Source organism: Squalius cephalus (genome assembly GCF_949319135.1).
Source record: "Squalius cephalus genome assembly, chromosome: 9".
Taxonomy (NCBI): domain Eukaryota; kingdom Metazoa; phylum Chordata; class Actinopteri; order Cypriniformes; family Leuciscidae; genus Squalius; species Squalius cephalus.
Window position 1 is genome coordinate 19,869,671 of NC_137130.1, and position 144,179 is coordinate 20,013,849.

The window sequence follows — 144,179 nt, forward strand, 5'->3', positions numbered from 1 at the left end:
TCATTGTCTCTCTCTCTCAGACACGCTTGTACGCACACACACACACACACGCACACACACACACACGCACGCGCACGGACGCACACACACACACACACGGCGAAGGGCCAAAGGGCTAAAGGCAGAAGACTGGAAATCTGTGATGTTTGTTTTGGCGCAGTGATGGACAACAGCAGCCAACACATGAGTGCCAGCACACACTCCACACTGGCTGCTGGAATGAAAATGAAGCTGAGCTGTATGTGACTTTGTGGGTGTGGTTTATAAAACTGGATTGACAACTGTACCGTATTAAACTCCAATTAGGTGTCACATAGCTTACATAAACAACAAACAAAAAGTGCGGACTATGTGTTTTTGGTAATGATAAGTGGTTTAGGCAGTGGTTGTTGAGCTATTATGCTTGAGTCTCAGGCCGTTCTTCCTTCCGAGAGAGTTTGGGAACATTGCGATGTGTGTTGTTTATGTGCCCCCAAGTGGAAACGCAAGGAGAGCTGTGGCCCAAGTGGTGGATTGTGTACATAGACAGTTACAACGTACACCAGATGCTCCCATGCTTATTTTGGGGGATTTCAATCATTGCAAACTCGAAATGTCTTTACCTGGGTTTGAACAGTACATTAAATGTGAAACTACAAACAGTAAAACTCTTGATAAATGCTATGGAAACATCAAGAATGCATATACAGCCAGAGCTAAACCACCGCTGTCCAATTCTGATCATAAGACTGTTCAGCTAATCCATTAAGAGAAGCAAACCTCTTGTAAAAACTGAAACTTTGAAGGGATGTTACTTGAGTACAGACTGGGATATCTTCCATGAGTCAGATTTGAACACATCCACAGAAGGCATCACAGCTTATATTATCTTCTGTGTGGACGCTGTGATACCCCAAAAGACAATAAAGCTGTATCCCAACAACAAGTCCTACATTACTAAGGACGTCAAGGACTGTATTAAGTGCAAGAGGCTTGCCTTTAGGAATAAGTACCAAGTGCAACTAAGATCAGCACAGAGGGAGCTAAAACAGAAGCTCAACAAAGCTAAAAAACAATACAGGGAATCCATAGAAAAGGACTTCTGTGCAAATAATAAAAAAAAAAAAAAAAAAAAAAAAAAAACTGTGGGCCACCATGAAATCCATTACAAATATGACTTCCACCAGGAAACCACTGCACACAATAGACGAAAATACTATGACAAATGATTTGAATAACTTTTATATTAGCTTTGATTCAGATGATTTCTCTTTAGAATGGGACAGTGTTATTAACATCATTACAATTGACGATGGTGTTCCACGGATAGAAGTTAGTCCCAGGGAAGTGACAAGACTTTTTAAAGGAACAAACACTAATAAGGCAACAGGCCCTGATGGAGTCTCGGCTTTCCTTTTTAAGACATGATTGTGCAGAGGACCTTACACCAGCCTAGGTCCCTGTTTTTCAAAGGTCTGTTGATTCACATACAGTTCCATCTCTCTGGAAAACGGCAATCATTACTCCTCTTCCAAAAATATCTGTACCTCTAGAAAATAATGATTATAGACAAGTAGCCCTGACTTCTATTATAATGAAGTGTCTGGAAAAGCTAATGGTGGGGAAGCTGAAGTCAAACATAAAGGGATGGCTAGATCCGTATCAGTTTGCTTATAAAGATAATCGTGGCACTGATGATGCTATATTAACTATAGTGGACTTTATTTTGCAACATCTTGAAAACCATAAAGGCATACGCCAGACTACTATTTGTAGATTTCAGCTCTGCTTTTAATAATCTGCAGCCACACATCCTTCTCAGTAAACTCAGACAGATGTCTGTTAACCCATACATCATCAGGTGATATCACTCATTTTTGTCCAACAGGACTCAGCAGGTCCAAGTGAAGCAGACATTATCTGAGTCGAAAGTCATCAATACAGGTGTTCCTCAAGGATGTGTAAGTTCGCCCATTTTGTTTACATTATCATCCCAGCACTTTTATTGTTAAGTTTTCGGATGACACTGCCATCTTGGATGGAATCCATCCATTTGAATGGAGACACTGACATTTCTGGCTATTGTTTGGAGGTTAAAAAGTTTGTACAATGATGTGAGGACCATCATCTCATTGTAAATACTAAGAAAACAGAAGAAATTATTTTTGATCCAGGACATCTGGGAGATCATTCAACATTTGTATTACCCAGGTTTATTCTTACAAATTCTTGGGTGTTGACTGTAATCTGTCTTGAAATGTCTATGTGAGTTCTGTATGCACTATGATACAACAGCGACTTTACTTTTTGCGAAGACTCAGGGTGTTTGGGGTTAGACAGAGTGTAATGATGTTATTTTATCATGCTGTGATAGAGAGTGTATTACATTACGGAATTGTAGCCTGGTTTGGTAACATATCAGTTAAGTTAAAATCACAAATAAATAGACTGGTTCATACAGCAATGAAAGTGATGGGGGTGAGGGAGCATCCCTCCCTCCAAATTCTTTTTGAGAAGACCATAGTTAAACAGGCTAGGAAAATTATAGCAGACCCCTCCCATGTCCTGCATTCAGAGTACAAACTGCTCCCATCAGGTAATATAGGGTTCCAATTAAAAGCAGGAATAGATATAGGTATACAAATTATTTTATCCCTTTATCACTGAATCTCCTAAACTCAGGACATAAGGTGGGTGTGAAATGAGGGGCTGTGTTGTAGGTGCTGAATGCACTTATGTCTGTACTTGTTCTGTGTTTATTAATGCACTATAACTGTATGTATTTTTATGTGGCAGCCTGTATGTCCAAGACAAATTTCCCTAGGGACAAATAAATTCATCTTGAATCGACATTTTAGAGACAGTATTGCCACTTTACTTTGTCTGTTTTTGATCCATCAACGAAAATAGATCCAGACGAAGCAAGTAGTACAATCAACCATCTCGCGTCTCTGAACAACATACAGTACAATAGTGGTTGATTGAATCGGTTGAGTGAATTATTCGTAAATCATAACCCACTCTCTTTGGCTAACTGAAAAACGCTGCCTTTGGATGACGCATTCCAGTGCAGGAAGGAATCAAGGCATGTCCGAATCCAAAGCTAGCTTCACTTCCTGCCTCCTGAGATACCTTCATCTGATTGATTTTTGAAGGCAGCATATGTTTTTATTCACCTTTGATGTCCCAGAGTCCTGTGATTTAATTCTTTGACAGCTGAGCTAAAAAATAAAGATGGTGTCTGAAAGTTGTGGTTGGTAGTCAATTTGTGTGTAAATGTAAATTTTTGACCAATGTTTTCACCTTCTGATATCATTTGTAGCGAGAAATTGTAGTAATTAAATATTTGCTCAGTTAACACCAAAGCTCTCTCTATTTTGCTGTAGATCATTAAATCGGGAGGCAATTTTTGAACGAATCTCTTGAACTAACGAATAAAACAGTTAGGCTATTTGTCACCACCTACTGATTTAGCGAGTATTTAAGGAGTAATGACTGTCATTTTAGTCAGACAATGTTTACTTTGTAAAAACATTTCATTGGCCATGTATTCTGCATCAGTTCATTTATCAAGACCTATTAATTAACTTCAATACTATCTGACTAATAATAATTATGTCCCCTTAGTTGCCACAGAGTATTGTGTCTCTGTGAATGTTCCCTCACAACATGTCTTCCTGTCCATCATGTCCAATTCCTTGTGTTCATTTACTATCAAACACAATTAGTCAGTGAGTGACAAACACACTAGGTTATAATTCTTCAGACCTGTGAGCTTCAGTTTAGCCGCACGGGAGGCAGTCAAATCAATTACAGCATGTGTTTGTTCTCTCTGACACGGCATGGCTGAATAGCTGTGACCTTGCAGAGATACTCACTGTTCTTTGCCTCTATCTTTAGGGATCAGTAATCATTTAAATGGAAATTTCCTCCTAACAGTGTGTAAAAAACTGGGGCAAACCGTTTTTTTGCTTGACACCAAAGACCACCCAGTGGCTGGCACTGAGTCTTATAAATGTAAACTGCCTGGGTTATCAGTGCAGAAAAGAAAAGCATTGTATTTCTTATTTTCAAGTCATTTTGTTCCCATACGACTAAGATTCTAAAATTGTTTTTCACACTAGTCTGCCCCCAATATGGGTAAAAAAATCCTTTCTGTGCTCACTCAGAGGGATAAATAATATTGAGGATGTTCTGCAGAATGAAGGGAGGGTGAAACCTTTCATTAGTGCTGCACGGGGTCTCTGGAGCTGTTTAACTCATCTGTGACATCCTGACCTCAGCTTCCTTTCACTGACAAAGTCATTTCCCTCTTGAGGAGCAGTGCGAAATCACTGAATCCACATTCAGCATGATATATTGACTATTTAGCTGAACTTTGGTTTTGGACTTAATTGGATGGCGTGTAAAAGTATAGGTGTGAAACAACCTTTTACATTATACTGATTACCAATTAGGTCACATTCATATGATGTGGTCTTCAGCACTTTGCTGAAATCCATTTACCAATTATTAAAACTCACCTAAGAGACATCTTCCCAGCTGCAACAATGAGCCATAATATATGTTTAGCGTCTAAAATATGAAAGTTGCCTCAGGTATCAGGCAATATATGTGTGATTCTATAATTGCAGGTGCATTTGGTGTCCAAAGTGATTCTTTTTCTGCTTTTTTTTCAAATGGGTTTGATTATTTTAATAATTTGTTACTCGTTGTCATGGATCACAAAATGTTACAGGCTATAACAATATACTATTTTCTGTAAAAAGTGTCTTATATAGCTGAAAATCATGATTTTTTTATTTTCCAAATTAGTCAGTGTATTTTTTCCATCATGTATCATTGTGTAATCAAAATATTTCACTTTACCTTTCTTTGGGTAATATTTCATTTATTTTATTTATAAAAGCCCTAAATAGTCAGTTTCCTAATTCTACAACATTAAATTGTTTAAAAATAACTTATTTATTTAAAAATATAACTTATTTTTATATTATAATAAATGTGTGTCCATAAATCTTGCGTGAATTCTGTTACCGTACCATACTTTGCCTTTAAATTGGTGGATTATCTCCCACAACTATGTACGATACAGGAAAGTATGTCACTTTTCCTCACTGATAAGATCTGAAGCACTGAAATGTGTGCTCTCTCTGAGAAAATATTTTAATCTAAAAAGTTATTTCACCAAGAGTTATTTTGTAAAACGTCAAAATTGTTACCACAATGTCAAAATGGAAACACTGATCACAATTTATCACTGATCACACAGCGGGTTGTTTAAAAGTCTTTTAATCATGATTTCATCAGTGCCATGTGTTCTTAGCAGTTATTCTAGCAAGTGGAGTTTTTGGCTAAAACGTTTAAAATGATCAATTCTGTTACTATAAAACTATGGTAGGGTAACAATGTTGACAGTATATGTAACAGAATTGACACTAACAGAGTTGACAAACAATACTATAAAGAAATCAGTTTTTTTCGTTAAAAGTAAAAAAAGGAAATAACTTGTGTTTGGCTAGCACTGAATTATTAAAATGTAATATGTTTTCAGTAAGATCATGGAAATAATTTCTGTTAGTGAACAGTTTGAAATGCAAAATCACTCATATACTGTATATATCTTATTGCCATTTTAAGCATTTTGCATGGACAATGTCAGTCTTTGCCTTCAGCAAGAACATTAGCCAAGATAAATTGAAAACTGTCCAGGAATGTATCTGATTGATTACACCCTAAAAAAAGTGACCTTTCAGTGACTCCATTGAACTGATCTGGGGAGCTGATCCATTCTGATATCTTTTGATTTCTCACAGCAGATGTCAGCTGACATTGTATGACTGATTCTGTCACACCCTCAATTAAACATGTTAGTGTCTCTGTGTCAGCTTTGTTCAAAGGAAGGAGGAAGTCAATGCTTTTAGAAAAGGGAGGTAAATCAGATTCGTATTAAAAAGGTTTCAGAGTGTCTGTGTTAGAACGGAGCAATAGAACTAACACAAGTGAGCCCCCACCAACAGCTAATGTGCAGATATATCAGAATATTGTGTGGCTTTTTGTGAAGCTTACTAATGCATTTTCCAGACTGGTGCTTAAAATTCCCACTATAGAGCAAGTAGAAATTCATCCCTTTTGCTAATGTGCATGAAATTGGCTGATATGTATTCCTGATTCCTGTCAGAAAGTCTCTGTTTGACTATTTCTGATGCTCTGTGAAATGCACTCAGCACTACAACAGCAGTCCAATTTTATTTTTTTATATTTTTTTTGTGTGTGTGTGGCTAAAACATGCGTAATTACAAAATTGGACCGTGTTAGCACACCATATGTTAATATGATCGAAAGTTATTGCCATGCTAATTTGCCAGAAAATTTCTTCAGTGTCACAACTGTCTGTCCATCTTAACTAATAACGTGTTAGATCTATCTATCTATCTATCTATCTATCTATCTATCTATCTATCTATCTATCTATCTATCTATCTATCTATCTATCTATCTATCTATCTATCTATCTATCTATCTATCTATCTATCTATCTATCTATCTATCTATCTATCTATCTATCTATCTATTGTTGTGGCGAATTCTAAGTTCTTTTTGGTTCAGGTCTCAAAGAAGCTTTCTCGGAGTCGAGGTTCCAGGTCAGAAGAATTTACTTTATTGTACAAAACAACAAAGGAGAAGCCAGCTGGACATCTGACGTTATAATATTCAGCATTCATTTTTATACCTTTTTCATATCATCAAGTCTCCAATGGGTACCCTAAGACCTATCTCTTCTCTTCAGTTACGCCTGGTGACCTTGGCACAGCCAGACATGACTTCTCTATTGGTCAAACCTCACACAATGGTGCTCTGTTGGTTCAATATTTTGACACTTTGCATTGCTGATGCAAGCTGGTTATTTTCCATTCTCTCATCCTTTCTCAGACCTATTTTGTCATGCTTGTCATTTTTCATTACATCATACTTAGACATGAATCAAGGAAATTCTCCAACACTATCTATCTATCTATCTATCTATCTATCTATCTATCTATCTATCTATCTATCTATCTATCTATCTATCTATCTATCTATCTATCTATCTATCTATCTATCTATCTATCTATCTATCTATCTATCTATCTATCTATCTATCTATCTATCTATCTATCTATATATAGTTAAACTGTGGGAATATAAACTGTAAGTGGAGAACTTGATTATATTGCAATATAACTGCCTTTAATTTTTCAAAAAACTGGAAGGCAGTGGGAATATGTTTGATTATGGCTACACAAGTCATTTTTAATACCAGTGAAACAATACTTTGTAAAAATGTGCAGTGTCATACATTTATGGTCATCACTTCTGCTCCCTGTGGAGTCTAATGTGGTTTTTATAATGACAAACACTGTATATAGAGAACAATAACTATTTTACACTGATGCATTCCACACAAATGGTTGAAGAAGTGAAATAGCTTTACAATGAAACAATTTAATCTGAATCATTTTAGCAATAAAAGCAAAACTTTCTGTTTTGCTTATATAAAAGTTGGAGCTTTAAAACCCCGTTGTGCTTGTTTAGTCTCCAATATAGGCAGCTATCCTTTTGAGTAAGCTTCCTATAGTCTATCCTTACAGTTTCTCTCTCTCTGTGGGCCATTTCCCCCAATGAATGCTCATCAGGGCATTCCCAACCCCTTTAATGGAGCCTGAATGGTCACTGGCCTGTTATTGACCACATGTGGACTCTAATAATCACAATGTAATATTTCTCCAAGGGAGATGAAGATGAGCTGTAATTTGAGAACTGTCAGGGATCTCTTCAGTAAAACCTTGAAGGTTGTAGTGGGACCGTATTTTTGTGTATTTTTGTGTGGGACCATAATTTTGCAGCCGAAAAATGTCCATTGTCCATTATCAATAGTGTAGCAATGATGAATGATGCACCGATTACTCAGAGGTGATTTCTAACTCCAAACTATTTGCTTTAAATTGAAAAGTGCTGCGAATTCACGTTAACCAAATTGAATGCAATGAGAAATCCGGATGGGAAAATGTTTTGCCTAACGCAAAATTCCAGATTGAGTGGATTCCTTCTGAGATGAATGCATTTTGCCCACGGAATCTGGTTCTACAAAGATAAATGTGACCAAACCCTTAGACAGTAGTGTGTGGAAAGTAGGGACAGTATATTTATTGCATTAATACTGCAATACGATAGATTGCAGATAAAAAGATGGATAAAAAACCCCAAACTTTTTCTGCTATTGGCAGCAGATTTACCCAACCATAAATACACAACTCACTTGTTTGCAGTGGAACAACAGATGGAAACTCCACTAAACAGCTGTCATTTTATCCCAACAATATCAAAACCTGCTGATGCGATGTTTACACATGTAACATTGTCCTATGCTCTGTGATGAAGTGGTGATACCCACTAAATGTCTTTATTTGAGTGTGTTTGAGGGCCCATATGTAACTGGTCCTACTCGACCCACTCAGAGCGGGTTTCAAACCTGCATGGGAGGCGGGCATGCTAACAAGGCTTTAGTGTGTTTGCCTGAAATGTTCGGTTCATTTCAAGTCTGGTAGGGTGATAAATATTTACACGCACAGCTCTTACTGGCCTGCGTTGGAGCGGGTCGATCAAGACCGTTTAGATTTGGTGCCGTGACCCAGATGGGAGTGGGTTTAGGGGGGTGAGTGTAACGGACTCAGGCCAAGCCACATACATAAAAATGTTGTTCCAAGCCCCACAAATTCAAGCAACAAATCTGTCCTCATCTAAATCCTTTGAAAAAGACTTAATGTAAGCAAGAAATTCCCTTGCTCTTCTCTGAAATCTGTTACTGCAGCACATCATAGGGATGAATTCTCTCAGTCTCTCTGGCTGCACTGATGTGAGACTCAGGCGAACATCAATGAGGCTTATAAAATCCCTGTGCAAATGTCCTCCTGTTATTATCGCTCATAACTTACACCATGACAGAACTATGTGTTTTAGAACATCTCTCACTTTAGTAACTTTTGGAACTCAACTTCTCAACCATATTTACCTTTCACTGGTACTGCAGGGACGTCTGCAGATCACTGCCTCAATCAGACAGTGTTTACACTTAAGCTCTTGAGTCTAAAAAGGGACTGGGTAGGTTTTTACTTCAGAACTACCTCCAAATACTCTCTAAATTGTCTCTCAGTTTGATGCCTTGAGATTTGAGACACTTGTAATTTCAGTCGAGCTGCTGTTTCATTGCATAATTGTGCCTGTCGACCCAGACGAACATACTGCTGATTCTGAAATGTTTGGTTTATTTCAAATTTGCTTAGATTTTTTTTTATGTCATTCTAAACAGTTAATATCTGACTACATTGAAATGTCTCAAAAATACCTGAAACTTTGACAATTCCTCATAAAACATAATGTGAGGCTGATGGCCATAACAAAAGGTACAGTATCCTTCATTTTATTCTCAATAATGGCCATTAAGGTGCTCCTCATCATAACACTTAAAGGATTAGTTCACCTTCAAATAAAATTTTCCTGATAATTTACTCACCCCCATGTCATCCAAGATGTCCATGTCTTTCTTTCTTCAGTCGAAAAGAAATTAAGTTTTTTGAGGAAAACATTCCAGGATTTTTCTCCATATTATGGACTTCAATGGCAACCAACGGTTTGAAGGTCCAAATGTCCGTCTCAATGCAGATTCAAAGGTTTGTCACTATCCCAGTCAAGAAATAAGGTTCTTATCTAGCGAAACGATTAATTTTCTAAAAATATATAACAATTATATACTTTTTTTAAAACCACAAATGCCCGTCTTGTACCATCTCTGAGATGCGCCACGCATTACGTCATCACGTTGGAAAGGTCAAGCGTGACATCGTTAAACATCCAGGATATGCACACATAAGGACCATTTTAAACAATAAACTGACACAAATACATATAAATATGTATCATTCAACATACAATAACTTTGAACGGTCCTCCTCCAAACTTGTAAACACTGGGTCGGTACTGCTGACTGTGTGACCTTTCCAACGTGATGACGAAATGCGTGGGGCATCTCAGGGATAGTACAAGACGGGCATTTGTGGTTAATATAATATATTTATTTATTTTTAGAAAATGGCCGATCGATTCGCTAGATAAGACCCTTATTTCTCGACTGGGATTGTGTCGAGCCTTTGAAGCTGCATTGAGACTGGCATTTGAACCTTCAAACCATTGGTTGCCATTGAAGTCCATTATATGGAGAAAAATCCTGGTATGTTTTCCTCAAAAACCTTAATTTCTTTTCGACTGAAGAAAGAAAGACATTGACATCTTGGATGACATGGGGGTGAGTAAATTATCAGGAAATTTTTATTTGAAAGTGAACTAATCACACAAAGGCTGAGCCTGGTTTCTCCCAAGGTTTTCTCCATTCTGTCACCTGATGGAGTTTGGTTCCTTGCCACTGTCGCCTTTGGCTTTTGGCTTGCTTAGTTAGGATAATTTTATATTCAACAATATTATTGATCTGCCTGCATTGACACCATTATATGAGAACTGAACTTAGCTGGACAATGACATCATGGTTTTCTCCAGAGCGGCTATATATATATATATATATAAATTAACTAAATAAATAACTTTTTACAACAAAAATGAACCATCACTGAACTTACTTAAGCTGGACTATGACGCTATTTTTTTATAGAAACAAACTTTGTTGCTTTTTCCTGTTATCTCTGTAAAGCTGCTTTGAAACAATATGTATTGTAAAAAGCACAATAAATATATATAAAATAACATAATATATAAAATATATATAATATATATATATATACTGTATATATATTTCCAAAAAATGTGAATATCATGGAAAAGTTTATTTATTTCCATAATTCCATTCAAAACATTAAACTTCCATAGATTATAGATTCAGGGCCCACAACTTAAACGAATTCAAGTATTTAGTTGTTTATTTGTACATAATTTGGGCTTCCAGCTCATAAAACCCATGAAAACAGGATTTAAAAAAAATTGAATATTACATGAAATCACACAGTAATTACACAGTGATACCATGGTCATTGAACCAGGTTTTGGTTCTTTTGGCAGTGTGGGCAGGTGCAAATCCTGCTGGAAAACGAAGTCAGCATCTCCATAAAGCTTGTCTGCTGAAGGAAGCATGAAGTGCTCTGGAAATGTCCTGGTAGACGGCTGCGACAGTGGACCAACACCAGCCGATGACATGGCTCCCCAAACCAACACAGACTGTGGAAACTTCACACTGGACTTCAAGCATCTTGGATTGTGTGCCTCTCCATTCGTCCTCCAGACTCTGGGACCTTGGTTTCCAAATGAGATGCAAAGTTTGCTCTCATCAGAAAAGAGGACTTTGGTCCACTGTGCTTTATTAAATCCAGAGTCAACGCAGCCGTCTACCAGGACATTTTCAGAGCACTTCATGCTTCCTTCATTTTCCAGCAGGATTTGCACCTGCCCACCCTGCCAAAAGAACCAAAACCTGGTTCAATGACCATATATATATAAATAATAATATATATAATTATTAATAAATATAAATATAAATAAAGGGTGACTTGACTTGACAAAGGGGCTTTTCTTGTATTCTATGGGCTCCCAGGTGGAAGCTGACCTTTATCTGTTCACCTTTATTTTCATTTGTTTTTGCTGACAGAAAGCTCTTTAAATCTATAAGTGCTGACCAATGGCATGTACTTTGCTTGGAGTGTGTTGTCTGATTAAACGGGTCAGCAAATTTCCATACAAACATCCCACTTGATAATAAGAAACCTACCAATTAGAGATTCCCAGGTGGCCTGTCTGAAATGGTTTGCAGTGGAAAGTGTATACACATCTACATAACCATACATGGAGGAAAAGGCATGGTGAAGGATGATTGTTGGAAAAATTAGAAAATTGAGACAAATCTGTTTTATTATGTTATTTTAAAGGTACACTTGGTAACTTTTGGCCCTCTAGCGGTTAAAACACAAAACTGCTTTGGAACATTGTTTTGGTTGTGCTTTGGCTCTGAGTGACTGTGTGGATTAATGGTTATCCTATAACATTCACTGTTCAATAAAATACCTTACTCACCTGTTGAGTAATACAAACGGCATCTCCGTGTCACTTTTACAACATTTCAAATCCTTCAGTTCTCGCCATCTCCGAAAAGCCAAGCCAATGTTGATTCTCGTTTTATTAAGCTCTGTCACATTCTCTTTTGCCAGCAGACTATCCTCTGTTTGGTGTTTGTTTAAAACGGGTGATTCCCCGGAGGTTTAAAGTTTAGTATGCTCCATGTCAATCTTTCACATCCAGCATGCTCTGTGTGTTAAAACTGTGCCACATCATTTGTATTCTACGTGTGGAGCTGCTGCCACTCTCTGCTTTAGTGACAAATGAGGACATCTCTCTACATGAGACTTGAGTGGCATTAGGGCTACGGTGCGAGAGTCACGCTTGATAAACCTTGGTAAGAGGTGGTCATTTTAAATCCCTGACACTCGGTCGGCCATCACTGATTAAAGAGTGATTGACTGTCACTCACAGGCTCATCACATGCTTGCACAGAGACCTCATGTGAAATCCTGAGAGAGGCATTAAAATTCCAAAATCCCTCTGACTTGACAGAGCGGTTTTATTTAATGCAATAATGTCAACGCTTAATGCACAGTGACAATGAAAACTCTTTTGATGGAGTGATTATGTGCGTCATTTTGAGAAAAGATGATGCAACAGAAAGATGCAGATACATCAACTTGAGAAAATAATGTTTCTTTGTGAAGCTTACCTCCATTTGACTGACACACAGTCTGCAGATAATAATGCACTGATGATGAGGATTATTTCTAATAGCTAAAATATAATGTGATGTTATTATTACCAAAACACTTTCACAATTTTAAGCAGAACAAACATTTTCAATTGTGATAATAACAAGAAAGGTTTCTTGAGCACCAAATCAACATGTTTTCTAAAGGGGATCATGTGAGACTGAAGACTGCAGTAATGGTTATTTTAAATTGTAATAATTATGCTAATATTACTGTTTTACTGCATTTTTTATCATATAAATACAGTCTTGGTGAGCATAAGAGACCACACAGCTGCAGACTTTTATGAGGCAATGGCATTATATAGAAAAATCAAAGAAAGATTTGTTGCATGCAGATAGGCTAAGTTTTCAAGGGATTTCTGCAAAGTCTTCTTTCATGTTAAACTCTTGTAATTTGTCTACTGCAGAATCACTTTGGAGTAAGCCAGCTGGAAATTGCACCACATGAGGCAAATCAAAGTTTAATGACACAAGTTCCTTTTTATAATTATTCTTACAATTCTGCCATCAATTTTCAGATCTAGTCTTTAGAGTCTTGTACTTTAAATTCCATATGGAGAATGTATAAAATAACTGGCTATCTGCTTCATATTAAACTGTCATTTTGCTTCTGCCATAGATGAAAAATGCCTGCAACTTCTTCATTCACCAGCTTTGGCAATAACAATTTTCTAATGTGGGGGGAAATCAATTTATCCACACCATTTTTCTCTCCAGGTAGCGGAACAAAATGATAGCATATGCATCATACCACTGAGCCATTTTCTGCCAGTCTCTCTGTTGAATAATCCATTTATTAAGCCCTGTGGATGTTCTGATCATTGCACACCTAAATGTATGGGTGGTTTCAATCTGAACAATCCCTAATGTGTGGTGCTTGTTTTGAGTGTATATTTATTTTCAGTGATTTTTAACAAGCTGAAGTCTCACATCTATTGAGCTTTCACCATTCAACATATTAATGGAAATCTGAGTGAAATGAGAAACATGAAACTAGTATTGCTATTTAGGAGATTGTTTACCTGGGACACAAATATGCAGTTTAGTGGTTATCATATAAAAATGTTTCACAATTGACCAGTTTCCTGTGGAATCATTTGTTTTCTTTCCATCACATTAGTTGGCAATGGCATTTTGTCTCTGTGACTTCTGACTCAGACACTTCTGTGCTTTCTGACCTTTTAAATCCGGCACAAAATAATTCAAATGCACCCTATCTATTTTCTAAGTGCATATTATAGATCTTATTGTGAACATTTTATCCGTGCAAATGTTTAATTTTTTCTATAAATATATATTCTGACCTCATAATGTTTAATGAAATTGTCAACTGGACCTTCTGATGAAAAAGACGTATGGAAGACTTTTCCAATCATTGTCAATTAAACTCCACCCCTGTAAGCTCATGTTCATCTGCCACTACATTTGAATGCAACTCTCTCATCTTCAATCTCAAAATCCAATCAACAACTGATGCTTTGAACCAAGTCCCCGTCCTACACTCAGATGTACGTCACAATATGGACGAAAAGATCTATTTCTACTTTCGTTTCATTGTGACTTTATCCACCTTATTTTGCAACACGGAAGTAAATACGATGACGTACTTCCTTTTAATGTGTAAGACTTCCGTTTCGCTAGCCGGTAGGTAAGAAGCCATGTTATGGGGGCACGCACAAAACACTGTTAAACACCATGATGGTTAATATTTATCACACCTGCGGTGGGGGGATGAAATGAAGAAGTGGCCTGACATCTTATGAGAATATTTTCAATTATTTTGTGTTGTGACTCGGAGTAAACGGGTCTTGGATGCGCGTCTCAGCAGCTCGTTTGTGCCATCTCTGCATATGCTGTGAGTTTGGGTTGCTTATGACGTTCATATGGGAACGCAATGTGCGCCATTTCACCAGATTTGTAACGTAAATAATCTATAAACCGACGGCAACACAGGAGAATACATCAATATGTTTCTGAATATGCAAACTGTTAATTCATTGCGACTTCAAAATAAACGTTTTAACCCTCACGAGTGTGCATGTTTTGATGTCCACATGTTATTGTTCAAGAAATTACAGTGGCTGTAACATTTCTATCGTAAAAAAGTGGCCAAATATTAAAGGGATGATCTTCCATGGGTCTGCCATTAACGAAGTGGAAAGAGCAAACGTACCGACATTTTGGCGGTTTCTCACAAATGTGTCGCTCAAATACACACAAGAGAAATACATAAACTACTGCTGCATTTAGAACCTTACCGTCATTTAACATGCACCGTTTCACATGTACTGCATCGTGTCACACATTAAGTGTGTACATGCAAAGAACTCAAAATGGTGATTGAGTGGTTAATGCAACAGATACACTGTTAACTATTTGACTAAAACATAAAAATAACAAGCAACTCGCATTGCCAGTGTGTTCACACATTACAATAATGCTTTTAACCAAAGCCAACAAGCTTTTTGCAGCGTGCAGATCATAGGTGCTCCACATCCACATTCAGTTCTGGTGCGTGGATTATGGTCAAAACAAATATCTTGCATGTATTTTTTACACTTGAACCAGTATGACACACCCTAACTGCGCAAACGACACCAGTCTGTCTGTAGTCCATATTAAAAAGTAGCTAGCCAGTCAAAACTACACAGTTGACGCAAAACTACGGGTTCACAATCAGTGTTGCCAGATTGGGACGGTGATGTCCAGCCCAAAAGCTCACCAAAACCCACCCACTACAAGAAAAAAATGCCCAAAATTTTACTGCCAAAATAATGTGATATCATTTCATTACCATGTCATTCAAGGTTGATAAGCACAATTTGTATCTCCTTAAAACAAAATAACGATGATAAAATAAAATAAAAAATAAATACATTTTCCAGGAAAACAGATCAAAACAGGGCAATAATTAAGTAGGATTAGCCAATATGACTAAAATGTCCAGGTGGACACTGTCAAAACGGCAATCAAGAAATGAACCGATGACTTTAACCCTCGGAAGTACACATTACAGAACATAACGCAGAATTTAGCAGTCAAAACGGATTCATCGTTGATTCAAACCTTTTTCAGCAGCTGTCAGGGTCGAGTAGAGTGCATGCAGTCTGGATGGTGTAAAAGTTGCAGATGTCTGGTTAGGCTAGTGTGCACATGACCATGGACAGGAGTCGTCCCATATTTGATTTCAAGTCATTCAACTGTGCTCTCCTCTCAGAGTTATAGTCACCATCGATATCTCCCACCACGTGTACATTTTTAGAGTTGCTCACTATCTCACTCTTTACTGTAGATACAACTTACTGTACTATATCACTTTGGCATTAGCGATCACTTTGAATATACAGCTACAACTTATCACGCTCAGTCGCATCTGCCTGCGGATTGCTGATTGGCTAAAAGTGCGTGCTCGTCGGTGATGTCAACACCAATGCCAGCTGACTCTGCATGGGCGTGTGTGTACAGTAATGTCATGATGACTGATTTTATGGACTACATGCACACTTTAGTTTAGTTTTTGTAACCAATTAGACTTTAAAATGTAGATGTTTGAAAACCGCTGAACTGACCCCAAACCAGCCCAAATTTTGTCCACCCGCCCAAACCCTTCAAAACAATTCAAAACCGCCCAATTGGGCGGAAACCCGGCCAATCTGGCAACACTGTTCACAATACAACTACGATTAGCGGAAGTGACTTACCGGAAATCTAACACATTATATAAAAAACGGCGGCGCCCGCTCTTGCATGAAAAATAAAGTGAATACCCTCATGCTTTCCACTTTCACCTAACGAATCCAAACACTGCTGTTCTAACATTGGTTGAGCCTAATTCATTTAAAGCAGATTACTAAAAACAACTTTCCGCATCTCCCCTTGATCTACATTCAGAGTTACAGTAATTACCTGCTGTGTTTGTGCACTCCTTAGTGGCCACTGACTCATGTGAAATTAGATAAAGATATTCTTCAGGAGAGAGAACAGTAATCATTGTCACTGACAGTTTTATTGTCGAGTGCTTGGCTGCACTGCATTATTGGTCTCAAAGGACAGATCACGATAAAGCCAAATGTGCTCTTCAGCTGTTTCATATCAGGTGTGGAAATATTTTTTCTTCATAAACCATTTTTTTTTTTTTTTTTTTTTTTTTTTTAACCAATCATGAAAAGCAGCTAGAGCCTATCATACTTATTTAATTCTTCAAGCATTCTAAAGCAGACTGAATGAGAGACTGCAGTATTTCCTGTTTCCCAAGTTATATTTGGAGTTTAAATGGTTTACTGATTGTTAGGACCCAGAGGGAATAATTATAGAGTTTTATTGGATCGTCACTGGGAAGAGATAAGGCAGATAATTAGATAAAATGCCGAAATTGTCCTTCAAGCTACAGTATTTAACCAGGGGTTTATAAGATGAAGACGTCTTCATCAGCCATCCCTGCATAATTGGCTTCAAGAGAAATGTTGGTCACCAAGTTTAAATGTTTTTTTTAGACAAGGTACATTTTCGGAATTCACAAAAATGGTACCAGTTAGATATACAGACATATAAAACAAAAATAAAAACAATGAGATTTATCAATATTTGCAATAAATGCCTTTGTTAATTTAATTGTTAAATTAAATGATTAAAGGATTTGAGAATCTGAAGCCGACAGCCAGAAAACAATATGCCCAGCCAAGTGCAATGAATTTTATAGTTCACTATAAATTCAATAATGGCTGCACACTATTATAACAAACTCATGAGGAAATTGGTGAAACTTTTGATCTTAGATTATCCTTAATAACGAGTCATGTGTACAGTAGTGGTTTACAAAACATACAATATTCCATTGTAAAATAACAATGTGAATCTTCATGAGTGATGAGTTGTCTGGAATAGCTCAAATCAAACTTCCACATTTCGTCATGCTATAGTACACTGAACATCTTTAGACACATACATTATTATGGGGCTTTAATGGTTAATTTAACCCTAAACCCTCTCCCTCGACTTAAATAAAGCTATACAGGCTATATCACAGGTTGTTGAGCAAAACATGTGCTACACACACCCCCATCACAGTTAATGAGGCATAAAGCAGGTGTAGTGAATGCAAATTCTTCTCTCTTTGAAGGGGCAGTCATGGATTACACTATACATTTCAATCAAATTGAATGGTTAGATTGAATTCAGAGGTTACCATGTGCAGGATCTGATACACAGTAAATGTTCCATAAAGGACATTTTGCAGATGCAAATAAAGGGGTGTCAGCGCTTTCCTGGCAATCCTGACCAATCAGAGAGAAGCACAGGAGAACAGCAGTATTTTCCAAGATAGGTAAACATATGCTGCAATTGTGCGACATGCCACATACATTATCTGTATTTGTTGCTTGCTTTCAGTGGTTGTTCAATGAAAATGTTATTTAATTTAATTCAAATTTTAAAACATCCACATTTTCTACTGTTAAAAAAACCCCAAAACACTAATGCTAATGGTTACCACTGTAGGTTACAACAACAGCTCTTAATCTTGACATTAACGGATAAACTGTAGATTTTTAAACTAATTTGAAGCAGACAGATATGGGAATATTATATAAAATCTTGAGATATATAGCACAAAATACACAGCTACAGACATTTAAATGAAATCTGTTACAACGGTATTTTCACACATTTCTTATTTTTACCTTACTAGCATATGAATATAGGGTAGAGTCTGCATGCTTGAAGCATATATTTGTTTACATCAGATATAATATAATGATATCAAAATAAAATGATAATAAACAGCAGTAATCCTAACACAAGGCATTCATCTTTATTCCCTTGACTTTGTTAATCACACTTACAATTCCATGGCGAAACACAGACTGGGAGAATCCAAAACAAAGTATATTTCCCAAGCTGGATGCTGAGCAAAATGACATTGTGATAAATCTATGAGGATCCACTATTTCGAAGAGGTCTGTTAAGTATAAGACAGAAACTGCGACAGTCCACAGGCTGCTGGGAAGGAACAGGGCGGCCTGTACCATGCCTGTTACTGTGACCCGCATCTGGCTCTTCTGCTGGGGCTGGGAATAAGATTCACTGCTCTGTCCCATCTTCTTCATATGTTCACGCAGATAAACAAAGGTTTTGCCCCAAGAGATTAATAACGTGATCATCGGACAGGTGCAATATAGCAAATACAAAAAGTTTGCCAAATGAAATAAATACAGGTCTGCCTCGAAGCTTGCTGCTTGTGATGTTGTGTTCAGTTCATGTGAGGTAAAATTATCTGGGAAGGGCTCAAGCAAAAAATATGCTACTGTTCCCAAAGACAAAGAAAATAGAAGCACTATCTGATTCAGAACGAAGCCGACATATAATATGGCTCTAATATTCCTCTTAATCCAGATAAAGATGGCACGATGTTGAGGAACAATTGACATGTGGTAGAAAATGCTGATCCAGGCATTGCATGAGAAGTTGCCGCAGAAAAATTGATACATCAAAGCTCTGCATAGCGTTTGAAGCCAGAAAGGTGATTCAAAAAAAAGCATAATAATGGCAATTGCAGTGACCAGTTGCTGAAATGTTGAATTGATTAACACAACAAGTAACAGAAAGCGCAGTGGATTGCGAAGCGTCACTCCAGAGACTGGTCGCATTAGGCAAAAAAAGAAGATGATGTTGAAAACGGTGGCTGTGAGGCAAAGGGGACTGGAGATCAAAACAAATAGCCATGGCTCCATCTTCAGTGTTGCCTCCAATCAGTTGTGTGCAGCAAATGTCCTGCTCTTCCTGATACACCAAGGCTTTTATTACGACATTGCCAACAAATAAGGTGAGAGTAAAATATGTTGGTAAATTTAATGTGGCTCAACGGCCAGCCATAAGCAAATCACACTCATTCTTACATGGATTAAAACAGAACTGCCCACAAGCTCTTCTTGAAGTGTTACGTAATCAGTGCAATTGCAAAAAATATTGTTTGAACTCACTCTCAATACTTTATATATAAAACTGGCTTTCACTTTATTTTGATGGTCCCTTTAACACATTCTGTTGACTATAATGTGATGTTGTTCCTACATGTCTACTAACTCTAGAGTGTTATTAGAGTATTAGTAGACTAGTAGACTGGTAGGGTTAGGGTTAGAATAAGTTGATGTTGCAAAGTTACTTATAGTCAGTGGAATGTCTGTTGGAGGAGCATCACAATAAAGAGTTAGCAGATATTAAGCAGATAAGTTAGTTGACATGTAGTTGCAAAGTTACACTATCATTTTTTTTCTTTTGTCAAATCAACTGAGATAATTTATGTGGTTCAGATAACAATATTTTGAGTTTCTGTTGATCTCCATTGTATTATAAATTTTTAAAAATTTTCAATGAACTCAACATTTTAAGGCAACCAGGTTCCTTAAAATTAAACTAACTATATATATATATATATATATATATATATATATATATATATATATATATATATATATATATATATATATATATATTTTTTTTTTTTTTTTTTTTTACAGTATACTTAGTCAACAGAATGTTCAAAAGGGACCATGAAAATAAAATGTTACCTAAAACAGTTTATAAATATTGTATACTGCAGATTGAATCTTGTCCCAAAGTTACAGAAGAATGACCAATTTTATCTCCAAAATGTCATAATGTGTATTAAGAAAATCACATTCTGTGATATTCTGATAACCAGATGTTGAGATAATACTAATAACTGTAGTTACAACAGGTATAGGGATTTGAACAAGTCTCTAAAATAAAATACTAGGTCACAAAACAAAACAGATTTTACATTGAAAAAGGGATCTAAACCATACTGTACCTTAGATGGATTACAGCATCTTGTGGGTTGGCTCTCTGGCCAATTAGTAACCACATAGCAAGCAGCTTATAGTAGTGGTAAGTTTTGCTCAGGTAAGCACAACAATGTCCACCACTGTAAAACCTTAAGTAAATGTTCATTATTGTAACTCATTGTTCACTTTTGCATATGATGCAGCCGGGCTCCTGCATTAAAGTGTTTAATTAACCATGACAAGATTATGCAAACCTTTATGTGATATTTACATTAGTTAGGATGTTGCATGCTATGTGAAAGACAATAATGACTTTAATAAAAGGTCTACATTGGCACAAAGGCCCATTGTTGTTACACATGGAAAAAATGCTAAACCATTGTCTAATCTGGCAATTCTTTTGATAAACTGTTTAGTTTATTCTGTGATATTAAAAAGGGGGGGAAAACATTATCTCTCCTCGTGTGAATGAAGGAAATGAATAGTGAATAAATAAAGCAATCGAAATAATTATAATTAAAATAATACAGTGACAGCCACTGTAATATGAAATGAGACTAAACTACATTACCGACTAGAGGTTTTCAAACCATTATTTTCACATCAAGTGTTTCACTTAATGCTCTTGGACTTATCCTCTTCTTAAATTCCACAAGCAATACTGTAATTGTAAAGTACTTATATCTGTTGAATAAAAAAAAAAAAATCTAAACATCTGACTTAATAAATACAATTTTAGTAATGAGTGCTTGAACAAAAATGTGGCTCAATTATGAAAAAAGTCTTTTTTTTATTAAACATGTATTTACAATATAGCTGTACATTTACATTCATACAAAACAGCCCCTAAAATAATTAATATCAATAGAAGTACAAAAGAGTTTAAGATAAATATTTCAAAGGACACTTCAGTTTCCAAAGAGAAAGATAAAGATCTGTCAGACCAGTCCAACATAATACAACCACTTTTTGTGTTAGCTGGGAAGAAAGAATAATTATCTAAAAAAAAAGAAAAAAAATGCCACTTACTTTACAATGATTATCTTGTGTATTGGAGTAAAGAACATATAATATCTGTTGTGTTCATTTAATAGACTTTTAAGGAAGTGGTTAACCACAGGTAAAAATGTATAAGCTTGACAAAATCTTTTCTTCAGAGTCAATACTGATTTTGTATCACAGGCAAATATTAAAGGACTAACTGCTACAGTTACGACCTACTCAGAATTGTCTGTGAAGATTCTCAGTTATCCAGATCATTGAAGGATGTCTAGAGTTATTCTTGTCATTTAGACACTGTGAACTGATCATGAAATTCAGTGATACGACATAGACACCTGATATTATTCTCTGTCTCAGGTGATCTGATGTCACAACATAATGATTCAATTTCAAAGGAATGTTCTCTGATTTTTAGAGTAGAGCTCAAAGTTATTTTAGTCAAACTTCAGATGTACTTCTGTGTCACTGCATGCTAATGTTGGACCTTCAGAAACAGATGTAAATGGGGTCAGATTGTCTCAGGGAGGGGTGGATGGCCTGTGAAACCGGTTTTGCCCCAATTCACTTCTTTGATCGTGAATAACATCGTTAGTGTAACACAGAAATTCACACGTCCTGTAACGTTACTGTGTGCGATGAGGTTAAATGCTGGGGAATTTCCATCATCAGTTCACATATTCATAATGTCAAGAGAGAAACATGTCAAGGTAACCTCGAACAACTCAGCCAATCCAGAATCACACTAATGTTCAAAAGCTTGGGGTTGGTACGATTTTTTTTTTTTTTATGTTTTTGAAAGAAGTCTCATATGCTCACAAGGCTGCATTTATTTGATCAAAAAAAAGACAGTAATATTGTGGGATATTATTAGAAACTAAAATAACTGTTTTCTATTTTAATATATTTATTTCTGTGATGGTAAAGCTGGATTTTCAGCAGCAAGGATTCTTTGATGAATAGAAAATTCAAAAGAAGAGCATTTATTTGAAATAATTTTTTTTTTTACTGTCTTTACTGTAGCTTTTGGATAATTTAATGCATTCTTGCTGAATAAAAACATTAATTAAAAAAATCTTACTGACCCATTAGGATTTATCCATTATCAATATGGCAGATATTTCACATCATAACACAGATGGGTAATGTTACATTAGACAGCATCATGTTTAAACCTACAATATTTCTGTGCATCTTTTCAATTTATAAATTAAGTCACTTTACTGAATGAGTCTGGTCTCTGTTAGCAGGTTCTTTGTGAAACAAAAATGATTTCCTAAGGACCATTTTTAATTGCCCAGCATGTTTACACAAACTCCTTTCCTCATTAATTAACAATGCTAAGGCAAAATAATGTAAAATTGTTAGCCAGGTTTGGATAAGCTACTGTCCTCGACCTGAAGCACTGTACTATTCAAACAGTGAACCAGGACTTCCTCTCACAATGTTGCCACTTCAAAGATATTTTTTTGGCAACCTAAAAAAATTCACAGACTTATATGTGTTTAGTTTGTCATTTCGTTTAGAGTATAATTAACACTTCAGAATCTGCATTCATGCACTAAAGATGACAGTGTCATTCTCCATTCCAGTTTCTATCCAGAGGGCATATTATTAAATTAATACAAACACCTCCTAACACACCACTCACATCCCATAAATGACCTAATGTTGACTGATCCAACACTTGGGGCAAGCACTGTGAAAACTACAAGCTACTACTTACACAGATCAGAAGATTCCGCTTTTCCCAATGCAAGGAAATCTCCAACTAACGATCCTTACTGGATAGAAAGCGCCTCACGACACGTTTGCTGAAGGAGACACTGGAGGAACTGATAGCTGAACTGAAAACTACAGGGTCGGATTGTCCATCAGATGTAGTACTCTTGCATGCTGTCTCTCATGGAGTTGTGAAGGTGAAACTCTGCCCTGTAAGCAGCTTCAAGGCTACGTTGGTGCTCCTTTTCTTGGAGACTTGCAGTTCTTTGAGCTTGTCGATGTTGGTAAAGGAAACGGGTCATCACTGCCAGCACACAGAGTGTACTAAAAACTGCAGCTGTCACCACACCTGCGAATCAGATCGGACACTCAGCTTATTTGTGTTTTGAATTGGAAAAGGGGCTGTTCACATTTAGGACTCGTTCTTGAATTTCATAAAAAGATAAATGGAGACCAATGGAACAGAAGAAAAGGGAGGTTTTTCATGGCACAATTTTCAATTAAAAAAAAAAAATATTAAAAGGGTTGCATCCCTTGTGAAAGGCCCCGAAATACTTGAGCGAACTGATGTGACGTCATTTCGAACAAAATCGGGCCAAAATGAAGTTCGTTTGGAGTTCGTTTTGGGAGTTCGAAACAGCTTTCCAAAGTGAACTTTCCGGAAAAGTGAACACCTTTGTACTACCATTGGTCTGTGGTGATTACATAATAGGTAAGTGTGCGCGGAGGCTCCGCCTTCTTTCACATGGAAATCTTTTCAAGTTCATTTCTCCTCACGAGTCCTTCAACATCAGACGCCCGGGAGTAACAACTTGAACCCACTGGAGAGCCACTTTACAAGAGAAAATGAAGTTGTACTTCAGATGAAACGAGACACTGATACCGTTTTTCATGTTTAATACAGTAAAGCTGCTTGATTTGAAGATATCTATTGCATAAAGTGCTATATAAATAAACGGACGTGACTTTATTAGAGTGCTGAATTGCAGAGCTCGTGCAAACATCTATGTTGCTATGATTAGATGCTTTTCTTATACTTCTTAATACTTGCTGTTTTCTCAATTTTGTTGTGTGTTTATTTTGTTATTGAGAGGAAAGCGTCCAGCACATATTTACATGTAAGGGTTAATGCCCTTCGAGGTGTCCATTGGTATTAATGGACGACGGCGAGGCGTGAACCGCCCGACGCGCAGCGGAGGTCCATTAATACCTGACAATGGACACCTTAACCCGCTTATACCATGGTCACTTGCCAAATAACACATTTTTAAAACATTAGTTTATATTTTAATTAGTTTTACAATTGAAATCTAAAGTTTTTACAAACAATAACTTGGTTTCCCTGGTTACGCCTGACGGTTTATTTACTAGGTGTCCTCTGTCACTTTTTAATGGACACCCTGCAGCCAATCAGAATTGAGTATTCACCCAGACCATGGTATAAATTCATCTAACCGTCGCTCTCAGCAGTGTGGGTGACGTCAGATGTTCACAAACAGTATATCGCTGCTCACATATTTTGAAATTCGTTTTACCCCTAAACAAAGAATGAAAAAGAACTTCGCCGTGAGTATATCGGGGCCTTTACCCGTCAAAAGTTAATCTTAATAGGCAGCATAATGTCCATTACAGCAGAAATTATGTAGGATTTCTAAAATAATATAATATAAAATAAAATACAATAATAAAATAAAATAAATTACAGTGACAATAAATGTGCAAGTGAATGAATACTCACACATCCTACAAATTCTCTTTCTCCTTTAATGGAACATTTATGTTGCCGATAAATATCTAACAGTCAACAATCCCTTGTGACAATTTTAATGGAGATTTTATCACCATAAGTTACTGCGCACAACAAATTACCAATACAAAGTCATTACCCGTTTCTGAAATAAAGACAGCAAAAAGAAAAGATGAACATAAACAATACGTGTGATAGTGAAAGCTCATTTCATACTTCACTGACTGTTACAAATGAAACAATGAAGCAGACTGAGGTGGTAAAACAAACCTCCGATTACAGCTGAATCAGGCTGGCTGTTGTCTTCACGAAGCTCGTTATCTTTTCCCACCTCCTCTCCATGATCTACAGGAAGCATCACACAGAAATACAGCACAGACTGAACTCTAAAGAGATCTGTTTTCTCTGATAGTGCAACATGTGTGCAAGATGCAGTTGCTTTACATTTTAAGGGTTCAACCCTTTTGTTTTTCATAGTGCCCAATTAGACCTCCTTTTCATTATATTATTTCTTCTTTTAAAAATATCTAACATTCAATGGTGAAAAGTTATTTTTGTGTCTAAATTCATCTCAGTTATACGACAGATTAGTGATTTTGTTGCTTGGCAACTCCATATAAAAATGTTTAAAAAATTCTGTTCAGTTCTCATCTAACATCACATTAGTTTTTATATGAAATGGGACATTGCTTCTTGCAACGGTTTTTAAGTGTTCGCTTTTTAAATCGCATCTATTTTCTCCTAACTAACCCAGCAACGAGAAGTCTTTATCATGCTAATTGTAACTATAAAGCCAGGTGACCCACTGTCATCACAATTATCATGGTGCATTAGGAGATGTTTCCCACCAAACACATCCTTTTTATTTGTTATTTAAGTGATGGATATGATGTCAGACGACATTCAATACCAAAAAAATTCCTTCAATTGCGTTGCAACGAAATGCTACACATATGATGCAATCAAATGCAAAAATTATCCATTCTCAAACAGCTTGATCATTTCGTATTGATGTCTACGAACTTACCTAAACGAGATACAGAAGTTGAAAGGTCAGCTAATGCTCCGCAATTTGATTCCAGTAAATGTCCTCGTATGCTGACCAGAGAGCTACCTCTGTTCAATAACGCTGCCTTCAGTGGAGCAACGTGGTTATACTGGACAGATGAGAAGCAGCCGATGAATCCTTTGGACCCAGCATGAGCTACCTCATCATCCATTACATCACTTCCTGTTTGGAAAAAGAAAATAATAAATGTATAAACGTCAGAGATTGTTTCTGTCTCACACGTTTACAGTAATTATTCATTAAAAACGCTGCTTACAGCTTTTGTGAGCATTTATTTTAAAAGTTACAATTACAGACACCCACGAACAAATGAAGTTTCACTGTTTTCAAATCCCTGAATATTCCAGACACAATCACACTTCTGCTCATGTGTTTCACGATTGTTAGAAACCTTGAGAGACTGAAGGCTGACTTCAGTTTGAAACCTTTTATCTTTTTTCATTGTTGAATCACCCTTGTTTAAATGTCAGGAAAGGGGAAAATTCAAACCCATCAAGCATCATGACAGGTTCTGAATAGTCATGGCACTATGTAGCGGGAGGACTTCGGTTTGTATCAAAATACATTTTTATCCATATTACAGATAAAGTAAAGGATTTAATAAGTGTCTTTTTAAATAGGATCAATTAGACTCATTACCTGTGACTTTTCCCAAAGTCAGTGACTTCATAGTGTTAAACGCTGCATCATATGAAAGTGTGTACTTCTTATTTTCATGGTCAACCTATAAAGAAAAACAAGGGCAGTTGAGTGAATACATGAAAATCATTTTCTAAGAGCTACAGTATAGATGAATCAAAAAGCAATGTCCTACAGAACTATGTATATTGACTGCATTTCACCAGTACAGCTTTGTGCATTGACTGTTATGCAAAGACTTTTGTGTTCCTACATTTGCTAACCATAGGTATGCAGTGAAATATAACACCTGAACAAACACGTCCTTTCCCTCCCGCTGGATGTGAACTCTATGCAGTCGTCCGTCTGCCAGGCTGCTCAGGATGGGGCTGAACACATCCGGTCTCTTCTCCTTATGCAGTTGGTACCAGATTTGTAAACTCCCTAAGAGGAACAGATGCATTAGCATATTTGGCAAAAGTTACTTAGCGCTCTAGTCAGAGATGAATGATTTTGTTGTGAGCAGGTTGTAAATCATTGTAAAAATCCATTTTATTATCCAGTTGGTACTTGGATTAGTCAAGCAAAAATTTAAACCATGTAACTCCAGTCATGGTGAATTATGTATGTTCCAATATAATAGTGAGTCATCCTGTAGCGTTCTTACAGAGATCAGCATATGGACTTTACAGCTCCAGCTCCCAAGAAGAGTCTTGCATACAGTAAGTCTATAAGACAATGTATTTATATATAGACTACGCAGGCAGCTACCTTAGCAGCTGCTCTTTAAGCTTTATAAATATTAATTCCCTGGCAGCCTCTAGCCCTTTTTACTCTGTATTGAATTTGTCAATACACATTTATTTGTCCCTCCTACACACATATAGTGCACATAAAGGGTCAGGGTGCAGGTCGGTGCTGAGATTCCCTCACAAAGTTGGTACAGTTATATCTCTGTAGACATCTCTTGACTTTCTTTATGTGCCAAAGATTACTGCACTTAACACTTTTATGTCAATAATTCTAAAAAGCATTGTGATTGGATTTAGCACAAAAAGAATGTGGGTGGTACTATTATGTAGGAATGAGTGTTGCACAATAAAAATCCATATTTTGGTAAGCTGGGTGAAGGCATGACTGATCTTAAAATAATAGCTCTTTCGGCATTTTACTGCCTCTTCCATGGAACACACAACTTAGTTTAGTGGGATTCTGCTCTTTTCCACACAATGAAAATGAATGGTGACCAAAAGGACAAAAAAGTCTCATAAAAGCATTGTAAATCATAAATCGTCTCATATCATAACATTTTTGGAAATTTAAATATTTAGTTTCATGTTAGTTACGTTTCATGTTTTTATATATTCAAATGTGGAGCATCAAGGTGTCATTGATGACAAATGTTCTCATAATTTATCTATAAAACTATTATATGACTTAGGAAGACTTGGAATATAAAATAAGTAATTTGGACTATTGTTATGATATATTTGAGTTTTATATTATAGAGTTTATTAATGTTTTGAACAAGCTTTTAAATTTACATTTTCAGTTTTCATTTATTCAAATTATGGTTTCAAAAGTTTTAGTTTAGTTTGTCATTTTATTTTATGATTAGCTTTAATTTACTTTTATTTCAGTTTTAGTAATTTCAGTACTTCAGCTTTATTTTCATCTAATATTTTGTATAGTTTTATATTTAGTTAACAATAAAAACATATAGTTATGGTGCTTTTGTCATTGCTGGAGCTTGACGAAAGAATGTCATATGGGTTTGAAACGACATGAGAACGAATAAATGACGGCAGACTTTTCATTGTGATAGATGAGTGAACTATCTTGTTAGGAGTTTTAATGTGACCTTGAAGAACAGCATGAAATTAGAAGCTTTGGTTATGTGAAAAAGCCTGATCTAGTTAGGCTAGATTTACTGTTAATATGATTCGTACACCTTCCAGTGATCTACAAGGCTGTAAAACTGACAGTTAAAGAACCAATTCAGCAGGATTAATCAACAGCCGTGTGGCCTAAATCTAATTAGAGAAGAACACAATCAGAGAACTATAAATTTTTATGTTTCTTTAAATTCAATCTCGTAGTACAGTACCCAGATAATAGGGGACACGAGTAATTAATTTAATACTGCAATATCTCTATTATAGACATATAAACCTTTCATAAACTAATATGATGTACTGTATGATAAAGGTTTGCACAGCCGTCTCACCGTTGCGTGCTAAGATGATGGCTACATACTGCTGACTGAGAGTGTTGACTGTGAGCAGCAGGGCAGGACTCTGAGTGGTCTGGAAACTCAGTGCCATGTTGTCTCTGGTCTTGCTGTACTGAGAGAGGACAGGCAACACTGTGGCCGACCTGTTCTGAATGACAGAGAATGGCTCCTGAAATATGTAGGTGACCGACGCTCCTCTTTCAAAGGACATGGACACCTCTGTGGACACAAAAACACCAGATGGATATTGTCACTGGCTATAAATCAGACTGCACCTGATTTCCTTCAAGTTTTGTTTAAACACATTAAACAGGGGGTATGTCAAGACAAACTCTGAATGTTGGCTTGATAATTCCTTGTCTGAAAAGTAAAAAAAAAAAAAGTCTGTACAGCTTCAAACTCAATATGAAAGGCCATTAACAACTCACTTTTTCCCCATAATATGATGACAGACAGAGACAGAAAGAAAAAGAGAAAGAAAGAAAAAAAGAAAGACAGACAGAAAGAAAAGAAAGTAAGAAAAAAGAAAAAGCAGAAAGAAAGAAAGAAAGAAAGAAAGAAAGAAAGAAAGAAAGAAAGAAAGAAAGAAAGAAAGAAAGAAAGAAGGAACATAAAGAAAGAAAGTAGGACTCAAAGTATATTTAACACAAAAAAAATTAAACATTCCAGATATTAAATATTCCACTTATCATAAAATGACTATGGCAGCAAGAATCAGAAGAAATACTTTGGCATTAATAACCATGTTTTCTGTTTTTGAACAATGTGCATCATCACAGTGACGAGCACTATTAGACACAGACTATCAGACAAGAGAACAGAACAGTCAGACTTTCTCATCTCGTCCTCGGCGCCTTTGATCAGATCCAACTAAAGAACGCACATCCGACTTTCTGATGTCTTCATGAATACAAATGTGTGGATTTTCCCCTCTTATTTACTGACAGAGATTATACAACCAAGATTACATTATAAAACCTTTTATAACTACATTTCTGAAAAGGTATGTTTTCAAGTACGTCTGCCAGTATATCATAACTTTCATTAACAAGAAGCTAGAACATTCCACCCACACTAGAACAATGGCCAATTCAAACCTAGCAAGGTTAAGATAAGCCAATATTGCTTTGTTGTTCTGTACTAATGGAAGGGCAGCTTTTCTGTGAACTGTTGGATACTTATGTAAAAAATAGCTTTGTTTCAAATTCTGTACATCAAGATGTTCAAAAATCCCACTCAACACGTACGCCTCCAAGACTTCTGTGCTTCACTGCTCATACAGGCAACATCAAAGCTCTTCAATCCAGCATCACACAGCCTTCGATAGAGCCCAGTTATTCAGCGACTGGCAGCGCTTTTGCCCACTGACATATGGAGCAATTATTTTTACAGTATTTTATGCAAATACATAGACGTCACCAAGTCATCCATGAATTCATGTATCATATTACATGGCAGTTTCATCATGTCTGAGATAAAGATTATGCTGTTGGAAGTATTCATTATTGCATAATGACTGTCTGCAAAAACAATTCCAGGGTTTTAATTGTTAGCTTGCATCTGATTATTAAAAAGGAAATGCATTTCATATTTCATTCATTTATTTATTTGATTATGTTTATTTGGTACTCACCAAGTCATAGCAAAAAGTAGATTCTATCAAATTAAGCATGTTATTAGTTATTTTGAAAAGTGCTTTCCTTTTTTCTTCTAGCTAATTGTCATTTTCTGTGTTTTGATTTAACGGTTATGAAAGGTTTCATTTATTGACATCACTAGTTCAATTTGGAATATTACCTTCTGTGCAAGAGGGTCCGCCGTAAGCGGAGTGAGTGCAGTCGCACATGTAACCGCTGCTCTTCTCAATGCATTTCCCCCGATTGTGGCAGAGCCGAGCTGAGCTGCTGCAGTGTCCCGCACACCCTGAACTCACTCCTGGTGTCACTTTGGCCCGTTCCTCCATGTCAAAATTCACCCCATTCATGTTTAATGCCCGAATACATCCGAGAAAGCCCCTTTGTCTTGTGGCTGTGCCCCCTGAGAGATGAGAGAGGAAATTATGAAAAAAAAAAAAAAAAGAGTAATCAGACATTCTTTTCAGAGGCAGATGCATGAAATGACAACTACTACTGGACTGAATGAAGAGTAACAAACGAATACAGCTCCTTTCTTTCTGTAATGCACTTTCAAAAGGTCAGTTTTACCAACAAACAGCTGGTTTCCAAGCTGAAGGCGAAGGTGTCCGTCAGGTGGTGTTTCTGTGATCCGCAGGGGCAGCTGGTCGACCTGCAGGCAGGACTCTTTCACATTGCGTTCGGCTCGAACCCAATGCCACTGCCTGTCGTTCAGCGGGACAGGAGATTTTACGGTCAGGACTACTGGCCCGTCGCCCGTATTAAAGGAGAAAGTCACAGCTGAGGGAGCTGGGTGCACAGGAACATGAGGATTTGAAAGCAGTCTGAACAAGTAGAATAAATAACACTTCTAAAATCGCTAACAATAAAGCAAAATCTGCCGGGATTCTCAACCCTGGCCCTCGAGATCCGCTTTCCTGCAGAGTTTAGCACCAACCTTGATCACACTGACCTTCCTGTATCTTTAGTAATCCTAAAAACCTTGGTTAGCTTGATTTTAATTAACACTTATTAAGCAAAAATGCATTAAATTTATCAAAGGATTTTTAATATTACACAGACTGTCTATTTTAAATTCTGTTCTTTTGAAATAATAAGTATAAATATTTATTGAAAAACTGTACCAACCTCAAACCTTTGAATAACAGTACATTAATACATTTTTAACAATTTAATTTGAATAAATTAACATTATTTTATGCATTATGGATAAAATCAGCCAATAATAGTTCAAGGCCCCGCTTCCTCTCACATTTCTGTCCCTCCATTGACAGCTATGCAACTACCACTTTGACATCAAGTTCATAAAGAGATCGGAAAACTAATCCATTTGTATTGAGCGGTTTAGTCCAAATTTTCTGAAAAGACACTTTATACGCTGAACAGATTTAATTTAGGCTTTTATTTACAGATAAACATTCATCAACACACACATCATTAATGATGAAAGGAAGCTCAAGCATATTTACTTGATGTGCGAGAACCAATGAGGTTCATTCTCGTGTGTTATGCAGCACGTTTGAGCTTCTGCAAGAACCAATGAGGTTGTATGTCAAGCAGGTTCAGATGAGCTTCTGTTTATGTTCGCTGATCAATGCTTATATGTAAATAAAAGCCTACATTTAATCTGTTCATCATATAAAGTGATCGTGTCTCTTCAGAAAATTTGGACTAAACCACTCAATTCATATGGATTACTTTTACGATCTCTTTATGCACTTTTTGAAGCGTAAAAGTGTCAGTTGTATAGCTGTCAATGGAGAGTACAGAGCGGCTCAGATCTTTTTCAAAATATTTTAATTTGTGTTCCAAAGATGAACGCAAGTCTAACGGGTGTGGAATAACATAATGGTGAGTAAATGATGACAGAATTGTATTTTTGTGGTGAACTAACCCTTTAATCTAAATTTCTTCTATTTTAGATTTATGTGTTATATTAAAGGGGATGAATTTCTCATGAATTGAGAAATCCAATTTTCTTTTGACATATCGAGGTCATCATACTGTAAAAAAAATCCTGTAAGTTTCAGAACTGCAAACTTCCTTGTTAGTTCAAAAACAGCTTTTATTGAAACCAAGCCAAGAGAACGACTACTAGTTTTGAAATGTGCGCTTTTTATGACGTCATAGGTGAAAGACCGCCTTTGCAGAAGATCAACACCTACTTCATCATCTCAACTTTCGTGTTAGTGAGATGACGAGGAGGGAAGAGCGATCAGGGGATCACTGGACTAAAAATCCAATTAGGACCTAAAGGATCCTAATGCTAGGAATGTGGTTATTTACTTTCAACAATGTGAATGTCTCAGTTGAGCATTATTTATTTTTATTCGGTACATTTCACTGTGTATTCTTTGGTAGTCGCAATTGTGGCACAGGCTTTTCACATTTACATTTAGTCATTTAGCAGACGCTTTTATCCAAAGCGACTTACAAATTAGGACTAGATTAAGCGAGTCGTCATGAAGAGGAAAAAACAAAAACAACGCAGGAAGTGCTCAAGATACGAAGTTCAGGCATTATTCAGAGTAGTATAAGCCCGATAAGTGAGGTTTTAGAGGAAAGGGGAGGTTTTTTTTTTTTTTTTTTTTTTTTTTTTTTCATGCGGTTAAGTGCTCACGGAAGAGATGGGTTTTCAGCTGTCTTTTGAAGGTTGTCAGGGATTCTGCATTCCGGATGAGGGCGGGGAGAGCGTTCCACCAGCATGGAACTGTGAATGAGAATGTTCTGGAAAGAGATTTTGTGGCTCTCTGTGATGGAACCACGAGACGTCGCTCGTTGACCGATCGTAGGCTTCTGGTAGGGATGTAGGCTTGTAGTAGTGAGTGAAAGTAGGAGGGAGCTGAGCCTGTGGTAGATCTGTAAGCGAGCGTCAATGCCTTGAACTTGATGCGAGCAGCGAGAGGTAGCCAGTGCAGAGAGATTAACAGAGGAGTGACGTGGGCCCTCTTGGGCTCGTTGAAGACAAGACGAGCTGCAGCATTCTGGATCATCTGTAGAGGTTTGGTTGCACATGCTGGAAGTCCGGCCAGAAGAGCATTGCAGTAGTCAAGCCTAGAAATGACCAGGGCCTGGACGAGAAGTTGTGTTGCATGCTCAGTTAGGAAAGGCCTGATCTTCCTGATGTTGTGCAGTGCAAACCTGCATGATCGAGCTGTCTTTGAAATGTGATCTGTGAAGGTCAGCTGGTCATCAAGCGTTACTCCAAGATTTCTGACCGACCTTGATGGGGTGATTGATGATGATTCTAGCTGGATAGTGAAGTTGTGCTGTAGAGATGGATTGGCGGGGAGGACGAGAAGCTCAGTCTTTGCCAGGTTGAGCTGCAGGTGATGCTCCTTCATCCATGTGGAGATGTCCGCCAGACAACAGACTTTTACGATATGGACTCGACAGTAATGTTTTCAAACAGACTTTTACGATATGGACTCGACAGTAATGCCAATATGTAAGTAACTGAGTTAATTCTAAGACCTGATCAGTGACCAGTGATTTCTGATACATGTACAGTCAGATGTTCTTTGTCTCAAAATCGTTTGTAAAACCAGTGACTAAACGGTCAACTTCACATTGTTTCTATTAGTAGGATGAAAATAATCTGTTATTTAAACTGTGATTAAATAATATATAGAAAATGATCAAAGAAACGCTCCTGTTACAATCGCTGGAGCTGTCAATCAAACAAAGCGAGTTTATCAGTGACTGAATTCTGGACTCTCGCCAAAACTCCTGTTACATTCAATAAATCTTTTATTTACATCGTGTTTGCACTTAGTTATGATGAAAGCATTAGTTAGTGTGCAGAAATTGACTTGCAAAGACGAGATCACTGCATTCATGCGCTCAACATGTCTGTGATCGGCTACATGCTCATCACTGCAACCTTTCATGCCATGAACTAAATATAATGCTATAGATCTAAATATAATGCTGTAATCAACACTTATCTTGATTAGTTAACTTTGAGAGCTGTAATAGTAAAAATGTGCCTAAAGTTTTCGAGAGTTCCACATGTACTAACACAGATGTTAGCCAATCACAGCAGTGGGCGTTTACACTGAAGTCTCAGTGACAGACACGTCCCTTCAAACAGAGTGTTTAAATCAAAGGCTAAAATCAGGGTAGGAAAAATGCCTTTTATTTCTAAATTATGACAGTTTTTGATTTTTCTAAATTAAAAATCATACTAACATTATAAGTGCACCCAAGGAAACATTATAAAATAATTAAATAATGCAGTTCATGACCCCTTTAAATTATTTGTGCAATTAGATTTCTAAAACAGAAACCTTAGTATGATATTTCTACAGTCTTAAAGATGTATGATAATGGGACTCACAGCTCAGCTCAACCCTGATAAAGTCTTGAATGCCCATGTTTTCCAGGAAGATCCCAGACGGGGAAGCAGTCTTGAAGTAGAAGGAGACATCGAGGGAAAGCTCTGCCTGAAGAGCTGGGAACTGCAGACTTGAAGCCGCTTGATAAAAAGATACAGCATTCCACAGGGACTCTAACAGGGAGGAAGACAGATATGTGTCATATATTTGATAGTCTGGTCCTTTACCTATTCCTTTTATACATAGCATTATCTGCTATCTGTTGACTTTTTTCTTTTTCTTTTCTTTCTTTTTCTTTTCCTCTTATTCTCTTTCAAACATCAAACCCTGTCATGTTCGACAACAGCAGAACAGATCAGTTCAGTTCACGTACTGTCACCAGAGCACTGCAGGGGTCCTACGACATACATGGCTTCAGAGCCTAGTCTGTAAGTATCTCCAATCACAATCTCCTGCACTGGCAAGTGCTCCTTATATGAGAGGACACCAGTGTCATTCTCCCTGTAAACAAAAGCACAAATTCAAAACAGTCCTATCAATAGATGCATAAGGCAACAAGTCCAAAGAGACAGCATTTAAAAAAAAAGAAAAAAAAAAGACTGCACACAAATAGTCAATGGTTCGCATTCACTTATCCTTCATACGGTAGCCTATGCATATACTTGTGGGTAAAATGTTTAATGCAGAAAGCATGCAAAAATCATCAATCTACTCTATATTTATGATGCATTTTAGAATAAACTAATATGAATCATGGATATATTAGATATACACTACTGTTCAAAATTTTGGGGTAGGTAAGATTATATTTTTTGAGAGAAATTAATACTTTTATTTAGCAAGGATGCATTAAATTGATCAAACGTGTCAGTAAAGAATGTATACAGATTTTAAATAAATGCCGTTCTTTTGAATCTTCTAGTCACCAAAGAATCCTGAAAAAATGTATCACAGTGTCTACAAAAATATTTAGCAGTACAATTGCTAACTTTTCAAATGAGATAATAAAAATAAAACCGTTTCTTGAGCATCAAATCAGCATATTAGAATGATTTCTGAAGGATCATGTGACACTGAAGACTGGAGTAATGATGCTGAAAATTCAGCTTTGCATCACATAAATAACATTTTAAAATATATTAAAATTGAAAACAACAATTCCCAATATTACTGTTTTACTATAGTTTAAACAAATAAGTAAAACTTAAAAAATATATATATTTAAAATATAATATTTATATAATAATTAATAAATGTAATAAATTAGTGACCCAAAAATAAGTCTTATTTCAGAGTAAAAAAAAAAAACACGGATCTGGCATCAATTCTAAATAAAAGTAGTCAAGGCTTATATAAAAGGTGTTTACTGTTTTTCATCAGGTTTTGAGCTTTGTCTGTGCACATAATTGCGCATCTTGTGCGCAATTATCAGTGAATGAGACCTAGTGTTAGTAAAAGTAAGGTCCATCATCTCTGTAATCTAACAGACATAATGAGTTGCATTTGCCTTGTTACCATGACACTCTGTCTGCATCACAGTTGCAAAAGTAGTTCATGTCGACACAGTTCTCTTCCAGACCGCAGGAGCACTGCTGCACCCCTGGCTGGAATCCACCCCAGTAGGTCCTCTTCTCTCCTCTGCGGTCCACCCACCAGGACAGAGGGGTACCATCTGCAACAACACCAGATTTATTCAAGTAATAGAGAACCTGTATAAATGTAAGGCTCAAAAAATGTAACATCAATATTTAATTAATGCACAACAAACTCATTGTTTCCATTTAAGACCTGTATAATTCAGTCCTCTACCTCCTCCCAAAATTATAGACAGTTTCATGCATATTTTCGGTAATAGGCACAAATATTAAAACACAAGGACAAAACAAAACTTTTTTTTAGCGTGTTAAATAATAACGTGGGCTATAGAGACAATTTCATATGCAATTGACCAATTCACACATTGACATTATAGTGTTTTTTACTTACTGTTACCCCACTTACAACTAGCCTATGCAGCCTAGGCATTATACATGTAACATCACATGACTTAATTATGTTATACATTTTATTGACATAGCCAAAAAAACAAAACCAATTATGTATGATCTTCCCTACTGTAGTCCACACATGCAGAAATTAAAATGGAAACACATTTGTTAAAACTGAGAGGAAAGGTGGCAGTAAAAGTGACAATAATTACTTGATAACAGTGACTGGGGAATATGATACCCCATTTGTGTTAAAAAGAAAAAAGAAAAAAAGAGTATAGACTTGGAAGAACTGACAGATCTTTAAACTGACAGTTTAATTTAGCACACTAAATCAGAACACTTGTGATAAGGTGTGGTACTGTAATAATGACTTCCAATAAATCTTTGGTCTGCACTGCATATTAATGCCAAGTGGAATTTAATCTGGGCAATAATTATAGTTTCAGACTGGGATGACTGCCAGGCTGAAAATAAATATATGGATATTCTTTCATTCTCTGCTAGCTTATGAACTACAAGACATCTGTTACTTAAATAAAACTACTTCTGGGCTATCTCATGTACATTTCAGCATTTGATCAAATTTATTGAGACCTGCCTCCTGAATGCGAGTGAGAAACACTCCCACGATATTATGCCACGATAATTATGTTACACCATAATAATTCACCCACTCCACTAAAATGAAATGAAAACCTTTGTCAAGACAACAACCCTCAAAATAAATATTTTAAATGTGTTAAACAAATATGACAGAAAACAAGAAATTGTATTTTTAAGCCTTTAACATTAATATTTTACTGCTATATGTAATTTAGATATCAAACAGAGCATTTTCATCATGAAATACACTACTACTGTACTACTAATAATAATACCTCCAACATAACTCTATTACATCTTTAAAATTCAATCTTTTTTTGTATCTGTTAAGAAATATTTAAACGGAATGTTCAACTCATATAATTATCCATTTCAGTTTAATTTAAAGTGTTTTTTTTATTCTTCACATATGTAAATAAGTGCTGGGGAAAGTTCATTTTAAAAGTAACGTGTTACAATATTGCGTTGCTATCTAAAAAAGTAACTAATTGCATTACTTACTTACTCTTTATGGAAAGTGATGCTTTACTTTTTTTCACCTGAGCTGGGCTTGCTTGTTTGTTTGTTTTTAATATCAAACAAAACAAAAGTTATATTTCTGGCAAATGTAAAGGCCCTTTCACACCAGAAGTGAAAATTTACGCCTGTACAGTAGAGGCCACAGCTCAAACAAACCTTTCTGCTGTGCTACCATTCTGGATTGCAGAAGAATATGACGCAGGAGAAGAAAGTGCAACACTCTTACTTTAGCAATTAAAAATAAAACATTGAAACACAAATGTGAAGTAATTTTTGCTTTTAGTCTATATTTAGTCTAGAACTACAATAGCCATAATGTTTACACAGCGAACCAAATGCCTCTACACTTACTCCCGATTTCTCTCAACATGGGGATTGGAGAGCTGTCAGTCAATAAATGGGAAAAGAAAGTAACTTGCGTTACTTAGGCATTTGCCTACTTAGCTGACTTGTAACTAAGATATCACACTTTTAATAGCAAGAGAGGGACAGAGAGAAAACTAATATTTCAAAATGCAATAAAACAAATTATGCTTTTCATTCAAGACAGCTGGACCAGAAGAAAGAAAAAAAACATCTATTTTATGATACAATAGGTAGGGAATAATATTCTTGTTTATAGTCTGCAGTGATATGATATCTGTCTCAGGGGAACTGAGATGCATCAATTTTTCATTAACTGAGGAAAACTGCACAAGACTCCCTTTAAGAGCTGCCCAATCTGAAATAACAGCTTTCCAAAATCTCTCTCTTCCTCCCTGCAGACACTGGATGACCATTATGACCTCTCTCACATACGTTTGGTGAGATGCTAATGAAGCATTTTTGCATGCCAATATTATCAAGTCATGCACTTTTATTTTCTCATGATGCTTTGACAGACCAAAATGTATTCATGCAAAATTCTCTTCAAGAGTGGCATGTCTAATTTTGATTCATGTTACATCATAATTCAGAAAGAATAAAGAGAGGAAAGAAACATTATTGCTATTAGCTTCAGCTAAAGTAACTGACAAAATCAATCTATTATATCTAGCACTGATTGTTCTTTCAACAACATTGATGCATACTGAAACATTGAGGCCCTGTTTACACCTCGTATTAAGATGTGTTTTGGTCGATCGGATCACAAGTGGACGACGCTAAATACAAAAGTAAACAGGGTCTAAAACTTTTTGAGCTTGTCCACTTTCGACCACTTCCAGAGGTAGTCGAAACCACATTTGACCGGATTACTTTCATGGTTTCGACCCTCATGTGGTCGAATGTGTTTGAACAGCCACAAAAGACTGCCTACTCTCCACCTACTGACCTAACGCATGAACATTTTGGGAAGCGTGCTAGTCAGGCAGGATTTAAACTTTGTTGGTTGAAGACCAAAGTTTGGTTTGAAGACGAAAACGTACCAAGCACAACGTTCTCTCACTATTACTGATTTCTAACACACACTCACTGCGTTCGTTGTGGTCTTGCAGCTGTCAGAGCAGAAACAAAAGCTGATGCTCTCTGTATGTTTTCCGTCATCTCGGGGCGCGTTCATATGTAAATTGCACGAGCTTATTTTGTCGATTACATTGAAAGATTTGGGGAAAAAATAATTTACCCGACCATAGACCCTCACCTTGAAGAAATCAGGACAGAAGTGGTTGAAAGTGGACAAAAGAGACGGATTAAAACACCAGGTGTAACCGGGAATGTGTTTCCCTCATCTACTTGTGGTCCGATCGACCAAAACACATCTTAATGCCAGGTATAAACAGGGCCTGAGAGACTAAAACCAGCACTTACCCCAGGGGTTAAAGAGCCGTGACCTTCTACAGTGGTAGGTGACTCTCTGCTCACAGTGTTCTGACAGAGACACCAGGGCCTTCAGCTGTTCAGATGAGGCGCTATAATTGAACCATTCGACATGTGGCTTCTGCTGTGTAGAGCCTCGTACTCTGACTGCATTCGAGCTGTTGTGACGAACCACCGTCCACACTTTGTTCCCTGCAAAATTTGACAAAACAAATTTGTGTTTATTTATATACAATTTAAAAAATAGGAGATATAGGGCCAAATGTACTAATACGTTGTGCCAGCACAAACCCTCTTCCGGCGTTAAAAAACTACTGTTAGGATTTTAATGTAGTGAAATCTCAGCAATGAAAAGGTGTGTACATGGTAGCGATTAATGGAAATGAGCTGCTGTGTCTGTGCTCTTTAATTAGTGCATTGTCAGTAGATCACCCACAGACCTTTCCACTCCCATCTGTCTCCTGCTAAGTTGCCGTTTAGTAAATCTGGCCCCTAGTGTCTTTCCAACAAATGCAGTGATATACACTCACCTAAAGGATTATTAGGAACACCTGTTCAATTTCTCATTAATGCAATTATCTAATCAACCAATCACATGGCAGTTGCTTCAATGCATTTAGGGGTGTGGTCCTGGTCAAGACAATCTCCTGAACTCCAAACTGAATGTCAGAATGGGAAAGAAAGGTGATTTAAGCAATTTTGAGCGTGGCATGGTTGTTGGTGCCAGACAAGCCGGTCTGAGTATTTCACAATCTGCTCAGTTACTGGGATTTTCACGCACAACCATTTCTAGGGTTTACAAAGAATGGTGTGAAAAGGGAAAAACATCCAGTATGTGGCAGTCCTGTGGGCGAAAATGCCTTGTTGATGCTAGAGGTCAGAGGAGAATGGGCCGACTGATTCAAGCTGATAGAAGAGCAACTTTGACTGAAATAACCACTCGTTATAACCGAGGTATGCAGCAAAGTATTTGTGAAGCCACAACACGCACAACCTTGAGGCGGATGGGCTACAACAGCAGAAGACCCCACCGGGTACCACTCATCTCCACTACAAATAGGAAAAAGAGGCTACAATTTGCACGAGCTCACCAAAATTGGACAGTTGAAGACTGGAAAAATGTGTAATGGTGTGGGGGATGTTTTCTTGGCACACTTTAGGCCCCTTAGTGCCAATTGGGCATCGTTTAAATGCCACGGCCTACCTGATCATTGTTTCTGACCATGTCCATCCCTTTATGACCACCATGTACCCATCCTCTGATGGCTACTTCCAGCAGGATAATGCACCATGTCACAAAGCTCGAATCATTTCAAATTGGTTTCTTGAACATGACAATGAGTTCACTGTAATAAAATGGCCCCCACAGTCACCAGATCTCAACCCAATAGAGCATCTTTGGGATGTGGTGGAACGGGAGCTTCGTGCCCTGGATGTGCACACCACAAATCTCCATCACCTGCAAGATGCTATCCTATCAATATGGGCCAACATTTCTAAAGAATGCTTTCAGCACCTTGTTGAATCAATGCCACGTAGAATTAAGGCAGTTCTGAAGGCGAAAGGGGGTCAAACACAGTATTAGTATGGTGTTCCTAATAATCCTTTAGGTGAGTGTAAAATGTACAAGTATCACAGAATAATGATTCGGTTTATAAATAATAATAATTTATTCATATATACTTAAATACATGATACAGACACACACACACACACACACACACACAAAATATAATCAGTTAAAATAAAACAAAAATATATAATAAAATACTCAAAGATGCAGAGAAATTATTCAAAAGATTATTGGTAATGTCTTAGTAGTCTCAAGTTCAAATCTTGAAGAAGCATTGAGGGGCTGTTTACAAAACACAGTTTTCAATTAAAAACGTCAAACTTTTTATGTGTTTTGGCCGTTCATTTAAATGACATCTGGCGTTTTGGGTGCCTGAAAGCGCAAACTTTTGAAAACGGGTTTCAAAGTGCAAGTTTTTGAAAACCTCAAAACCGCAAATCTCTGAAAACAATGATGTCATGCACATTACGTGATTAATCTATAGCGATTCATCGCCATCTAATGGCCTGGCAGCAGAATGCAGCGCTTTAGTCATTTTTGCGGATCTGTGTGAATGGGGATCGTTTTGAAAATCGTGCCGTTTTAAATGTACACTATGTAATTTTTTTAGCCGCTAGGGGTCGCTAACCTCTTACAGTAACAAAGGCGTAGTTTGATGACGCAACATTTGCTAAGAATTATGGATCTTGTCGTCAACGTCAAGCCGACCAATCTAATAATGTTTATGGATGAGTAAATACATAGATGTTTTTATCATGACTGTGATATGAAGCAGGTCGGGATTGCTAAGAGACAGCTATCAGCTCCACACGCGACGCGAGTCCCGCGGATATAAAAGGAATATGGACATTTCATTCTACCGAACTACACGCAAGTGCAGAATTACTACTCACAGGTCAGTTTATTAGACAAATTAAACTTGTGAGGTAACGCAGCGCTGTTTCACTTGGTCTAACACTACACTATCACACTAAACTGCATTTGAATGTGTTTAAATTTATGTTATTCTGTGTTAGTTTGTCTGTATGAGACTAGCAGTAAGATAGATCAACATTAGAATAACATACAGATCATATTCTAACATTTTATCATTGTTGAACTATATAACATGAATTAGTTTTTATGTAAATGTGCTCACCTGTTTAATAAAGTACATGTAGGAGCGGTCGAAGTCTCGGACGTGGAGCTCTCAGCATCTCGAAAACACCGCGCTGATATTGATTCTAAGTCTACTTGCCATGGTCCATAATGTTTGAACAAAACAACAACAGCGTGCAAATAGACATTGCGAACTACACAGTTGTCCACGTCTGTCGCCTTGGTTACTATCAGAGGGCTCTGGTTGCTATAGCAGTACGAGCGGAAACCAGGGAGAACGCGGATATGACGACATTGATGGCGTCAAAACGGAAATAAAGAAACGTGAAGTGTCTTTGAATTAAATTACAAATTTCTCCTGCTTTGAAAGTTGTTGGAAACAGTCGGGATAATGTAAGTACACAACTAAAATATATATATAACATAGATATATTGATTTTTGCTATTTTTAAAGCAAAAAAGTTACATATTGTACCTTTAAGCATATTGTTGTGGTACCCTTAGCATTTAGTAAAACTGTATACTATATCAAGTTTGGGGTGTATTTTATGTTGTATGTGATTAAAATTTAATTTATTTTATTTCATAATAAGGGAATTTGGCTAATAAATTATTAAGTTACCGGCCATTCAAAACTTATGCTAAACAAAACAAAAATTTCAGAAATAAACCATATTATCAAAATTACTGCTTAGATTTAAATATAGGAATTCTGAATCCTTGAATGGCTTGCAGTTTTACAACATCCAATCTTTGTTTGCAGAACCCATACAAATAATATAAAATAGAAATAAAAACTAAATTCTCAGTGACTTCTCTTATAAAACCGCATTTTTCATTGTATTTTCCAAATACAGCTCACTCCAGAATTAATCTTTAATAGCAAAAGATTAGCCTTGACAGGCTGTCATTTCATAAAGTGATCAGCAGCAGTTTCCTCACAAAAGTCAGTGAACTGAATTCACTGTGTATTAAAGCCTCTCTTCCCTTGACATCCATTCAATACAAACACAGGACGAGTCATTCAGTAGGCTATTTGTCTTCTGAAGTTCAAGGCAGTAGTGAATATACAGAAAGCTCACTTCAACAATGAGTTTGAATTTAACCCTCTACCGCATGGTGTTGCCATATGGCAACATACTCTTTGTTCATTTCCTTGCCACTATCTCTTTAAGAAAACATTCGCATGTTTTTTGTTGGAATGAGAAGACCTTAGTTTAGCCAATAATGTGCTTTGGTTAAGTCACATGACATGCAGTTTTTTTCTGTGGCGCGATTTCTGACAGACTGCCATCTCTTGTCGGTAGCTGCAGAAAGCAAATTAAAATGTCAGTAACAAACAAGGACCAGTCCATATCATATACACAAAAAAAAAAAAAAATCGGAAACATCACCTCAGTTAAGTTATGATGACATATTCACCACTCAAATTTTTTTTTAATGAAATTAGTTTTTATGAAACACGCTCCCTCAATTGATCAAATGTCTGTGTAAGGACTGCCAAGGCATTTGTACACTGAACAAAATTATAAACGCAACACTTTTGTTTTTGCCCCCATTTTTCATGAGCTGAACTCAAAGATCTAAGACTTATTCTATGTACACAAAAGGCCTATTACTCTCAAATATTGTTCACAGATCTGTCTAAATCTGTGTTAGTGAGCACTTCTCCTTTGCCGAGATAATCCATCCACCTCACTGGTGTGGCATGTCAAAATTGCTGATTAGACAACATGATTATTGCACAGGTGTGCCTTAGGCTGACCACAATAAAAGGCCACTCTAAAATGTGCAGTTTTAATGTATTGGGGGTCCGAAACCAGGTGGGGTTCATTGTTGATTGTGGCCTGTAGAATGTTGGTCCACTCCTCTTCAATGGCTGTGCGAAGTTGCTGGATATTGGCATGGTTTCAGCTTCCATGAATTGTGCACAGATCCTTGCAACATGGGGACATGCATTATCATGCTGCAACATGAGGTGATGGTCGTAGATGAATGGCACAACAATGGGCCTCAGGATCTCATCACGGTAGCTCTGTGCATTCAAAATGCCATCAATAAAATGCACCTGTGTTTGTTGTCCAAAAAATACGCCTGCCCATACCATAACCCCACTGCTACCATGGGCCACTCGATCCACAACGTTGACATCAGCAAACTGCTCACCCACACAACGCCATACATGCTTTCTGCCATCTGTCATGTACAGTGAACACCGGGATTCATCCGTGAAGAGAACACCTCTCCAAAGTGCCAGATGCCATCGAATGTGAGCATTTGCCCACTCGAGTCGGTTACAAAGACGAACTGCAGTCAGGTCGAGATCCCAATGAGGACGACGAGCATGCAGATGAGCTTCCCTGAGACGGTTTCTGACAGTTTGTGCAGAAATTCTTTGGTTATGCAAACTGTTTGTTGCAGCAGCTGTCCGGGTGGCTGGTCTCAGACGATCTTGGAGGTGAAGATGCAGGATGTGGAGGTCCTGGGCTGGTGTGGTTACACATGGTCTGCGGTTGTGAGGCCGGTTAGATGTACTGCCAAATTCTCTGAAACGCCTTTGGAGACGGCTTATGGTAGAGAAATGAACATTCAATTCACGGGCAACAGCTCTGGTGGACATTCCTGCAGTCAGCATGCCAATTGCACGCTCCCTCAAAACTTGCGACATCTGTGGCATTGTGTGATGTGTGATAAAACTGCTGTGTGATAAAACTGCACATTTTAGAGTGGCCTTTTATTGTGGTCAGCCTAAGGCACACCTGTGCAATAATCATGCCGTCTAATCAGTATCTTGATATGCCACACCTGTGAGGTGGATGGATTATCTCAGCAAAGGAGAAGTGCTCACTAACACAGATTTAGACAGATTTGTGAACAATATTTGAGAGAAATAGACCTTTTGTGTACATAGAAAATGTCTTAGATCTTTGAGTTCAGCTCATGAAAAATGGGGGCAAAAACAAAAGTGTTGTGTTTATAATATTGTTCAGTGTTTTATAAAAAAAACAAAAAAACATTTAAATAGCAAATTTTTTTTCCAAATAATTTCCACTATTGTATGTTGTTGTATGGCAATATATCATAAAGTACCTTAAAATAATATTTTTTCCAAGTTTTTTTCAAGTTTTTCTTCAAGTTAAGCCATTCTAACAAAAGAATAAGAGTCAAATATTTTTTTCTATTGGTCTATCATAATGCGTGCGGTAGAGGGTTAAGTGTTTGAAAAAACAACTGTGTAAACATAAAATGTATATTATCATATTTCATATGAAATTCTGGATTTTTCAAGCCAGAATACTGAAAAAATGCACAATCTTCCAGCCTAGTCACAAATATTTGTCCCAAGCTGTTGATAATGTAATTTAATGTTTTAAAGACATGTTGCTTCTTGTCCAGAGTGTGACCCTCTTTACAGTTTATTTTGCTAATGTTGGAAACTCCTGGTTCGAGGGCATAATCTTTGAATCATAAGCCACCAAATTGGCTAGCGTACTAGTGTATTACCCGCCTGTCACCCGAGTGTATTAATCTGATTAATTAACCGGGTATCACCTGATTTTCACCTGTATTTGGTGGGTTGGCGGGTGTTAATTTCAAACCCTCTTTATAATGTATATAGTGCTTGTAAAACACGTGGGAAATATATAACAGTTTTGTCAAATAAAACATTTGAGATGGGGTGAGGACAGGAATAACTGACCTGTAATATTGCAGTAGACCTGAATGGGATTAAGAGGGCCACTTCCATCAGGATCTACAGAGAAATATCCAGAAGTGCTTCCTGCAAGCCTGTAGTGTTCACATGAAGCTTCATGGACGGCTAGGAACGCAAACAGAGAACAAAAGATTTCATTAAAGCACCTGAAACATTTAATAAACAAGATCAAGACTATTGTTTGAATCTTCTGTGCTGTCTAGATGTATGCACTTTTAACAGACATTATCTAAAGATGATTCCTGTTAAAAACAGACTTTGAGGAAAAACAGGGATCTTCAAATACAGTGTATTTGATAATGTCCATATATGTCATGTTAATTTCTGGATCGTGTGCATGTTTTCAAAGCATAAGCTCTAATTCAAATACCCAAAGGAAACTTTGATATGTGACCCACTAATTGTTACTATTTAGTTTAAAAAAGATAGGTGTTGTAAATAAAAACTTCCCAGAAATGTTGTGTGAACATTAAATCTCACATAATAAATAGACAGTGTGTTTGAAATGTAGGAATCCATTGTGCAGACCTACAGTTATGGCACGTAGCTCCACTGTATCCTGTACCAGTGCAGTCACAGGTGAAAGAAGACCACGTCTGGGAACACTGGCTGCCATGCTCACAGAAATTATACAGACACCTGTCAGGGAAATGGAAGAAACATACTGTATAAAGAGACACACAAACATTTAGTACAATACAAATATACTGTGAAAAGAATGAGAACAAACCCAGTGTGACCAAAAGTTACAATGCAGACTTAATTTAAACAGAATATAAGCAGTCAGCATTTATTTTTAACAGGCTCATTTCAAATAAAAGTTGTCAGTCGACAGAGAACCTGCTACATGTCCATTTCAAGTCAAAATCTATTTTATGTCAGTATGTCAGTATACAATTAAGTTGTCGCCGGCATTGAAAAAGACCTTAATGTGGCCTCGCCACTCAGACGGCATCGACCAGTCTGATAAATCAAGAGAATAGTTGGCCGTTTGACGGAATATTTAATATCAAGTGCAGCTGGATCTAATTTAGAGAGGGTAAAATTAATATTTTGATTTTTGTGAGGAGAGTATCAGAGACAGGGCTGATGTGATTGTTGCTTGACTGGAGAAAATGAATTTCATTTTCAAGAATGTATTTGCTTTTCTATGAAAAGCACTGAGGTTTATAATCTGTAACAAAGGAAACATTTTACAAATGAGAGAGCAAAAAACTAAACAAAAGCTCAAAGCTTACTCAATAGAAGCATTCAGTGTAATATTGGTAACAATAAATGCCATTTTAACCCAGCATATACTATTTAAAAAATACTGTAGATGACCATTAATTTACAAAATAAAAAAGTTTAGGATTTAGGATTTGATTAAGCCAATTTCAGCTCATTTCATCCTTTCTGTTTTCCCCAATAACAGTGCTAAACGAGCCCTAGATTTCTTCCTGACTGTTGTTTTATTGCAATGGCTTTCGATAAACTAACACAGAGACATGCAAAAAATTGATATGCTTTCAGGAGATGTGTTGATTAATAGCGCATTAATTTGTCTGCTTAACTTTCACAATTACCAGCCTTTTAGCCTGCATATATTATTTCACAGAGCTCAGTTTGCACGTCTGGTCCCTGAAGAGCCCACTTTACGAGGCCTCCACGTGCAATACAGCCATTCAAACAGCCATTAACCACTACAGGGAGAGTCAACTGCAGGCTGGATACTGTTTCAGGTGATGATTTCATTACCTCGGTGCTATTTCTAGTCATGCTTGGAAAAGGGCTTTGCTGGACCATAAAATTATGCCAACCAACGTGCAGAACTGCTCTGGAGCAATAAACCGCCCAGTGAAATTTTAGCGAGAGGTTGCTAGTAAGGGGACATTGTCTAAAGTAAAAGTCGATGACCTGAAAATTTGTTGTTAGGTTTGTGATGTGGAAAAAACAGGACACTATGTGCGTTTTCAATGAATGATGGACAGTCATTCTCTTTAACTGGTCTTTAACTGGACATATAAGTCCCATTAAGTCACATAACGGTCACTTTAATACTTCAGTAACATTAAACATTTAGAATATCATTAATATTATTAGCAATTTAATGCAATAACTGTAATAAATCAAAGAACTAACACATACATCAAAATGGGAATTAAAAGATAATTGTGACAAGAGAATTAATGACCTTATTATGACCGCCGCTAGCGTAGCTAGCGAAAGCGGTCATATAGGGATTGTCAAAGTTTTTTTTTTTTTTTTTTCCCGTCACCTTACTGAATTTTTCGTCAACGATACCAGGGACACCGAAGCACCGGGGAACATGAAATTTGGTGGGCATGTAGCCCCACTAGACTTCTAAGGAAAAATTTCGTTTGGTCCCCGGGGGCCACTTCCCCCCCCGCGCTGGGGCCCCCGTAAATTTTTCGTCAACGATACCAGGGACACCGAAACACCGGGGAACATGAAATTTGGTGGGCATGTAGCCCCACTAGACTTCTACGGAAAAATTTCGTTTGGTCCCCGGGGGCCACTCCCCCCCCGCGCTGGGCCCCCCCAAACCCCAAAAAATGCAGTTTTTCCTAAATAACTACCTGAAGCGTGGCACCGAGGATGAAGAAATTTTTATGGTATGTTGGTCTACTAGACTTTTACGGAAAAATTTCGTTTGGTCCCCGGGGGCCACTCCCCCCCCCGCGCTGAGGCCCCCGTAAATTTTTCGTCAATGATACCAGGGACACCGAAGCACCGGGGAACATGAAATTTGGTGGGCATGTAGCCCCACTAGACTTCTACGGAAAAATTTCGTTTGGTCCCCGGGGGCCACTCCCCCCCCGCGCTGGGCCCCCCCAAACCCCAAAAAATGCAGTTTTTCCTAAATAACTACCTGAAGCGTGGCACCGAGGATGAAGAAATTTTTATGGTATGTTGGTCTACTAGACTTTTACGGAAAAATTTCGTTTGGTCCCCGGGGGCCACTCCCCCCCCCCGCGCTGAGGCCCCCGTAAATTTTTCGTCAACGATACCAGGGACACCGAAGCACCGGGGAACATGAAATTTGGTGGGCATGTAGCCCCACTAGACTTCTAAGGAAAAATTTCGTTTGGTCCCTGGGGGCCACTCCCCCCCCGCGCTGGGCCCCCCCAAACCCAAACCCAAAAAAATGCAGTTTTTCCTAAATAACTACCTGAACCGTGGCACCGAGGATGAAGAAATTTTTATGGTATGTTGGTCTACTAGACTTTTACGGAAAAATTTTGTTTGGTCCCCGGTGGCCACTCCCCCAGCCGCTCTGGGGCCCCCGTAAATTTTTCGTCAACGATACCAGGGACACCGAAGCACCGGGGAACATGAAATTTGGTGGGCATGTAGCCCCCCTAGACTTCTAAGGAAAAATTTCGTTTGGTCCCCGGGGGCCACTCCCCCCCCGCGCTGGGCCCCCCCAAACCCAAAAAAATGCAGTTTTTCCTAAATAACTACCTGAACCGTGGCACCGAGGATGAAGAAATTTTTATGGTATGTTGGTCTACTAGACTTTTACGGAAAAATTTCGTTTGGTCCCCGGTGGCCACTCCCCCAGCCGCGCTGGGGCCCCCGTAAATTTTTCGTCAACGATACCAGGGACACCGAAGCACCGGGGAACATGAAATTTGGTGGGCATGTAGCCCCACTAGACTTCTAAGGAAAAATTTCGTTTGGTGCCCGGGGGCCACTCCCCCCCCCGCGCTGGGCCCCCCCAAACCCCAAAAAATGCAGTTTTTCCTAAATAACTACCTGAACCGTGGCACCGAGGATGAAGAAATTTTTATGGTATGTTGGTCTACTAGACTTTTACGGAAAAATTTCGTTTGGTCCCCGGGGGCCACTCCCCCCCCCCGCGCTGGGGCCCCCGTAAATTTTTCGTCAACGATACCAGGGACACCGAAGCACCGGGGAACATGAAATTTGGTGGGCATGTAGCCCCACTAGACTTCTACGGAAAAATTTCGTTTGGTCCCCGGGGGCCACCCCCCCCCCCCCCCCCCCGCGCTGGGCCACCCCAAACCCAAAAAAATGCAGTTTTTCCTAAATAACTACCTGAACCGTGGCACCGAGGATGAAGAAATTTTTATGGTATGTTGGTCTACTAGACTTTTACGGAAAAATTTCGTTTGGTCCCCGGGGGCCACTTCCCCCCTGCGCTGGGGCCCCCGTAAATTTTTCGTCAACGATACCAGGGACACCGAAACACCGGGGAACATGAAATTTGGTGGGCATGTAGCCCCACTAGACTTCTACGGAAAAATTTCGTTTGGTCCCGGGGGCCACTCCCCCCCCCCCCGCGCTGGGCCCCCCCAAACCCCAAAAAATGCAGTTTTTCCTAAATAACTACCTGAACCGTGGCACCGAGGATGAAGAAATTTTTATGGTATGTTGCTCTTAAGGGCCCACATCAACCTAGCCCATAATCACTCATTTGTGATTTGCGCCCCTCCCATAAAAAATGAAAATGCAATATTATTCTGCTTTAATTGCCCCTATCTTCAGTGGAGATGTTCAGAACTGCACCATATTTCATGTGTATGATTAACTTGACATCCTCTGGGGGTATCCTCTGCTAAGTTTTGTAGAATTTCATCCATGGGGGGGTATAAAATAAATTCATTTATGTGCACATTTAGTGACTGTACACTCATCGGCCTGTAGATGGTGCTGTTGAGCGAAGGGTTGCTGGTTTAGGATGATACTGTCACACACACACATGCAGGAATACAAACAAACGCAAGCATGCACACACACTGACATCCACACGCACAGACACACACCCATACACACACATACAAATCCACATGCACAGACACACACACACACAAACACACACGCGCACACATGTACGCACACATACATACACGCACAGACACACACACACACACACACACACACAGACACACACATACACAAACACACACACACACAGACAGACATGCACATACTACTACTTTTTTTAGGTATATACATAAACACGCAATACAGCCAAATTACTCCACGTCATTTATTTTTGTGGAAAGCCAGTGCAGGCCTGAGCGGCGGTCATATTTTGTACCGCGATGCGGTACATCTAGTTATCAATGGGACATGAACAGCAATGTTTAGGAATTTTGAGGGTTACCAAACTGATGCCAAGAATTAAATTTTTTTTTTATTAATACTTTTATTCATCAAGGATTCATTAAATTGATCAAAGGTGACAGTAAAAACTTTGACATTGTTACAAAAAAAATCTAATGAAAATGTACTGTGTTCTTTTGAAAGCAGCACAACCGTTTTGAACTGTGATGATAAATGAAAACTGGAGAAATGGCTGCTGAAAATTCAGCTTTGCCATAACAGGAATAAACAACATTTAGTTTAAATTGTAGTAATATTTCACAATATTAATGTGTTTACTGTATTTTTTATCAAATACAGTAAATGTACCCTGAACATTTCAAAAACCTTTTAAAAATCTTCCCGACCCCAAACTTTGAATGGTAGTGTACTTTCATGAATAAAACTAAAATCAGTACTAGTATAGATTACTATTTAAACTATGTGAAAAAATTATATTTAGTGATACTTCTTATTAAAAACAAAATCCTTTAATAGGCTCCAGCATCCCCAGGACCTTACATGACAAGCAGTTTGGACAATGGATGGATATTTCTATAGTATTTAACACGTTTAGTTATTAAATATATTAAATAAACAGCATATTCAAGATTAACTTTAAAAAATGCTATCAATAGAATAAAGTAATTAAAATTACTTGTGAGTTCAGTTTGAAAACCCCTGAACTAAACTTTACGTTACTAGCAAAAACAATACCCCAAGGTATTAGGTAGGGGGAGGGGGAAATGACTTTATAAATATGCATTATATATATATTAACTATACTTTAATATTATTTACTGTATAAATCAAAACAGAATTAAAGTTACAGCATTGCCGCTTTTAGTTAGTTTGCTCATTTGCAGATCTCTCACCCTGAATCGGCTTCCCATGTGTCACCACCTTCAGACAAAATACGACTACATCATTAAAATAAGTCTTCCACTGAGGCTTCATTAAGTTCGAAAAATGTAAGTGCTTCACAAAAGGGAAAAAACTAAACAAATTTGTCTCCATGGAGAAGCTCTCTTTGACAATATCCAAAACCCCAAAGAGGGCAAAGCATTGCAGGGGTCAGCTATTTTGGCACACGATTATCAGAGACAGTCTGAGGCTGCATACAGAGGGGGCAGAGACGGAGGAAAGGTTCAGTCTAGCAGCCGGGAGCATTCGCCCTCTGGCAGGCTCACAAAAACTGTCACATAGCTCACAGCGGAGCCTCTCAGACTATGACAGCTGCTCATGAATGATTTAGACTTACCACTGATGGAGGGGTCTTGTCATGTTCATACAAGTTCACTATTAATAAAATCCCACTGTACAGACAAGCCAGAGGGACATGTCCCTGCCGCCAAATGAAAACATACTGAGAGACTGAATTAAAGCTAGTTCGGTGATCTGGTTGAAGGCAGGGTAGGTGATATTGGACACCGCGTTCCAAATTATTATGCAAATTATATTTTACACTGATTTTCCTAAATAGTCGATGCAAATAACAGTCAGTATAATTTCAAAAATTATTTACAAAAATTATTTATCAATTTCATTGAACAAACCACCCAACATAAACAGTATTTTTTTCAAAAATAAAAAAACTCAAAATGCACTGTTTCAGATTATTATGCACAACGGAGTTTGAAAACATTTTATAGGTTGTAAAGAACTGAAAGTGGTAATTTGTTGAATTTGCAACATTGGGAGGTCATATTCACTGAAATCAAAAGCTATTTCAATCAAACACATCTTAACAGGGCAAGTTACATGTTAACATAGGACCCCTTCTTTGATATCACCTTCACAATTCTTGCATCCATTGAACTTATGAGTTTATGGAGAGTTTCTGCTTGAATTTCTTTGCAGGATGTCAGAATAGCCTCCCAGAGCTGCTGTTTTGATCCGAACTGCCTCCCACCCTCATTAATCTTTTGCTTGAGGATGCTCCAAAGTTTCTCAATAGGGTTGACTCTTGAGGTCTGGGGAGGATGGGGGCCACACCATGAGTTTATCTAATTTTATGCCCATAGAAGCCAATGACACAGAGGTATTCTTTGCAGCATGAGATGGTGCATTGTCATGCATGAAGATGATTTTGCTACTGAAGGCATGGTTCTTCTTTTTGTACCATGGAAGAAAGTGGTCAGTCAGAAACTCTATATACTTTGCTGAGGTCATTTCACACCTTCAGGGACCCTAAAGGGGCCTACCAGCTCTCTCCCCATGATTCCGGCCCAAAACATGACTCCGCCACCTCCTTGCTGACGTTGCAGCCTTATTGGGACATGGTGGCCATCCGCCAACCATCCACTACTCCATCCATCTGGACCATCCAGGATTGCACAGCACTCATCAGTAAACAAGTCTTCATGTATTTCTGGGCCCACTGCAACCGTTTCTGCTTGTGAGCACGGGTTAGGGGTGGCCGAACAGTAGGTCCAAAGAGCCCGGAGACACAATACCATCCATGAGTTTGATAAAAAACTAAATATTTAAATGTTTATGCATTATCCAATTTGCATAATAATTTGGAATGCTGTGTATTTATATGTATTTACATTGTCTGTGGAAGGCGTAGGACCATAAAATGTTCTTCCAATCATAGACCTCGTTCCGAGGGCTACGATGAGATGTCCAACATATGTTTTAACATACCCTCGCACACCGTTCGCGCAGACATTACATGTCATCAGAGTGTGAGTTTTAAATGGCATCAATATACATTACTATATATAATATACTTTAGGTTTTCTACAGAATCTTTAAGGATAATTATGAGTGTTGTAAGTAACATTTGACTCTAGTTTGAAAATTTGAGGTCAGTAATTTTTTGGTTGTTGATAAATTGTTGATAATACTTTTATTCAGCAAGGACAGATTAAATTGATCAAACGTGACAGTAAATATATTGCAGAACAACTGTTTTCAACACTGATAATTTATTATTAATACCCTTTTAAATATATTAAAATAGAAAACAGTTATTTTAAATTGCAATACTATTTCACAATACGACTGTTTTACTCTATTTTTGTATTTCAAATAAATGTAGCCTTGGTGAGCATAAGAGACCTTTATATATATAAAATAAAATAAAAAATACAAAATCTTTCCAACCCCAAACATTTGTACATAAGTGTATATCCCCTTCATCTTCTACAGATCTATAACTAAAGATCCCACCATCCATTGTTGGCATTTATCTTGTTTACTCAAAATAAACTTAACAAGGAGACAAGAGAAATCCCCCATTCTCCAAACAGGAGGCCTGTAGACCTGGGGACAGCAGGGGTCATGCGGCTCATGGTCGATGAGGGCTTTGATTCCAGTATGCAGTAATGAGAAGAAGTGCAGAACGCAGCACTGAGCTTGTTAGTGGGCCACAACCTTGATTACAAATGAACTTTTTCCATTTCTAATTAGGGCTCTGCCAATAGCTCAGACAGCACAACCTGAGGCCTTAATAACAAAGAACAGCTCTGATATGTTCAAGTTTCCAAGGTGCCATGAATAAAATAAAATCCAATAGATATTTTTTTGGTAGACAAATGTAAAACAGCAAAAGAAATATGGATGAGGCATATGTTCAACTGCACCTGTCACGAATGCCACATAAGTCAAACTGTAGCTGACTGTAGCTTCCTAGATGGCCTTGCTGGACTGACAGAAGATCGACAGGTTGGTTGTTGACAAGGATGAGCCGGACGCAGCCTTGAAAGGCCATCGTGGGATTCAAGCAGCTGGATTTGTTTTGGGATACAGGACATCCTGAAAGAATAGATGAAAATATATCTGACTGTAGGTGTGAAATATGTCATTTATATCTTCCCAATTTTGCACATTATATTCTATGGTTTCATGTATGCCAACAAAATGCACAAAAGGCAAAATTAGGACCATTTTGATTGCTATATCTCATTATATCTATATCTATCTATATCTATATTAATGAATACATAAAATACATAATTTCATTTATCTATCATAATTCATCTTTAGCTCTTGATAGTGTTATTGTTAACTAAAACTAAAATTATTTTAAAATAATTGTTTCTGGTAATTGATATAAAGATGAAATAAAATACAAATATTAGATTATAAGAAATGCTGCCTTGGCAAATAACTCTTATAAAATAAGTTTAACTTGAACTAAAACAGCTACTAAAAAGAAATAAAAATGAATTAAAGCTGAATAGAAATATAAAAACAACATCTAATAAAAAAGACAAAACAGCACAATAGCTAAAATTAAAATGAAAATACAAAAATAAAAGATAATTCAAATTATTAATAAATACAATATTATATAAATCATATTAAAATGACACTGGCTTATCATCTGATTCAGTTTGATTTTAAATGTTTTAACTTTGTGAGTTTTTATTAATACAAATGTCGAATCTGTAACAGAAATTATCTTTTTTGGTCCTTTCTGGAAATATTTGCATATTCTTTTACCTCCAAAATAGTGTTTGTCTTTTGGTTCCAGGTAGTTGGTCAGCTGGATGGTGGATGCGGGCTCACTGTCCAGGGTCATGATGATCTGCTGACCTCTAGCATTGAGACTCACTGAATGCCACAAACCATCATTCACCCTCTGACCTGTCAATCAAAATCGCCATGTTTTAAGGAACACACCAAGGGTGTATGACCATGAAACACCTTTAAGTGAAACAACATACCACATTACAATGATGTTAACAAACCACACACATACTATAAAGTCATCCAAGGCAACAATCAGTATGAACCGTCAACTCTCACACAAAACAAAACTATGATGAAACAGAGAACTCAATATCACAATACAAAGTGCCAAGAAAGCTAATCTGCTGGCAAAATAAAAAACCTGCCCCCTCGACCCCCATCCCCAAAAGATAAATTCTCTTTGAGGTTTGATTTAATTAATTCTGGCCATTATATGTGAAGGGCGCCCAAGCTGTGCGCGGCCACTGTGTGTCTACAGTCTCCCCTGTGCCAGCCATCTGTTTGTCGTTTGAGCTCAAGCGCTTCACTTCTTCTATTCCGGTAATTACAACACTCTCTATTTCTGCCAATGCTCCTATGACGAGAGTTAGACTCAAAAAAAAAAAAAGGTTTCAGGTAGGATAAAACAGCAGCTTTAAAACAGACTGGCCCTGCACAACAGATGGAGAGTGACCTCCTTCCCCCTGCTGCGTGTCGATTGTTGTTGAACATCAGGATTTCTCACTAGACTGAAACACACAACTGTTGGTCTCAGACACTAATCTTGTTTAGACCAGCATGTATGTGTCCTTTGATCTTTTGTCCAGAACGGTGAACAAAAATGACGTTATTGCCTTTTTGGGTGACAAGATAAGCTGTAAGTGTTGCCTTTCATACAAATGGTTTTGTTTTGCTCAAGCATCTCATTGGTGAGAAGAGGACCATAGAAAAAGCGTGTCATTCTGTGCTGTGAAAGTAATAGGATGCCTCTGCATTGCCAGGCTGGCTGAAATGAAAAACAGAGACATTTATACTCTTGATCGTTATGTGCACATAATTGCTGAAACTGAGCAGCATTTCCAATTAGACTCCTTCAAAGCAGTAATTTCAGTGGCTAGAGTGTGTCATGCCTAGATAAAAGTGACAGCTCTACCATTTGATCACAGCTGCATTTCCGTGTCACTTGCTGAAGCTTTATACCTTTTACAATTTGCCTGGTGCATGTTAAATTGCTGAGCTGAAGAATGAATGTTAAAAAGAATAAATGCTATATCAATTACATGATTTAGCATCATAAGTGTTTTTTATGCTATACTTCTGTTTTTAATTGTTTTTTTATATAGGCTACCAGCATTTAAAGAACAAAGTCTGGTTGTAAAATTATACCTAATCTGTGGGGGGGAGAAACACCTCGCTGGTCTTAGATGATTGAAACTGGTCTCCCAGCCTGGCCAAGCTGTTTTTTAGCTGGTTTATCAGTTTAAATTAACTAGCTAGTCACAACTGTTTCGCAAAACAGAATTAACTTTGTCGCACATCTGTCGCTTTAACCACATTTGTTCAACAATATAGAATTGTCGTTTATGACGTCAAGCAGGTGGTGGAATAATAACTTCTACTTAAGTTTGGTTCGCGATTAAAGTAATGTCTGATTATTACTGTTGAAAATAATGAACATGGCATCTGCGGATTACTCTGCTATTTTTGTTCCCTGTTGTTTTATTTACAGGAATGTACTGCATTTTAGCTTTCTGTTTTAATCTATTTTAGTCCTAGCAGGTCATACTAACAAGAAACTATGCTTCTAACCACATGTTGAGAGCTGTAGTTTCAATCACACAAGTTTGCGATGCTGTTTGAGAAAGTTAATTTAAATTATGGTTTCTGGAAACACCGATTCGTTGAACTGTGCTGCCAATGACGGACAATAGTTAACTAATGACGCTTTTGGGACATTCACCCCAGGCTGGGACACCAACTAAGTCTAGCAAACAAACTTGGGCTGGTTTAAGATGATTTTCCAGCAGGGTTTGCCCCAAAAGTTCTCTCAATGCAAGTATCTGAACTGTATTTTTGAGAGAACTGGGATTTAAAGTCAAGCTACAAAAGAGCCGAGATGGGTCTGCTCACCAGCTGACACTTCTGACATCTTCAGAGTTGACGTCTGATGTGTGAGGTGGAGGCGCCCACTGCTGATCAGCAAAATCAGGTAACGTGGCTCCTGTCCAGAGATCAGTGGACTGGACAGCAGCAGGCCATCAGGGTTCCAGGTGCGAAATTGCAGGCGCACCGAAAGGCCCTCCAGGAATGGTGCAGGTGCTGGCAGCGACAGAAAGCTGCTGCTGGAGCTCCGAAATGTGGCGGCCACCAGCTGTGGTTCCGAACAGGAAAAGGTCACGTTGCCCTGTGAGAGAAGGGAGAACGCCAAAGCATCGGTTTACATGCAAGCAGGGAATGACCAAATGGCAATGCAGCCTGACCCAATTGCATATCTACTGTAACTGATTGCATCTACTCAGATGACACCGATGAGGCCAAAATCACGCAATCACAAGATAGTGTAAGAGATACCGTATAAGACTGTCCTTAAAAAAAGAAAAGGATAGCTCCTTTAAAAATCTACTTCTCATAGAAATGTACAATTTGCATTCAGGACGGTTTCAAAAAATATATATATTCAAGTTTCAAGAAAAGTTGAATTGACTCTAAAAATGTCTTGTTCTGTAATCATCAAGCAAAAAGTAATAAAATGTTTGGTTAAAATATTTACTTTTGAATTTATGCACTAAAAACATATTGCAAAGAATTTTAATACAGAGATTAAAACATGCTCATCATAGAGATGGTGTATTCAAAACATTGTGTGTATAAACCTCAGTTGAAAAACTTAATGGAAAATACAAAAAGAGTGTAAAAAATGAGATGCAATTAAGAAACCTAGTAGCGAATAAAAAAAGAAAAAAAAAAGAAAGAGGAAACAAGCTGAAGGGTTACATGAGAATTGGGGAGGCTGAGAGCCAGACAGGCTAAACCCACAAAGGCAGCAGGCGGTCTGGCTAAATGTCACCAGCGCAGATCCACAGAGAGCAACAGAAACACAGAGAGCACATCCGCAGGACAGAAGCTCACGTAGGCGTGAAAAGGTTACTGCAGTGTGAGGTGAACACCTCATTGATCCCTGTGCCACAGGGCTGTACAGACACCAGATCACTGAACTGAGGCCTCTGCAGACCTTCTCCCAACCTGACAGCCTTAAGCTGTGTAACGTCAGTGCTTAATTTGAGCCAGATCCCAACGGATCTTGTTCCGGAAATATCAGATTTTGGATGTTTGCTTTCCGGCATTTGTTTTGAAACAATCCGGCATTAACAAGTGCATTAATTTTGACAGTGTGGGCGAGAGACATAGCAAGAAAGTGTAAGCATAGGTTTATGTAAATGAATTTGGAGGCTATGTTTTGCTATAGGCCCTCAACAAATATTTTTGACCAATCCGCTTTCTTAAGTTCAAAATCACTCTCATTGGTTGGTGCTTACAGCTAAGTGTTTTGCGCGCAGTAAAGCTATGTACTTGTAGTTAGAGCCGCGCAGAAACCTGAATGATGCTCTTTTAGTTGTGCCATCACCGTTTACTGACGTCATTGACTGTACAGCTTCAGTTTTTCTAGAACATACAGTGTCAGTCACAGCATCTTTTAATTGCTATTTTTGAATGCCAATTATTTATTAAGCACTGTGTAACGGGAACACATATTTGTTTCTTACAGAGATAGATGCAATGTCATTCATCTCTCCTCTGAAGTGATTGAGTTATGGTTGTCTTGTCATTTTGATTTAGGGAAATAAACAGGAGTGTGATGTGATCATTTAAAATATATTTCTGTCTTTCTAACAAGAAGCTTTTCAGCATGAAGACAGAACAAATATGATTTGTATTGAATGGTTCCCATTCTTTTACAGAGACCATTTTCCAGGACATTTCACATTTCTTTAAAAAGGGAATAAAAGACATGCAAAGAATACAGATTCACGGCCTAAAGAATAAATTCCTCTCTCTATCGAAGTCTTAAAGATATCACAATTGCATAAATTATGCTATTATGTTTAATGTTTTAAAATAAATAATTTTAATAGTAAAAAGGAAAGATACTTTTAAAAGTAAATTAAAGCTGACTGTGTGTGAATTAAATCTACCTGGCAGCATCTCTCTTTTTGTAACACGATGATCGAAGGAGGATGTAGAAGAAGATGAGGTATTACGCGGGGTTTATTTAAACAAGATACTAAGCATGTGAGACAGTGTGCTATGCACAAACAATACAGGACAAGGAACAGAACAAAAGCAGGAACTTAAATACACAGTGATTATTAACTAAAAGACGAGCAGCTGTGATTGTTAATGTCCACGATGACTGATCAGTTGCGGGAAACTAGAACAAGGAACACATGTGATGAATGTAAACAAAACAGAAAGTCCAAGAACCTAAAATAAACTGAACGTGACAGTGAAACTTTTAACAGTGAAGCTGTGGGCTTTAGTTCTTACGAAATATATGCTAGACCTTTTCATAAGCTATTTTATTGACAAATCACAGAACAGTGTTGACAATACATTTCTGCTCTACTGAATGTTTCTGTGTGCGCACGATCTGCACGTGATGTGGAGCTACTATCTGTATGTGTGTGCATTACAATGAAGCAGCGCATTAGTTCAGAACGGTGATTAACTTATAAGCTGTTTAAAATGTGCATTCACCCGATCAATTTTGAGCATCCAGATGGTATAATCAAACATATCTTGTGGAGCGCTTACAGTGTATGTATTTATTTGTCATTTTAAATGGAGCATTTAAGTGAACTTCAAAGATTTCTTATACTGTCGCGCACTCTATAGACCTTCTGCGCCAGAGAAACAAGCGCGCAGCCCTCTTTAGAATTTTGTCTTTGAACTTCCGTTTTTGCGGTAGCTCTGTATATTTCAATGGCATCGTTGTCGAAGAGTAATTAGCTGGTGAAGTGGATTTACTAATGAAAGTTATCATGAGCATTGTAATGTTTGAAGCGGATGACAAACGTCAGTAGACCGGGAACATTTTAAAACGAGCGGTTCGTTCATAAATCCTTAAGATCTGACCTTCATGCTGTGGAAATACAAACCAGCAGACAGAACACAATGACAACAGCACTGAAAGGTAATGAGCATGAAGGTAAGATCTTACGGATTTATGAATGAACCACTCGTTTTAAATCTTCCTGGTCTAGTGACATTTGTTATGAGATCTGCTTCCAACATTACAATGCTCTAGAATAAGTACTGTAAATCCAATTCACAAGCTAATTACTCTTCGACAGCGCTGTCATAGAAATATACAGAGCTACCGCAAAAATTAAAGTTCATAGACAATGCTGTCATGCATGCTGTAGTTTGCCGACCGCTTGCATATACCGTATAAAAATCATTAGTTTGCAAGAATTAATATTAACAAAGTTAAACAAAATACCTTTACTCTTGCATTGCAAATAAGCACAAACTGCATGCAGCACAAGGTTTTACTGACAGTTTGAGGATCCAGTGGAGTTATGAGGTTTAGTCACAACACAAGCTCTGTTTAATACTTTTTGTTGGTTAAATATTTGCAAAACCCACAGACAGATTATTCTGACGAAATATGGAGATACAAGGTTTCTGTCTGACAGAGACGATATTTAAAATTGTAAATTTTGTTAATTTATAAAGTAAATGTCTTATAGGTTTTAACATTAGGGTGATATAACAATAATGATAATAATTTAAAGAAACATATTTACAGATTTCGGTCACACTTTATTTTAAGGTGTCACTGTTACAGTGTACTTATACATTTAAGTACTGAGTAATATTAATTAACTACATACTTACTATAGCGGTCGGTTAGGGTAGGATTAAGATTTGGGTGAGGGATAGTTGCATGTAACTATGCATAATTTACTGTTATTACTATGGTAAGTACATGTAACATATGTAACAAGGACACTGTAAAATAAAGTGTTACCATTATTTCTGTAATTGGGCCCCCCGGACATGCGAGCATAGGCAAGTGTCGAAAGCCACTACGTCACAGCGAGTTTAAAGCAGCAGGTAATTCAAAACACTTCTCTCATGTGTCAAAACTCAGTGTCCTGAACATAGCACTTTCTGCTACTAATGTAGCTTCGGGCCAGTTGTAAATTGTTTGTTCTTAAATGAAATAAAACACGTAAAAAAAAGAACGATTTGTCCAGATTTTCCAGGACATTTTATGTTTTCTCTCATCTTCCATGTGTTTTCCAGGGCTGATAATTGGTCATTAATTTTCCAGGATTTCCAGGTTTTCCAGGACACGTGGGCCCTGATCAAGTGTGAAACTTGGCACAGTTTGTGCACACATTTAATGATTCTTGCTGATATTGAAGAGGCAGAAGTAATATGTCTGGAGTCTGGACATGATTAAACATCACTAGGTCAAAACCCATTTCTCATAATACACCAGCTGCTTACCACACTGTATATCTGAGGCTTTCGTCGTTTAGCCAGGTCAATGACATTCACTCCATTGTAGTAGAGGTTCTCCATGCAGCCATGAAAGTTACGTCGAATAAAGGTTCCAGGTTTCCCTGGCAGTGGGATCCCACCAAAGCTTAACTGTTATAGAGAATGAATAAAACATATCTAATTTCAAAACATGAACAACATTAAATATGTTTCTTTTCTCTCTCTCTCTCTCTCTCTCTCTCTCTCTCTCTCTCTCTCTATATATATATATATGCACAATATATTCTAAATATTATATATCTACATCAAATTTATATTTATTTATAAAATTTGCGCATACAAAATATATCCCTCTCAGCCCATAATATTAAACACTGCTTCTGACCATTGTCATGAGACTGGCACATTGTTGTGGTAAACAAAATGCCTGAAGTCTTTGGTATTTTGGACTGTCTTACATGATTTGTTTCAGGTCATGCCACAACATTTCAGTGGGTTTAAGATCAGGACCTGACTTGGTTATTCCAAAAGAGCCAGGCTTAGCCAGTACATTCATTCTGTGAAGCTTCATTGTTATTCTGCTTGAGCTTCACTCTGTTAGGCTCCATCTCACATATGGACAATCTGACATGGTTCTATATACAATTGATGAATACAGTCCAGAATTAATTTTTCCATCAGTTACTCCGCTGTCCAGCACTGCTGCATCTTGAATGCTTTAGATCAGGTTTTTTTTTTTTTTAACACTTTTCCTACATTCCCCAGTCCTGTGATGTTCCTTTGCAGAGAGCACTAGATTCCATTGAAAACAGTAGGATTGTAGGGGCTTACATTTAAAATTAAATATATAAATGAACAAGACGATCAAGTAATTAGAAAGCATAAAACAACAACAGCAGTGTCCTTGCTGCTGAGGGGAATAAAAGTCAGTCTGTGGCCAGGCGGTCTCAGTGGCAGTCAAGCTACAGTATGTCATGTCATTCCTGGATCTTGAGGACACCTTTTCTGCTCATACACAGGACAGTGCCATCTCTCATAGGAGAGGTGAAATGCTCCATTTATAGTGATATTAACTTCAGTGCACCTCATCAGCTGCACTCCAGTTAGCCTTTGACTGTTGTAAGTCTGGCTCTAGGACAGCCGATGGACGCCTGGGGAAACAGTGATACGAGGGGAGGCAGATATTCCATCACAGTGGATTTATGAACTACATTTTTCTTTCGATGATCAATAATGCATTTTCTTGTGGTAACCTAGCACCACATGTCTATTAAAGCCCCCATGAAATCAAAATTGACCCTATTTACTTTGTTAGCGCATATTACTAGTCTTGTGGTGAACAATTAATCCATGCAAGCAAATATAAAAAAAAAATTTTTTTTTACCATGGTAATCTTTAATCAAAATCTGAAAAGTTACTTCCGGTCTGGAATGGCGTCTTTTTCTGATGACGTAGGTTTGACGGCTTGGTTTGAAAACGCGTAACCACTCCCCTCAAACCGTTAGTCTGCTATGAGCGAGAGATTGAGAGGAGGAGCGCTAGAGTAAAACCCTGCCCTCTGTTCAATATTCCGTTTCACTTGGAAATACGTCATAACACTGGAGAAAAGTCGTTTGCAACTTCCGGTTCACGGGGACTTTAAAAAAAACATTGTCCTAGGCCTCCCGAAAACCAGACCTGTGTGATGAAGACAATACAAATACAAAAACTTTGTAATGCGGCAGGTTCCCTTTCAAGGGAACTTGAGCTGCGTCGAAACGCTGTGGGAACGCTAATGCCCACGCCGCCATAAGAGCAAGTGTCCATCTGTGTGAAATCAATGCGCACATCTAGGCGAAAGCGATTGGAGCCAAGGTCCAGCTAGTGAAGCCTCACGAATGTATGCGGTGAGGACTAGCCTGCCGCATTTTTTCTGTGGTACTGTAGTTATATTTACCTCAAACACCTGATATGCATCTCTTGGTTGGATTTTATTTGTATTGCCCTCTATAAAACACTTACAGTAATTCAATAACATATTCAATTATGTGTTCAGTAAATTATTTAATTATTCTTAGACAATGGGTATTATTTCATTTCAAAATTATATCAGTGTGTTTTATATACACTACTGTTCAAATGGTTGGGGTCAGTAAGATTTTTGTGTGTGTGTGTGTGTGTGTGTGTGTGTGTGTGTGTGTGTGTGTGTGTGTGTGTGTGTGTGTGTGTGTGTGGAAAGAATCATTTCCATAAAAATTTCCATAAAAATTCCATAGAATTTCCATAAAAATATTAAGCAGTACAACGGTTTTCAACAATAAGAAATGAGATGATAATAAGAAATATTATTGTTAGTGTGAGCACTAAATCAACACATCAGAATAATTTCTGAAGGATCATATGAGACTGAAAATATTGTATTTTACTATATTGTATTTTATAAATAAATTATTCAAATTAGACCCTTTTATCTCTCATTATAGCTATATAAAAATCATCATACATCTAGGTCAGATGAATTTAGTATAACAGGCCGTTTAAAAGAGCTGACAACATTTCTTGCACCACTTTTTAGACTTGCGTACAACTTTGACCACGCCAGACAAGTTGCACATGTGTAGAATTGACCACCTCAAAAGGCTTGTCATTTTCAAAAAGAGGAAAACAGGGGGTCCCAGAGACCTACCTCATAGTCGACCTCTAAGGAGACTCCATCACCCTTGGTCCTAAAGTGCTGAGTGTGTCTATCCAAAGTGAAGTTGACCTGCTTGTTAAAGCGTTCGATCAGAACAGAGTGCCAGTGCAGATCGTCCAGGAGACTTCCTAAGGTGACCACCATACGAGCACTGCTGGATCTCACCCGGTTGTCATCTGCCAATGATAAGTTTTTCCATATATGTTAATAGCCATGAATAACTTCCAGTCATTAGCATGCACTACCGCTCAAAACTCTGGGGTTGGTAAAAAAACTACAATATTGTGAAACGTTATTAGAATTTAAAATCATTTATTAAAGTAATTTATTCCTATGATGGCAAAAAAAAATTCAGCATCATTACTCTAGTCTTACATGATCCTTCAGAAATCACTCTTATATTCTGTACAAACAAACACTACAATAGTCTCCACTCCAAAATAAATATGGTTAAATATATGAATAATACTTCAACCCTTTGAAGTTGCTAGCTTCCCCCAGTACTGTAACTCACCCAAGTTTAGATGCAAGGCCAGCCTGCCACGATGAAGCTCCAGAGTGATATAATCCCCTCGCTGGCCTTCTCCATGCAGTAAAACACCTTCTGCCTGTCGACTCTTAAATCGCAGCGATATAACATCTTTCACTGTGCTCATAGACTTCTGGTTGAATCGGTAGAGCAAAGAGCTTCTGCCATCAAAATCAGCCACATACGATCCTATAGACACATGAGATTTTGTATGAAACACTTACTGGACACAATCTCATTGCACTTAAAATGTAAATAACAAATAAAATGACAGTACACAGAAAAACAAATTAACATTTAATTTCACATTAAATATTAAATAGACATTTAAAAAAATCATGATTAAACTAGATGATGATATTGGCTAAACTAATAACCCTAGGGATGAGACCACCTGAAACGACAAAAGACGAGGACTCTATTTTTAGGTTTCTGGTATTCAAGAGAGATTTGCAGGTGCCTTGAATTTGCTGCTAGAAACGTGTCAGGAAATAATTTTTGCAAACTTAAAATCCAAATTTACAATCCCAAATTAACCCAAGGCTGGAATACACTACAGAACTTCTGAATAACTCGTCCGACTTTGTAAATTTACATTTAATCATTTAGCAGACACTTTAATTTTTCATTTTAAAAACGTCTTGGTTACATATGTAACCCTAGTTCCCTGAAGAGGGAACGAGACGCTGCGTCGAAACGCTGTGGGAACGCCTCTGCATGATTGCGTCATGAAGCACGTATGAAACCAGTCCATTGGCATGCAAAACGTCATGTGACGTCATCGACCAGGAAACTATAAAGCACACCTTAACCAAACAGCGTCAGTTTCTGATAGGCTGAAGCAAGTCGATCACAGGTATGCTGGGAGTATGGCAGGGTGACGCAGAGTCTCATTCCCTCTTCAGGTAACTAGGGTTACATACGTAACTGAGACGTTCCCTTTCAAGGGAACTTGAGCTGCGTCGAAACGCTGTGGGAACGCTAATGCCCACGCCGCCATAAGAGCAAGTGTCCATCTGTGTGAAATCAATGCACACATCTAGGCGACAGCGATTGGAGCCAAGGTCCAGCTAGTGAAGCCTCACGAATGTATGCGGTGAGGACTAGCCTGCCGCATTACAAACATCTTGGAGGGAAACTCCTGTCAGTAATGCTTTGGAAGCAGCCATACTCCTAGTGGAGTGGGCCCGTACAGCCAAAGGTGAAGGCTGATTGACTGACTCATAAGCAAGTGAGATGGCCTCGACCACCCACTTGCTCATCCTCTGCTTAGATGCCGGGCACCCCTTTGCAAACGAACAGTGTTCAGACTTTCTCCACAGTTCTGTGGACTTAAGCATCTAAGGGCCTAACTGGGCAGAGCAGGTAAAGTTTCTCTAGGTCTGACGTCTGGAGGAGGACAGAAGGCCTGCAGAATTCTAGGTCTTACAGTATTAGTAGAAACCTTAGGAACATAACCTGGTCTTAGGGTGAAGAAAACCCTTTACCATACCAGGAGCAAATTCCATGCACGAAGGAGATACCGAAAGTGCTTGAATGTCTCCAATTCTCTTGAGAGACGAAATAGCAAGGAAAAAGACAGTCTTTAGAGATATTCTCAGAAACTTCCTCAATGGGCTCGAATGGAGTTAGGGAGAGGCCTTCTAGTACAAGAAGTTCAAGTCCCATGTCGGCACCCTCGTGTGGACTGCTGGCCTCAGCCTCAAAGTGCCATAAAGGAAACGAGTTATTAGTGGGTGTCTCCCCAAAGATACTCCACTCAAACGGACGTGGTAAGCAGCTAGTGCTGCCACGTACACCTTCAGTGTGAAGGGGGATAACCCTGCGGAGAAGCGCTCCTGCAGGTACTCCAGCAGGAACTCCAGCACTGCACCCACTGGGCAGTTAACAGGGTCCAGCTGGTGCTCTCCACACCAGGAAGTGAAAAGTCTCCACTTCAAGGTATCCAGTTTCCTTGTGGATGGAGCTCTGGAGTGGAGAATGGTCTCAACAACCACGGTTGAGAGACCAGAACTTATGAGCTGGGCCCCCTCAGAGGCCAAGTCCACAGTTTCCACAGTTCTGGGTGGGGGTGAAGGATCAACCCACTCGCCTGAGAGAGTAGGTCCCTGCTGATCGGAATCTACAGGGGAGAGCCGTCGAGGAGAGACACCAGGTCCGCAAACCATACTCGGGCTGGCCAGAACGGGGCTACTAGCAGTAGACTGACCCCATCCTGGCGAACCATTTCCAGAACTCCTGGGAGCAGAGCAATCGGGGGAAATGCGTATAGACATGACCACGGCCACGTCTGCAACATAGCATCCAACCCCAGAGACACTGGACCTGGCAGGTGAAGGCAGAGAAAGGGCGAAGCCCGTCTCTAACACCTCTGCCAGATCCATTTGCGAACCCCGCGACTCGAGAGCGATTGGCGGGAGCACAGCGTTCTCAACTGTCTCACAACAATACTCATATTCAGCCCCCTCGAGGCCTGACTGAGCGTGCTGCACTCCCAAACGAACAACTCACAATACATGTGTATCCCCACCCATGATGTAGACTGGGTAGGGATGAACACACTATTGAAAATTTGGTCACTCGCCATTATAACGTTTTTTTTTTATATATATATTTTTTATATTTATGGGTGAAAACTCCTGCCTAGCAAATTCTAAGACAGACAAAACACCAGGGACATAGATTCACAGAGCGTTTGCTGAAGACATAGAAGCTGACGCTGTTTGGTTCAGGTGTGCTTTATAGTTTCCTGGTCGATGACGTCACATGATGTTCCGTCATGCCATTGGACTGGTTTCATACGTGCTTCATGACGCAATCACGCAGAGGCGTTCCCACAGCGTTTCGACGCAGCTCGAGTTCCCTTGAAAGGGAACTGGGCATCATGTTGCACTTAACTGTATTTTCCTTTTCTGAAGTGATTCCGATCATATTTCAAGCAATTCAAAACCATCATGGCGAACAGTGCGCATCTGAAGTGTATCAGCTGAAGGAAATAATCCATTATGTATCGGCTTTAATATATCGGCCTTAACATATCAGCCAGATTTTTGTATCGGGCCGATAGCAATAACATTAAAAATGAACATATATCGGCCGATACTGATATAGTGGCTGATATATCGTGCATCCTTATTTCTAAAATTAGATCATAATATCAAACATTTTTGACATATCCTCAGACTGGATAAAATCAGTCTGAAGCTAAAAAAAAAATCTGTGTCCATCATACACAACGAAATTTTCTGTGAAATCTGTCCACTCCGAGTGCCTAAATTCTGCAGACTGATGGCTCTGACTTTGAAACGGGGCAAAAATTCTAAATGAGCTACTTAGAAAATGGGAGGCTATAAGAAAATGACTAACATTTCTGCAGATATTAGTAGAGTTCTTACAGGAGCACTGTTCCCCATTGAAGTTTTAATCGAGCAAGTTAATGGGGCTGAACAGCTCACAGCACAAACGATCAACTCAGCGAATCAAGCGTTTCACTAATGTTTAAATCTAGTGTCTGAATGCCATAACATGTCAAGAGATCAAATGCTGCATATTCTATATTACATACTGGTAAACAGAAATGTTTCTCAATTTTCAGATGACATACTTTGCTTAGAAAGTTAATGAAGTTTGTCTTGAGATAGTCAAAAAGGCATATGACCTGATGGAAAGCATCTGTTATGACTCAATTCTCTATTACGCCTTTGAGCAATGCATCCAGTGTGACCCATTGTTCCAAGACAGAAGTTTAAACATTTCTTTCTTTGTCGTCTTTTATAAACATGACTTTTGAATTTTCTTAATTTTTTTTTTTTTTTGGATACACCAAAACAGTCTAGATATTCTCAGGATCAAAACACAAAATGTTCTTTTTCTCATGCTTGTTTGCAAAATTGTTTTGCAGAAATCTCTATATCTGTGTTCCAGTTCATTACTGTATAATTCCAATCATGAAGCAAAACCCAGCAGCCTACGGAAAAAACGAACGAAGGGGTGAGTTTAAAAAATAGATCGAAAATGAATGCCTCCTTTTTCGGATTAGTGCAGCAAAGCAGAAAGCCTGTATATTTTCCAGCACTGAATATAATGACCTATTTTTGATAATAAGCAACCGCTCCATTTGGTGAAATAAGGATACTGTGAGCTATGAGGTACGTGGTCTGGTCATAGCAATCTTGCAGTCGTGATAATGACACATCTAGTATTGCACCATTCTCAGGTTCAGCTTGAGTTCACAACTGTCACAGCAGTTGGCTGATTAGCATTATGTGATATGTGGCTCAAGTTAATCTGAGCTGTTAGGTGCAATCACTGCACTTCCAGTGAGCACTAGCCGTCAAATCATGTATAATTAAAAGAACATTTATGCTCTTCTTTCAAGGTTATATTCAACACTCAAGATCCAGTGTACATAGTCAGACTAGTGCTCATAGATTCATTATATCGAAACTCTATGTTCAGATTTGTCATGGGATTCACATGTGAATTCTTTAAGTGTCTGTGGTTGATTAGCCGAGACAGCTGAACGTTTATCTGCAAAGCACACATTCATTCGAGTTTAATACATGGATCATGCCACAGAATAATGAGATACCTTTTTATAAATGTCTATGTAATTCAACAATTGAACCATTTTGTGGATCTCGGTATCATTAAAAGGCACATTTCTTTTTATTTATCTACCTAACACAGCCTGACTGGATAAGTGTCTGGTATGTAGACATCTTTGTTCGGTTTTGGAAAAGTATTATCAAAGAAAGTAATCAAACGACCTTCATTTAAAGGAGAAAAGTGAAACTGCTGCCGTCATGCAGTGAATTATCTGTGTCACCTTAACTCAACACCTGTAAAAAATACTGTGTGACTGGAAAAGGACAAAGGACAGTAGACATGTGAAGATCTGCAGCAAGAATTATGGGTAATGTTATCACCTTATATACTGTGCCACAACTATTTTATTACCCCTGCTACCAAGACTGCGGAAATGTGCTGTGTGAACTGCTATTGGATCTAGGATGCTGCTGTAATCTAATTCTGCAACACTTTTCTACTCTTTCCTTTTCAACTCTTAAGAAATAATGTGAAAGATTAACTGCATAATATGGAAAACTACATCTAAACTCCAACTTTAAAGGAACACGACGACTTTTGGGGACTTTAGCTCATTCACTGTATCCCCCAGAGTTAGATAAGTCCATACATACCTTTTTCATCTCCGTGCGTGCTGTAACTCTGTCTGACGCACCCACCGCTAGCCTAGCTTAGCACAAAGACTGGAGGTAAACGGCTCCAGCTAGCATACTGCTCCCAATAAGTGACAAAATAACGCCAACATTTTCCTATTTACATGTTGTGATTTGTATAGTCACAGCATGTATGAGGTCACATGAGACACAACCATCTTCTAACCATATACATACTGGGAACTATATTCTCAGAAGGCGAAGCACTGCTACTTCTGCGGAGTGATTTACTCCAACTCTGAGCGAACTCTCTGCTCCTCACCTCGGGGCTTCTCAGGTGCTGCGAGCAAATCACTCCGCCCAAGTAGCAGTGCTTCGCCTTCTGAGAATATAGTTCCCAGTATGTATATGGTTAGAAGATGTCTGTGTCTCATGTGACCTTGTTATTTGTACACGCTGTGACTACAAATCACAACATGTAAATAGGAAAATGTTGGCATTATTTTGTCACTTATTGGAAGCAGTCGGGTCTTTTTTTTTCCATTTTGTTTTTTACAGATCGGGCTCGGGTCGGACTCGGGCTCATTTAGCTTCTCTCCTTTCATCGTGCCCATAAAATACGTGCAGAGCGCAGGCTACTGTATGAAATATTGTTATATTGATAATATTATAAATATGCAACGCAATATGCGATTACGTGAGTAACGCGACGCGCGTGCAATGCATTAGATGACAGTTGACCATGCAGAGCATCAGGGAGAAGTTGGAGCGTGGGGAGTTACTAAAAGTTCCCAATATACTTCAGGAAAAGCTGCATTTTGAAAGAGTTTTGATTTGATTACCACAACAAACAATGAGCCTGAAGCCTTCAACAGTGGATGCTATTCTTTTTTTCACAACACTCGCGAATAAACAGTGAATGAGCCTACTCAGTTCAACAGATTTTTTTTTTCTTTATTATTTTTTATTATTATTTAACGTTAGCCAGTTGGTGAAGAGTTCTTTGAAACGTTGTTCTTCAGTAAAGTTACTTGACATCAAAAAAAGGTAGGCCGTAAATCTTAAATTACTGCTGGATCACATTTGGCTATATATTCTCTACTGCATGCTTATGCTTCTCTGTAATGGACAGTCTGTATTAATATTTGTGGGCATAATTGTCGGTGGTGGTAGTTATGTTTGAGGCCTATAATAAAATTTTACCTAGTAGCATGTGTGTATGTGTGTGCGTCTAGCAGAGACAGTGCGCATCAGAGACAGCGCACATCAGAGAGCGCGCGTCAGAGAGAGCTTAAAGTGATATTGATGTTCTTGGGTCGGGTTCGGACTGAAAAATTGCAGACGTTTTTGGGCTGGGGCCGGATTAGGGCTTGAATACCACGGGCCAGGTCTCGGTTAGGGCTGGATTTTTTGCCCCATGCAGGGCTCTAAGCAGTATGCTAGCTGGAGCCGTTTACCTCCAGTCTTTGTGCTAAGCTAGGCTAGCGGTGGGTGCGTCAGACAGAGTTACAGCACGCACGGAGATGAAAATGGTATGTATGGACTTAACTCTGGGGGATACGGTGAATAAGCTAAAGTCAGCGTGTTTCTTTAATACCAAGCACAGAAATACTGCGTACCCTTAAAGGGGTGGTTGAATATGATTTCACTTTTCTAACTTTAGTTAGTGTAATGATGCTGTTTGAGCATAAACAACATCTGCAAAATTACAATGCTCAAAGTTCAAAGCAAAGATATTTTCTTTAAAAGAAATTGCTTTTTAAGGACTACAACAAACGGCTGGTAGGGACCATAGATATTATATAGAGACTAGATGCCCTATTGGCCGCTGGGCACTGAGAAATGTGGCCGCCATCTTAAACCGGTGGTACTCCTAGTTTCGTTGCGTGGCAGCAGTTAAGATGCCAGAGCACTGTGAAGCATTTTCCTGTTCTAATCGGCGGACCATCGCAAATAGGGCCCGGGGGATTACTTTTAACATTACCGTACTATTGGTTGTATTTTGTGATTAGAATATTTCCAGATAATTGAGAAGGAACAAGGATCTTTGATATATTACTGTACTGAAATCGTAGCCAGCTAACGTTAGCTAGGCTATGTTTACTGCACCAGCCGGTGTTCACCCGGCATGGAGAGGTGGGGTAAAGTAATAATTACAAGAGTTTCTCGGTTATTTTAGTCCCGTCCGAATGTGCCAGCTCAGTAGCCTAATCATTACGGACAATGTCAGTAAAGATTACGGCGACTTCTACCTTCTGTAAAGAGGTCCGGGAAATTTACCTCAGGTAACGTTTATTAATAGACGTGCGAATAGACCCTCTGTAAATCAAGTAATGTCGTGTTTAAAAGTAGTTTCCTGTGGTTTTTCAAGTATTGAGACACTTGAAAAGGCATTCAGTTGTGTTCTAGATACTGGGAGAAGTCTCCCCCAAGTGTTTTCTCCCTCCCTCAACTCAAGTGTTTTCCACATACCATTCAGATCAGAAAGAAGTTCGAAAGCACTTGTTAGAGGCACGAAACTTACTTTTAGCGTTAGGTAAGTGCCTATTACCAACACAATCCAATCTGAAGTTAATTCATACATTGTTCGACCGGACATAACTGTTTTATATACAGTATATATAAATATAGGTTATTTGTGTTTGCACACGTGATATCAGGAAGCAATGTAATACACACACGTTTCTTCAACTTATTCAAATATCTTACTTTACTGCAACTATCTGTTTCTGCTTCTTTATCATATTTATAGTGTGTGATTTATAAAATACCTTATATCCTACATCACATATTTTGATTTTGGACGTCTGGTCACTTTATATCTTATATCAGAATATTATATTACTGTTAAGCCTACTATGAATATTAAAATATGCTGAACCATGTGTCTTGTATCATAGCTACATGACCTTTGCAGCAAAAAAAAACCCCGCGTGAAAATCAATTCGGTATTCTGTGAAGTATGATTAATTAAATGCGCTGACAGCTCATTGCACGGCACCTGCCATACAGATTACACTGAGTGGAGCGGGTGACCGGTCTAAGATGGCGGCCCCACAGCTCGACCGCGCCAGTAGGCAGTAGCGGTCGATAGGGCGTCTATCTATATGATGTCTATGGTAGGGACTACACAAGCTTCCTCCCGGGTTAGTGACATCACAAACCCTAAAATTTACATAAACCCCGCCACTGGGAACACAATTTATAGATTATCATGACCGAATATGCTAATCAATGACTAGAAGATAACTACACATAAGCTACATAAATGCATCAACTAACCATTCAGAAATGTCCTGTTGCTTCTACATGTTGTCACTTCTTCTTGAGTCTCTCCATCGTTGTCTGACTCCAGTTTGAATATAAAAGGCTAAAAGTTTTTGAAATTTTCAGTGCATGTCTGTGTGCGGTAAAAGGACACAAGCTGTTGAAGCTCCGCCCTCTGTGCCGTTTGCATTTAAAGGAACAGACACAAAAATGGTGCGTTTTTGCTCACCCTCAAAAAGTAACAATTTTAACATGCTATATAAAAATATCTGTGGGGTATTTTGAGCTAAAACTTCACATACACACTCTGGGGACATCAAAGACTTATTTTACATCTTGTGAAAAGGGCATAGAGAGCCTAAGTCCCGCCCCTCCGCTTCCGGCTCATGGGACCTTATTTCGGAAAAAATATGTATGGAAGTCAATGGCGAGAGATAACTTATCTTTTTATTCCGTCTGAACTGTGCCCTGAACTACACATATGATGTTTGTCAATTTAAAAGGTAATTATGAAAGTCAAGAAAGTCGCAGTTTGTCATAAAACAGAAGAGTAACATTTAGTTTTATGTGAAAATCGCTCAATGAACTACATCTCTCGTCTCGCACTATGTACGTCACAAGATCCATTGCTCGTATGTGTGTATTCTGGCTCAAAACACTCAGGCATGACGGCGTAACGTTACGATTATAATGTAAGACTATAGAAAACATGACAGACGTTAGCTTCAGTAAAGTTAGCTTCATTCATTGAGAGAAAATGTATGACGTCGCATGTGCGCCTTCTGGGTTTGTAGTCTTTGTAATTACGTATTTTCACAGTCTTATACCTCAGCAGTTTTACATCAAGCTGCGACTTTCTTGACTTTAAAATGTATCTTTTAAATTGACAAACATCATATGTGTAAATCAGGGCACAATTCAAACGAGATCAAAATATTTGTTGTCTCTCGCCATTGACTACCATACAATATTTTTCCGAAATAAGGTCCCATGGTGGTCGACCGGAAGGGGAGGGACTTAGGCTCTCTATTATACCACCCCTTTAAAATTGAATGCAATAGATATAACTGCTGGGTCTCAGAGAGTAAAACACCTGCTGGTCATTTGTAATATATATTTTCAACATTAAATATTCTCACTCACGGTAAGCACAGCCGTACACAGCCACTCTGAGGCCCACCCGACCACTGGGGCTCCAGTCCAGAGGAACGAAGCGGAGGAACCGGGTTCTGATAGACTGGCTGAGTTTATGGTGGACCACACTGTCTGGATTCACGTTTCCCACAATCCTCTAGAAATAGAAAAAAAAGGACAAGGTTTTCACTTTCTATGAATATGGTACACTTTGGAGTTCCAGTAGTTTTTTTGAAGCATTAGAGACATAAATCTCATGCTTTTTGTTGTGAGAAGTATTACACACACACACACACACACACACACACACACACACACACACACACATGTATACACATACATACATATACATATATATATATATATATATATATATATATATATATATATATATATATACATACATACATATATATACATACATACATATATATATATATATATATATATATATATATATATATATATATATATATATATATATATATATATATATATATATATATATATATATATGGGGTGTAACGATATACACAAACATGAAGGTTCAGTTCGAACCTCAGTATTGAAGTGACGGTTTGGTATAGGTACAGCAGGGGGGAGTAAACTAAACCCAAATTGCTTCTTCTTTTTTTTTATTAAACAGTGGTTTATTGAACAAATTGTGTCTCTCTCTTTAAATAAATTTAATTATAATTAATTTATAATTTATTTATTTTTAGATTGATTTAATAATCAACACTCAAAAAAAAAAAAAAAAAAAAAACTTGCACATAAAATTAGAATTAAGGCAGGTTTTGCATTAACTTCTCCAATTCATTTTTGAAATATAATCATTTACAGTTACTGTCACACCTTGTTTTCATGACAAATGTATTTAAACATATAATAACAATTAAGACATTAAAGTAAATATAATTAATATATAAGTTAATAGTGAAAGGATCCCCTCCAGAGTTCAAGCTGTGGACACTAATTGACTTGCCTGAGGTAAATGTAATGCTATGTGAGATATTATTCTCAAGATGTTTTATTGATTTCTTTCCACGTTTAAAACACTGATTGAGAGATTAGACGTAAACATATATATGCATAAATCGCCTGTTCTTCTTTTTCGCTTTTTTCTGATGTAACGGTTAACAAACAGCGTTGCATTACCGCACGCGCCCCATTCTGGATTGGAGTGGATAGCCTGTGGCTGACTGAATTTGTCGTCTGACTGTATGCACCAAACAGTGATGCATAATTAAATCATTACAGTTAATAATGCTATGCTACCCATTGTTAAATTGTCCATTTATTTTAAAATAAAATCACACAAATCAAGGGTTTAAGGGGTTATTGTAACATCTGCTCCCTCCAACCAGCAGAGGGAGCCCTCACCTGAATACTGACACCACTCCATTTCTTCTACAGTCACTTCCTGTTTGATAGATATAAAGAGCTTTCCACTAACACTTTGCGAAGTATTGCCAGTTTTACCTGCCTTACTGAACGTTCTATCCATTGCCATTGTTTCTGCTTCATGTTATGACCTTTTGCCTGCCTGTTTGATATCACGTTTTTGGATTACTGTTTTTGCCTTGGTTGCCTATTTGGACCGTCTGTTCACTGAACCCAGCCTGTATCTTTGACCATTGCTTTGCCTGTCGATTTGGATTTTCTGCTTCAATAAACTTTTGCATATGGATTCTCAACAGACGCCAAGCCTGAGTTCGTTACAGCTATATAAAATTAAGTAAAAACATACAAAAGAAACATCACATTTCCATGTCTTATTTTATACCATATTTATGGAAAGTGCCTTATAATAATTTATAACATGCAGGTTGATCAGATGTTTTCTGCAGAATGCCATTTATGAATACACAAATCCAATTGAATCCAAAAAGCAGTATTTCTTTCAAAGGTCTCAACAGTTTATGTAAATGTCACCTCGTTTCATCTGCTAGCACACATAATTTGACAGTAATTTGTGTCTGACTCACTTCACAGTTGAGACTTGTATGGAACATAAGAACCGATGACCAAAACATCACATTTACAGATGAATCACCAAGAGAAGATGTCTTTTTTTAAAGATAGACTTTTCCATGTCCCTTTGAGATAAATAACATCAACAATATCATCACCTCCCTTGGTGAGACACTCGCAGCCCACAAATGCTGTTATGATGCCAGCAAAAACATCAATCTTACGTTAGTGACTTTAAAGGTCCCGTTTTGTTGTCCTTGCAGACAGACTCGGAAGAAGAAACACTTGATTTTGTTCATTGGGAATTGACTGGATGGTTGGATGGTTGTGGTTTGCTATAGCTGTGATCTCATTTGAGTGACAGGTTGTCCCGCCTTCACGCCAAGAGGCAGGGGAAGTTATTTTTATTAAAGAGGGCACATTTTCTGCAAATCTTTTGCTGTTTTTTTTTTTTTGTTGTTGTTGTTTTTTTTTCATTGACTATACAAAGATACTCTGATTCAAATCAAACAGTTCAAGACTCTTTTGTAAAGCAGTTTAGATATTGTTTTCCATTATTAAACGCATCAACATCAACCTGAGCATGTTTGTCATTACATCATCAACTCTTCATCGACACTCATTTGAGCACTCAATGACGACAACATCCTGTCCCTGACAGCTGCTTCCTCTCTCTCTTTCCCCCTCTGAGAGAGAAAAAGAGAAAACAATACATCCATCCAATTACCTATCAGCTCACCTCAGCCCAAGGGCACAGCGGAGCTCCCATCGGATCCGGGGAGATGCCCAGGTTACAGGCTGCCCACGTCAACAGCTCCTCTCTACACTTCATTAACTCTATTCCTGTATCGACTCCAGCTAGACCTCCTCATTCATTAAGCCCCCGTGCACTGCTGGCGTTATCACAGACTCTCCACGGACCGTTTCATCAGCCCTGTTACGTCTGCAACGGTTACATTCTCATGTGATTCACCAGTCATCGTTTCCTTAAACCCAGAGTGAATCCACAACAGAAAGAAAAGCCAGCACAAGATGAGTTCAGTTGGGGTGAGTTTTAGATTTGCTATCTGGCAGGAAAACGCTACTGCAGTGTATGTCTCTAATGAAGGACAGATTTCAATAGCAAACCAGGGTTATTATCAACTGAAATAATAAAAATAAAGCTGAAATTAAATATAAATATTAGATGAAAACTGAAATCAGTTTAAGTTGAATCAATAATGTGACTCACTGTAAATAACTAGAGTAGAAAAAGCACGAACATAACTAAAAATGAAGGTAAAATTCAAATGAAAACAGAAAAAAGCTACTTTAAAATATAAATAAAAAACTATAATAGTATAAAATAATCCTAAAATAACACTGTAGCAAATGAATGCTAAACGATTTAATGTCACTTTTCTGAGCGGCCCAAGTGTTGATCGGGCTTCCACTGACCCCTTCTAAACAAGAATTACACTCCGTCCCCGGAGAAGCAAGGGCCCGAGAGTGTCAGAAATAGACAGCACCTCAGTGCCTCAGTGACTGTTTAAACGAGAGCTAAGACAGCAAAACTGTCCCCAGACAATAGACAAAGAGTCTCTTCTATTCCTGCTTTCCTCTCTCACTGTCACCAATGTGCATTGCCTGCGCCTGGAAACATCATAAATGTTTTATTTACAGTCGTTCAGCGGAGCAGAAAACAGACAAAATATCTAAAGGGATCCGAAGGCCTGGCAAGTGACAATTTCATCATTGTCTGAGAGCTGTAGGTGTGTTGCTAGCCAAGTGAGAAACTCACACCTGAGGTGATTTTTAGAACGCTTCTACTGTGATTCTGATTCTGGCCCGTTACGGCTAAATGAGTAAAAGACTTTTACTTCAATTATACTTTATGGCACCCAAATGGGCCAGCAGGCTGACGCTTTAAGCAAGCTAATCTGACGAAACCATGGGCCCTCCTATCGATTGCTTATGGGGCTGCTCAAGCCGCCGTGTAATGTGAGACCTGGGAGGTATGGATGTGAAATGGAGGGAGAGAAAGAGAGATATAGAAAGAAATGAGTTAGCGCATGGGAACCAAATGAAGATGAACTGACAAGCAGAAAGCATGATGTTTTTTAGGGCTGTCAATCAATTAAAAATGATTACATAATATGCAGAGTAATTAAACAGATAATCACTATTACAGTATTAGCATATATTAATATTTTTGCAGATAAAAGGCTTAAATTAAGACAATTACAAGACATTATTTTCTTGTTGCATATAAATGCATTGAACACATTACAAAAAGTGACAAAGTCACATGTGTTTGTTTAATTTCCCTTTTTACACATGGATAAGGGGCATGATTAAATGTGTATTAAAAAATAAAATAAATGCACTATATTGACAGAACTAATATTTTCAAGATAAAAAATAAGTGACTGAAAGAAAGAATGGGTTGTGTTTTATGTTTAGTGCAATGGATCATACCTAGTTCAAAAATATAATTGTACAGTATTTGTATCAATGATAAAAGCATAGAACATTTACTTAATGAGTTCAAAGACTTCATAGCACTTTATTGACAAGTTTTGAACCTTAGTTATTCAAGCACAACAACAGTTTTGCTGATGTAAGGCAAAACCTTTATGGTATTGATCCAATGATCTGATTGAAAGAACTGCCAGGATTTCACAAAATCTGCCCCCTTGAGCAGGCTACATCCACTCTGGATACCCCCCCCCCCCCCCCCCCCCACACACACACACACACACACCCCACCCCACAAAAAAAAAAAAACCTAAAGGTTTTGTGTCCTTTCTGATTAAGGACTGTTATTACATGTTAGGACTGTTATTGTTATGATTATTACAAACTTCATTCATTGTCATAAAATTGAATTTACATGAGGAGAACCATATTGTATTTTTGTTACCATATTTCACAGAGTTCAGAAAGCTACTTTAAATGTGGCAAAAATAGGCACAGCACTAACACTCAGCTCACACCTACATTCCTGCTAAGTGATACTGCTCCGGTCATGTTCGCAGTGTGAATACTGTAACCTGTTAATATGGCCACAAAATTAAAAAAAAAAAAAACCTTTTGTGTGTGGTGTGAAGCAGGCCTTGGCTTATACTGTACATTCAATCTCTTCTGAAAGAAAAACAAGGACAGAGGAGAAAAAAAACTCTTTCCCCACCATTTTTTTTTTTTTTTTAGTTGCCAGCCACCACCATCATTTTTGATCAATTTTCACAAAATTTTCATGGCCCCCCAAATATTTTGTTGTATGAATATCTGAACATGCAATATATCAAAAATGAACAAAGCCTCTGCTTTTAAACAAACAAACAAAAAAAAGCCTGTTTTATTCCAGCTTAATGCATTATTTATTATCAACACTTGAATATAGGTAAGTTTCATTTTAAAAAAGCAACATTTTGAGCAAAAAGCTGGGGAAGTTGCGTTTTTGTCAAAGACAAACATCTAAATCTGGATCGGATTCAGAACGATGATCAAAACTTGAATGGAGTAGATCGAGTCCATCAAAGCTTGCACAGTCCTGTAGCTCGTCCTGGGTCAACATTTCATTCAGTAACATTAAATGTTGTGTAATTGTTCTGGTGCAACTTCACACGATCAGCAAGGTGCGTGGAATAAAAACAAAATTAATTTTGGACAATACCAGCGACACTTGTGACGTCAAGGGGTCAGAACAAACAAAAGATGCGGCTGAAAAAGGAATATTTTTTATTTTGCCAACGAGTTTCGGCACACAGGACATTCAGTAACATTAGGCAGTTTTGATTTAGGCCTATATGCGGTTTAATGTTGATGATCGCGTTATTTTATGCATCTGCTTACATGCTATGGGGGAGAAAGGGGGAGAAAGGGGGAGAAAGGGAGAAAGGGGGGGGGGATAAAAAGAAAAGAAAAAAAGAAAAAGGTCTTTATGTCATTGCAGTGCTGCTTAAAAGCAAAATGATCCATCAGATCTCCTGGATGTCTATATCAGCCAGTTTTAACATCTGTCATATTGTTAACGTTTTCCAGTTTGACTCCTGTCATTCTAAAGAGCAGATCCTTCCTGTAAGATTCAGTCCTAGAAATTCTCCGGGTAACCTTCTCACATTACAGAGACACTTCTCTCACACACAGACTGTCTGCGGAAAGAAAAAGGCAAAGGACAGCATGAACACAGCTCAGTAGCTCGAAGCCCCACAGGCTATAAGACGAAAGAAATGACCGTGGTGAGGCCTCCACAAAGCTTATGCAGTCAGCAATTTTCCGTCAACGTAGGCGAATCCTGTTTCCCCGCAAGGAAATGATGGCAATACAAGATGAGAGAAGATGAAGACAAAGAATGAAATGTGTCAGGGAAACTCCAAAAAGATACATGTCGACAGCTATTATTGCTTTGAAGGCTAGTCTTCAGCTCACCAGGTCATGTGACACAAGCTCTTGTTTGAATCTCAAATGTTTAACCAAATATCAGCACAGGATAAAAATTCTCAACACACTCTTATGGCAATTCATAATATTTTACTTCTTGGCAATGGCAAACTGGTGGCTAATTCGTATGAATTCATATGATTTTATTCGTACGTTCTGGAGCCATCTGCTTACGGCCCAGTGACGTTATGTTCACTTTTTTCAAAAAATCTTTTGTTTTCGTGCGATTCGGCACCTCGTAAAATAGTGATGTTTTCTTGTGAGATCGGCTAGAACATTCTCCGTTATTGACTGCACGGTTATTGATTAAAGATACGAGAAATTCATGCTTTTACAAGACGTATACTTGTTTCTTTCTCTCTATCCTCCTCGGTCTCACAGCAAACACTATTACGCATCACCAAACTCAACAGCAGCAGTGCTGACTGGAGAGAGCAATTATCCGTCACTTTGGGGAGCTCATTCGCACCTTCCTACAGGAAGACCTTTTCCGACATACAGCGGAGGCAAACTCTGCGATTGTGCCGCCCTCTCAGCCCAAAACCTTTGGCAGCTTTCCTCAACACTTCTGATACAGTTATAGCACTCATTAAGACAAAGAACTAGTTTGACAGCAAATTAAGAGTGTTTTTCTTCCTATTCTTTTTATAGACAAGTCATTCTTTTCATTTATCAGACACTTTCTTTTCAAAACCTTTTCACATGAACATTGTGAACGGGAAACCCTTGTGAAAGTTGCTGTCTAAAACTCTTATTCTTTACTGTTGGCTTGTCACAGCTCGCTAAAACAAGAAAAGTTTAGTCGGCAGAGAAAGAAAGAAAGGAAAAAGCAGAAGATTCAGACGTGCAGTTTTACATTTACATTACAACATCTTATCAAAAGAGGCTTACATTGCATTTCAAAGATGCTTTTATCTATGCATTTAGGAATGCTAATACAGGAGCGCTGAGGATCTGATGACAGGAAATATTTGTTCACTCTGTCTTTAAATTTTGCTGCTGGGAAAAATGTCAGCCTAATGTACCATCTTTGCATAATGGGTTTTCACAATAATGCCTCAAGTATGAGAATATTATGTCATTGTGATAGAAAAAAAATAAAATAAGTCAAGGCAGCTAGAGTATTAAACATACACTATTTTTCAAAAGGTTGGGGTCTGTAAGATTTTTTTTATTTTTATTTTTTATTTTTTTGAAAGAATGTCTAATGTTCATCAAGACTGCATGTCTTTGATCAACTAAAATACAGTAAAAACATTGTGAAATATCATTAATAAATAGCTACTTTCTATTTTTATATATTTTATTTAATATCATTTATTCCAGTAATACAAAGCTGAATTTTCAGCATCTTTACTCCAGTCTTCAGTGTCACATGATCCTTCAGAAATCATTCAGATATGCTGATTTGCTGCTAAAGAAACACTTTTTCTTATTATTAATGTTGAAAACTAGCCTGGATGCCAGCCGAACTTAGCCCCGCCCGCAAAATGTTTAGGTCTGAGTATGACGACGTCAGGCTAGTTGAAAACACTTGTGCTGCTTAATTTTTTTTTTATTCTTCCAATATTCTTTGATGAATAGAAAGTTCAAAAGAACAACATTTATTTAAAATAGAAACCTTTTGTGACATTTTTGTCACTTTTGATCAATTTAATGCATGCTTGTGTGAAAATGTGTAGATTTTACTGTATACATAATATTTAAACCTAATCACTGCCTTGCTATAAATGCAAGTGCTGCATTTTATTTCTACATGGATGTCTAAACTTGCATGATTACTATTGATTGCCATTGATGAAAATGTCTGTATATTCCCAATACATCACTTGTAGGAATATATATTTATATTATACAGTATAATATAAATAGGTAGGGGTGGTGTAGTGGTGGTGTAGGGGTGGTGTGGAGCAATGGATAAGACACATGCCTTTGGTGTGAGAGACCCGGGTTTGAATCCACTGTGAGACACCAATGTGTCCCTGAGCAAGACACTTAACCCCTAGTTGCTCCAGAGGCGTGCGACCTCTGACATATATAGAAATTGTAAGTCGCTTTGGATAAAAGCGTCAGCTAAATGAATAAATGTAAATGTAAATAATATAATATATATTTATATAGAAATGCCTTTTCTATAATGCTTGGATGTATTTATGTGTAAAAGAAAAAGAATCAAGCTTCTTAACCTATTGAATGACAATTTTTTGAAGAATGTAATTAAAATCAATCAACTGTACCAGTTGTATAAACATTTATATCAAAAGATTATTAAATCAATCCACTATGCATGAAGGCACCGCGTTGACTGAGAATATGGACCATTTCTGACTGTATATCATGTCAAACATTCAGAGCTTTATAATGAGCCAATTGTTTATCAAATAAAAAGTGCCGGTGGAATATTAATAAAGCTGAGAGAGAGTCCTGACATTAGTCATGTCCGATTAGAAAAAGAAAAAACACACATGAGATTCTGACTTGGTAGTACTGCTAAACCAAGCAAATCAAACCTGGAAAATGCAGAGAATTTATTACTGCATCACTTCACACTGCTGAGCATGTTACCCTTAGACTTCTGATCCACTTTATTCTACATTTCCACCACATTAAAAGATAATTACATCTTACTCGACTGTAATCTTCTCTTTTCATTAAACACACTTTGAAAATGTCATTATATCTTTTATAAAGCGGCAGTCTCATCGTTTGAATATAATTACAAAGCAGCAATATGAGACAATGAATATTTTTCGTCATCTACAGGCATTGTAAGTGTGGAGGCCAAGCCTGAGGACAAAGACAATAGATGCATTGGTGGCATCAAGCTCTCTTTAAACACCTGTGATGATTGAGAGGCTCAAGAGGCTCAAGGTTCAACATCATTAGTACATTGTATTTCAGGAATCTCAGAAATTGCTGGCAGCAATTCATATGTTTGTAACTGAATTCAGAGTTCAGTTAATGGGATCAGAACTATTCAGCTCATGAAAATAAGCTGCACTGAAGATGTTCAAAACAAGACAATCATTTCCCTCTGGAGCAGCACAGGTGATGCATAATCAATTAAATCAGTAAATATTCAGCCTCAAAAAGAGATTGTCAAAAAGGATAATGACTTCATATACTTTTTTGAAATTGAATCCAAATAGGGTGATCAGAACCCAGACACAAAGCAAAATAGTCTTGTATAACCCTGAAGGGGTTTATTTTGCACTAAAGATTTGGTGAATGTACATTTCGCCACTTATTACTAACCAAATAAATAAATAAACTGACATGAAATAGTGAGTTGAGTTGAAATTGTTTGATTATGTGCAAAGAAAGAGACTGAGGAGTGATACGAAAAGCACTGAACTACCACATTGTAGGAAATTGCTTGTCAAGGACAATGGTGAAATATACAGTTCAGCGATCATTACCAAAAAAAAAAACTCAACTGCAGAATGCTGTGACTGACTAATCCCAATTTAGTATTCCAGAGCGCGGTGTAATAATTTTGTATAATGACCACTAAACTGTATAATCTTCCATTGCCCCAGACAGCTGATTTCCTATAGCTATGCTAGTTCAATATTACTCTGAGGTAATATTTCTTCCCACATAATATAGATAATTTAGACCAAAATCAATATCTCATTTGCATTTCTTCATTTATTAAGTGGCCAAGTGATAAGTGGGATAGCCTAATGCGCAGACAGCCAGTCAATTTCACAAAATAAGGCCCTTCAGGGTGATACGGTAAATTGGTACCAAAACACACACTTACCCCAACACTGTCCTCCAACATGTACTGTTTCCAGACACGTCCAGTGTCACTGTACAGGAGCATGTAGGCACTGACCCAGTCCGTGCTGCCGTGACGACCTTGTGTGGCCATTGCTGTAACCTCCATTCGGTCCTGAAGGTCAACCTGCAGCCAGGGCGACCTGTCCGTCGACTCTGGGCTCCAACCACCTCCTCCTAGAGAACCCCATAAGACCTCTGTCAATGTCTATTAAAATCTTATTCAACTTTGAGTGTCATATGGTGTCCTTGCTCAAAAGCAAGACATACAGGAAAGGAAACTGGTAAAGGTTTTCATTTAAGAAACTACATAAAATGATAAAAAACTGCTTTTCAGTTGGATTTGTATTCATGGGGTGAGCTGGTGTCAATCAGTAGACGTCTTCCACTCCAAAACAAGCCAAGAGCCTCAACCTCTTGACCTCACTTAACATGTACAGCATTCACTTTGAATCAGAGAAGGCTGTCGGCACATGTGTTCCATTTAAAGATGCATTTCTGCCTCTACAATCCTCCAGCTCAGAACTGTATGGAGAAATTGGTCTGACTTGGGCAGAGAGGTTCATTACTCAAGCACAGCGGACACCACAGGAGCAGATCAGAGCAGAATTTTAAACCGGGGACCTCTGACTTGAAAGAAGCAGCGTTTACACAGACCCCCTAGAGAGAGGAATCATTTAGTTTGTTACAGATGCATGCAGGTTGAGTTTGGTCACATCTATAAATAGCTCAGGACATGCAGAGATAGGGCGAAAGCAAAAGCTCAATAATGTATCAAACCTGCAACTTTCGGAAGTTGTAGTTTTTCTTTAATTTTTTGGGCATGAATTAATTGCACATGGATGCAGTAAATATTTAATAAGTGCTTTGCATCATTGCATCTTGTAAGGATTTTCTTCGCCTTATAATTTATTCATACGTTTTAAACAAAGATGATGATGATCTTAAAAATATAATGTAAAATATTTTAATTGCATAAAACATTGTATAATAATTGTATAAATATGAAGAATATTCTCACACAACATAAATACATTAACATGCACACATGTAAACAAAAATGTTTTTGAAAGAAATATCTTAAGATTACCAAGATTACCATCATTTGATTAGAAATAAAGTAAAAACAACCATATTGTGAAATAGTATTACAACATAAAATAACTGAATATAATTAAAAAATGTTATTAATTATAGTGATTATTAATCCAGTCTTCAGGGACACATTTTGAATGGGACGTTTGTATAATGAAGGGGTCATAAAAAAAAAAAAAAAAAAAAACATGACTCTAAGAAGTATTACATTTTCTAGGTGTCATTTATGTTGTCTCCTTAACTGACACAGATATGAATGAATTAACAAACAAACAAGAACTTAAACTTACCATCTCTTTTGTTTAGCTTGGCAAAATACGCAGCCCGACTGTCTGAGAAATGAGAAGAGCTCTGAAAGGAGGTTGCAGGCAGAAGAGATGCTAGAGTTCCATCACAGCTGTCTGGATAAAACAACAAATACAAAACAGACAAATATTAGCTAATGTGAAAATAAACCCTTCTACTCACATTTTCTTCAGGCGAATCCTTTACTGTTGAGATAATAATCTTCCGTCAGACCGGTGAGATGGATCTCTTCACTAATAAATCAGTAAAACAATCCTGATAGTGTGGAACTTCATGGCAAATTCATGGTTTTATATTGATCATATCACACCTAGTTGTACGCTAGTCTACATATTGAGAGTCAGAGTAACTGAGTGAACCTTTTTCTTAATAAGTTCAGACCTGTAGATTTGAGGCACAACCTGAAAAAATCAATGTACAGATCTCAGATGAAATTAAGTTGAGCAATTATTTGAATAAAATTAAACAAATAAGGTTAGGCATTGACATGGTCTTAAATATTGTATAATAGTTGTAATGAAAAAAATGGATAAGTGGTCAGAAGCTTAAAAATGAGATGGAGAGAAAACAGGTTTCTGGGTCAAGAAAGCAACTGCTGAAGGTTATCTCTATGGTAACAGCAAAATATACCTCCGTACTTTAGTGAAAGTGTCATAATTAGGGTTAAAACTCAGTAGGGGTCTTGACTTTACTGTTTGATAGAAAAGGGTAAGTGCTATATGTATCATGTAAAGTTCACAGACAAGACAATAAATCACCTATTTATACTATACTACTACTACTACAAAAAAAAAAAATCTAGCTTACAAAATTAAAAAAAAAAAGATATAGTACAAATCTTGCCTATAACCATGCTTTTGCAAGGACAATGAAAGTTGCCACTAGAGTGTCTGTCCTCACTGAGACCTCCAATGGCTTCAAGACACAAATACGTTAAAACCTACAATTAAACACCACACATTTTGAACTGTAAAGACAACTGCATGTTTTTAATAAATTACTGAAAATCAAAATTATTTTAATCAGCATATTGACAAACCCATCTCGAACCTTCTCCTGGGTGTCTGCTAAAGACGCTCAGCTTCTTTCACTATGGTTTTCATTACAGCTCCCAAATGATGTGAATTACTTCACATTGCAAGCAAAGGCCTTGAGGCAGGAAGAAAGATATGAAAGAGTAATATGTGATATGTGAATATAAGTGAAAGTCAAAGGCTTTGAAGGGCACTTAAATAAATTGATAGCTATAAACATAATGAAATTATAGTCACCAGTTGTAAGTTCTCAGGGTCAGATACTATACAGTATGAATAAGTACTTTAATCACAAAAAGCATCACAGACAAATGCTGCACGCTCCAGATAACCCCTCCTTTTAAATTTAGACGACATATGTTTAGCTATTAACCTCCTGCTAAGCGCTAACCACTTTTGACCTTCATACATATGTGAAGTCACCGCAGTGTCTGAATCTCTTCTCTGTATCATATTCTTATGTTCAAGCTCTCTTGACCTTTGCAGATTCCTAGTGAGACCAACAACAGCAGAAAACAAAATCTCTTTCCTGAAAGCTGTCATGAAACGTTATTCGTTTTGGAAATGAGAAGCTCTTATTTCAGAAGACCTTACAATCTCTCGTTCTGCATGTATTCCTAAGCAGTGATGGCATCAATTCACCAAAATCCAAGGTATGGCAGACTCTGAAGACGTCATCCAATCTCACTCCCTCGACGTGACAGTCCCACTTTCAAGTACTTCACACAACTTTTTCCAGCATTTCAAAGCTCAAAAGTCTGAATATTATTCAATTAAAATGTCAAAATAAAATACCAAAAACATTTGTTGTTCATCCTTCAAAGATTATCCTCATTTGTAAAAACTAAAAAGTGTCGCGATGAAATATTTTTTTATTTTAAAATTCTAAAAGTATTTTATTTATTCTAAGAAGATGTTAAATTATCACTATGGCCAGCAGCATAGTGACCACCAGCAATCACTATTATAAAAACTAAAAATCTATTTTTGTCATTTTTTTGTACAGAATTACGTAGGAAAAGTCACAAAGTCTAATGAAAAACAAAAACATTTCTTAAAATTGGAAATGAATTTAGACAGCGAGTAAAGAGCACTTCCTTTATAATCAATGAAGTTGTCTGTCAGTTCAGCACAAACTCATTGAGTGCGAAAACTTTTAATCAATTAATCTGTCAAAACTGCACAACAAATATTTTATTTACATCGCGTCTCCGCATTGTTTGTTATAACAAGAGGATTTGGGCACTTGCAGATCTTAGTAAACTTGCGCTAAACATAAATTCAGCATTTTGAACTATACTGATCGGATTCTCACTACCAGTAACTTAAACAACTTGTTCATTCATTTCAACAGAAATCCCTGTGATTGGCTACAATGTTCAACGCTAAAAAATATCATTATAAATAGACACATTGACAAACTCACATGACATAATAATAAATTAATAATAAATTTATTTTATAATGCGCCTTTCTCAAACTCAAAGCGCTACAGGATACAAAGCAAAATCAAACAATCAACATTGCATCAGAACAAGTGTATAAAAAATAAAAAAAAATAAAAATTTTTTTTATAAATTAAAAGCAGTAGTAAAAAGATGAGTCTTAAGAAGTTTCTTAAAACAATCCACAGAAGAAGCATTTCTGATAGGTGCAGGTAAAGTATTCCATAACTTTGGCGCAATACAGGAAAAGGCTCTTCCCCCCATAGTTTTTAATTTAAAACGAGGCTGCAACAAACAGAGAGAGACAGCAGAGCGGAGAGAACGAGCAGGAATGGATGGTGTAACCAAATCACAGATGTAATCCGGAGCCAACCCATGTACAGCTTTATAAGTTAAAATCAGAATTTTTAAATCAATACGTGACTGAACTGGAAGCCAATGCAATTGCTGGAGCACTGGTGTAATGTGATGGCATGAGGATGTGTGAGTCAAGACGCGTGCGGCCGAGTTCTGGATATATTGCAACCTCTTAATAGAGTTTGCTGGTAGACCCACAAAAAGAGAATTACAATAATCAAGTCTCGATGTGATAAAGGCATGGATAAGCCTCTCTGCATCAGGCCTAGAGAGAAACGGTCTGATACGTGCTATGTTCCTCAGGTGAAAAAAAGCCACCTTCGTTATATTTTTAAAATGTGAATTAAAAGTAAACTGGGCATCAAAGATCACACCCAGATTACGGACCTGGTCAGAAGGGGACAGCTGGGTATTGTCAACTGAGATTCTAAAATCCTTACATTTACCAACATTCACTGAAGTTCCAATTAATAAGACTTCCGTTTTGGAGCAGTTTAGTTTTAAAAAATTGAGTTTCATCCACCCTTTGATTTCCAGCAAACAATCAGACAGTATCGAAGAGGAAGAATTAAGATCAGGTTGAGAGCTGATATAAATCTGGGTGTCGTCTGCGTAACAGTGATAGCTTAGGCCATACTTCTGAATGATCTGCCCGAGAGGCAGCATATAGATACTGAATAAAACAGGACCCAAAACTGACCCCTGAGAGACACCCTGACACAAAGGAATAGTTTGAGACCTGTTAGAACCCAGGTAGACAAATTGGGAGCGATCTGAAAGGTAAGATCTGAACCAGTTCAAAACAGTTCCAGACAGACCAGTCCACTTTTGCAGTCTGTCCAATAATATACCGTGACATATGGTATCGAATGCAGCAGTAAGGTCTAGCATGACCAAAATGCCACAAGCCCCAAAGTCAGCTATAACGAGGAGATCATTCAGAACCCTGACAAGAGCAGTCTCTGTACTGTGTCCAGATCTAAACCCGGATTGAAATCTTTCTAAAAGGCTATTTGTACAGAGATGAATATGGAGTTGGCCAGCAACCACACGCTCTAGCACTTTTGCCAGAAAAGGTAAATTAGAGATCGGTCGATAATTTGACATAACGGTGATGTCACTCCCAGCTTTTTTAAGAACTGGTGTAATCACAGCCATTTTTAGCATAAACATCACAAAACGCATAAACATTACAAAATGTTCTACTTTGGATGTACCAATGAACATAACAGTCTCCATAAACATGAATATAACAACCAGATCGCTCTAATTTACTTACTTTTCTGTTTTATTAAACAATACAGATTAAATTGTACACATAGTAATATAACTCTGTTAATCCTGCAATAAAAACATCTTACTTGCATTGACGTGACCAGGCAGACAAGGTATGGCACTTGCCATACCCTGCCATATCCAGTTGACTCCCCTGTTTCTAAGATGCCGCATAAACATTACAAAATGTTCTACTTTGGATGTACCAATGAACATAACAGTCTCCATAAACTCCCTGGCATCTGAGCCACTGAAGACATAGTGGATGAATTGCATTTCTGAAGGAAATGTGCCAAAGAAGTTAGGTAAAGTCTTATATGTTTGTACACATACTTTTATGCCGGACTGCTTCGCAAACGAGGTCAGTTCAATGCTGAATTTGCACAAAAGTTGATTCTAATAAAAGATGGGTTGATACCAACTGTTCAATACCAACTGTTCGATACCAACTTCATCTCCAGAACAAGTAAGTAGTGCACTTAATTTTTTGTGTGAATGTTTCCAAATCATGTTTCTGAATGTGCTTGTTAGCATGCCGTAAGGCTAATGTGGCTAAAGATGATTATGTAAATTATAACCGTATTTAAACAAAATGATATCTGTCCAATCTCCCTGCAGTATATATTCTCTGGCTCTGAAGGAATCTTACTACAGTTCCCACATGAGCACCTGTACAAGTTAACTCCCCAACAACTACATAAATTCATCAACTAACCATTCAGAAACGCCCTGTTGCATTCTAAAAGTTACTTATTCTTGAGTCTCTAGTGTCCAACTCCGGTTTGAACGTATAAGGCTGAACACCTCTACTGACAATTTCTGGCATTTTGGCTGTGTGAGATTCTCCAGTTTTCAGAGTACCCAAAGCACGAGCTGTAAAGGCTCAGACTATTCCTGGAAAGGGGGCGGGGAGCAGCAGCTCATTTTCATTTAAAGGTACACACAAAACGGCGTGTTTTTGCTAATACCCAAATAGTGGCAAATTGGACATGCTATAATAAATATCTGTGGGGTATTTTGAGCTGAAACTTCACAGACACATTCTGGGGACATCAGAGACTTACATTACATCTTGTAAAAAGGGGCATAATAGGCCCCCGTTAATACTTAATGGTGCTTTTCCACTGCATGGTACAGCTCGGCTCGCTTTGGCTTCAGCCATTTATTTGTTCAAGTTGTGTGTGACGGTCATTGAAAGCAAGTCGTTTAAAAAAGTCGTGTGAACAAATGATACTGCGTGGCTGTTGCAAATCGCAAATCCAATGACGTTGGTAGTGACGATTCTCTCTGACCAATCAGTGATCTGCAGTGTTTACACGTCACATTTTAGTATCGGTACAGCACGCTTGGAACCTCAACTGAGGTGGTACTATTTAAGTGAATACCATGCAGTACCGTACCATTCAGTGGAAAAGCGCCAAAAAGTGAGCCGTACCAAACCGTACCATACAGTAGAAAAGCGTCATAAACCACTCTTAAGATCAGCAATTTGTAATTCATATAAATTGATACTATAATAAGATAAAAAAAAAATTAAAAGCGCTGTGACTGACACTGACTATACAACTTCAGTTTTCCCAGAACATACATTGACGTCACTAAATGGTGATGGCACAACTATAAGAGCATCACTCATAGGTATCTGCACAGCCCTACCTATATATACTGTAGGATTTGTGGGCAAACCAAACACAAATTAATCTTCCAGATGATTCGTTCAAGCATAATTTCACACAAAACTCAACCCCTCAGACCCCAAATCACCAATCCAGAACCATAAAATCCAGGCTTCAGCCAGTCTACGCCAACCAACGAAAACCCCCAGCTAAGAACTTTACAGCCATGCAAGCTTCAAAGAGATGAGCCCAGCTTAAGGAAGAACGTTGTCAACGTTAGATAGTTTTTATGTGTTGGAATAATCAATAAAGTCTTGTTTGTATTTTAAAAATAAGTGTTCTTGTGTTTTGTGCTTACGAATTTAATGTCTTAAACTGCTGATCTAAGTTACATTGCTAATAAAGAGTGCTTTCACTAGTTTGGATATTTATATCCACTGCAGAGCTGATTTACGGCCTGTTCAAATGAACGCTGGACGAGTCATTTGCTCGGCCGTATAAGTGATTCTTTCAAGATTTCCTATAAATGTATTAATAATTTCTTTTGAGCTAAACTGACCTGTCTGACCCTTACACTACGTTGAGACCAAATACTATTCAGTTGATCAGTGATAATCTCTCTCACCTTTGACGTTGTTGCTTCTTCCATTCCATCAATTTCTGATCCTGACTGCCCCCTTGCTTGTCTCTTCCGCTATCCTGATTATAAGTAGTTACATCTTCAGCTGGCCCCGATCTACCATCCGGGCCCTTGCGCAGAGAGGGGCCCTCCGTTTTTTTTTTGTGCTATATAAAAATAGTATACACATGGCTTGGCCTCGATCTTGACAATTATCCAATCAGAATAAAAAAAAAGTTGTTTACAAAAAATGAAGTATCGTGATTGTCTGTTTCATATGTCAGTTGGATGGCTGGACAGGTGATGATTGGAAGCAGGCCGCATGCACTGTGTAGATTGGCTAATGATAAAGGTGGGCGGGCATAGAGCAGGTTGTTTACATCGTACTGATTCAAGATCAGTTTTTTAAGAACGATTTAAGATTAAAAGAGTGGAATTCATTTGTAACAGATTCACGGTCAGATTGGGTTGTATCAGCGAGTGTGGGGAAATTAGCGGAAAGTTGGTGTTGGTGTCCAAAAAAATGGACAGCAACCAAAAGCCCAGCGGGGCTGCCAAGAGAAAAAAAAAAAAAAAGAAGGAAAAGGAAGAGAAAGAAGCGGCTGCTATGGAGGAGGATGTCAAGGAGGATAACCACCATTAGCTTGGAATAATCGCTGCCCTCTACCGGCTAAGCTCAGCCTCAGCTAACGGGAGCTAGCTTTAGCGAAGTTGTTGTGGAAAAAGACAGAGATGAGGCTGGTCATCATCAGCAAAAAGAACAAGGTAATGTTGTACATTGTACAATGTACATGTTGTACACACCTGGTGGGCCTTAGTATTGTGTGTGTGTGTGTGTGTGTGTGTGTGTGTGTGTGTGTGTGTGTGTGTGTGTGTGTGTGTGTGTGTGTGTGTGTGTGTGTGTGTGTGTGTTTGTGTGTGTGTGTGTGTGTGTGTGTGTGTGTGTGTGTGTGTGTGTGTGTGTGTGTGTGTGTGTGTGTTTGTGTGTGTGTGTGTGTGTGTGTGTGTGTGTGTGTGTGTGTGTGTGTGTGTGTGTGTGTGTGTGTGTGTGTGTGTGTGTGTGTGTGTTTGCGTGTGTGGAGTGGGTCTGGTCGTGCGAAGGTCAGCTGCCTGCACTTTGTTGGTTGTCACTATATTTTTTATCGCCTTCTTCTTTGGAGGGTGTGGTTGTCAGGTAGGGGAGGGGGGCCCATGAGCTTCAGTGCCCAGGGGCCCCTGGGGGTACTAATCCAGCCTTGATCTTCAGGATCGCTTTTGATCAGAAACACCATCAGCTTTATTCGTGAATATGGAAAATGAAAATATGCTTGCCTGTCTTTTTGACATTTTGGCGATATTAACTTATTTTTATTAGAATAAATCATTAGATATGCACTCTCTCCCAACTTTATGCTTTACTTGCTCGCAAAACAGTAAGAAGTGAGAAACAAATCAATGGTAGTAGTGATCACTGGGCACGTTTGTTGAAGTCCGAGTCCGAGCGCGTTTGTTTCCAGTGCCCAATAGCGTCTGGCTGCAGACTTCAGTCACCTGCGCTTCCTCTGCAAGTGACTTCACTAACTATAGGGTTATGGTAGGATTAGGATTTGGTTTAGGGTAGGATTAGGTGCATGTAATTATGCATAATTTACTGTTATTGCTATGGTAAGTTCATGCATGTAGTCTGAGAGTGCAAGTCTGAGAGTGCAAGTGCAAGTCTGCAGCCAGACCCAATTCTGCAGTAGAGTAGAGGACAATACAGGAGTAGAGGAGAATATACGAATATTGTTTGTTTGGATTTTTACACTTCAAAATGGACCATATTCATAAAAAGAATTTTGGTGTATGCACAATTTGCAACCCGGACATGGTACAGTATGTAACTGTATCTTATGGATAATTTCTCATAATATCAAGAGATTATGAAGATATTTGATGTTGAGTTTTCTTGCTGACTGAAACATAAAATAGATGGTGTCAAATAAAGTGTCGAGCAAAGTGAACAATATGAGTCTCAAATTAAAATTAGTGTATAATGTATATGTTTTCTATGAAGATAGACTTCAAAGAAGTTAGTGACAAAACGTCATGACATCCAGAAACATTCTCAAATAAAAAACATAAATATAAATAGCAACGTAAATAAAATATCACCAAAATGTATAATAGTCTATATATAAATAAATAATACTAAAATAACACTGGACCAATTAAGCTATTCTAAACTGTTTTTATAAGATTCATATAATTTGCATATAGTTAAACTATAAAGGTACCCTTTTGAAAAAGTAGCTACCTCTAACAGAAAGTACGGATATATGATATTATACAATCATATGCACAAGGCTAATTAGCCTTGGCATATTTAGATTTTGTCTATTCATCAATGCAAATTTACTGCAACTGCTGCTATGCAAATCTAATAGGATGTGGATACAAGTTATTATTATTGTATTTAATTAATAAAGTTATATTCATTAATTTTGTATTTATTATATGAATAATATACTTCTGCATTTGTATAATAAGGCTGTTCTATTTATTTATTTTTGCCCAAGCATGTATAAAGTTGTGAGGATTTGTGTAAATAATAATAGCAATAATTAATTCCCAAGTAAGGGAATGAAATGTAAAGTAATGTCCATAAAAGTCGAAACAGTCATCATGTTGATCCTCATTGATAGATGGCATGTAGTGCAAATTATTGAACAAATATGCACCTTTTGATGAAAGGAATAAAAACGTACAAGTTACAAGACATCATGTATAGTAAGCTAGGCTACTAAGTGCGATGACAAGAACCTTTTCGAGAAAGTCTATGGCGGCCCCGGCTCTCCCTGTGTGCTCGTTGAGCAGCGTTTAGGATTACTGTGCCTCCAGCGTGGAGTGGCAGATTATGAGTACAGCGATCTGAGTGTGTCAGCACTCACAGGCCGCTGATCCGGGATAAGGCAGGGGAACAGATCTGCCTGGACTCCAACTCTCTCCCCATTGTTCCACGTCTCCACGCCAGTGCACAGCAAGACACTCTAATCTGCCGTAGAGCAAGCGAGGACACAGTGAAAACTGTCCGCCAAGCGATTACAATAATCACTGCATTCCAGCCATCTGTGGGTCGAGAGTTGTGTTCATTTAGCGAATCCATTCGGTTTCAAATAGTGTCCACGACAGGCTAGAGGGAGCTGAACAATGTTTTCAGCTCGATGGAGAAAAAAAAGGGATTGAGTGCAGATGAGGTAAAATATCATTTCATTGCGGTAAAACCCCTCTGTGTGACCTGCTTGACTGCACTCATATCATGTATGTGAAACAGATGTCTGTAATACTGATTTAACAGCCAAATGAAGAGGATCAAGCTGTTTTCATACATCAGAGTGTCTTATTCGGCCATTATATATCAGCCGTAATACATCAGAACTCCTTAGGGATTATGCCGATGACACTGTCACAAGCTCTAATGGCACAATTCAAGCCCTTTATGATTTAACCTTTTCATTCTTTCTGACAACGATCTCTATTCCTCTGATTTCTATCAACACCATACAGTCTCATTAGCTGTGAGAAATGTAATTCATATTATACCACTACACTTTAGGCATTTGAAATCAGAATCAGAATATTAAATATTTTATTTTGATTGTTTTTATTTTAAAATTATGTTACAGTTCCATCACGAACGCCAGTCTAGGTAACACTGACGCGGCCTATTAATATTTAATGCACTTCATGTTGTTGAAAACAAAGAGTGGGATATATTTTCTTTCTCTTTTCTCTTCTCTTTGTTTTTTTTTTTTTGTTTGTTTTTTTTATATCAATATGGTACAAGAAAATCCTATTCAAATCTATGTGATGAACGAGTTGTCAAAGTAATCTAAAAAGTAACCCACTGAGCAAAGGTACGTACAAAAGACGTCTTTTCAACGTCTTTGTCACACATTGAAAAGACGTCCCTCGAAGAGCCAAAATATGTCAACAAAGTCCACATTTGAACTAGTTTTTAATATTGTACAAAGGTCAAATGGAAGTTAATATCGGACGTTCAGAAGACGTCATAAAAAGACGTAATAAAAACTTTCATTCTGGCTCTTCATGGACATCTTTTCAACATGTGACAAAGACATCGACTTTTGGACGTACCTTTGCTCAGTGGGAATCAAAAAGTAGTCAGAATACATTACCTAAAATTTGTAATCTAGATTACATTACAAACTAAAATTTTTGTCATGTAATTTGGAATCAGTAACTGACTACAATTTGTAAGTATTCTACCCAGTACTGTTTATTTGAAAATAAATATTTTGTCAAATTCTACAGTAAATGTCTTTACTGTCACTTTTGTTCAGTTTAATGTGTATTTGCTGAATAAAAGCATTAATTTGGGTTTTGAACAGTAGTGTAATTTATAAATTAATCAAAGCTGTATTTTTGCTGTTTTTTAAATCATAAAGGGACACCTTTCTAAATAAAACAAAATACCCCAACTTACACAGTCAAACTTTAAAGATAGTACAGTGAGTCAAATCAGTTGAATCATTTTTGTGTATCTGTTCATTTGAAAAAAACTCACAAACAAACTGGTTCAATAGATAGACTGAGAGGGGAGCACTACGCCGCAGCTTGGTGGAAGCTTTGTTTTTTTGTTGTTGCTGGAAATAGGCAGATTTCTCTAAGGTTTTGACTTCTAAATGCAAACAGACATGCGCATATAAAATAAAAAAAAAGAGAGCAACATCTGACAACAAAGGTGTTTACACAGCAATAAAGGTGTTTACGTGCAGACTGAAATCTGTGTAATGGGCAAAAATCTGTGTGCTGAACATGTTTCACTCCAAGAATTTTCCATATTACTCCAATTACACTCCACATGTGCACACCTTTAACAGCTTTCTGATGTTTTTTTCAGTGTCTCCATGTCTTGAATCCATGTGTGTTTGTGTGTTGACATTAAAACCAGAGAAAAACACATCGACTTCCAGTTTTTATGTAAACATTGTAAATTCATGTGTGAATTACACTCTCTGTAATTCAAATCAGTCCCTTTCAGCAAGTACTTGTGCTTAGATCTGGTCTTCATTTACATGTTAGCTGGTAATTCAGAGTCTCTCTTGAACTCTGCTCTCATTTCTCATCATTTCTCTTCTAATAACCACAGGATGACCATTTTCATTAAACTCAAGTGGCATTTGTTTTTGTTCTGCAATCAGTGTGTTTGTGTTAGCAAAGGATGCATTGTCAAAAACAGTCCCTTTGTGATAATATGTATTTAGTATCAATGTAATTGTATTATCCTGCTCTCAATGATAAGCATAAGATGCTTTCTCACTCCTACACTTGCTGGGAAATGAAAGCCCAGTAAATCTGATTCTATCCGCATCCGTCTAGAGCGAGCCATCCATCTTTAACATCATTGACTCCCACTGTCACAGACTGCAGCCCAAACAGATGCTGGCTGCATTAATTATATTTCACAATTGTCAGCAGATTAACGAGGACACTTGTGTTCGCCAGCATGTCATAAATTGCCTTGACTCTGTCAAACTGTAACAATCTTTTGACCTTTGTAAGCATTAAATGTAGCCAAAAGGTCAACACTCAATGGTAAGGCTTAAAACAATAAAGTGAGACAGTATTCAGTAAAAAAAATGACTAAATGCTTGTTTAGTTCTAGCGTACAACTGAGACTTACAGCAGGTGAGCTGATTAGAGAAAGGAAAAGCCATACTGACAGACTATCTGAGCTCAGTGTTTTTTCCCACAGTCTCAGCACTGAAACGCAGGTTAAACAAAAGATGTGTGTGTGTGTGTGTGTGTGTGTGTGTGTGTGTGTGTGTGTGTGTGTGTGTGTGTGTGTGTGTGTGTGTGTGTGTGTGTGTGCTGTATATATATATATATACAAACACACACATATATATATATATACAATATACACAATATATATATATTGCATCATACAAGTAAAAGAGCATCATTTCAGGAATATCTTTATGCACATTTTATATGCGCATTTATTATTAGCAGTGACCAGGGAAGGGACTGCATTGCTGGTGTCGGCAAAATAGCTTTAGTGTCACCAGTGAGGTGAATTGTGCAGCCACAGTGGCTTGGGAAATGTGGCCAAAACTTATATCTCATTGGTGTCACAGTTTGTGTTCGTTAGTTCAAATTTACAGTTTGTTTTTGATCTGTTCTGTTCATGTCTGCTTCTAGATTAGTTTTCACTGCATGTGTTCAGTTCATGTTTCCCTGTGTGTGTCTGTATTCATCTCACCTGTGTTTGGTTCAGTTCAGTTGTCAGTTCTACGTTGGTTTATGTTGGTTGTTCTGTTCCTCGTCCTGAGATTCTGTTTTGTGAAGTTGAGTTTATTTCTAAATAAAGACTTCTGCACTTAGATCCTGTTTTAATCTCTGCTGCAACCAACCCTGACAATTGGTCAGTCAGGTTTTTTTTTTTTTTAATTGGATGAAAACAGTCTTTCGGTTCTCTCTGTCTGGGAGTGAAAAGGCCTTGAGATGGCCTTATGTTTTGGCAACATTCATGCTGGTTTTGGCATGGCTACACAGGTTGAAATAGTCTACCTGCAAAAATAGCCAGCGTAACCAGCCTGTGCCAGTAACATACATTGTCTTATTCCAGTAACAGCTTGTGCAAGCTTGTGCCAGAAACAGAACAGCATTTCCCATCTAAAAAAAAAGTCCAAACTGTTTTTTCTTCCCTTTTTCTTTTCAGCAGTAGTGTGGGGACTGCCGTTAGTGGTGTGTGTGGTCTCTTTTTGAAAACGTGAGTTATGTCCTAAAGCAGTAGCTCTGCATGCACACCGACCCAGGGATTTGCTGGCCCAGCAGTAAGCATGAGAATACTGTTCCATAGACAAACCATATGAGAACTTGACCTTCCCATGCAGATTGGGCAGGAATACTTTTTTTGTGACAGACATGCATCATGAAGCCAAATAGGAACATTACTCAATGCCTTCATACGTTATTCTCTCCAATGACTTTAAGTAGAAATTGTAGCCAGGCCTATGAAACATTAACCCTTCTTTCAAAGTCAATGATAACTACTATCCATTTATGATCTGCAGATTTTTTTTCTATATCTCCTTTAATCATCCCTTTAATACACAGCTGCAAAAAAAATGCATTGCTTATTATGTGAAAAACCTTGATAGTGACAATACTGCTGCCTTCACTTAAAACAAAAGAGGCTCATGCTAATTCTGTGCATATTTGCCAGAAAACTATAGGGACCTTATTGCCAAGACAACTGCTAAACTGATCGAGAGAAGGTCACCCAGCAGGAAACCTAGCCAAGTTAATTTTTAACATCACCCAAGCTGTTGATGAGACTCAAGCTAGGATGTAAAACAGCATGTTACACCCTGAGTGCACCATTGCTCATAATTAAAGGCAGCCAGACAAGACCCAGTATTTTACACAAGAGGAACCCCTAAGTGCAATACAATATATTGCAAAAAGCTTTTTTAACATCTTTAGTGCAATTTTTCATCTAATGGTTTTCTGGAATATGCCCAGGAGCTTCATGCACTTTTTTTTTTTTTTTTTTTTCAGTGACAGTTCTGACACATCTTCCTAAAAGACATCAGAGTCTAGTAGTGTAATATTATAGTGTGCATGGGGGTTGGGTACAAATCCTGATATAATATAGTACATTTTTAGGTAACACATTAGTTTGGGGACCAATTCTCACTATTAGCTAGTAGGTGTTTATTGAGGCAAAAGCCATAGTTAATAGTGAATCTGTTCTCCTCAAACTAAAGTGTGACCAATTTTGATAACAAACTAAACCCGCCTGCCAGTGATCGCCCTGGATTTTCATCTATGGAAAACTTGATTCCCTTGATTTGAATGGGCATGACGACTGAATATGCCTGGCCTTAATGTGATAATCTCAGAACAATTCATTACTAAATGAAATGTCTTCAATTAGACTCTCACCTGCCCATATTTTTTTGTTATCGCTGAACACATTGCTAAACGAATTAAAGCATGATATTTTAGTAACGTGAATTGATTATGATGAATGTCTATTGTCATTTTCCCACTTTCCACGCCTGTGAGATAAGTTTCGTTTTGGCTACTCTGCCAGCTATCATTTTTCAACATTATTGGTCAGCATTTCCGCCTAATAGCTTTTGAACAGCTGTTATTCGGTGGCCTCTGCATGCATGGAGCTGTATGGGAGATTGGCATCACTCGGTCCCTAATTAGGCAGCCTGCACTTCCCCAAAACAAACATTGCTCTACAAAGAGATCCGACTTAATAATGCCAACAAATTGCGTTCTGTCTCCCAGCAAAAACATTTCTGCCTCACGTCTCTGTCTGTGCCAGAATAAAATCAAATGCCTCAGGTAGGTGTGTTGTGTTTGAAATCTAAAAGAGAAAAGATGATTAGAAATTATAACTTTGCTATAATGCAGAACATGATGAACTGGATGTTAAAAGATGTTTTTTTTTTTTAAACAGAGCTGATGGTTTTGGTATATGAGATTAAATGAGTATACTGACATGCTTCTATAGAAGCTCTGAAGAGAAATGAATGAATTGAGGAGGATTGCAACACAGGAAGATCAAGTAGCTCAAGGGTACATGGCAGAATGCAATCCGGTCTTCTATTATGAAGCACAGACCTTTTTTATGGCAAGATCAGCCTTTTCTCCAATAAACACTGAGCATGAAAACCTATAGGAATGAAAATAACAGCTAGAAGGCAACATCAAGCATCATAGCACAAGGAAGAAAATAAAGATACAGAGGAGCATGAGGAAAAGACATGAACCACCAGACCAGAGATCATGATTGTATATCTATGATATTTTGTAAGAATGATGGGTAGTAAAAATGTCCCCTTGGCACACAATACCAGATTGACCACATGTGGAAAAAGTAGTTAAAAGACATATTAAATTCAGTCAAAGGTTATTTAGACGGTGCCACACATTGGCTAAGTGACTTAAATCCTCTTCTGCTATTGATTCCTGTCTGAAATTGGGAGTCTTGACGTCACGCATTGCTAGATCATTGTTAACCTGTATGCTGGACAGAGTGAGGGAATGCCTAAGGTTACTGTCCTGTGAGCTTCTGGTGAATATCACATGTGTCCGCTTCCATCCCATCAGCCCAGATGGTGGGGCACATGCTTTGCCCCCAGCTGGCTCATGGAAATGTCACAAGATTGGCTAGCATTTAGTTCATTATGGGGGGCGGGGGAAATACAGGAGCAGTAAGTTTTACTTTTGCTGATGTTCTTTCTTTCAATCTCTGTGTTATATACCTTTATAGAACATGACAATGTTACCACATCACAGTTCTTCAGTGTGACATACTTTGGATTCTAAGAACGAAATAAGGTTTTAACAGGGAGAGGTAAAATAATTTGGAATGGGACACGATACGCTCCTCTTAAAAAAAAAAAAAAAGTTTCAAGGCATGTTTTGGTAATCTTAACACTGGGAAGAATGTTCTTTGATGTGGTGTTTCCCTTCGTGAAAATGTTTTTTTTAATAACTCTCATCAGGTTCTTTAGCTTTACAAATGGAGTCAAACAAGTCTTTTGAAAATCATTCCACTGGGCGTTTGGTGAGAGAGAGAGAGAGAGAGAGAGAGAGAGAGGGAGAGAGAGAGAGAGAGAGAGAGAGAGAGAGAGAGAGGCACTGAAGTGGCATATGCTAAATACTTTTGACATTGCGTAAGCATACTGTTTAAAACAACAGTATCTGACTCTCTTCAAACACCCACAATGAGTTACAACACACTTATTCGTACCACACTTCAATACAATCACTTAAACAATCACTTAAAAGTGAATAGAGTTATATACAAATAATTACATACTGTTTAAACATTTGGGGCCAGTAAGATTGTTTTAAAGAAAAAATGCTTCTATTCCGCAAGGATGCATTAAATTGATTAAAAGTTACAGTAAATACACTAATAATGTACAAAAAAAATATTGTATTGTCAATGTATCATGCCAAAAATATTGTATTATCGCTGTTTTCAGCATTGATAATAAGAAATGTTTCTTAAGCATCAAATTAGCATATTAGAATGATTTATGAAGGATCATGTGACACTGAAGACTGGAGAAATGATGCTGAAAATTCAGCTGTCATCACAGGAATAAAAAGCATTTTAAAATAAAGAGAAAAAAACAGAAAGCAGGTCATGGATTTGATTCTCAAAGAATGCATGAACTGAGAAAAAAAAAAATATAGTCCTTGAATGTAAGCCGATTTGGATAAATACATAAATGTAGCTGTATCACAATTAAACCCAATTTAAGTTTAAAGATAAAAACAGTACTTTTTAAAGCTGGTATCTCAAGGTATGTGATTGGGGGAAAAAATAGCCAAATGTTGGGGGGATTTTAAAATGTTTAGAGGAAAGCTTCAGGATTAACATTCAGATGGAGCCATTGTTAATGTTACATTTCTGTTCTATTATTCCTGTGAACATCTTAGTACTGCAAACACACCGAGGCACTGTAATCAAAAGGCAAATGAAACAGTATCTAACGTTACTCTGACAAGTTACATATTCATGTCTACATGTCTTATCTGCATGTGAATCATGTTTTAATTGGAGAGGGATACTGAATGCACTTGAAGGAAGGTTGATCGCATGCGTTATCGTGGCTGATATAATTCAACAACATTTACCGGAGTGCTGACTGTATGAAGATTTGAGATAGATTAACACCGGGAGCTCACTAGAGATAAATAATGGATGAAAGAATAGAGAACGCAAGATGTAAAGCATTGCAAACCACCATTTAATGTGCATTTCTCATCAATGATCTTCAAATAAATGAAACTAGACCAGCAACAGTGCCATCCTGCCAATAGCTCTCTGGATACTTTGGATTCTAGAACGAAATAAGGTTTTAACAGGGAGAGGTTAAATAATTTGCAATGGGACACGATACGCTCCTCTTAAAAAAAAAAAAGTTTCAAGGCCTGTTTTGGTAATCTTAACACTGGGAAGAATGTTCTGAGTGCAAAAGCCTATTTCATTTAGGACTGATTATTTTCCAGATTTTATCATCAAAAGATATCAGATGAAGGCAAACGAGATATAATGAGAGGCCACATTCATGTTCTAGCTCCTTGTTTGTGCTAATCTCAAACGGACAATTCAGACAATTTTCAAAACATCGCACTAAAAGAGTTTCTTTCGTATTAAAGTAGCTATTTCAAGCTTTACATTTAAGTAATATTTTGCACTGCATTGCGCCAGTTAATTCAGTTCAATTAAATTTACAGAACCAAACAGAAGAATAAAAATACAAAATAACATTTGAACCTCTTTTTCTATTATAGCTTGGATTTACATTTCTTTAAATATATTGATTAACTTTCCCAGAAGAAATTTTACACATGCCAATACTGTAAACATTTCAAGAGAAATATTTCGCCATACTCTAAAAAGAACAAGAGAACAGGCTCTGGTCGAACTCCAGGGAAACGATCCGTTATATATTTTTTGTGCATTTACACTGAGGGAAGAAAGTTATAGGAACAGCGTGATGGATTATCACACAGAGAACAAAAGGAAAGCCATATGTGTGCTAGTAACTGTAAATGATCTGTAATATCTGCAAGAGCAATTCATTCTTGTACCAAAAAGCCACAATGACTGAAAAGATTCATGATCCAAAAAAATGTTGTTCATCTAATCATAACAAATGAGTGATTCAGACAGCCTTTACAACGACTCTTATTTAACTGGCTGAATGATTAATATGTTGACCACAATCCTCCTAAGAGGTCACAGCCCCACTGGGTATAGCTATATCTCAGATCATAGATAGATTATAGATGCATGATCCACAGTAAGGCAGTCTACAACTATCCACTCTATGATGTAGGCACAGAAAAACTACTAAGCTACAATAATTGCAGACAGAGCACATGTGTGTCAATGTCAGCGTTTCAGGACAAGCACGGGTTAATTGAAAATGTATCTTTATAAGATTGCGAGCAGAATATATCTGCTGACTATCCACTAACCTGCAGTACCAAAAAAAAAAAATGTCATAACTAGTTTGTCAGCATCCGAAATTCAGCAAAATCTGTCTCATTCTGGTACGTGTATCTCCTTTTACAGATGTGAAGCAGGGGATGCAGTGATTTAGGCTGAATAAAGCCTTGATTAATCAATATTTTCATGCTCTGACGCCCACACAGCATAAATCAGCATGGAGAATGAAGTCAAGTTTACAATATGGACAACACTGTCAATGCTCTTTGCCGCCTCTACCCTTTCAAGGTGATTTATGTGCTATAATCTTAATGACATTCTCTCCATTGTCTCTTGTATGACTTTCCAAGATGAGTCAGTGCAATTTATTATCTTTTTACATAAGTTAAAACAGAAGCAAGTTAGCTGTGCATCAAAATTTCAAAGAAAATCTGAACAGGTCCTTTCTCATGTACGCTAACCCTAGTGCCAAACTATTATACAGGAAACGGGGAGGAAAATCCTCTAAAGTTTCCCTCCCCTACAAAGCCCACAGGGAATCTGGTCAGCTCCACAGGAGAGCTCCCTTTAAAAAGCCTCCCGCGTTTGACCTCATAAGAAAGTTGAAATAAACGACTCTATCATGCTAATGCCCGACAAGACTCTGCTCTCCCCCACTGAGAGGGGAGTTGTATTTAGAATGTTAAATCAATCCGCCTGCACCACAACAGCACTCTGACATGCGTTCAAGCTGAATAAATATCTGTGTCCTGTTTGGGTCAATGCACACATTTTGCTCTTCAAACTTGGAGTCAAACTTCAAAGAGAGAATTTAGACAACTTTTAGCTTCTGTCCGTTATAGATGGGTTGATTGACAACACTGCATGATTTATTCAGTCTTGTTCTAACAACAACAGCAAGCACTCTTAAAGTCGGAATTACATGAAAATGCAACTGTTTTCTAAATTTACTGTATGCCATTAATCTTAATTTATTCATGCATGATTTTTGATCAAAATGTCATAACTTGTTCTTCTGGTCAAACGACAGACTTCTCTCTGGTGACATATGTCGAACTTCTCCAATCACTGAGTCTTCTTGAATCCCAACCTTTTTTTTACAATCAGTGTTGCCAAGTCCGTGGTTTTCCCGCGGAATTGGGCTACTTTTAAGTTGTTGCCGTAGATAAAAAAAAATCTGCAGGTTGATTTCCACCTGTACTCTTTCAGTACTATTTAAGTACTAGTTCGGCGCTCCAACACCAAATTCAGTGGAGTATTTGGTCGCCCGATGGAGAAAATCGCATTGAGCTATTTTTGGGCTACTTTTGTTGCAGAGACCTGCCAACCATGCTTAAAATCGACTGCAAGCTCTCAGATCTGCCTCCATTGATTAGACTTGAATACAACCAGGTTGCCAGTTGTTTTTTGTTGTTGTTTTTCTTTAATTTTGATAATGCGTTTCATTGACGTTCTGATGTGCATCATAATGCAAAAAAAAAAACATCTGTCACTCCGCCCATTTCATCGCAACTTTAAAGAAATAGTATGGGTCTAATACTATTTAGCCCAGAATTCTCCATTAAAAATAAATAAATAATTTGTGAGAGTTCCATGAAGAACCTTTTACTAAATAAAAGTTTGGCATTTATATGTGTCCATAAGGAACCTTCAACAACCATGGAATCTTTGCATTGCACAAAAGCTTCTTTATAGTGGAAAACAGTTCCTTAGATTATTAAAAAGTTCTTCACACAAAGAAAAGCAGTGCTTACTGGAAGGTTCTTTGGGGAACCCAAAATGGATCTGTTATTTTAAGAGTGTATAGAACCTTCACATTGCACAAAAGTTCTTTGTAACAGAAAAATGTTCCATAAATTAGAAAATGTTTGCCATACTAATAATAAAAAAATATGGACCTTTCTTTGTGGAACCAAGAATGGTTATTATAGTGCAAAAAGGCACCATTATTTCTTAATGGAGTAATAGTGAATATATGGCAGCACAGTATGTTCTAGAGATGCTATTAAAACATGTTTGCAAGTCTCACACTCAGAAGACAATTCTCAATGACTTAGATCAACTATTCTGCATTATCTCTACTTCTATTCATTTTTTGAGGTAAAAAAAAAGCTGGATATTTTTACTACAATCATGTCCACAGACAATGTCAAAAAACACTGATCCTCTAGGTCTTGCCTCAGTTTGCCCTAGCCAGGTGAAACAAGGCTTTTATCTTGTGTCATGTTGAGACCATCCACTGTCCCAGTGGTCACAGTAAAAGGGATGTAGTTGTTCTTCCAGGGACACCAGATCTGAAAGGACATCCCCTTGTTATCCCTCTTTGAGAACCGAGCCAGGGGCTCCTGGGAGAGACAGAACCAACCATTATCTCTGTTACCTGACACAGATGACAAGGGCATGATGGATCTCCAGCTTTATTCTGGTACCCCTGTGGTAAATATGAGAATATCCTTTTGCATGTCCTCAGTAAGGATTCACTTCATCTGATCCAGATCCACAGAGCACATATCATGCTGAGCAGAGCCATGAATGAAGGAAGTTTTTGTTTCATATCATGTAACAATGCAAACGGACTCTGAATACATAGAAATGACAGATATCATTGCCTAGTGAAATCTACAGATACTTCCAGTAGCATAGTGTTTCTCATCTTAATAATACAGGAAAAGGTGGATCTATGAGGGGAACAATGTGCTCTCCTGATTCATGCATTTATAGCTGAGAAGGCACAGTGAGAACGCTTTAAACACATCGAGCTTCACACACATTGCGATCATTCACAGTAATGAAAATAAAATAAAGTGTGTTGGAATGACACTGGAAATCATCCCGTTTGGCGCACATAACTCAGCTACAACACTGAAATAGTATAGAGGAGAGCAAAGAACAGGTAAAACCATAAATTTAACTGATTAGAAATGAGCTACGGAGTGAAATCACATCATAAGAATAATTTCACGCTAGGTATATAATTTAATTTTGGGATGTCATTGCATAATGGATGTTACATGACAGGACTGGAATCATTTGGATGAGAAGGTTATCTTGTTTAATCTGATATACATGTTATAACTAGAATAATGGGAGAGGTTGTAACACTTTTCAATGTACTTCAACTGGAAGCACACAAATTAAAACAAAATGGTACAGTATATGTTCCTACATTTCTGATTAACAGAACTGTTGTTTTTAGAGCTTTTTTTCTCATTTTTAAATGTGTTATTTTGTTCCTAGCTGCTGAAAATGCTTCATATACAATGTTTACTGGTAATGCATGGGGAACTTGCCACAATCAATTAATGCACAAAATGTAAAATGTGCTTTATTAGTGTTACAACCCATCCGGTATTGCATATACAGCATTTAAGCGGTCTCTGTACTTTATATTAATTTAGACAGTTTAGTAATAAGTAGTAGTATTTTTAAACTACTTTATTTGGTAGCAGACACATATGGGAATATCATATAAAAGCTAATACACAAATAAACAATGAGTTGCAGACGTTGAAACAAAATGTTACAACATTGCCCATCTCCTACTTAATCGAGAAATGATACAACCTGCAAATAACTGCTTTTTATGCCTCATTTTTCGTGATAACATTTGAAATGCACAATGTCTCACACCTACTCCATTATCTTTTGGCAAATGCTTATGAGAAGTCACATCGTGAAACGCGAATGCAGTCATTCAACATTGTTACAGGTTCACCAGATCCAGTAAAAGTTCATATTTGCAGGAATAGTCTTTAAATCCCCTGCATTCTTTCAATAATTTAATTAATTTAAGGATCTCCGATTGTATAGTATCAGTATGAAATCATTGGGTCTAATAAAGACGCATTTTTAAAAACAAAATCACAAACCAAAGCAACTTTTAATGGGATACAGTGCTCAACGGCACTGCATGTACTTACAGTGACTGGCGCACATTGCCGAGCTGAGAACGGAGAACAGCGTCAGACTGACAGCAAAAGCCTGTGACTTTGGCGACTGCATCTTGTCCAGGTTTCCCGATGGCAGTATATCCTAAATGTGTATGAAAATAAACGTATTTCCAATACGATGCGTGTCTCTCTGTTCTCGTGAGTATTTCAGTGGCTCGTGCCTCTCTATCCTGACACCAGTGAGCAGCTGAAAGAAGCTCTTAAAGACACCCACAGCTCCCCAAACACCGTCATCGTCATCCCTCTAACGCGCACACACTTACACATCGCGCTCCCTCTTTTACCACGCGTCCCTCATTTTCCAAAACAAACACTGGTTGAGCTCCAAATGCATCATAAGTCAGTCCCATATGACGTATAAATTTGTTTTGGAGAAATAGAGGCGAACGATGTGGAAAAGTGTATGTGGCATATTCATCAGGGCATAGTGATTTCATCAGTGAATTGTGAGCCGGTACGCTTTCAGCACCATGGACAGCTCCGCAGCTGTTTTCCCTGCTGGAGATGTTCAGGAAGATGCTAGCTGGTTTCTAGCTGGTCTAAGATAACCAATCCACTTAGTAGGTCATTAGTTGGTTGACCAGCACCAGTTAATGTCTAACTTAGAATATTTTAGCTAGAAACCAGATGTTTCAACACAAAGCTACCAGCTTAAGATAGATTGTCCAGCAGGTTGAATTACGATTGACATCAACAACCAGTGAGTTAATTAAGCCTAGTTAGTGTTCCATTGCTTTACAGTTGACATTTTTCCAGGTGGTCTATAAAGCACGAGAAAAACTTCCGGAGGCTATGCGCTCGATGTTTTAACAATTTAAATACAGTTCTGAAAATTTCCCACCCTTTCTCTGTTGTCTGTGTAATTATAGCAACAAGAATTTTTAAAAATAAAGACATTTTTGTGAAAATATAATTTATTAATGCTAATGACTATTAGTATTAGTAGTGGCCAAATTACTCATCATTAGATTATGAATGTAAAACCTGAATTTCATGAAAGGAAAGTCTATGTAACTTAACAATATACAGTAAAGAAGTTGGCCATCAGTGCCACTGACCACTCAAAATTGTGAATAAAGATGGATGCTCAACATATTTTCGAAAGTGTTTGCCATCCTGTGAGCCTATCCATTTAGTCATGTGCACTATTTATTTATTTATTTATTTATTTATTTATTTATTTATTTATTTATTTATTTATTTATTTATTCATTCATTCATTCATTCTTGGCCTGGTGGTTGTAAACACTTTTGGATCTCATCCATCTTACTTTACTAGACAGCTGGTGACACCCATAGGTTTTAAATGGGATGACAACACCTGCCTACTGACTCAGACAACTGCTCCTCCATTTCCCTTTGTGAGGACTAAATGATTCACATGGAAAGAATAAACAGGAAGTGGAGTGAAAAGCAATTAATTATGTTCAAACGCCATGAAAAAATACATAAAAAGCTTTCGTTTGGCACCTGATGCTTTTAAAGTCAAGAACCAAACTCAATAAAACCGGCTTCATTATCTCATTTTTGGTCGCCTTTTCATCTTCATTTGGGGGTTATTCTCATCTTCTCACATTATCCTGACTGCATCACTGGCCAGATCAACAGCAGGTGAGTTAAACAACCTTAATCTAACCCAGTGACTGAAACTAAATCATCACAGGTGATGTGAAAGAGTATTGCTCTAAATATAGCGGTGCAGTAAACAGATGCTGTTGAGTGTACAATTCTACGGCATATTTAAGCATTCAAACTAATACCAAATAATGGAATTAAGAGATATTAAAGGGTCATACAGTAGATAGATAGATAGATAGATAGATAGATAGATAGATAGATAGATAGATAGATAGATAGATAGATAGATAGATAGATAGATAGATAGATAGATAGATAGATAGATAGAGACAGACATTGCAATGGAGGTTCAAACTGGTGTGGACAGTTGGATGATAAGTGTGTTTGTGCAACAGTGGCTTAATGTTGCGGTCAAGACTCCCACTGGGAAGAGTGATAAGCATGTTATCACATAAGAGAGTATAAACAGGCTTCACATGGGACAGAATGAAGAGGCAATAACATTAATATTTAAAGTTTTACCCTCTCAGTTCAGATGTCTGTTTCTCGTGGGTCAAAATACGAAAGATTTAAATATTAAGGAAGAAGTGAAGTCAAAGCCAGCACTTCAATATCTCTTTATCAATTATTTATTAACTGAAAACCATGCATGGCGATATGTCAGATAATGCGTATAGATCATATTGCTCATGAAATGGTTTGCTTAAACAAATGCATGACCACGCTTGCAGTTTGCAATGAATTGATCTTATTCATGAGCTGTAACAGTTTTTTCTATATTTGCACTACTTCATATTACATGGATCAATACTGAATGCTTTGTAGATCATCAATTGTGTGCAATAAATATGCTTGTGGTCTGATTAGTGCAAAAAGATTCATGATCTCAATGCCACAAAGATGCTAGAATTACGCACTCTATATCTAATCTCTATATGAGGACTTTTCAACCGTGCATGCTAGTTCCTGTTTTCTTCTCCAGTGGTTGTGATGGAATTAGATTTTCAATGTGACAAGAGTCTCTAGAGAATATATTGCTGAAGTTATTGTTTGATAGACTGTCCAATTATAGAATCATTATACACTATTTAATTGATATTTAAAATAGTCTGTGCTTTAATGCTTTAGTAGTAGAAGTTGCATTGGACTATTTATTAATGCACATAATGGTGGAAGAAAATGATTCATGTGCCTGCCTTCTACTGACGGCACTATTTCCACCATCTGCATAAATGCATTCAGTTCTCATTTATCTAGTAGCTCAATAGACTCCCCCTTAAGGTCTTACGCTGAGCTTTTTCTTGTTGGATGTCAAGTTATGAGTCTGTACCGAATCGCCATTAAATTACAAGGCCGCTTTTGACACTTTCTTCCACCCATACAAATCCGATTCTGGTTGAACATCGCCTTGCTAAAGATTGAGAACCATGAAAAATGTATTATTTATTCTAAATTCTCAAAGGTTGCTGGATGTTAAATATTTCAAGATCTCTTACATCGCCACTCAGAAACGGATACAATCTCACACAATGAAGAATATGTCTGCTTAAGGCTGTATACCAATCTTATCCAATGTCCAATGATGCTGTGCGAATTCAGCTCTTAGGTAATTTCCATATGGTCTTTCATCCTGGGAATACAGAATTCAGAGGTTGAGATTCTGGTTTGATAGATTTGTTTGGTGTACTATGGCTCAGCATTATTGCATTTAAAATGCTTATGTTTATGCTCTGCACCAAACTCTAAAATATATAATGAATACATTTTACACTTAGATCATCCTGAGCATTCACTGATATCAACAGTCAAAACTAACATTTGATTCATAAACTGTTTTTTTTTTTTTGTTTTTTTTTTAACTGTGATCACAATGTTCTTATTGTAAGCAGACCTGGAGTGAAATGGAAAGATTCTCCTATAACTGTTTGGAGGGATGGATTTTGTCTGTTCTGGTCTCCTTCATTCGAGCTGCTTCATTACTCACACCTCTCCAGAAGAGTCTTCACCTTCACTGGCCCTATCAACACTGAGTCAGATATATGTGAGGCTTGGAACGACAGTACTCCAAAGGGTAGATTTCCTTCATGAGACAGCTGTCTGTGTCTATCTACCTTTAAAGAGTGAACATTTGTTACAGAGTGCTTCAGGTCTTAGAATTTGTTTTGTTCAATTTAAATTTAACAGGAAATATGAAAATATAAACTGCAAAGTCTTTAATCAAACTTGGTATCTTTATATAAAACTAGTGGATTTTATGAAAAACAATTCTTGAGATATCCTCCAATAGAGGACCTAAATTTAGATACATTTATTCTGGGCACGACGATCTGAAAAGTCCCACACAACTCAGTTTTCTCTCCCGCTTAAATGAGTCACAGTGTGGATTCTGAATAAAACATTTTAGCATATTCAGACCAGTGCTGATATTGTTAACTAAAAATTATTTCAATATTAAAGCTGAACAAAAATAAAATAAGAAATATATATTAGATGACAAACTTAGACTTAAAATCTTAAATAAAAATGAGAAATTTTCCCTGGGCAGCTAACTGAAATAAATACATTTAAGTAGTAAATATGTAATAACAAAAATTTTAATAATAATAATAAAAAAAAAATTCAAGCTACAAACAAATATTTAAAAAAGTACAAATGTGAAAAACACATCATAATTACTCATAATTTCATAAGATCATAAACATAATTACTAAAACTAAAATTGAGATGAAAAAACTCATTCAAATTAATAATAAATACTATATAAATTATACTAAAAGGTTACACTTTATTGTAAGGTGTCATTTACAGTGTGATTATATATTTAAGTACTGAGTAATGTTAAATTAACAACATGTACTTACTATAGGGTTGGGGTTTGGTTAAGGGTTAGTTGCATGTAGTTATGCATAATTTACTATGGTAAGTACATGAAACATGTAACATGAACAATATAAAATAAAATGTCCACTACTAAAATAACAATGAAGCATTTATGAAGGCAAAGCCAACACATTTATCAAATATTTATTTATTAACTACATATTTATTATTATTATTATTAGTAGTAGTAGTAGTAGTAGTAGTAGTAGTAGTAGTAGTAGTATTGGATTTATAATCGTGTTTGATGTGCTGCAATTGTATTTCCATGTGGTAATGATGGGGAAAAAAAGGACCTTTTGCCTATATTACTTTCATTACAAGTCACCTCAGGCTCTTGTGCTCTAGATCGGAGTCCATATGGCTCTGTGTAAGGACATATATTCCCACTTCATAATAAACAAACTAAATCCATTATGAGAGGATGAGTTTGTTGACTAACGTAATTCTTCACTTGTGACTCTAGGTTAAAAAAAATAGGAGAGAAATCAAACTCTCACTGGCAAATTTCAGGCAAGGACTCATCAGTTTGATTTATAGAAACGCCAGTGACACCCATCATTTCTGTAATAGCAGTTACTGACAGATAGCATCACACGAGACGGCCGATGTCAGGGTGAGAAAGAAGTAATGCTCAAACAATGCATTTGCTATTTCAGAGCGGAGACACATTTGTTACAGGCTGACACTAAATATTATGAATGGTCAGGCAGGAGATTGTGGCATTCTCAGGGGTTTCAGAGATACTTCTGGTGCAGAGTTCACTTGGATATGTGAATTATATGTCTGTGGGAACATTTAAAGGTGAACTAATTTAAAGGTGAATATGCTGAATATACTGAATCATGCAACATCTGCCATATGCTATGGTAATTAATAAAAGAAAGCAAGAAAAACTCCAGATTGGCCCTTTTAATATCTTTGTCTACAAGCCCATTTTCTGTATTTTCTGTCATCAAAAATCATAAATTAGTATTTAAAGCTGCAGTCCTCAGTTTTTCCTCTGTGTCGCCATCTCTGTTCGAAATCTGCAATTGCAGTTATTCTCGGAATTATCAACTTTACGTGCGTTGTGCCTCGGCATGGCACAGCGCGGATGAATCCAATGTTTTGAGGAGAATGTGCGGCTGTCAATCACCGCTCTGATGGTGTTGATACTGTCATTCGCAATCACAGATTCTACTTTTTGGAAGAATGGACCAACATAAGAATTTTCACCAGAAAATCTGAACAACTAAGTAAGTAACATCCACTTTTGTTGCAAAAAAGCATTGCAGTAAATCGCGCTGATTAAATCTAACGATCGCTTATATCACGTCAAACCGTGCAAATTAAACTTGGTTCTCAAATTGTTAATGTTAACAACATCAGCATTACGTGACTACATTTAATGCCCTTCCGATATTTGTCCTTGTTTTCGCATGGGGCCCAGTTGCAGTCTCTTTTTTTCTCCGAAGTCCGAAGTCTTTTGCGTTTTACAACGGGTGAATCTCCAGTTGTCACTGGTGATTGTCATTTGAACCTTTCTGGATCCGTCATGAAATTGATCAGTTTAATTATATCAAGTGCTGTGAGAAAAGGCTATAAATCTCCACCTCCAACATCCTCACACTCATAGCCTACTAGCCGAGACTCCTTCTTTATGTGACGCAATGACGCAAGACATGCTCGAATTTCCCGCGGAAATCCACCAGTACCACTGGAATTAAAAACATTATTACAAGCTTACCGTTTTGAATCGAGCTAAGGCAAGCAGATAGATAAACAAAAATAAAAAATTATATTTTGGATCATTTTTAACCCAAAAAAGCTATGTACTGCAGCTTTAAAAAGTTGCCTGCACTTATCTCATTGCAAAAATAACTAATAAAAGAGATGTCTTTGAGTTGTCTCTCTCTCCCTCCTGCTGTCCTCAAATTAAAGAAAATATTCAATCTTTGTCTTCACCAACAAAAGAAAAACTCCATGGAAACCTGACAAACCACAATCATCACTGTGTCTTATTGCTTATTTTCTGATGTAATTATCTCGAGAAAAGAATGACCCTTGCTAATATGCACTGACTAATGCTGCCATTAAATGACAAATGTACCATAACATTTCTAGATGAAATTAAAGCTCTTCATTGCTTGCACAGCAGGAAAAGTAAATTATATGATAACTGAGCAATATCAAAAACATCACATAATAAAGAATGCTGTTGTTCCAAATATCACTACGACTTTGATTCAACCACAGTGAGGCCAGTAATCGGTCAACAGCACAACTAACTAACAATGTTTTACATTATACTCATATACAGCACATGTGAATTTGGCCCTTTTGGTCCTCCTATGCACTCCATGAACTTGTTTCCCAAATGATGATTCCCACAATGATTACGGAACTAGAGTCATTCTGTCATTATGTCATTAGAGAATGTTCCTAGAACGTTATTATTTGGTTCTCAAAATATAACCAAACAGAAACGAAATACTAACGATAGGGGATCGTTCTGTGTTTGCTGGGTTACTACTAGTTAATAGTAAATAATAACACGACTGAACGCTTTGCGCATCTCCGAACAGCACACAATAGTGGCGTGTGTTTGGTCTCCGAATCAATCAGTGTTTTATGGAATCGTTTAAATAAAGGATTCAATGATTCCTATATTATTAATACAGACAAAACAACACTTCTCCTCGTCATGGCTTGAAACGTGAGCCTGTAAAGTCTGACATATTGATATAGTCAGAAAAATATAACCGTTAGACATAATGTAAAAGAAAATCTTTAAAAACAAACGTTTGCAAAAGTTTTTATGAAAAGCACAACTTTATTTTGCGCTTAAAGAATATACAAAAAGAATAAACATATAAATTGAACACTGTAAACACACCAGCAAATCAGAAACAAGACACCATGAGCAATCACACATCAATGTTTGCAGAAGTGTTTGAATGTATGTTTGCAGAAGACTTTATTTAGCATGTTTTTTACTTGTAAAATAAGTTGATTCAATCTAATGGAACTGTTACATTAAAGAGAAGAGGATTGCTCACAAGACCCACCAAAACGTAAAAATGGTTTGCTCTTTTCAAACACCCTGGAATAATTTGAACACTTCTAAACGTGGAATTATCTGAATACACATGCTAGTTTTGTTTGCATTATGACTCAACAAAACCAAACTGCTATTCTTAAATGCAGCATCCATCTCTTCAGCCACCAGGCTTCCAAGTGTTTTAAAAACATTGTGAAATAGGAAAACATTTTATAAGTCAAAGCATTGTTCATTTCTCTATTTTCATCTCTCACAGAAGTTGAGTTGGGTGCGGGGGGACAGGTGGGCCGCCAGCTGTTCCTGCAGTACACAGCCATCACCCAGAAGAGCCAGATGGGAAATCTAAACACCTCAGAGAGAGGGCTCCCCTTTGAACGTGAAGGGCTCTCCGTGTCTGCAATGTGACAAATGGCTTTATTTATATGCAAAACTGAAAAGAAATATATTGGATCAGTTTTACCATGCTGAGGATGAGACCATCGCTAAAGGCAACCACGACATCATCCAGCACAGTGTTAGTGTTTTCACACTTCATTCTCCTCTGAGAAAGATTAGCAAGGTGCTGCTGGTGTATTAACTACAGTCAGATGTGACTACATGAAATCATGAATGACAGCCACTTTCTTGCGTAATTGCAAAAGTGTGCACTGCATCCATGTTTCTTTTGAGATTATTAAACCATTAAGCCCTAACTGAAAAACAAATTTGCCGTTATCCAAAACAGCAGAAGCAGCAGCAGCAGAATGTATTGTTGTTGTGTGTGACCGGAGGATGTATTATAAAATTATCTTGCTCCCCACAACCCACAGTTCACAAGCGCCTCTTAATCAGGATATGCAATATGATAAATATGATTGAACTTCCCCCTCAGGATCTCACAGGCCTTGTGCGAATGATTTCTTATCTAATTACCACAGTTATATTGAGAGAGAGGAATACTGTACATAATAATAAAAAAAACCATATTAATTATTCAAAATGTGCAAAAATTATTCAGAATTTAGCACAAATGAGCCAAAAAACTGGTAATTCTCTGAATCCCTATACTCAGATGAACTAATTCGGGTTTGCTTTGTGGTTTTGTCTTTTCAGAACAGTTTTACATTCATTTGGTGAAATGGATCTATGTGATGGAAAATGCCAGGGCAATTACAGTTCACAATTACATTAACAAAATAATCATTATACATTAATCAGGATCATTGCTCATTAGCCACAATTTTGCCCAGAAATGAATCAAGATGCCCTCTGCACTTCATAATTTGTCTTTTGCTTGAGGGCCCACCAACAACCATATTCACAAACACCATTAATATCACAATTTCATTTCCACTTGGGAAAAGGGCAGGATAACTGACAGGGCATGTGGGGCATTTCCCATCCTCCAGCATAGTGCCCCATTAACATACCTTGTTTTAACTGTGACAATATGGCATTTCGGTCTGACCCTCAGAATAATGTTGATTTTACCTCTCGCTGTAGCACTCGTGTTATTCTTCTGGACAGTAAGTTAACAAGAGGATGCTGTAAAGACAGGTTAGAAATACCAGTTGAAAGTTCATTTTAACCCCAAGAGAGCAACAGTTTAGATATCCTGACAGCACCTCTCTGGACACTATTAGCTGATCTGGATGTGAAGCGTAAAGTGCCGCAAGCTGGGTTCGTCAGGAGACATTTGCTGAATCAGGTGTATGTTGTGGGAGACTCTAATGGATAAAGTACCTGGAGACATTTTGGGAATGAAACCACACAAGTGAAGGCTAGAGGGAAAACTCAGACTTTATAGACCTGAACAATGTCAGCGTGGCAAGCGCAATGTGAAACAACTCTTATCTCGACATGATGGCAGACATAAATCATGTTGCTGACAGCCATTTGACTGTATAGTTATTGTGCTTTGGGTATAAGTGTTGTACATCAGAGCAGTAGGTGTTGCTGCTCTATTATTGAGCTTTGTTAACTATAACTGCATGCCACTAAATGGTACTGACCGATGCTCCAGAAACAGTTGAATAAAGCTAAACTCGTTGCATACCAAACATTCCATTATTACTTCTGTCTGCATTTGTTACATAAAATAACAACAATAAATAAACAAAACAAAAGCTATTTTAATCACAAAGTCAATCATTTCTGCTATTTATCCCTGGAAGAATATAAATAATTCTAATAAATCCCACATTTTACAAATGTCTAGTGCTTTTATTCGATTAATTTATATAGATTAATAAATGTCTTCTTTAATCTTAAAAATAAAACGTCTTTATTGCATCTTTGGTTTATTCCAGAAATAAATAAACCCAAAACATAATGACTAGTGATTTGTGATCTTGACACTGAATTCTCCAGTGGTGCATACTGTATTCACTGTTGGACATTGTTATGTATGAAAATGAGTTTTTAAGTATGTTTTATTTCTAAAAGTTAAAGTTGAGGTAACACCGAGCTCATTCTATATGCTACAGTACACACTATAAATACTACAACAGATTTGCCTGTTAAAAAACTCTGATGAGTACCCACTTCATTAAGCATCTTGATATTTTCTAAGTCTGTTGAGTGGATTTTTAAGTGCATCCAGATGTGGAATTGTGGAAGGGAATGACTGCATTCTGCCTTTAATAACCGCATTAGCATTTGTAAACCAAATCATCTCTCCAAGAATGGCGAAGTGGGTTTATGGCTAACTTATCAGCCACTTTTTGTTTAGCTCAGCACTGCACTCATCAAATTTACTTGTATTACTTCACTAAGTAAATTTCTATTGAACAAACAGTCTGTAGGTCAGTAGATCGCATTGACCGATGTCTCACGAGGCATGGTCCTGTCTAAAGGAGGCTTCAAACCTCCTCAGATCATTGGATGAGGAAATCTAATTAATATTCATTGCTTCTGTCCACAATGACAGAGCTGGGATTCAAAATAGCACCACCAAAGCCTGAACTTGCACATTATAACCTCGATAAAATAAAATAAAAACACACTCTATCTGGCTTACTCTGTGTGTTTACAGTATATCAGATCTGGGTATTTTCTGAATTAGTATAGAGTCCAAGGTCTATTTTATGTTTCATTCTTTAATCAATTTGTAGTTCTGGAAGTCTTTGATTCTCATCCTTGAAATTGATGTAATGTTTAGCTACATGTGGATTTTGAATTTTATTTCAGGTCAGATCTTTGCCTGAGAAAGCTTTAATTTTTCAAACTTTATTTGACTTCCATTATATTATTAGGTAAAATAAGAACTGGTAATAAAAATGGTTTTAAAGCGAAAGTTCTAATTGGCTTGCTGTGCAAATATAGTATTCAAATGACTGTCAAGTGGGAAAAAGCTGTTACTGACATACACAAATGTGCAATCTTTAATTGCTGTAACTGTGAGGCTGTTATGCTAAAGCAAACAAATGTCCTCAAACAATTAGCAATGTTATCATATATTTCCGCATGACTCTGCACATATGTTTATAAACAGTAACTTAATTGTGGGGCTCGCAGGGGCATTTCTTTAATTAGGAAGTGCCTGGTTTTAGCTTTAGACAAGGTTGATTTATCTTTACTGAAATGCGCAGATTGTTTCAAGACATCATAACGCCAAGGGCGTAAGTTTAATTTGAACAATTTAAAATAAATCAAATGTATATAGATGCACCATGTTTTCTCTACACTGTGTAGTTGCCTTCTATATCTGATACGTTTTTCTTGTATGTACTGTATATAATCATGTATATGTCCACTACGTTTTCTATACAAAATGAATCATCCAGGTTCTTGTATGGCTCTTATTCAAAGTAAAAATAAAAGCACTTTTAATAGCATTTTGTGTTTAAATCCTAGCTCACTTCTTAATACGATATAATATGTTAAAGGGAACATCTTGATGCTAAAATGTAAACTTGAGCCTCTTTTGCAAACTACTGCAACTTACAGGTTGATCTCATACTTTCTCTGTACTGCCCCCTGTAGTTTTGGAGAATGTCACCACCTTCAATGATTCAAGAGTGAATCCATTAGGAATAAACAAGGCTTTAAATTGCACTTAAGTATTAGTCTATAAAGGGAAATTCAATACTTACATTTCATCAATGAAAACACAGAGGCGCATACTTACTTTGCATGACTGATTTGGCAATGCAAGATCGAGTGAACTCTAGCATAATGAAGGGAATGTCCCTAAAGTCGCCACCAAGTCTCCACCACCATGCCTAATGCAAACAATATTTACATTATGACATCTGCAGTACAGAATCTCAAATCATTCATTTCTCAGTATATATGTGTTTGAATCTAAATGACAGATGACCAGTTTCTGAATTGCAGCACTGTTACGTAAAGCAATGTTGTCCTTTATCATTTATCTCGGGGAGTATTTTGAGGGTTCATGATCTATTTTAATTCTCAGATCACAGATGAGTGTTAGGACAGACCGCTGTCACACAAGCACCACAACAGAAGAGCTGTCAGTCAAACGCAAACACAGTCTGTGACATCTGAGGCCGACACTGACAGATGGTCAATAAAGCTCTAATACGACCTATCATGCTACATGACAAGAGCAGTGAATATGACACTGGCGGATTTTGTTTCCTAAAGGGCTCGTATCATAAGGAATCAAATCTGCCTTGATCTATTGAGATAAAAGAGTTCAGTGTATTATGAAAACATGCTGTAACTTTCAGAACTCAAATCTTCCTCCCCAGTGAAAAAAAAAAAAAAAAAAAAAAAACAGTTTCACGTGTTCACACTTACAAATAATCAGATACGTATTTGGCTTGCTGTCCGGGGGAGAGCTCAGTGTTAAATATTTTGGCCCGAACATACTCCCCCTGTATCCCCTTGGCTCTGATAGGAACCAGCCAAGTGTAAGGAGTCGGGGTGGAGGAGGGATGCTGAAAACTGTCGAGGAACATAGGTGAGTCGGCTGCCTGTATATATACAGTATCACCCAAGCTGACTGGATAGATTATTTGAACGTGTTCCTCCCAACATTTAGTGAAATCAAGATGCAAAAAAAAAATTAAATAAGGAGATAAATACATTTGAAGCCATCATAAGCACAGATGACTGCCCACATTTTTGTTAATATAGTCTATTCAGCATTCAAAAACATGAAAGAACAACAACAGAAGTAATGATAAAAGTAAAGACTGTTTTCACTTGCAAAAAAAACAACAACAATGCATTTGCTTACAAAACTGTTGAGTTTTTGGGGGCGAGCGCAACGTTTCTCAGAGGTACGCAAAACTTTTGCAAGTGAATGCAAAGTTTCTCAGGGGAATGCAAAAGTTTCACAAGTAAAGTTTTGTGGAGGAACGGAAAAGCATTGAAATATAAAATTTCCTCCTATATATCTTTTTTTTCTTTTTTTTTTTTCTTTAGGGGTCCATAAAATGGTGCTGAAGGCACAGTCACACTGAGTAATGCATAATTTCTACGGACATTGCAGACATTAATATGGCATCATACGTCTTTTTATGAGCGTATTTTTATTCTACATATTATGCATTATTCAAAATGTAAATAAAAAATGCAATCTAATCCACTTCGATGCAACACTTCAATCCTGCAGATTTAAAGTTTGCTTTATTTTAATTCAGCTAAGAGGTCTCACCTTGACGTAATATTCTATTGGTCACACATCTTCATGTGACACAAATTCACATGGCAGAGTTCACCAAACTTGAACTTTGGAACAGTGCGAAATTTGCATCTGTCTCCCTCATTCACATGCGTATAAATAAAAGTCAACAGAACGAAAAGTATAGTGTGACCGACCCTTGACAGAGGAACAAATGTTTAATGTATATCCAACAAAGCAAATTCTACATTTGACCAAATGCCATTGGATTCCTTGCTATCATTTTAAAAAGGCAAGTGTCAATCACCAGAAGATGTGAGTGCTTATAGTCGCACGTACAAGATTACATGAGAACCAATACAAGATTACACGAGAACCAATTTTATTGATTTAGTGCTGTTACACATGCAGCAGAGACACTCAGCTGCTGTCTGCCTACATGTAGAGCCTGAGAATAGTAAATGTAGGCAGGATTACATATATTACATATGCAAATCTGCCTAAACTGTGCACTGTATGCGGGAATATAAAACAAGGCACATCTGAAACGTGAATTTCTCATTGTTGATGAAAGGCCACTGATGGTCAAATTCCTTCCCACAAGGACAATGAGAGATCATCTGAGTGCTTCTTTGATGGTCCCATTGCAACTGTTTGGCATCTCATCTGTTTCAAAGACAGCAAAAAGAAAAAGAGAGATAGATTCTGAGTTTTGGTATCTTCAATTGAAAATTCCAATTTGAAACATTCCACTAATCTTCTTCTCTGATGTATTGCACAGTTGGCTCCCATTCCCCAGGAGATTTGTCATAATACCCAGCCAGAGCCGGATTTATTTCCATTTTGTCGGTGGCCTTTTGTCTTGATTCTACACAACATCCCTTCATTAACATAACTGATCCTCACAGGGGGCGTTTTCCATACACGACTGAATGTCTTACTCACGAGCAGTTTAAACCAGAAGACAAGTTCGGAGAATGCCTGAGACTATCCAAAATGTCTTGATAGACGATCAGATCATATTATGTTTAAAACAGTGGTAGAAGCAATATGGATAATGATTTAATATTATGCACAAAATATTGACTTTCTTCTAATTATGTCTTTAAATGAAACTAATAATGTCAGATTATTGTAATGTGTGCAGTACAAAAACAGACAGAAGTTATTTTCAGTAATAAACCTAATTCTGATACCTAAAAACTATTGAACTGGCGGTTTAAAAATAAAGCGTTTATGAAAGTCTTTGCATCAATAAACTGTATTCTTTATTAATAAGTTGCGACATTATTGCATGGTGGCAAAAAAAAAAAAAAAAAAAAAAAAAATGCTGAGAGCCCAGGACAGCTCATAAACATGTAAGTGCCTGCCAAAGACACTAAATATCCACTGACTGCTCTCATATCAGAGGCAGCGGCTAATGTCTCAGCGGTCTAGAGCACAATGTGCAGATGTAAGCAGGTTTCGGTCTTTACTAGCCAAGTGAAGAATCTGACACTTCCATCCCAGAAGAACAGAATCATTAAGTTTAGAGCTGTTTAATGGGCAGATTGTACATAGCTCAGCTCTGTGTTTGTGTTCATTATGCTTAAAGGACAATTCCGGTATTTAACACTTTGAGTCTATTTTGTAGTTTGTTTTGGATGAACAAGAGTGGTGGACAAAGAAATTTTGACAATGGTTCCTGTCTCGACTTTTTGACTATTTTAGAATTGCCCATGACCGCTTTAGAATGGGAGTCTATGGCCATGCACAAACATGCCCTTAAAACAACCCTTAACGTTCGTTTCCAAAACTGTGCAACTCACCGAGTGGTTAGTGGTGTTCGTTGATGATTAAAAACAAATATTTCGGCGCAATGTATGATTTCAATCCGTTTATTTTTCTATAGTGGAACTATTTTTTCAGATACCTCACAACCGCGTATAAACTTCCGCTCTTCCGCAACTTCCATTGGTCTGCTCACGCTAGCTTTCTGAGCTCTATGCTTCTGACAACCAAGCGAAAAGACTACAACCAAATGTAAACAGACCCCTTTCCGTTTCCGGTAGCGCAGTAATATCAACGAGCAATGAGTCCTCCAACGGAAATCAATGGGATTTTACAAAATGCCAAATAATACACGACAGAAACTGTATTTCGCTACGCTACTTGTTTTGGAACATCAACGAACACCACTAACCACTCAGTGAGTTGCACAGTTTTGGAAACGAACGTTAAGGGTTGTTTTAAGGGCATGTTTGTGCATGGCCATAGACTCCCATTCTAAAGCGGTCATGGGCAATTCTAAAATAGTCAAAAAGTCGAGACAGGAACCATTGTCAAAATTTCTTTGTCCACCACTCTTGTTCATCCAAAACAAATTACAAAATAGACTCAAAGTGTTAAATACCGGAATTGTCCTTTAAACTTGAGGAAATACATCTGAATAATTAAATCTGACTGACTGCGTTTTTATAAAATTGTTATCATTTAAGACTGAAAAAAGAGGTTTGATATCCAATGTAGCCTTGATGTTCAATTGGCTGTTGTCATGGGGTTCAGCATTCTCTTTCCATGCAAAGTGAGGAGAAAGATCATGTTTTTTTTCACTGTCATTATGCTAAAAGGAAATCTGGTAAAGGCCATTTCTTTTTAGTGAATCGCTCTTCTTCTTTACTGGCCGAAGAAATATACTCAAACCATTTATTATCTGTTTTCATGCAAGCTGAACTCTGTTGCCCTTTGCAATGATTAAGATGCAAAGGCACATTTTATGAAAGGAGTTTTCATAAAAATACACTTGCTTAGAGCATACATTTGCAGTAATGTTCATGTAACTCAATTTCCTTGCATATAGTCTTAAAGAATTTTACATTGACCTAGTTGCTAAATGTCAGCATGTGATACTGTATAGGTTTTACTCAAATATAACAAAGTACCACAAATAAGGCACTTTCGAATTGGATTTATGCAAAAGAAATGGCCATGAACCAATGGCATAAAAAATGCATTGCTGGTGTGTAATTAAATATGATTTTAAAATCATATTTAACTATACACACCAGCACAGATGGATGATTATCATTAATCTTGTTGACAAAATATATTATACTAATTAATACATTTGATTAATAATCATTATATTGTGACTAAATCTAATATAGTCTCTGACTACACTGGCAACACAACAGTACCACAGCAAACTTCGGAATAAAGGACGCTAATGAAAATGATAGCGATTCTGTGCAGAGAGTCAGAAGTACCTTGGCAGAAGAAGACACAGTGAGTCATGGCCAAACAGGGGGATTAATTATTCACTAGAGCAATGCATCAGTGGTTTATTAAATTAAATAATGTCCGATGTTCCAGAGCATTCCAGTAATCACCACCGTTTCTGATCGATACCTCAACCAACTGCCATTAAAATTATTCTCATTCATTAGAGAAAATAGCCCTTCCTTTGATGTGCCCTGAAAAAGAGCTGAGTTAATTGGTAGTATGTTCAAGGGTGTGAGTATTCACTGGATAATACAAGTGCACAGAAATAACTTACAGTACATAACACTAGTTTGATTTCACTTGTTATTGTATAGTCTCAATTATTTTCCAGCTGTGTTAATGGCACAGAAAATCAAGAATGCTTAATATAAATTTTTGAAGTCAAGAAACCTTTACAGAAATAATTTTTGGCAAACAAAACATTGTGCTAAACTGATATAACACCTATTATTATTTGCAGTTTGAATTCATTTGAATTAATTACAGTTTACAACAGCATTACCACTGTTTTTTTGTTGTTGTTTATTTGTTTGTTTGTTTGATAGGTTTTTTTTTACTACTTGTTAGCTATAAGCTAATTTGTAAAAATTCGACCTTGTTGGAATATTGAAGATGTCTGCCATAATGTTATGAAAAGGGCAATCATTTGAAAAACAGCATCGAAAAGGAAGATTTATTAGAGAATATAACCAACACCAGCAGTTCAGTCCAAATAAAATACAAGGTGACATGTCATAACAAACAAATGCAGGGCAAAAAGAATTAATTGGGAAAAAAAGAGTACCAAAAGGGAAAGAAATAATGAAACCTATAAGGTTTTACCATTTCACTACCCAGTATCTTCAACAGCTCCAACAACTGTCGCTTAAGGACACCGTGCCCTTCTCTTCCGTAAGTGTCATCTCCTAAATAAAAGCCCTGACCACCTTCCCACAACACTTTCACTCTTCTGTTTCCGACCACAGAGTTCAATTAACAGAGAATTTCACGATCCTTCGCTTGGCTTGTCAGGCCTGGAGCAGAGTGACTCTGAATGACTTTGAGAGGCCACAGAAGGATCAATAAGTCACAGACACCTTTCTCAACAGAGCTGTCAGGCCTACTAGACACTTTTAAAGCAACAAAACGTGTTCCAGCGTGTGAAGTGATTAAGCTTGAGCCTATTCATTCAAAGAAAATGAATATATTCTGTGACATTACATTTGTCCTTTTCTGAATATGGATGTCCAACACAGAACTATTTGAGATATTTGGTTCATTGACAGCTAAAGTGTAAACCAACACACAATACATATCATTAAGTGTATAAACACCAAATTGTTGTATTATGTTCAAAATAAATTCTGCCTTCAGTCTAAAAAGCCCATTTGAAATGGATAGTTTGTCCAAAAAAAAAAAAAAAATTCACTCATCTCCAATTTGTTCTCAAACATGTACAACTCACTTTCTTCTTTGGAACAAAATGCCTCAGTTTTCAATGGGGAAAACTGTCAATGGGGTCCAATGCTGTTCTGGACCACAATGAAAAAAAATGTCCACTATAACTGTGTGCTGCAAAAGAGAAAGTCTTACAGGTTTGGAACGGCATAAGTAAATGATGACAGACTATTTTTTAAGTATAATCGGTTACTCACTAGATGCTTTTCTCTGCATTTTCACTGTGTCTGTTTTTCCTATTGTTCCTGTTCCTGTCTAAAGCCCACCTCAGTGAGTCATTAATAAACCCAGAGACCGCAGGCTTTGCTCTAGACCTACCACAGCTCAGAGCGGGATATGATGGACATCTTGTCAACAGAATCCATAGATGGATTAGATGAGAAGCTGAATAATTGTGGTATTCAGTCTGAGCCCATCTGTTCATGTATAAGATTCATTAAACCTAATTAACTTCCCACATGCTTTGTGAAGGTTTCACATGTAGCTGATTGACGTTGTTCACTTAAGAGATGCACACTCAATTCATTGTGTCTTACTGTGTTGGCAGTAGAAAGAAGGGGAAACAACTCCTGTTATAAAAGGTGATTTCACATTAAATACCACGTTATATATTTCTGAGGGTAAGTGTGGTAGAGATTGAGCGTGTTTGATCCTGCTGTAAAGGGAGTCTTGTAACCGGAGGGGGCAAAGAGCCTGGCAATCATCACTAAAACTGCTGAGACTGGACAACAACCAGGGCGCATCAAACATGCAGATACTCACCAGAGGTGTCTACTCCTATTATACGAAAATGACTATGCATTCATAATGATTTTTTACTTTAAATTTAATACATAATGACAAATAAAACCTGTAATTTAAACCTTAGTCATGCATTTATTGTATTTTTATTGTTGAAAATGTAGCGTTTCTCAAAGAATTCACACAGAATTGAGCTTTTGTTATTTTTTGCCAGATCCAGAAGTTTAATTTAAAAAAGATTTTGATGAGCATTACTTGACCTTGAGTACTTCAGAAAAGCAACGAAAACAGTAAAACTCAAAGGTGCCCCTGCATCAATGTAGAGGTGGTTGAACTCTGAGTTCCTGTAATTAACTTTGTCTTGCTTTGTGAGGTCACCCCACTCAGAGTGACTGTACAATGCAGTGCACGAATTTCACCATTAATTTAGCAATATGTGAACAACACATACTGTTAGGGCTCGAAGTGTCTTGTCTTGGCATATGCACCCCCCTGGGCAAAACAACAGCCCGTTAAGCTGCTCTGTCCTTGTGTATGGAATATAAATGCTTTTTTCCTGCCCTGAGGCTTCAAGTCACCCTGGGAGAAATTTGTGAATAAGCAAAGGTTATTTAAGAGGGGGTAAAATCGCCAGATGTCTCTCTGTCACCGCCATTATCTTGTTTTATTTATTTATTTAAAAATAAACTGGACTCAACAGTAAGGTTTATGATATGCATTTACAATTATTCTTTATTCTTTATTTTCAAGGATAGCCCCTTGAGATGAACCAACTCATTTTCGAGGGGGTCCTTACAGTACAAAGAAACCAACATCATAATAGAAAATCATAATTAAAGTAAATACAACACAGGACTATAACAAACATTTAGATACATTGACATTCACATTCATACACATGCACACTCTAACAATGCTCCCACAAACCTAGTCCCTTCCCTTTTGGCCCATTCCATAATCAAAGACAACCATCTGTGAAAATGCAAATACAAAATCAAGGTGTAAATATGCTTACAATTACATTTTTACCTGGAATCTAAAATGCTCTGTTGGATCAGTGTCCAGTTATATTCACCCACTGTTGTAGTCTACCATTATTGCAACTAAGTTTAAAAATCTTATAGACAGACACAAGACAGAACTGTTACATGTTTAAAATAAATAAATGAATAAAAACTCTAGACGAAGCACAGTGAAATAGAAAAGAACGCTGGGTCTAAATGCTAAAGAATATCTATCAATTTATCTTAAGCAAAATTTAAATCAAATAGCTTAGTAAAAGGTCGGTTCACACAGAACCTTGTTTTGCAGTTAAACTTGTATGACGCAGGTCATTGGAACAAAAAAAAAGAGAGAGTAACTACATCCGCCATGTTTTACTGTCACGTGACCAACTGTTGCGTCGCTTCACTGCCATTAATAAATCCTCTCCTGTGGCCTCAGGGGATAGTAAAGTGTCCATTGAATGCGCACTTCAGAATCTCGCTTGAAGTATTAAGTCATCCGGGGTCTTTTCACCTACTTTTTTTCGAATACTATGCATTTGGACATAGTACTCTGTTTGCCAACTGTTTTTCACATACTATATATTGTATATATATATATATATATATATTCCTTCATTTTCCAGCAGAATTTGCACCTGCCCACACTGCCAAAAGAACCAAAACCTGGTTCAATGACCATGGTATCACTGTGTAATTACTGTGTGATTTCATGTAATATTCTAATTTTCTGAGATTTTGATTTTGTGGTTTTCACAAGCTGTAAGCCATAATCATCAAAACAAATAAAGGCTTGAGATATCTCACTTTGCATGTAATGAGTCTATATAATATACAAGTTTCACTTTTTTAAAGGAATTACTGAAATAAATCAACTTTTTGATGATATTCTAATTATATGACCAGCACCTGTACAAAAACTATGGAGAAGTAGTGTAGTGGAATGTAAAAATGCATTCTGTGTGAACAGCCCCACATGAAGCTCAACTTTTAAAAAACCCATCTCTAGACCTTGCGCTTTTTCTGTTCTACTGACCTGCGTCTCGCATTTTTAAATGATGTGTTATTATACGTTCGGGAGGAGCACGTTCAGATAATCTAATCAATCAATGTGAGAGGAAGCATCACCTCACCTCAGCCGACTCCCTCCTCCACCCAAACTCCTCACCCTCGATTATTCCTATCCCAGCCAGGGTTGGTGGGAGTAGCCTATGGGTTCAGGCCAAATTCCGAGCTCAGAGCCCTCTCCCCGGACAGCACACCAAATACGCATATTTCATACCCTATCTGATTATATGTAAGTGCAAATTAGTGAATAGCAAAAATGTGTTCTGTGTGAACTGGCCCTAATTGTCTATATTTGTATGCAGCAGACTGCTAATGGTTGTTCTCTTGCGTCCATTTAAGCGCTGTGAGGTGAGAGTTCTGCTGCGTTCTCTGCTCTGTATGGATGGAAACAGCTGTGATTAAGGTTGGCCCTTGGAAACACTAAACGTAATGGGGCTCCCCGGACCATCTCCCAGCTGCAGCACACATCTGCCTGCTGCCTTGATGACAGGGAACACAGGGAGAAGTTTGGGCAAAACAAAGGCTGAGCTGTCTCTTGTGAGTTCACACATGTTCAGTGGTTTTGTTTTCATTTTCTTTCTTTTTTTCGTGCTATTTTCTCATGCTGGTGTAAAGTACAGATGTTGTTGGTCACCAAACATCTGTGACAGTGGAAAACAGTATGTTATAAATTACCACAAACAGGAGAACATGCCAAGACACTAAACATTAACTCAATTTATAAAGTTCACATGCATGAAAAAGTTTCAGTGATATCCTTGCTAACGTCAGTACTTCAATAGCAGTAAAGATCTCCTCTAGCAATAAACCATCTTTGAACATCATGACACTTCAAAGGAAGCCATCATACAGATCAGACTAATTCAACAGTATGAGCATCATACAACACTCTGATAATAGCAGCATTAGGATACATGAGATAGTCCATTAGCAGATGAGAGGGTCTCCAGTGCTATTACTGCTCATTTGCTCAGCACAGTAATACCTCAAATGTCTGTTCAGATCCACAGGAAAATGAGATGTAACATTTGAAAGCGTGCCATCAGAAAGACAGCGCTAATGTTATGGTTAATTACCATATTTAGTTCTGCGTAAGAGGAAATGGAGGAAAATGACCTTTAGGAGATGAATCAATCAATTTGTTTACCTGTTGTTATGCACAGCCACATAGAAATGCAGGAGCATTTGTGATGTCTTCTACGGTGAAAGTAGTGTTTACCCAAAATAGTGGAATATAAAGTAATTAATTCTTCATAATGCAGACCACATAGAGAGGTCAGTGGGGTGCTGCATCCGGATGTCTCATTTGTGTTTGATATTAGCAGACTGAAATGGTTTTGTTTGTCACTAATTTTTGATTTTTTTTTTTTCCTGCAAAATTCTTTCCATTAGGCTAATTTGTTTATCATCATTTATTTTCTATGAGCTACAAAAATCATCTGATGCAGTCTCATAAAAAGTAAAGAAAATACTTACAAATGAACTCGGCTTTTAACCTATAAACAGGCCTGCAGACATTACCACATTGCCTAATTGAATGGCTTTAAATTCGAGAAGTACTGTAGAATTAACACACTTTATTTATTTATATGCCTTATATTTTCAGATAATGCCTAAAAGGGGAAGTGTGTCATTTCTACACTGCTAGTCCAAGTCCTGCCATTAACACTGAAAGCAAACACATCTGAAAAACATTCTCACAAAGTAACAGGTCTGAAATCTCATAAATACAATTCAGTATTCAATATTTTGACAAACAGATGTGAATGACCGCTGTAGTACACAGGACTTAAATACTAAAACAAAGAGCTGCAGTTCACTTTGTTATGAACTGCTCTGAGACTCGAAGTTGAAGATCCAAATGCAGCTTTATTACAGAGTAGTCGTACAGGCAGGGTCAACAACAGCGAACAGATCAATGGAGGAAACACAGAGAACATCCGAATAACAGGCAGAGGTCAGGGCAGGCAGCAATTATCAGAGTCCAATAAACAATTCAAGTTAGGCTAGGCAGAGAAACAATCAGGAAACGGTGAAACAGTCCAAGGTCAGTAATACAAGAATCAAACACAAGTAAATAACGCTCAGAAATGCAGTAACATTACAACAAGACTTCGCACTGAGTGAATGTGAAAACCATGTATTTATGATGTGAGTGAAACAAGGTGATAAGACACAGGTGAATGAGATGATGAGTGCTGATGAGTCCGGGCAGTGAGTTATGGGAAATGTAGTTTGTGAGGAAGTGATCATAGTCTATTGTGGAGTGCCCTCTGGTGGCTCTCGAGGGCACTCCAGCTGGTGATCGTTACACACTTGAATTCACTTGAATCTGTAACAAACATTTCATAATTGGCCTCCCCTCACACATCTACTCGGCTATCTACCACAAGCCCAAGGACAATGTTCCTGGTCGCACCAAACAAACAGCTAATCCTGGTTCCGAACAGTCCCTCAGGTTTGTGCTCTTCTGCTTTTCTTATCTTGACTGATTTTCTTTAAATCAGTTCAATGGTTTAGTCCATAGAGAGGAGAAAGTGAACAGTTCCAGCAGTGTCACCACTGTGCACCACACAGCATCTGGACAACAAGTTCCCTCATGATTAAAAGCAACAGCAACCACATGTGCAGAGAGAACAAGGACAAACCTCAACAACCGAGGAGAGAGAATGAGTCATCAGGGTTTTGTTTTTAAACAGTTTGAATTTTGGTGAAGTTTCAAAACTAGATACAAATCTAAAAGCCTTTTTTTGCAAAGCACCAATATCTTGGTTAATCTGGAATTATAATGTTTGCTAGTATTAGTTTAAGTGATAAAGTAATTAAAATACATATTAGTTTTCCTATCCACTGTTTTTGCAGAACTTCCTTTATAATGGCTATAAAATTTTGACAGTCAACTTTCCCGTCAATTTCGTGTGGGTTACAAATTTTCACACGTCAGTCTTCTGCTCTGCTATGCTGCACTGTCTGCACTATGTAGCAGACAAATAGGATACTGTAAGTAGAATCAGTTGTAAATGGTATTCCAGAGCCTTGGAAAGAGATGAATAACTGACAGCGTTTTAAAGCTCTTTAAAGCGGGTCATGACTTCCGTGGTCTTTGCAGGCTGAGAGTCTCCAGCTAATGGATGAAAATAGAGGCAATATTCAAGGTAAATGTTAAAAACCCACTTAGTATGCATTCGCCATGACTTTCAGCAAAACAAAACATTAAAATGTAAGAAGTGAGTGTCATGCTAAAAGTATGTAAATGTCAGCAAGATTGAGGCGACCAAGAAACGGTCAGTCATGAGCTCGGCAGATCTTGAGCACCCTAAGGAAGTGAAAACACCAAACGTCACTGGTGGAGGAATGTTTGCTACAATCTTTTAGTGGTATCATCAATATTTCCCAGTGGACTGTTGAATACAGTGAATTTAAGGCATGTCTACTATCTGACCTTATCAGTTATAGGAGACCGAGGTGTAAAACGTTGAATCAGGTCAGCCAGAAGCTGTGAAAACCAGCTTCCAGAGCGCATACTGTTCTTTCTGATTGCCTTATCAACATGTTTGGTTCTGTGCGGCAATAATCTGTGTGTGTGACACAGAGAGAAAAAAAAAAGCAACAATAAATGGTGTTCAAACACAGCTGTGAAAGTTCCAAGTGCCAGAGAGGACAGCTGTTCATGCATCATTTATCCCACTGGCACCTGAACCAGAAACTTCTCTCGTCTCTCTCCCAGTATCAGAATCACTTTGGGGCCTGTAGAAGTTGCCTTGTAGTTTGTGAAATCAGTTTTGGTTTTACTTCACTCTGTATTTTGACATTTGAGGGATGTTTTAGATCAATTTATGGGTAAAATAGACCATTTTAGCTTGAGGCTGAACCATTGAGTCACTTTGAGTCAGGCAAACAATTCAAGGCAATTTTCTAAAGGTTAAAGGTCTAAATGTAAAGACTAGTCTAAAAGAAAGAAAATGTTGTATATCTCACTGAGATCACCCTCATGGACCTACAGCCAGTGAGTGATATAGAATAATTGTGCTTTTAGGATTTTGATAGATAGACTGACTGACTGACTGACTGACTGACTGACAACACAACACAACACAACACAACACAACACAACACAACACAACACAACACAACACAACACAACACAACACAACACAACACAACACATTCCAATCATAAAACAACCGGAAGGAGTGACACTAAACTGAAAGGTCACTTGGCATGACTGCATCAAAGTATGTGACGAATATCCATTAATTTGAACACTGGCCATGATAGTGTGTCTTCTGGCTGCCTGATACAATAACACACCTTACACAAGAATGGAAAGTGACAACCATTCATTATTTGTTCTTTAATTACAAATCACAGCAACTGCGAACAAAGATATCAAGTGGTCAGGAGAAAGCAAAAACTCATTTATACTGAGACAAGGAATGAAAACGAATGAAGGGAAGGGAAGGGAAATATGAAAAATAGCAGTTTACACTTATCAACACTTCAATTTCCATTTATTGAGTGAATATCACTTTAACGAAAAAGTAAATTAATAGTGAACAATGACCAATACATTCACAGCATTTATTAATATTATTTAATGTAAATTTCTATACTAATACATTTCAGCACTTCTTTTCATACTTTTTTATGACAACATGTTTCATAACTTACCTAGACATCTCTCGCTGGTCTTAACACACACACACACACACACACACACACACACACACACACACACACACACACACACACACACACACACACATTCTGATCAGATGGAAATGATGTATGACTTCATCTCTCTGTCATTGCAGCATGAAGAAACCCTGCTAGTTTGGAGTGAAATTACACAGACAGTTCATTGCACCATTTCAGTGAGATGGATTGTGCCTCTTGGGCTTAGTTTATTTTGGATGAAGTGTTGTCAGACAAGTGGCCCAATACATTATGAGGCCATCACGTTATGACAACTGCGTTCAGAAGCAGGAACATGCTGATGTGTTGAGACTATTGCCCTGCCCATCACCTATTGCCTTGCCCATCACCTGCCCTGACTATTGATATGCCATTTCTATTTACTCATTAATTTGTTCTGTTTGTTTGAGACATCATTTAATATCTACACTTTTGAAGCACTGCATTCTGAATGCATTTTATTCCTCTGATGTTCACCTTACACCAATCAGTCAACAAAGAATATGAGGATAACAAGTCGAATTCTGTCTCCCCATTGTCATGTCAATGCAGTCAGCGATAATGAGAGTGTGTGTGTGTGTGTGTGTGTGTGTGTGTGTGTGTGTGTGTGTGTGTGTGTGTGTGTGTGTGTGTGTGTGTGTGTGCCCTTGTTTATATTACATTGTGGGGACCAAATGTCCCCATAAGAATAGTAAAACCTGAGATCACCTACATTGTGGGGACCAGCCAGCGGTCCCCACTTTTCAAAAGGCTTATAAATCACACAGGATGAGTTGTTTTGAGAAAGTAAAAATGCAGAATGTTTCCTGTGATGGGTAGGTTTAGGGGCAGGGGCAGTGTAAGGGGATAGAATGTACAGTTTGTACGGTATAAAAACCATTACGTCTATGGAGAGTCCCCACAAAGATAGTGAACCAGACTGTCTGTGTGTGTGTGTGTGTGTGTGTGTGTGTGTGTGTGTGTGTGTGTGTGTGTGTGTGTGTGTGTGTGTGTGTGTGTGTGTGTGTGTGTGTGTGTGTGTGTGTGTGTGTGTGTGTGTGTGTGTGTGTATCTTCTATATATATATGTTGTGTGTGCATTCAGGATTCCTAATGTGACTGTTTTGAGTTGGACCTTGTTATGGTGTTTGACTTCCATGTTATCAATCGATGATCTGGTATGAGAGCTAAGTGACTGTATCCTCTTCTAAGACCCATGTTATCACATAAATTTATAAAAAGCTGAATAAATGGCACTCGCTTGACAATTTGACAATTACTTGCTAACATCCCTCGAATGTGTTAAAGTAGAAAGTGTGCATCACTTTGATGAGATTTTTAGAAGATGAGATGATAAGAGATAAGATATATTGAAAGTGTTGATAATAATCTTGTCTGTCTCTTTGTAGATGAAAGACTTTTACGTGAAAAGCCAAAAAAAAAAAAAAAATTAAAGATCACAAGGAAGGATCTCAAAGTGTGCAGTTTCAAGATTTATATTTCTAAGCACTTCACATCCATCTCAAATACTATTAGTCAAATATACACAGCATAAAATTGCCCAAACTCTGAGTAAAATATAACTCTGAGTAAAATATAACTCTGAGTATATAGCCTATACATTAAGACAGCTTCAAAAATGTAAATTGTCATTAACTATTGTGCATATTTCTAGACATGTTTTGATGGATGTCTTTTTCATACATTGTCCACTCTAGGTAAGATGTAAAGACTTTCTTTATGAACTGTTGAGAAGGCTCATAAATATCTCTACTTCAGCCCCACACACTATTTCCAGAGCACTTAATCGCACATCTTTCTCATACTGTCATTCTGGATGGACAAAGACCACAAAGGAAGCCTAAATGAATGGTGTCAGGATGATTGGATTTGCTCAGTGGACCAAGTGAGAACGGAACAATGATTAACTATGTTTGAATTAAATCCAGTTAAATACAAATCCAGGTCATAATAACTTTATTTTAAATCCCATTTCAAATTACTTTAATGGTTCTTCAACTAGAACTGTAAATACTGTATTTTTGTCACAAGTTACAATGAAAAATTTAGTGTATGGCCTCATCAGGTTGTGTTGGTCTCATATAATGTTCATGAACAGCTGTCCCAGATGATCGACAATGCTGAAAACTTTCATTTTAAAACTGAACAAACATCAATATTACACACATACCGTTCAAACATTTGGGGTCAGTAAGATTTAATAATTGTAATAATAATAATTTTATTCAGCAAAGATGCATTAAATTGATCAAAATTAAAAAGCAAAACATTTATAATGTTACAAATTTCTATTTACAAATGTCTATTTCTAATATATAACTGTCTATTCTTCAAAGAATCCTGAAAAAATGTATGTTTACAGAAAAAAAAAAATTAAGCAGCACAATGTTTTCAACATTGATGTTAATAAGAAATGTTTCTTGAGCACAAAATCAGCATATTACAATGATTTCTGAAGGATCATGTGAAAATTTTTTTTTAAATAAATAAATAAAAAAACATTTTAAATTGTAAAAAAAATTCACGATATTGCTGTTGTTATTTGATCAAATACATGCAGCCTTGGTGAGCATAAAAGACAAAAATTAAATAAAAAAAAAATCTTACCAATCCCATACTTTTGAATGGTAATAGGCTACATCACATGTGCTATATTATTAAGTTGGCTTGAGAGAGCCAACTTACTGATATTGTACTTACTAAAATTTCTATATGTATCTCCTCCTAGAGCTTTAACTACATACTCCAAACTCGGCTCTGACACTCAAACTGATCTGACTGGGTGTGCTATTCGGTTGTTAAGTCTGACGTCACGCGTGACGTTTAGCCTTTTCCGGGTCCAAGCGCTCCGCTCGTCGTCCAGAAATGACAATGGCGGAGCCTGTAAATTTATTTACGATCACGTCCTTCTTTAGTGAGGCACCCTTGGCGGTCAAAAAGGGATTAAATTCTTTTAACTCCAACAGAGTGCTTAGTGTAGCTCATCACTCAGGTGGCATAATTAAGGGTAGAGTCCAGGCATCAATGAAAAAGAAGATTTACGAGGTTGAGGTGAGTTAGCTGTAACGTAAGCTAGCTAGCTAAGCTAGTTGACAGAATTTGATATTCCTGGATGAGGTATTTCAAAAGAAAACATGTTCAGGACTGCTATAACTGTGGATGTAAACGAAGATGAAATGGCAAATATGTGACTGCCAGGTTTTAGAGGGTTAAGTTAGTGAACTTAGGCTAGTCAATTTAGTAATGTTAGTATGATCTGACAGCCCCGGGATGGCTACAGAAGTATAAGGATAAACATGGTGCTGGCGGCAATGTGTTTTAGAAGTGTTAGGGTCAGGGTTAAATTGTTTTCAATACAGGTTCACGTTGAGGGCCAGGCAGTCAGGTACAGCACATGCGAGTGCCCAATCGGCAGAGATAAGTGCCATCATATGGCAGCTTTGTTGATTTGTGTTGAGAAAAATGTGTCCCGCACCGACGTGGAATGTGTGTGGAAGAAGGCCAGCACTCCGAAGGGGGACGAAATTACATCCAAGAGAGTGTCTGAGATGACACCAACCACAACACGAGGTTTGTAATAAGTTTGTTGATGTTGCCTGGTTTGAATTATTTTCTTAAATACGTAATGTGCTTTAAAGCTATTGGCTATTGCTAATAAGATTAATCATATTTATGAAACTCTTCTGACATACACTCACGGTGTGTTGTAATTCAGCTAGAAATCATGACCATGAGCTTTATCACCACATTGAAATATAGTTGCAAGAGGCTGAGATGTACACTGTGAAAAATTTTTTTTTTTTTTTTTAAAGCTTAGATTTTGTGCTATAAATGAATGATCATAATAAAAGGCTGTTAAATTGAGAAATAATCATCACTTGAAACGATCTTAAATACTACTATTCATTTTTATAACCAGTTTTATACCATTATTTCAGCTGGCATCAAAAGACCTGTCACCCAGGAGGACAAAGAATGGGCTCGGGTGTCCTTATTGCAACTTGGGCGTTTTACAGGGATGGGGTGGATTTTGAGTCCAGAGACGCCTCAGGTAATTTTTTTTTTTAACTTTTGTACTTTAATGTTCCCTTAAAATTAGTAGAAACATTACAATAACACTACATTAAACCAATGACAATTCAGCTAGGATTTTGTCATCCAACACATAATTTTGTACAATGTTATGTTTAATCATTTCTTGAATCATTTATTATAGTTAATAACTAACATTACATAATTTAGGCTCATGAAAAATGTGGTAAACTACACACATGTATGTATGTATGTAAACCATTGCTTTCATTTCAAATGTATTTTGTAAACACAATGTGGCTAAGTATGTGGACACCTCACTGACTTTACAACTTGTGCCTAATTTTAAATCTAGACTCTCCCAATCAAGACATTTGATGGGCTGGTGACCAGCCCAGGTTTTGTCCAAGCTGAGGACAAGGCTCTATATGTGCTGTCAATGCTTGCTGTCAATGATCAGGAGAAGCAGCAGATTGAGGAAGCAACAGTTGGCCAGGCTAAGAACGCATCATGGTAAGAAAGCTTATTTTTGCTCAGAATTTAGAAAATGCACATGCCAAATGTTTTTTCGTACATGAAACTGTAATGCCAATTGTTGCGCAACAATGGCCTCTCTTGTGGCTGGTTTCTTTAACAGGTTTGCGTATCGCAAGAAAAGGATAACCGCAAGTAATTTTGGTTTGGTCTTGGCAGCAGTCAAGCGGAAGTCTTACCCGCCTTCCTTATTCAAAACCCTGCTTGGCCAGTACAACCTCAAAGAAGGATCTAAAGTAAGTTGTAGTTAAGTGAATATTTAAAATGAAGGCATCTGTGTCTATGAATACACTTATTAAGACTAAGTGGTATTTGTCCCCTCCCCCCCAAGGCATGTGATTGGGGAATCCTCCATGAGCCAAGGGCGAAGCAGGAATACACTGAGCGCACTGGTGTTGTTATACAAGAGAGGGGACTGTTCCTATCTGATAGCGGCCTGCTTGGTGGATCTCCGGATGGGACGGTGTCTGGAAACTGCGTGATTGAAGTCAAGTGTCCGTGGTCAGCCAGAACCAAGACTATCCGGCAGGCTGCAGAGAATAGGGACTTTTTCCTGGAGTATGATGAAGCAGTTGGTTCCCTGACACTAAAACAAACTCACAACTACTGGCATCAGATCCAGGGAAACCTGCACCTGACCGGAGCTAACAGCGGTCACCTGCTTGTGTGGACTCCTCTTGACCTTGTCCTTCTACCAGTGCTCAAAGACCCAACATGGGCTGTTAACATTAACATTCTGGAAGAATTTTATAAAGATGTTTTCCTACCATACATTCTCTCACAGTTGTAAGTACTGTTCAATTTGAAAATAAATGAGAATTTGGCATTTCACACAAGCAAGGCATTTATTTATTATACACGTTTGTAGGACCTTCATGCTACACACAAAACTTTTAAATGTAACATTTTATTTTATAGTGTCCCTTTTACATGTTACATGTACTTATCATAGCAATAACAGTACATTAAGCATAAATACATGCAACTAACCCTCAACCAATCCTACCCTAATAATACTCAGTACTTCAATATATAATTATACTGTAATATTGACACCTTAAAATATAGAGTAACCAAATAAAACTATCTATACAGTTATTTATCTGATTTCTGCAAGCAAATATGCAGGAACGAATGTATGTACAGTAGTTAAAGGGATAGTTCACCCAAAAATGAAAATTAGCCCATGATTTACTCCCCCCTCAAGTCATCCTAGGTGTATATGACATTCTTCTTTCAGATGAATACAATCGGAGTTATATTAAAACATTTCCTGGCTCTAAGCTTTATAAGCTTATGCTAAAAGAGTAACCCTTGAACTTGACGCACAATATAATGACGATGGCTTCAGGGTGAGTAAATCATGGGCTAATTTTTATTTTTGGGTGCACCATCCCTTTAAGCTCAATACCTTTAACTCATCCAATTTCACGGAGAATGGGTGTTTGTAAATTTGTAAGACACACACACACTTTAAGAATTTTGTTAATATTTTGTTTGAACTGGTACGGAATGTGGTCCAAAATATGAAACAATTTCAGTCGCTGAATTGAACGCTCCACGTGTATCCTAGCTTTTGAGATGAGTCTGTTATTGTTCACTTCCTCCTGGGTAAACTGTCCATTGACGAGAAAAGACGGGATGTTCAGGGAAACTCCTTCTGGCAAAATGTCCCGAATTGTGAAGCCCTTGTCTGCCATTACCATATCACCAGGATTTAAATGTTGGAGAACTCCACAGTCAGCTGTTATTGCCTTGTCTGAGGCACTCCCACCGTACAGGTCACTGGCAAAAGTGATAACTCCGTTAGGCGCAACACCAATTAAAGCCTTAAGTGTGGTTCGTCCTTTGTACTGGCTGTACAAATTACACTGTGCGTCAAGCCTCTCTGTGTTAGAGACGGCAACCTCTGTGCAGTCGAGCACGATCCTACAGTTGGGGAAGGGCTGGAAGCAGTATGGCAGTGATGTCTGATTCTTGGCTGTTGAGGGGATGTTGTTCTCAAGCAAACCGACATACAAAACATCATACAGGGCACTAATGATGGTGGTGAAGATGTTAGTTACTGTAGCTGTGCTACAATTAAACCTGGTTGCTAGGTCTACGTGGCCGCAATTTAGTCTAAGCTTCATTAAGGTCAGGAGCAATTGATCAATTAGGGGCATAATTTGGACAGTCCAATCAGAATGATATTGAAGTTCAAATTTAGAAAGAAGTGCTTCCAAAAACAGGACAGTGGCAGCATCAGGCAATCCAGTAAAATACTGAACTCTGTCAGGGCTGGAAGAAATCTGACTAAAGGAAAAAGTTTGCTTCTGTTTCTCCAATTGTTTTTTCAATTGGTCATTCTCTCTCCTCAGCATGTCATTCTCCACCTCAAGTGCCACAAGACTTTTTGAAGTACATGGGGTCTGTGCAGTTACCATGTCAGCATCCGTTCCCTCATCCTCACCACTGCTTGGGACCATTTGTTTCTTCCGTTTAGGGAGATGGCTGAGGTGCTCAGGGAATTGGAAAGTCTTCCCCTCATTCCAAGCAAATCGCGATGGCCCAGCAGCTTTCCCACTGGGGAAATGCCAACTGCACACCCTAGAGTTGCAGTTTGGGGTGAAGTTTTCACGTCTGTAAAAATTATAAACAAAATAATTTTAATATTACTTAAATTATTTGTCATGTGAACACACTACAATAACATTAAAGCAGTCATTGGCAATAATTGCTGTCTACAAATGTTTTGTTTCAAGTGTGTACTGTACACTGTAGTTTGTGTCCGTTTTTATTTAGCTTGTTGTCCTGTTAGTTTATGCTTGTTCTGTGTATGTACACTGAGTGCTATGTAAGATCAGAGTCAAATATGTAAACATACCAGGCCATTAATCATGATTCTCATCTTATATCTCAGACTCCCTCCAACAATACTTAATTATAGCGAGAAAAAACATTAAACCAGTTAAAGTATGATAATATGCTAACATAAATTAAAGTGAATAATTTTAATAAAAACATGCTAAAGTGAAAATTACCCCATGATTTACTCACTCTGAAGCCACCCTAAGTGTACATGACATTCTTCTTTCAGACGAATACAATCGGAGTTATATTAATAATGTCCTAGATATATTATTGAAATGAGAAACGTTAGCAGATTATCATACTTAAACTGGTCTAATGTTTTTTTCTTGCTACGTAGGCTAACGTTACACACATCTTCGTGCTTCAGCTTATATTTGACTATTGCCAAAGCTAATCTTAGCTAGCTAGTTTCATCTTAACTAGACGGCACAGAACAATGCATGACAACCGAAATTTGATGCAAGATTTGTGTTTATAGCAACAAACAACACATAAAAACCATAGACTACATAAGACTTTTTCTCAAAGCACTGGTTTTGCTTTGGCGCCAGTGGGTGCTAACGTTAGCACCCACTGGCGCCAAAATGTCTTCATTCGTTTAAGATTTGTAACTTACCTTATCAACTGCAGCCATTTCCTCTTCTCTTTGTCCTCACAGGGAAATCGGTAAAATGAAAGCTGAATTTCACTTGTCTTTTTTAACTCAGATCTGTTGAAACAACACGGGACACAGCACTGCGGCATTGTAAAAACACTAGCGAAAGCGGTAGGTAGGTAGAGAGGACGCGGACTTTGGACCCGGAAACAGTATTATCGGAGAGTGGTTACGTCACGACTTAACAACCGGATATCTTTTCTAACTGATCTGACTTACGGTTGTCCTAAAAATAACGATCAAAACTAGGAAAAACTCCCATTGACTTAACATTGGGCATTCTAAAAAAATTCAAATCCAAACTGCCGTTTTCACACACACAGACACAAAGGGCCTGACACCCCTGCGTTTCTCTCCCCCTCTCTCTCCCTCAGAGGATTTATATTATCGAGCAGCCAATAAGTAATGGCCTAAAATCTCCATAGCAACCACCCAGGACACCCTAGCAACCGCCTAGCAACCACCCAGAACACCCTAGCAACCACCCAGGACACCCTAGCAACCACCTAGCAACCACCCAGAACACCCTAGCAACCACCCAAAATACCCTAGCAACACCATAGCAACCACCCATAACATCCTAGCAACCGCCTAGCTAAAAACTTTCTGGTCCAAACTTTCTCAAGCCAACTTAAAGTTTGTCTCGATGAACTTTCGCATCTAGTTATTGATTGTATTCCGATGTGACTGTTTTGAGTTTGACATTTATGAAGCTTCCTGGGTATAGAAGATAATCCAGTGTTTAAATTTGGTCATTACCAGGAGATCAGAGTACCTTTTGTTACAGGCAGATATATTTTGTCATTGGGCAAGTGTTTTTTATTGATGTAAATATATATATATATATATATATATATATATATTTACATCAATAAAAAACTATTTTTTTTATTTGTTTTTTTCTTTTAAAACATGTTTTGTTGAAAGTTTATTATTTTATATGTTTTTTATTATTATTATTATTATTATTTTGGGACGCGTGACCAACCGCCAGATTCACACTACTGTGTGAGCACGCGTGTTTCATTTCAACGCCCTAACTCCACTGGCACAGAGGAGAGCGAATGTTTTCAATTAATTCTAATGGAAGTTGAGCTTTAAGCTCATGTGTGAGCGTGAAGCTAATCTTCTATATGAACTGAAAACTGCTCCGCGCTAGGCTAGCGGAAACGCACCATACATATTCTGTGAGTGAAAACTGCCTCATGTCGCATAATGTGTGAATCCACTATAGAGCATCAGCCTTGCACTTTCACGTTATGATGTTTTATTTTATTAACAAAGTTCGGGAGGAGCATATTCAGATAATTAAACACCTGTGGAGCACATTCAGATAATCAATAAAGTTAATTAAACACGAGTGGAGCAGATTCAGTTAATCAACCCAATCAACAAGTTAAGAGGTATATAGCAGACTTACCTCCGTTCGTTGACAGTTTAACAGCATCCCTCCACCACCCCATATCCTCATTTCTAGTCCTAACTACTCTTACAACAACCGGGAGAGTACTCTGGGTTCAGGCAAAAATTTCGAGCTCGGAGCCCTCCCCCTGGACAGCATGGCAAATACACATAATCTTTACTCCTTAATTTGATGTTAATTAAACAGTTAATTTACACTGTTTTGATGTGAGTGTGAACTTGTGAAGTAGCCTACTTTGCAAAAAAAGTTGCAAAAAAGAGGCAGAGTGTAAACGAGTGAGTTTTTACATTTTATTTTCAGTTCAAAACCTCACAAAACCATGTAGCTATAGAGATTTTTCATTTATTTTTCAATTGTCGGTGAGCTCGATGATGTAGACAAGCTTGAGTGA

General features: G+C 37.6%; 4 protein-coding genes across 4 annotated transcripts; 1 reads left to right on the top strand and 3 right to left on the bottom strand.

Moving 5' to 3' along the window:
* Positions 1-18,621: 18,621 nt before the first annotated feature.
* Positions 18,622-19,560, bottom strand: tas2r203 (taste receptor, type 2, member 203; the record flags this gene model as incomplete). The annotated part of the gene is made up of 1 exon (XM_079882371.1): positions 18,622-19,560. One exon carries the CDS (start codon positions 19,558-19,560, stop codon positions 18,622-18,624), a length of 939 nt encoding a protein of 312 aa, XP_079738497.1.
* Positions 19,561-21,395: 1,835 nt separating this feature from the next.
* Positions 21,396-109,266, bottom strand: cntnap5a (contactin associated protein family member 5a). Its single transcript, XM_079881324.1, has 24 exons — positions 108,984-109,266; positions 86,722-86,832; positions 85,320-85,513; positions 75,167-75,314; positions 65,562-65,765; positions 65,039-65,223; positions 62,379-62,522; positions 57,993-58,266; positions 55,854-55,997; positions 54,992-55,163; positions 46,822-46,928; positions 46,275-46,394; positions 39,895-40,095; positions 36,509-36,665; positions 35,367-35,494; positions 34,996-35,166; positions 31,227-31,445; positions 30,820-31,059; positions 29,017-29,241; positions 27,100-27,233; positions 26,811-26,895; positions 26,130-26,333; positions 25,373-25,447; positions 21,396-23,704 (listed from the first exon to the last, which is right to left on the bottom strand). Exons 1-24 carry the CDS (start codon positions 109,063-109,065, stop codon positions 23,508-23,510), a joined length of 3,921 nt encoding a protein of 1,306 aa, XP_079737450.1. The 5' UTR covers positions 109,066-109,266; the 3' UTR covers positions 21,396-23,507.
* A 27,844-nt stretch (positions 109,267-137,110) lies between these two features.
* LOC307165078 (uncharacterized protein) lies at positions 137,111-139,647 on the top strand (the record flags this gene model as incomplete). Its single annotated transcript, XM_079882372.1, has 5 exons — positions 137,111-137,342; positions 138,230-138,342; positions 138,679-138,836; positions 138,961-139,093; positions 139,189-139,647. Exons 2-5 carry the CDS (start codon positions 138,310-138,312, stop codon positions 139,645-139,647), a joined length of 783 nt encoding a protein of 260 aa, XP_079738498.1. The 5' UTR covers positions 137,111-137,342; positions 138,230-138,309.
* A 488-nt stretch (positions 139,648-140,135) lies between these two features.
* Positions 140,136-142,512, bottom strand: LOC307164647 (uncharacterized protein). Its single transcript, XM_079881684.1, has 2 exons — positions 142,327-142,512; positions 140,136-141,479 (listed from the first exon to the last, which is right to left on the bottom strand). Exons 1-2 carry the CDS (start codon positions 142,452-142,454, stop codon positions 140,276-140,278), a joined length of 1,332 nt encoding a protein of 443 aa, XP_079737810.1. The 5' UTR covers positions 142,455-142,512; the 3' UTR covers positions 140,136-140,275.
* Between the last annotated feature and the right edge of the window lie 1,667 nt (positions 142,513-144,179).

What these genes read in the sequence shown, in the direction of transcription:
- cntnap5a (XM_079881324.1), bottom strand. Translation starts at nt 109,065, where the DNA reads ATGCAGTCGCCAAAGTCACAGGCTTTTGCTGTCAGTCTGACGCTGTTC. An exon ending in GGTCTACTGCAATATTACAG is followed by an intron (nt 40,096 to 46,274) that starts GTCAGTTATTCC and finishes CAAATTTTGCAG; the next exon opens with GGAACAAAGTGTGGACGGTG. An exon ending in TGGAAACCAGCTGTTTGTTG is followed by an intron (nt 31,060 to 31,226) that starts GTAAAACTGACC and finishes CTCATCTCTCAG; the next exon opens with GGGGCACAGCCACAAGACAA.
- LOC307164647 (XM_079881684.1), bottom strand. Translation starts at nt 142,454, where the DNA reads ATGCCGCAGTGCTGTGTCCCGTGTTGTTTCAACAGATCTGAGTTAAAA. An exon ending in AAATGGCTGCAGTTGATAAG is followed by an intron (nt 141,480 to 142,326) that starts GTAAGTTACAAA and finishes TAATTTTTACAG; the next exon opens with ACGTGAAAACTTCACCCCAA.